A 144179-nucleotide genomic window follows, 5' to 3' on the forward strand; every position below is an offset into this window, starting at 1 on the left:
CAAAACATGTAAATTACAACTCCGAGCTATATTTTCCAGAGTCTCATTTCTTAATTTTAAAGCAGTTAAATCCTTAATCACTTCCGTTTTGTAAATTTTTCATAGAAGAAAGATTAACCTCTGATTCTTTTATCTTTCCAGTAGCATGACCTAGTTTAGACTTTAATTGCACTTGACTCTCCAATTTATCAGTTACCTCAGCCAGCTCATGAACTGTAGAAAATAACAGTTTCATTTGTTCAGAGACAACTTCCTAAATTGTCTCTAGACTGACTGCTGGTCGGGTGACAAGTACCAAAGGAATCAACAGACCTGAGCTCCCTTCCTTGGGGTACAAATCGGCTGTAACTGTAGCTTCTCTCTCTCCAACAGTAACTCCTACAGTCAACACTGGCACAGCTTGGGCTGCCCCATGTGAACCAGAGGGGCCCCCATCCAAACCCGGTTCTGCTCCAGAAGTGGTGACGTGTTCTTGAATCAACACCACCACAGATGGTAATGAAGAACTCTGGGCTGTAGGCTGCGGGGGGTGGATCTCCGGTCCAGACTGAGTGACCTCTCCAGTGACATCAAGGCAGGGATTTGCTCTGACCACATCTCTTGCATTGTACCACACACCAGAAGTCTATCAAGAGGGCCCAAAGGCACCAGAGTTGGTCGAGAAAAGCACCTACTCCCCTTCTGCTTTCCCACTGAAACAACAACACAGGAAAACAAGGTGCGTGCAGATTCAGCTAGCAGCAGCTATCTAGGAACCTTATGCAGCCATCTGAGCCAACAGAGATGTCCACTCCCCAGGTTCTAGTTTAAAAGCTGCTCTATCTCCTTTATAAATGCCAATGCCAGCAGCCTGGTCCCATCCTGGTTTAGGTGGAGCCTATCATTCTGGAATAGGCTCCCTCTTCCCCAGAATGTTGCCCAGTTCCTTACAAATCTAAAACCCTCCTCCCTGCCCCATCGCCTCATCCACGCATTGAGACTCCAGAGCTCTACCTGTCTTTTGGGCCCTTTGCGTAGAACGGGGAGCACTTTGGAAAATGCTACCCTAGAGGTTCTGGATTTGAGCTTTCTATCTTAAGAGCCTAAATTTGGCTTCCAGAATCTATCCCCCACATTTTCCTATGTCATTGGTACCCACGTGTACCAAGACAGACGGCTCCTCCCCAGCACTATCTAAAATCCTATCTAGGTGATGCGTGAGGTCCTCCACCTTCACACCAGGCAGGCAAGTAACCAGGCGATCCTCATGTCCACCTGCCACCCAGCTATCTAAACGCCTAATAATCGAATCACCAACTACAACAGCTGTCCTAACCCTTCCCTCCTGGGCAGAAGCTTCTGGAGACACTTCCTCAGTGTGAGAGGCTATTGAATCCCCTGGTGGGCTGGTCCTGGCTACAGGATTACTAACAGCTGCACCAGTGTGATGCTGTCCTTTTAGAAGGCCTTCCCTTCTCCAAGATAGCACAGGGCTGCCAGACTGGAGGTGGGACTTCTCTACAACGTCCCTGTAGGCTTCCTCTATGTATCTGTGTGTCTCCCTCAGTTCCTCCAAGTCCACTACTCTAGCCTCAAGAGAATGGACTCGTTCTCTGAGAGCTAGGAGCTCTTTGCATCGAGCACACACATATAACCTCTCACCAACTGGGAGATAATCACACATGTGACAGTGCAAAAGACTGAATAGCACTCCTCTTGTTGCTGAACTGCTGTCTGCCTCTTAGTATTATAGAGTTGTTTAATTAAAACTTGTTAAGGTATTAGGGATATCAAATGAATATTAAGAGCCTTAAGATTATATGTTGACACAGATGGCGCAATTCTTTAGAGAAAAAGTAGAGATTTGTGAACAAATTGTATGCTGCCAAGGTTTGAGGTTAAGTGAAATTTCATCTCGTGATCTAAAAAATATACTATCAGATAGACTATGGGAGTATTTTGCTGTTGTGCAGAGTTCAGAGATCATTCTCTTAGTTAGAACATTGTCATTATCTCACTGTATTTTAGATGTATGTCCAACTCATTTATTCGCCACCTCAAGAATTTCTGGACTGGCTTGCTCTCTGGCTAAGGGGTACTTTGTCTGCAGGAATTTTTCTGGGATCACTTGATAACATTGTATTTACACCCATTCCAAAGAATAGGAAATATTGAATCCAGTGTAGTTTACAATTGAAGGACTTATTTCCAAAACCCTCTAAGTTCGATGCAACTAATATTGACTTGGAGGGTTTTGGAAATAAGGCCATTGGTTATAGACCTGGTGCCTCTATTCCGTTTTTCATAAAGGTTAAGGAAGGATGGGTACTTAACTTTTGCTATCCAACTATCAAAACAACATGAAGAGGTTTTAATATAGAGACAGTTGTGGGAAAATTAATATCTGATATTAGGCCCCTGTTGTGCAGTTTGATTTGCCATCTGTATTTGATTAGTAGATCATAACTTGATGCTTGAATCGCTGAGGGGCTCATTTTCAAAGCACTTAGAAACACAAAATACCATAGGTTACTATGGTACTTTGTATGTCTAAGGGGACAATATACAGAGCTTAACATGGTTGCAATGTTTGATTTAGACTGGTTAGAGCCAGTCTAAAGCAAATGTTATGTAGCGTCTAATGCACAAAGGGGTTTTGCGTGGCTTTAACCACGTGCCATAGCGTGTGGTTAAAAACACGCAAATGTATTTCAATGAGCTCATTAGTATTATAATGAGCATTCCATGCGATGCACAGAAAGGGGCGTACCTTCTATGTTTAAAAATTTCCGGCAGATCTGGAGCCGTCAGCAGTGTGAGGGCGATATGAGAATAAGCTCTGCATAAGAATTATAAAAGGCTTCTGCTCCATTCGTCACTACAAGGATAACAACCCACCTCAGATCTGATAGATTTAGACAGCTAATAGTACTTTAGGAGATATGTAGCACATTTTTGACAGGCTTAAAACCCCCCATAGATTAGTGCCCACTGATTGACCTTGAATCAGAGAGCCTAAGGAAGGGAAGGCTGCATTTTGCATCTATTGCCTGGGATAACATGCAAGAGTATAAGCAGCATTATTCAGGTGGCCCAGTAGGGAAAGTGCCTAGCACATACGTAGAACATGGACACTTTCTGAGAGACTGTTCTGCATATGTGCTAGGTGCTTTCCTTACCGAGCTGCTTGCAGAATTTTTGTTATCTGATTTGTATGTGATTCCCTTTGAGCATTGGTTGGTGTAAGTTCGACCACGACTGCCCTATTTATTGGTGATCTGTGTGCATTGGGGCATACGTGCTTTGATAAATGAGCCCCTAAATGTATTAAGTTTAAGAGGTAGGGCATTATCCTGGTTTGAATTTTTTGTAGAGAGAAGAACTTATTGAGGGGCATAATCGAAAGGGGCGCCCAGGTTTTCCTGAGGACGTCCTTGCAGGACATCCCGGTGAAGGGGCAGGGAAACCCGTATTATCGAAATAAGATGGGCGTCCATCTTTCATTTCAATAATACGGACATGGACGCCCAAATTATGAAATTTAGGTTGACCTCAGAGATGGTCGTCCTTAGAGATGGCCGTCCCCGATTTTTGGCGATAATGGGAACCGAGGACGCCCATCTCAGAAACGACCAAATGCAAACCATTTGGTCGTGGGAGGAGCCAGCATTTGTAGTGCACTGGTCCCCCTCACATGCCAGGACACCAACCGGGCACCCTAGGGGGCACTGCAGTGGACTTCAGAAATTGCTTCCAGGTGCATATCTCCCTTACCTTGTGTGCTGAGCCCCCCAACCCCCCCAAAACCCACTCCCCACAACTGTACACCACTACCATAACCCTAAGGGGTGAAGGGGGGCACCTAGATGTGGGTACAGTGGGTTTCTGGTGGGTTTTGAAGGGCTCACATTTACCACCACAAGTGTAACAGGTAGTGGGGGGGATGGGCCTGGGTCCGCCTGTCTGAAGTGCACTGCACCCACTAAAACTGCTCCAGGGACCTGCATACTGCTGTCATGGAGCTGGATATGACATTTGAGGCTGGCAAAAAATATTTAAAAAGTTTTTTTTAGGGTGGGAGGGGGTTGGTCTTCCCCGATTCCCTCCAGTGGTCATCTGGTCAGTTCGGGCACCTTTTTGAGGCTTGGTCGTAACAAAAAATGGACCAAGTAAAGTCGCCCAAGTGCTTGTCAGGGACGCCCTTCTTTTTTTCCATTATCGGTCGAAGACGCCCATGTGTTAGGCACGCCCCAGTCCCGCTTTCGCTATGCTTCTGACATGCTCCCGTGAACTTTGGTCGTCTCCTCGACGGAAAGCAGTTGGGGACGCCAGAATTCGGCTTTCGATTATGCCGATTTGGGCGACCCTGGGAGACGGTCGCCCATCTCCGGATTTGTGTCGAAAGATGGGCGCCCTTCTCTTTTGAAAATAAGCCTGATTGTGTTAAGATGCTGACAGAATGTTAAATCCATAGCTAGTCAAATGAATAGTTCCTCAGGGTTCCTCACTGTTGGGTGTATTCTGTTCAATGTTTTAATCAGTTTTCTAGTCAAGGAATTGGACAAGGAGGAGATATTGCATAAATGATATTACCTTGCTAGTTCCTGTTCTCCAGACTTTGTGGATATTGAACTGAAACTTTCAAAATGTATAAAGAAGGTTGAATGCTGGGTTTCTACACATTTTCTAAAATTCAGTAAGGATAAGACAAAGTTTGTATGGCTGCATTCACCTACTGAACACCACCATGTCAAAGTATAAATATAATAAGAGGTTGTCTGAAAGTTTCCTTTGGATCAGTCTTTAAAGATTCTAGGCATTTGGTTAGATCCAATATGATCTGTCTCAGCAAAATTGAGTAACCTAATTAGGAAACTGACTTTGAGAAAGCTATGTAAAAATCAGACATTGTTTTGAATTTGAACAATTATGGTATAGGCTTTGATTTGAGCATATATGGGATGTTCAATAAATTTGTGAAGAGAACTTCAGGCTGTATAAAATATGGCTGCCAGGATGTGTTCGGCCTAAAAGTTAAGCAAATTACACTGGTTACCATTAGAAACGAGCTTTAATTTATTACATTTTATATGGAGAGGCCTCACTTACCTGGCTCATATTCTGAGTTTATCATCTGCACACAAGGGAAGACAGCTTCAGAATCAATTTAAAGGGAGTGCATTGTAAGAAGTTTGAATTATCTCTTCCATATCAAATAGTCAAAGTTGGGAATAGTCTTCCACTCAATATAAGGCAGACTGAGAACTATATGCTATTAAAAAAATGTTCTTATTCTGAAGATTTTTTACAATGTGGATGGTTGAGGCAGCTTCTTTACTTTTTAATTTGTCAGTGGAATATGGAAATTGTATACTCTGCTATTTAGCTTAATTTGTTGTAATGACTAATATCTTTCTTTGTATTCTACATTGAACTGAACAGGTATTTGTAGAACGTAAGATGTTATTGTATTGTGTAGGCAGTAGACAATTGCAGCAGTAAAAATATTCAAATAACAGTACATAGTATGGCATAGTATACTGCTTACAATGTCAACGCAATATGCAATAAAATAGACAGCTTGGGATCTGAGCAGAAATGGAAGATATAGGAAAGACAGAGTAACAGGGATTAGAAAATAAGGGGACCAACTTAAGGAAAGTTGCACATGAAGTCTAAAAGATGCATGAATATGATCTCAGCTAAGGTAGGAGTGGATAAGCAAGTCCTACTACAATATGTCCATCCGGTTTTAGTCCTTGTGTGTGTATGTGACTAGTAAGTTAGTTGCTTCTTCCATTAAAGGCTTGGGAGAAGAGCCAAACTTTCACTAGATTCTTGAAGTAGAAATAGTATTGCGTTGAGTGAAGCCTTTCAGAGAGTGCATTCCAGAGTGCGGGGGCTACTCCAGAGAAGGTTTGTTGATGCGGACGTCATTTCGTGTGATGTCTTTTGGGGAGGGTGTGGTTAGGGATACTCCTTGAGAGGAAGTTAGCAACCTTGGAGGTGTGTAGAGGAAGATCCCGTTCTTCAAGTACTCCAGCCCATTTCCTTTATGGACCTTGAAAATCACACACAGAGTTTTGAATTTAGCCCTGTATTGTATTAGTAGCCAGTGAAGTTTTTGTTGAAATGGTGTGATGTGATCTCGTCACTTACAGCCTTTTATCAGTCTTGCTGCAGCATTCTGAAATAATTGGACCTGGTGCAAACCCTTTGTAGTCAGTCCAGTTTAGATTGCATTACAGTAATCCAGTCTTTATGTTATTATGGGGTGAACCAGCATGACACGACTTCTTAGTGTATGGAGAGAGGCAGTGTAATTGTTGCAAATGATAGAAGCAGCTCCTGAAGATTACTTGGATTTTGAGGATCAGTTTGAGTCTTGCTGCATCCCCAAATTCCTGACATATGAATTAAGGGGGAGTTCCTATCTCCCAAAAAAGATTTTGATGTCAGGTATGTGCCCACTTGTGTAAGGGACTTGCCAGTGCCATATGGATTCTTTCCTAGAACCTTCTTGTTACAGAATGGTCTGCCCTTTGCCCGCCTGGGTGAAACAAATCCTCTTTACTGGCTATTACCAGGACTACCAGGAGGTCATCCTGTGCTTGGGAGAAGTTGTGCTCCTTCTTGACAGCCATGTTGGTACAGGCCACTATGTTATGGGGGACTGGAACATGTCATTGTACTTTGCACTGCACACTGTACCAGGCCCTAGGGCAGTGCAGGAAGGCATAACAGAGTGATAGTCAGCATTCCCCTTACAAGGCCATTCTACACATGTACTTCTTGCAAAATGATGCTGCATACATATGCAACTTGCTGGCCATTGCCTGTTGACTTCCAACATGCAGTTGGCAGTCATGCCAGAGATATAGTTGTATTTCTTTTTCCCCCTGCATTATATACGGCCTTTACACAGAAGTCTTCCTATTTTGGGACACTTCCACATGTATCTTCCTCGCAAAGATTTTTTTTTTGTCAATTTGTGTATTCCTGTTGATTTTATATCAGACTTACAAGTGCAGACCCGGTCTTCTACAATGATGCTCCCTATCTACATGTTGCCACTTCCATGTTTATTTGTTCACATCTGCAAACTATGTAAAATAGGCCTACACGTGTTATGGAAAAAGCATATATTGTGTATGTCCATACCCTTTTTATAATTATATAGGCATGTTTTCAGTCTGTGCCTGGAAAGTTTATAATATTACTCAACAAGGAAAAGGCTGGGACCATTGGAATTGTGAAATAGACCTAATTATTTTCCCTTGTCATTAAGGCTTTCTTGAGTATTAGGTAGCCTGAGAGACTATAAAGAGGAAGATATAAAAGTAAGAAGCCAGTTTCTCTAACACCTGTGTTGCTGCAAAATTTAGTTTTTATTCTGTACTTACGATTTAGTATTTGTTAAATAAATATTAACAACTTGGAAAAGCTTCTTAACCCTGTTGGAGCAAATTGCTAATGTGAATACATCTGTCAGAACGGTAAATCTTAACAACCCTGGGGCTCTGGCCAGTGACTGCAGTTATTGTTTTTTTGGGATAGTGCTACTGAATTTTCTGTATATACACCATGCATTCTAGCCCAGCTGGAGCCACCACTGCCTCCACAGCATCACCTCAGGTCAAGCTTACCTTGCCAACACAGTGCACTATGGCATTGCCATCAGAAGAAAAAGGAGCTCAGGTAAGACAAAAGGGAGGGTTTCTTTCTGCTTCTATCCTGCCTGATCATGGGGTTCCGTGCTTGATCATGGGATTTAATGGATTGCTGCTTTTAACACTTGCTGCATGTCTTTTAGTGGCCACATAGGAAATTACATTCACAACTATAATGTGGAACAGCAAATTACCGTATGCTAAGGTGTGAAATTATGGTGACAGGCCAAGAAATACAGGTTTCATATGATGAGTATAGCTGGAAATGCAACTTATTAAGGGGCCCTTTTACTAAAGGGCATTAAGGCCTTAATGCGCAGTTAACACACGAAAACAGGCTACCGCACAGATGTGTTAACACATTTTGTGGTATTCTTCCTGTTGCTGTGTGTTAAAACCATGCATTATTTAATTTGTAAGAATCTTTCTCAGACGGGGCATGACATGGATAGAGCATGGATGTGGAAGCGGTAACTAACTAGCGTGTTATGATTCATGTGCGCCGAGGTTTGATTGACAGGAGATAGCATCATATAAGAAGGCTGAAGCTGTCTATACCCAAGGAGGTTTATTTGCTTCCCTATGCAGCTGCCACCATCATGATACATTCAAAATATATTACTTTCTCTATTGTGGCAAGCTCTGCCTACTGGCTTCAGGCCACATAATGGGCCAAGCACGCTCTCACTGTCTCCTGTCAACTAAACCTCCTTGTTGTGTGCTAACTGGCTGATGCAGTATTAATGCAGGAGCACTTTCCCCCAGATTCTATATATGGTGCCCACAATTGGGCACCGATATTTGGGTGCTGATCCAAGATGTATGCCCAACTAAATAGCCTAATGAGCCAAATAGTGCCAATAATTGGGTGCTAATTGGCACCGATTTGAATTTGTGTGCGCATCTTCCTACACATTATTCTGTAAGAATGCACGCCCAAATCCAACCCAAAAGTGGGTGTGGCCATGGGAGGTGCATGGGCAAGTCAGGGGTGTTCCTAAAATTTGCATTCAGTGTTATAGAGTACTGGGGATGTGCGCCCATATTTGGATGCTGATATTGGCATTCAGTGCTGGTCTGTGATGGGCACTCATCATTGGGCACTGATTTTTTTTTGGAGCTGGTTTTTGAGCTCTAAATAGGAGGCACTAAGGGGGAGATTCTATATATGGTGCCTAAAATACTGGCACTGAAATCAGTGCCAACCAAGCGTAATCTATAATAGGCATAGATTTAGGCGCACTGGGCCATATTCTATAACTAGGCATGTAAATTTTGGTATGCCCGCGAAAGGCCCATTTCCTTGCCCATAACCAAGCTCCTTTTTGCCTGCGCATGTGAAAAGTTCAGCACACATCCTATATAATAAAACGCACCTCCAACGTTCTGAAGCCGAGAAAGTGAAGCCTTCAAGCCTTGAAGCATTCCTGCTACGTTCCGGAACTCCTCAATTGAGGAGATGGAGCCTTACAGAGTGCACGAATGCTTCAAGGCTTGAAGGCTTCACTTTCTCGGCTTCAGAACGTTGGAGGTGCGTTTTATTATATAGCATGTGCTCGGTGCTTATCTGTAGCACATGGGGGGAATTCAATATATGCTGATTAAAGTGGAGGAGTGGCTGGAGGGGGGGCAGGGGAGATAGGACAATCGCTGGGTGGCTGGAGGGGGGCAGGGGAGAGAGGAGATTCACTGGGTGGCTGGGGGGGGCAAGGGAAAAAGGACAATCGCTGGGTGGCTGGAGGGGGGCAAGGGAAAAAGGAGAATCGCTGGGTGGCTGGAGAGGGGCAGGAGAGAGGAGAATCGCTGGGTGGCTGGAGGGGGCAGGGAACAGAGGAGACTCGCTGGGTGGCTGGAGGGGGAGCAGGGGACAGAGGAGACTCGCTGGGTGGCTGGAGGGGGGCAAGGGAAAAAGTAGAATTGCTGGGTGGCTGGAGGGGGAGCAGGGGAGAGAGCAGAATCACTGGGTGGCTGGAGGGGGGACAGAGGAGACACACTTGCACCCAGCAGTCTCATTCTCTCTCTGTCACACACACACACTCGCACATTCACTCTCTCTCTCACACACAATCTCACACATACATGCATATTTTCAAAGCACTTTGGGAGGCTAAGTTCCATAGGTTTCTATGGAACTTTGGGAGGCTAAGTGCTTTGAAAATGAGCCCGATACTCTCTCAAACATACACACTCCGAGGAAAACCTTGCTAGCGCCTGTTTCATTTGTGTCAGAAACGGGCCTGTTTTACTAGTTGTTATAGAATACGCTTAGCAAGTTGTGTGCCTAAATTCTGATCAGTGCCAATTAGAGCTCATTATTGCTTGTTAAGTGCTCTTATCAGCGCTCATTAGCTTGCTAAGTTACATGCATTGTTACAGAATCTGCGCTGATTTCAGCGTGGATCTCTAGGTACGCTATATAAAATCTGGGGGTAAGTGCTTCTGAATTAACTTTCTGCAGGTACTGCATGCTAATGGGAACATTGGTGCATGACCTGCACATAAATCTGGCCTTAACACACTATAATATCCCGTGTTATAATGCGTTAAGCCCAGATTTTACCGCACTTTAGTAAAAGGGTCTCTAAGAATGTTCAGAATTTGCATTACCAAACTGTTTGCCATATGTCAGCAATTATTAGGGACATTGGGGTATCCACCTGAGCAAGAACCAAGCCTTTGCGAACCAGCCACCTACAAATGATCTTTTATATTATCATTGTGAAAGAAATTATTGCTATATTTAGTTTTAAAATTTGTTTTAACATTTTCACTGTGAGAGAGCCAAACTCGATTGTCAAAATGTAAACAGAGTACTGTAACATTTATAAATGATAAAATACAGTCATTTTATAATTCGCAATTTTAAGAGAATGGTATAGTACTCCTAGAATCAGCATCTCTGGCATTCTCTCTGAGTGCTAGCATGTTAGGTCAAATAATAAAAGTAGTGCATATTATTTCACTGAGATATCTTTATTCAGAATATTAGGGGCAATTTTGTAACTGTGTTGGTTAAAATTACTCATGTGGATTTTCCCTCTGTGGTTTGATGGATTTTTCAAAGTGAAAGTATGAAAATTATTCCAGTTACACCTATTAATTTGTGCGACCCTTTCTGTGGGTTAAAATACGTGCATAAGTAGTATTCTACCATAGCTTTAGTCAACTTTGACAGGTGCCACACCCACTTCCGGGTTTCAACCAATCAGAAGTGAGGACACTCCCAAGCCACATCCACTCCCAGCCCATATGGATGACATCACTGCCAAACCACACCCAAGCCATGCCCACTCCCTGTGCTCCAGGAATGACATCACCAGATATGATCTCTCAACCCTGTTCAAGCCCCGTCCCTTTGCATAACTACACCCCTTGCCCCACCTTACTTGCATAGCCCCACCCCAAGCCCTGCCCCTTTTTGTTCCCAAACCCCATCCCCTTTTGGGGATGTCAAAGGATGTTATGTCATAGCTATGCCCCTTTTCCAAGATGGCAGCTACCACCATATGCATCACATCACTTCCTGATTCCACTACAAGCCACCATCTTGGATGGGGTCTTGTGACAGGAATTGACGTAAAAAATGCCCCAACACCACCCCCTTCAGCCTCGGCGGAATTTAGCTGCTCATACACACCTGGCTGCTCAAATCTGGATATTTTATTTATTTATTTATGATGACGTTTCTACCACACATTAATCAAGAAAGTTCAGGTTCAGTGTGGCTTACGTAACAAATTAAGAAGAAGCATTACAAGACAATTAATATTAATACAAGAATATTAAAAAAAATTCTTTTCATATTAGCTGAGCACAGATCTAAAGAAGTGGGCTTTAAGTAAACTTCTATACGACATATAATCAACGGAGTGTCTGATATACATGGGTAATGAGTTCCAGAGTTTGGTACTTTGGTAAGAAAAATTAGAATTATGGATAGTTTTGTAGGTTGTTTTTAAAACTTGGGAAATGTAATGTGAGATATTCTGTAGATGATGAGGCGGCATTTCGTGATGATAACTTAATGAGATCTATCATATTAGATGCTAAGATACTGTAAAGAATCTGATGAACAAGAACACAGAGGTTAAACAAAATTCTTTCATTGATAGGTAACTAATGTAGATCCTTAAGAAGAGGAGATGCTTTAATGTAATGAGGTGATCTATATATGTGGAGGAGTAACCTAGTGGTTAGTGCAGTGGACTTTGATCCTGGGGAACTGAGTTTGATTCCCACTGCATCTCCTTGTGACTCTGGGCAAGTCACTTAACCCTCCATTGCCCCTGGTACAAAATAAGTACCTGAATATATGTAAACTGCTTTGAATGTAGTTGCAAAAACCTCAGAAAGGCTGTATATCAAGTCCCATTTCCCTTTCCCCTTTCCCTATATAAGGCAGGCATCTGCGTTTTGTGCAATTTGTAGTTTTCGTAGGAGACTGCTTAATACCTGCATAAATTGAATTGCAATAGTCACATTTAGATAAGACTAACGACTGAACTAAAGTGTGAAAGACTGATGTTGAAAAGAATGGTCTCAAGTTTCCATAATGAATTCAAGACATTCAAGACTACTTTGGAAATTTGGCAATCAAAAGAAAGAAACTGATCAGTTAAGATCCCCAAGATTTTCATTGTTGAATCCAAAGAATAAGTAACATTATCAATCTTAAAATTTGAGATGGTTATTGGGTGATAAGGGCTAGTTACTATCACAAATGGGCTAGCATTGAATATCTGGACATAAAGCTGGTGGTGACTAAAACAAACATTCATCAATATGGCTGAATATTTATTCTGAGGTGTATTTTCTTCAGTCTAGAGATTATACAGGAGATTTTATAAACATCTGTGTTAATAATATTATGGTATTGGTGTGTCTTGAGGGGTTGAGTTCAGGTAAAAAGAAATTGTGGCTTGCAATATGAAGAGAAGGTTAAGTTTCTTTCCTATCATGCAGAGAAACCAGTAGTTGTCTTCAATTGTTTAGATACTTTTTTTTCCCAAGGACTTCATTATGTCCACTCTGGAGTTAGAACACTAGACTTCCATCATTCTACTTTTATACTTTCTTTGATTATGTATTATGTTATATGATTAAATAATGTGTTCTATTTCTTTAACTGTCAAATAATAGGATTACACATTTGGTGTTGCTTACTTGCATACGAAGGTAACATTAGTACATAGCCTACATTCTTTCCACTAGGTGTCATCATATTTATGTAAATTGTTCCAAATTGCTTGTGGGTATTATATAAATGTGCCTAATGGAAAGGGTTTAAGTGAATTTTTTTAAAGGATACTGATGTTGTAATATGTTCTAGTGGTAGAAGAGGTAGGAGTGATGGCCACTTGCTCCTGTCCGTTGTTGTTTCCCCTTCAAAATGGCTGCTGCGACCTCTAGTAGCAGCCTCACAGTATTACCAAATTATTGCGAGACTGCCGCTAGAGGTCGTGGCAGCCATTTTGAAGGTGTAGCTGTGATGGGTAGGAGGAAGTGGGCATTGCTTCTGCCTTTTCTATCACTAGACCACCAAGGATTGAGAAGCTAGGCCCAGGGGAGGGGGCCTACATGGGTAGAGGGGTGGTCATTCGCTGGTCCAGGGTGGTGGGAGGGAAGGGATCATAAGAAAGGTCTGTTGCTATTCCAGAGGGAGGAGGTGGGATTGAAATCAGGAGGGAGTGTCAGTTGTAATTTCATGGGGTGGGAGGGGGGTCTTGCTGTTCTGGGGGGATGTAGGGGTGTGGGAGGGAAGGGGATCAGAATCGGGTAGAGATAGGGGTCGGTATCTGGCCAGATACTCCTACGTGGGTCCTGGACAATATTTAGCAGGGACCCGCATAAGACACTTATGCAGGTCCTGGTTGTATATCGATCATGACCTACATAAGTCCTGGTGCTGCTTCTTATCTGGTTAGGCCCGGATAACCAAGGCCCAGCATGGAAGGTAATTGTAGAGCTTTGCAAGCTTTTCAATTTGCTGTGCACAGAATCGGACCAAGAAACAGTTGGTGTATCCAGCTTTGGAGCAGAGGAGCAAGTTGCTGAGCTCATCTCTTGTCCCTCCATTCTGCCATTCCCACCTGCAAAGCATTCTCTGGATGCAGCAGGCTTTTCAGGTGGCCACAATGTACTGATGTTTATACTTTTTAACAAATGGAATGTTAGAATAATATGAAAGGGATTGGAGGAGTAGCTCCTAGTTAGAACAGCAGGCTTAGAACCAGGGAAAGCCAGGACTCAGATCCTGCTCCTCCCACTGATGTTCTTTGTGACTTTAGGTAAGTCGTGTCTCCCTCCATTGTCTCAAGTACTTCTTTCATACTTTAACAACCTTACTCACTCTTCTCACTCAAAAACCCGAACCCCATTCAAAAACATACCTCACAAACATCCACCCCACCAATACACTCTCGAGTGTTAGATAGCCCTATATTCCACACATAGATATACAACCCCATCCATCCATGTAAGTATACAGATCCCCCTGACACAATCTTACATGAACACTCTTTTCTAAATATAACTCTAACACACATCCTCTTTTCCTCTTTTACAAAGCTACAGTAGGAAATGCCTTTGTATTGCTCCATGGTGAAACTGCACCTCAAATACTATGTTCAGTTCTGGTCATCTCATTTCAAAAAAGATATAGTGGAATTAGAAAAGATACAGAGAAGGGTGACAAAAATGATAAATGCGATGGGATGACTTACCTTTGAGGAAAGGCTAAAGTAACTAGGGCTCTTCAGCTTGGAGAAGAGATGGCTGAGGAGGGAGATATGATAGAGGTCTGTAAAGTACTGAGTGGAGTGGAATGGGTAGACGTGAATCGCTTGTTTACTCTTTCCAAAAATGCTAGGACTAGGGGACATAAATGAAGCTACTAAGTAGTAAATGTAAAACAAACCGGAGAAAATATCTCTTCACTCAACATGTAATTAAAGTCTGGAATTTTTTGCCAGAGAATGTGATAAAAGTGATTAGCTTAGCAGGGTTTAAAAAAGGTTTGGATAATTTCCTGAAAGAAAAGTCCATAAGCCATTATTAAGATGGATTTGGGAAAATCCACTATTTGTTTCTAGGATAAGCAGCATAAAATCTGTTTTACTGTTGTAGAATCTTGTCAGGTACTTGTGACCTGGATTGGCCACGGTTGAAAACAGGATCCTGGGCTTGATGGACCTTCAGTCTGTCCCAGTTTGGCAACACATACATTCTTATGATATTCAATGCTGGTGCTTGCATGTGGGCCAATATTGAATATGCAGGTCTAACTTAGCCAGCAATGGTAAACGTTTAAAAAAACTGCTCACCATCGTTAGCTGAATATTGACTGGTAAAGGGTTAATCAAAGACAGATTTTATACACAGTGAATGCCAGTTTTCAGTGATACTCTGCCCTTAGGATAATAAACTATGAATAAGTAACTTTATATTTACTGATACCATGGTCCTGATATACTATAAAATTATCAGTGTGCTCTTTATAAACCTTGAAGCTACATAGTTGCTCTAATAACTGGGCCTTTACTAAAAATGCATATACATACTCAGTTGCCCCCAGGCCTTCTGAGGGCAACAGGCATCAATGAAACATGCATAGAATCGAACTGGGATGTGTAAGAGGATGCCGTCTCCATCCCTGGAGTAAGATAATGAGGCTGGGGATTCAAGAGTTAAATACTGGAAACAATACTAAACTTTTGTTTAGCTGAAATCCATAGGCTAACATAATGCAGATATGTAACTGTAATGTCATTGGAGTAAAGAACTCATTAATAAGAACCCACCATAAACTTCTTCCACAGTGTTTATGCAAAGAGCTACTCGTACCCCCAAGGGCCTCGTCATGCTTTGGGGCCTTTATCCTGCTAAGAATACTGCTCCAATCATAGATCACAGGGGTTGAATAGTAGGTTTCTACAACCACAGCAGTAAGGACTCAACAGAAAACAACAGTGGAGGAGTGGCCTAGTGGTTAGAGCTGTGGGGTTAAAAGAACCTTGGCTATGTCACTTAACCTTCAATTGTTTCAGGTTCAGCCTTGGATTATAAACCTTTTGGGTAGGGTTACCATATTTGCCGTGACAAAAAGGAGGACACAAAATTCATCCCTGCCCCGCCCCTCCTCATCACGCCCCTTGTCATGCACCGCACAGTCACCTTGCCCCCCACCCCCCAAGAAAGCCAGATTCTATAAGCAGTGAAAATATTGGTAAAGTAATAGAAATGCATTTTCTTCCATACTTTGCTAAATACAAAATGAAAAGATGTACATGACATGCTCATGAAATGCTTAGAAATGTACATTTCATGAGGAAGGCTCCCTTTCTTTTCTTTTCCCTCCCATCCATGAGCAGCATATCCCCCTCTCCTCTTCTCTCTATCCCCTTCTATGTATTTCTCTCCTTTCTTTCCCTGCCCAGTCTTTTTTTTCAGCCTCCCTCCCTCCACCCCCTGCCCTCTACCCACATGCAGTGGCGTACCAAGGGGGGGGGGGGGGGCGGTGGGGGCGGTCTGCCCCGGGTGCACGCCGCTGGGGGGGGGGGGTGCCGCAGCGCGCGCCTGTCTGCTCCCAGTTCGCTACGCTCGCTAAATTGTCTCGTTCGCTGCAGCTCCCTCCTTCTGCCCCGGAACAGGTTACTTGGCAGCTATTTTGAAGTGGTGCTGGCAGTGAGCGGTCAGCGGCAGTGCCAGGCAGGAAAGAGTGAGGTTCTTTCCTGCCTCAAGGAGGCCACTAGACCACCAAGGCACGATAAGGTATGTGAGGGGAGGGCACCCTGAGGCCAGCCCACACACAGGCCAGCCTGCCCGCAAACCTGGAGAAACAGGCAGGCTGGCAGAACCCACCTGGAGGCTCCGCGGTGCCTTTAGTGCCCTCAAAAAAGAGGACATGTAAACCCGGACTTATGGTAACCCTACCTCTGAGGCAGGGAAATACCTAGTGTACCTGAATGCAACTCACGTTGAGGTACTGCTGAAAAGGTGCAAGCTAAATCCAAATAAATAAATAATGTGTTCAGGAATATAGTACAGTCCCATAAGCCAGTGCTTCTCAACCCAGTCCTCACAGCACACCCAGCCAGTCAGGTTTTCAGGATATCCATAATGAATATTCATGACATAGTTTTGCATGCACTGCCTCCTTGGTATGCAACTCTATCTCATGCATATTCATTCTGAATATCCTGAAAACTCAACTGACTGGGTGTGTCCAAGGACTAGATTGAGAAGCACTGCCACAAGGCAATAACAGGCTGAGGCAGCTAAATAGACAAGGTTTAGCGGTATGCAGAAACCACAGTTCAACTAGCAGGGTCCTATATTAGAACTTATTAGTAGATTTTTACACTATTTTATATGTGTAGATTGCATACAAGTGTAAATTGGGATTTCAGAAAAACACTATTTACAGTTGGATATCTACATGACACAGATATGTTAATTTTATGTAAAGAATGACTTTATTGTATATGTTATTTTGGAAACCGCCTAGAATTGTGAGGTAGAATGGTCTACACTTTTTTTTAAATCAATCAATATATTTCAAGGGGGCATGGTTTGAGGGGAGAACCTATACATATAGTCCCCATTTACAAAGGGAATGCACAAGTATGGGAAAAAAATTATTGATTGGGTTTTATACCAGCTTGGAGGCACACACCTTAATCCCCCGGTGTTTATTTCCGCCTCCAAAATGAAACCATTAAAATTGCAGCTTCACTACTTAATAGTGACACGCTTGTATTTATTTATTTTTTTTATTTTTGTTACATTTGTACCCCGCACTTTCCCACTCATGGCAGGCTCAATGCGGCTTACATATTGTATTCAGGTACTTATTTGTACCTGGGGCAACGGAGGGTTAAGTGACTTGCCCAGAGTCACAAGGAGCTGCCTGTGCCTGAAGTGGGAATCAAACTCAGTTCCTCAGAACCATTTTATTCACATTTATGTTTCTAAAATGGCTGTTGCCACCAGGGCCGCTCAAGGCTTGAGCCAGGTGAGGCACTGGCTTACAGTGCCAGGCCTCAAGGGAACCAAAAGCCTGCCTCACCTGCACAGCTGACTCACTTTACCTGGCTAGGGGCAGCATCTCCTCAGTGGTCCCTGACCTGCTTCTGCAGCCACCACCCCCTTCAACTCCCCAGGTCCATGGCCTAGACCCAGTGTGTTTTTTTCTAGCGAAAAAGGTGGCAGTACTCAAATGTCAGGCCACCCTTCAGGGGTAGGGTGATCACTGAGAAACCCACTCCATAATAACCAGGCCCCTGCAACCAGTCACAGAATCTATGAGAAAGCAGAATTGGTTTGTAGAGCCTGAGATCTTTCATTAAAACTTGGGGACCATGGGTCAATTTTAGCAGACAATGGAAAAGGTGCCGGTTCTTAGTACCCACAAGTACCCCCTCAAAAAAAGCCCTTCCTAGACCTAAATGGCTTACAGTTTTATTTTTCAGGTACTAGTACTGTCCCTAATGGGCTCACAATCTAGTATTACATTGTACCTGGGGCAGCAGTGGGAATTGAGCCCAGTTCCTCAGGTCTGCAGCCTGCTGTACTAACCATTAAGCCACTCCTCCACTCCTCCATTATGTAGTAGCACTAAAGAAATATTTAGTGTTTGTAGTAAGGGGATAGGATTTGATATCCCACCTTTCTGTGCCTTTGTGCGGTTGAGTGCTGACTCTGTCCTGACTCTGCCCCTGATTTTGGCTTAGGCGGTTGGTTTTGGCTTAGGCGGTTAGAGAGAATAATCAGCAGCACTACCCAGATAGCCCCATACAGGTGAATTAACAGGGAGCCTCTCCTGCCCAGTTAAATTGCTTTTTATTATTTTTTTGCTATTATTATTTTACATTTTGTTTAATACATTCATATTACATAAAGCATTTTGTACTTGTATATCTGGAATGATACCCCAAAATTGAGTTTTGCTTTTGCATGACACATTTTTTTCTTCATGTCTTTGCTTCATTTTAGTCCCAGAAATCTTGGATCGAAGGAGTCTTCTTTAAAAGAGAATGTGCAAAAGTCATACCCAGTTCAAGAGATCCTCACAGGTATTGAATCATGGCTTGATATGATAAATTTTAGTTAAAGAACAAAGTAGTAAGTGGATGCATTGCTATGTTGAACTGTTTCTGATGTTAAAGTGGCTTTTTAAGATTGTGTGTACTGCAGCTGTCATTCTAGAATCCTGTCTTCATTCTTTAAAATGGAATTTTCTGAGTTGAGAATGTTGAAAACATAAAATAATCCAATATCCTGCATTAGAAGAACTAATGAAAACTGATTAAATTATTCTTTTAATAACTTTTTGGATTTCACAAAATCTTGCCAGAATCACTAGTTAGGTTTTGTAAACGGATCCCAAAATGAATAGAAAACAATATTTATCAATAGACAATTGAGGAAAATTCTTTGTGTTTAGATGAACAGCAATAAAAAGGCTGCCAGGTCCATTTCCAAAGAGCCACTGAGCAACAAATATAATAGGTTCATTCTAACAGGTTATCTTTAGGAATATTTCAGTCAGATCTAACCGGCTAGGTTTGCAGCTGAAAATTCTCCTTAATCTAGATGGCAAAACTTGTCCAATTAGATGTTTCGCCACTGCTTAAAGTTACACTGGCTGCCTGTGCGTGCCAGGGTACAATTCAGACTTTGTACTTTGGTTCATTGTATTTTGTATGGTGAGGCCTCATTGTATTTAGTTGATTGGGTAACACTTCTCTCTAACGGTGTTTACAGTAAGACTCGTAATCAAATGCTACTTAGTTTTCCATCGCCTAAATTAGTTAAGAAAATGTAAAATATTTAATTTATATTATCAAGCTGCACGTGTGTGGAATTTGTTACCATTGTCAATTCGTGTCATACCAAATTATCTAATATTCGGCAAGAATCTTAAAACTTAATAATTCATAAAAAATCTTTAATATAACTATGTAATAATATGTTATTGTAATTCCAAGATGATTGTACCTGTAGTTTTTTTTACTATGTGATCCGCATAACTATTACTGGTTATTGTGGAATAGAAGAACCATGTAACATAACATAACAAACGTACGCTAGCTGGTTAGTGCTGAAAACTAGTGCTGTTCGATTCACAATTCAGATCAATTCGCTGATTCATTGTTGGAGAATCGATTCAAATTGATTTACCTTTGCAAAAATTGAGGCCTCCCCACGTGCCTTTTAAAACAGCAGTTCTTCGCAGGCAACGAGCAGCTGGTGACTGATACACACTGCTTGCGCTGGCTGCGCAACCTTCTCCGTGGTTGAACTTCCTGTTTCCGAGAAGGTGGGAATACACCAGAGGGAAGGCTGTGGGTCCAGCGGGAGCACTGTGTATCAGTCACTGGCTGCTCATTCTTCCTGGCAGTGAAGAACTGCTGTTTTAAAAGGTGATTTTTTTCTGAAGCCACGTTATTAATTGTTAATGGAATAAAAATACTCTTTCTAGTAACCACATGTGGGTTGGAATAGGAGATGTGAGTGGAATGCCTTGCACTGGAAGCAGATTTGATTTTAAAATTTAAATACTGTAAGTCAGTAATCCCCCACTGCTTTCTAACGTGAGTTACGGTGTTGCACCATTTGCCATAAGGCACAGAGGTTATTTTATTGCTATATATATTGAATTTGGGGACTCCGTTTGAGAGTCACTAAGTACAGGCTTGGCCGTGAGACTCTCAGTAGCTAGTGCATGGTGGTGCCTGGTACACAGCATACATAAGTACATAAGCACTGCCACGCTGGGAAAAGACCAAAGGTCCATCAAGCCCAGCACTCTGTCTCCGACAGCGGCCAATCCAGGCCCCAAGATCCTGGCAAAAACCCAGAATTTAATAACGATCAATGGACTTTTCCTTCAGGAATCTGTCCAGACCCCCTTTAAACTCAGCAAGGCCAGCTGCCGTCACTACATGTCATGGTGTCCATGTAGTCCTGCAATTCAGAAAAGTCCAAACCATCCCAGCGAGCTAAAGGTCCATTATGAAGACATCATGATACCATTACGGCAGCATTTGGTTAAAAAAAAAAATTAAGACCTAGAAAATGCTGAGCTGAGAAACGTGGGTGGAAACCTCAACTAGTGCTGCCCAATTTGTGATTCAAAGCTTACAATCTTAATTGGGTATTTGAGGCAATGATAAAACCATTTGCACGGGTAAATAATGATTTATATGTATCAATAGATTGCCTGAACATTTCCCTTCTTCAATACATCTAGACGGTATGTGTGGTGTTCCACAACACACCTCGAGCTAGCTGGTAAAATTGCAGGGTCCTGGTTAAATAGGATCAGAAATTAAAACTCAAATTACAAAGGCCCACTTTATTGCAGAAAAACATAATCCATCTTAAAAATCAACCCTTATGTTATATCTCATTTTATTATTTGTGTATTCCTCAAATTGATAATATTAAACCTGGACACACACAAACATGGCAACCACTGTAAAGCTGCTGTCATGTGGTGTGTAAGGTACAGATGTTTGCTTTGTACTCCGTTATACTACGGTCTACATTTCCAGTTAGGGTTCTCAAGAGGTAGGTCGTATCAAACAAATACAATCAATTTCTTTGGGTGACCAGAGAGTTGAGTCCAAGGAGAGTGCTAGACATTTTACACTTGACTTTCAGCAAGGAACTTTGATAAAGTTATTTTTTTCGGCTTCATGGTGATCTACCTGTTCCAACAGTTCAGCATGTGTTTCTAGATCTCTTGATAAATAGATCTCTTTGATCTATTTATAGTATGTAAGTGTGTATGACTCTCTTTGAATGGTCTTTTGCTTTTCTATTTTATTTTGGTGTTCTTTTCTGATTTTTATTTATAAATTTGTACTTGTTTTAATTGTTAGCCACTATGACCTGCACTCAGAAATAGCGGGATATCAAGCTTTTTAATAAACATAAACATATTTCCCATTTTTTGGTCTTCTAAATTTATGTGTCTTGCATATTTACAGCTACAGTAAGGCTGCCAACTGGATCCAGATTTGCAAGACAAGGTTGATCCAGTGCTGCGTTTACCCCATTGCATGCAGGGAATTCAAGTCTTGCTTTTCTTAGGGAATGCACTGGAGAATTCAGAACTACAAGTCCCTGCATGCAATGGGGTAAACCCAGGACTGGATCAACTCTGTCTTGTGAATCTAGTTCCAGTTGGTAGCCTTAAGCTAGAATTACAGTGTGCTCAATTGTTTATATATTTTGTTCAGTGTTCTAGTACTGTTAATGTATTTTATTAGTAATTGGGCCCCATTGCGTCTGGTAAAATAACTTGTGATAAGTTATAGCTTTTGTGCATGTTAGTCATTCAGCAGGGAGGGGAAATATTTTTTTAACTTGTGAAGTTTAACGTCTGACTCCCAAATTTAGCCGAGTTAACATTTTACAAATGGACCCTCGTATGTCTTAATAACCAGTATTTATTTCTACATTTTTGCTTTTATTCTGTAAAATTGCCGAGCCATGTAAACTGCCGCAGGGGTTCTCAACCCTGTCCTGGGTACACACCAAGCCAGTCTGGTTTTCCAGATATCCACAATTTATATGCATGCGATACATTTGCATGCACTGCCTCCATGGTATGCAAATCTAGCTCATGCATATTCAGTGTGGGTACCCTGAAAACATGACTAGCTAGATGTGTCCCGAGGACTGGATTGAGAACCCCTGAGATGTTCAGCCCACAGTATTTTTATCAATAAAATAAGATGTTAGTGTCAGTTCATGCTATTTCTCTCAGTCCCTTGGAGATTTACTCTCTGCCTAATTTTTTTGGGAAACTTGATGGGAGACCTTAATTACCTACATCAAAAGCAATTACATCAGGTTATAGTCACCATTTAGCCGCCTTCTCCAGGGAGAAACTGACTTCAAACTAGTAATTAATTGCCAAATATATTCATTTCACACGTCATGGAGTGTTTTTACTGTTGGTTTCAAAAGCAGTATATGAAATTCAAGTGCAGACTGACACACGTTAAAACAAATTCTAAATAGTACTGTTAAGCAATGATAACCTTTAAAATTAGTATTGTGCAGGAACCTGTTATGTAATTATTGCTGACAACCTCACCTTATTAACTTTGATCAATTTGTTGAAATTTATTTTGAATGCTAGTATGTCCTGTCCTGTTTAGTTCCCATATCTTTCTGATTCTAGGAAAGCGGCATAGAGAGGTCAGGAGTAAGCTGCTTTTTAGTCGGTTTGCTGCTGAAATGAGAGGAGAAAGAAAACTTGATTGCCTAAAATCAGTGCAAGAGCTTGAATTTTTCCGATGACGTTACTGCTTTCACGTTTCAGTTTTGTGCTAATTATTGAGACATTTTCCCCTAGGGTATTACCATGTGATATCTATATGTATATTTTTATGTCTGGGCTCAAAGCTGTCAATTCCTTCTTATCCTTCCCCTTGATCCTCTGACCTTCAGAATATAAGGAACTCTGTTCATTAATCATAGATTGTTGCATGAATTGATAAATGAAGCTGTGCTTTTGTAATCTCTTTACAGGTGTCTTGCTGGATGTCAGGTGTGCCAGAACTTAATCAGGTAAGACCTTAGGCAGACTAGACGTTGACAGATAGCAGGAACTAGGGCATGCTGAGCTGCAAGATTTAGAAGGTGTTAGAATGCTTGCATGCTTCTCGTGTAAATGATATGCCACTGTAGTGAGAGCACACTTCAGTTTCCAGTAGGAAAGCTATTTAATTCCCTCCTTTTTTTGTGAAATAAAATATTTAAAAAGCAATGCATTTAGTAGGACTCAAACAATGAGGTGCTTATGTACATATCCTAAAAAGGCAGTGGAAACAGGAAGGTCTTTTAGGGAAAATTAGCCCAGCCTTCACCCAGGCAGTTTAGGCACTTGCACCAATTGCTCTGCATTCTCTAGTACAGGTTTTTAATTGTGGCCCCACATAGCTTCGCCCCTGCCTTGCAAGATCCCTCAAAAAGTACATTTTGTGCTGCTTATCCTAGAAATAAGCAGTGGATTTTCCCCAAGTCCATCTTAATAAAGGTCTATGGACTTTTCTTTTAGAAATCCATCCAAACTTTTTAAAAACCCTGCTAAGCTAAGTGCTTTTACTACATTCTCTGACAACGAATTTGAGTTTAATTACACATTAAGTGAATAAATATTTTCTCTGATTTGTTTTAAATTTACTACTTTGTAGCTTCATTGCGTGCCTCCTAGTCCTAGTATTTTTGGAAAGAGTAAACAAGCGATTCACGTCTACCTGTTCCACTCCACTCATTATTTTATAGACCTCTATCATATCTCCCCTCAGCCGCCTTTTCTGTAAGCTGAAGAGCCCTAGCCGCTTTAGCCTTTCCTCATAGGGAAGTCGTCCCATCCCCTTTATTATTTTCGCCGCCCTTCTCTATACCTTTTCTAATTCCACTATATCTTTTTTAAGATGCGGTGGCCAGAATTGAACACAGTATTCGAGGTACGGTCACACCATGGATTGATGCAAAGGCATTATAACTTCCTCTTTTTGTTTTCCATTCCTTTCCTAGTAATACCTAAATTCTATTTGCTTTCTTAGCTGCCGCCGCACACTGAGCAGAAGGTTTCAACGTATCATCAATGACGCCGCCTAGATCCCTTTCCTGGTTGGTGACACCTAATGTGGAACCTTGCATTACATAGCTATAATTTGGGTTCCTCTTTCCCACATGCATCATTTTGTGCTTGCTCACATTAAATGTCGTCTGCCATTTGGATGCCCAGTCTCATAAGGTTCTCTTGTAATTTTTCACAATCCTCTTGCAATTTAACAAATTTGAATAACTTTGTGTCATCAGCAGATTTAGTGCCCATTTTAGTAAGCCGCATAGGCGCCTACGTTCGCCGAACGCGTGCCAAGTTGGTGTTACTGCCCAGTTACTGTTTGGCCCTGGCGGTAATTTCAATTTTGGTGCGTGTCCACTATGCGTATCTGAAAAATAATTGATATTTTCTGGCGTGTGTAACGGATGCGTGCCAACTGGCATTTGAGGCACGTAGGTCATTACTGCCCAGATTCTTTACCGCTAGGTCTGTGGCTGGCGGTAAGGTCTCAGACCCAAAATGGACGCGCGTCAATTTTGATTTTGCTGGATGTCCATTTTTGTCCAAAAAAAGGCCTTTTTTACAGGTGCACTAAAAAATGGATCAGTGCGCCTACACTACTGTAAGCCATTTTCCAGTGCGCCTTTGTAAAAGCAAATGAGGACCTGTGCCTGATCTCCAAATCGTTGTATAATCTTCTCTCTCCCTCTTTCTATGCTAGCTGTACACGTGTAATCCTGAAAAATGTACTTCATTTCTTAATGTAAGTCTCATTGAACTCTTAGTGGGAATGCTGGTGACTAATAAAAAATAAAGTAACAAGTAATAATAATAATAATGATAAGTAATAGACTCCCAACTCTTGCAAGAGGTTTCCCAGGGACCGAGAATTACACACCACACCACCAGCATGTCCCCCCGTGGTATCTAGGGTGAGATTGAGCGAGGTATTGAAATCACCACCAAGGATTAATTTACCCACCCGAGAAAGGATCCGTTGAGGTGCTAAGATTGAAAAAAGAGATGTTCTACATTTGGGGCATAAACATTGGCCAACATAAAATCCACCATGCCCACCTACAAGTACACAAATAAAAAGCAGCCACCTAAGTCAGCCTTAACTTTAAGTATTTGAGCCTGCACATCCGTATGCACTAAAATAGCTACGCCACACTTTCTAGTTCCAATATGTTCAGAGGCACACAGGACAGTTGAATATTGACGGCAGCAAAGAAGCTTTTCATTCTCTGGTTTAAAATGAGTCTTCTGCAAAAAAAACAAAGGAGTTCAAGTGATGCAATTCCACATAGAGCTGCTGCTGCTTTACTGGAGAATTCAGGCCCTTCACATTAAGAGTCAAAATAGAAAGAGCAGACATTTAAAGGAAGAGAAAAATCGAAAACATAATTCCATTCTAGAAAAAGTACTACAGTGAAATCCTTCCATCTAAGCAAAGTATGCATTTTAAAAACAATCCCACCCTCCCCCTTCCCTACCCATACAGAAGAAAACCCAAAACCCTCCTTACCCCACAAAAGAGAACCAACCAACCAAATCCCCCACTAATGCATGAGGTCCACAGAGGTACATGAAGCACCCACCCAGAGTCCTCCATAGACCCCCTCCCACCACAGAAACCCACAAGTAACATATACATCCATCAATCATCATAGAAATAAAGTATCAATCACACATACCCCCCAAACACTCTTCTCAGTAATCAGCTACGCACAAGTGCCTACAGTCAAGTATATATATAAGGAGGAGTATAAAGAAAAGGACTTTTCTTTATACTCCTCCTTATATATATACCTTTCAAGAAAATGAACTGGTCACAATAAAATAAACCATTCAAATACAGAGAGATGATAAAATCTGAAACTACTCTAGACAGCTCAAGGTCCTGAAGACTTCTTGTGGCCTGCTTTATTCTTATCAGACACACGCTGCTACTGGAACACTTTCAACCAGGAACCGGGAAGCTGGTGTCAGTGCCACAAAGGAGGCACTGGTACAATTCGTACATCATGGAGAATTTTCTAGGCTTCCTCCAAAGAATGAACACAATGCTGCTTTCCAGCCACACCAAAGCAGAAACTGAATGTAAAGGCCTGCCGATACTTGATCTTTTCCTTATTCAAGCATTCCAAAATCGGCTTCATCTCAAGTTTCTTAGCCAAAGTATAGGAAGGGACATCCTGATACACCTGTACACAGGCATCAAGAAATTTTGATTCAGTTCCTTGTTTTGCCTTCTGCAAAATCTGTTCCTTAACAGAGTATTTAGAAAAACACAAAATGATATCACGGGAGCAGTTCTACACCCCAGATCTGAGGGTTCGATGTGCCCTCTCTATTTCCACAGGGCTCTGGAGTTCAGTATCTAAGAGCAACTGTCCACACAGTTCCTGCACAATCACTGAGACATTCTCAGTCCCATCAGGCTCTGGAACACCCTGGAACTGGAGATTCTTTCTGAGACCCCTGTTCTCTTAAGTCATCAAGCTTAAGTTGAAGAGCTGAAGTACAGCAGTTTGATCACACACCTGAGTAATAGCCTCTGCATGCTCATCCACTTTACTCTCAACATCTTCCAATCACACTCCCAGGTCCCTCATGTTAGCATGTACAATGTCAATCTTATCCAGAAACTCAGTCTACTTAGCCTTCAATTCCTGCCGCAAATTGCCCATACAGCATTTCAGCTCTCGAGCCAAGCCACGATCTGCTCCCACATCCTCATAGATGACTCAGCCTCAGAGTCGTGCAGGCTATAATGCGGCAGGGAATCATTGCACCGCAAGGCCTTACTGCAAGAGCAGGAAGCAGAGTGGCAAGGATCAATCAATTCAGTAACTTTGTGCCTGGAAAAGCCATTAGCTCTATACAAAATGCACAGAGGAAGGTAAGGAATCTAATTTAAGCTCACAATGACAGTTGATACAGTAAGTTTGTAGGTGAGGAGTGTGGAACCCTCAGATGAAGCGGCCATCCAAATTGATGATGTCACTTCCTCCGCGCCTGTGATAAGTTCAACAGCTATGTTTTGCATCAGCTGCAGATGTCAGATCTCCTTGGCATGAAGTCCCTTAAACAAGGTGTTGCAGTAATCAAGATGTGTAAGAACTAAGTAATGTATGAGAATACAAATCACCCTAAGCTCCAGGAGATTTTGGATGGAACGAATCTGTCACATTCTAAAGAAACATTTCCCAACTATACTCGCAGTGTGGGGCAGAATGTTAAATCAGCAAATCTACAAAACTCTTAGGGGTAGTCATTGATTCTAATAGGAATGGTGTTATCAGTAAAGGTAATAGAATCTAATGTATGGTTACTTTGTTTTGGGCAGAACAGAAGAGCAGTTGTTTTATTGGAATTTAGAAGCAAGTGGTCGTGAGAAATAATTTGGAGTTCAGTGTAGCAAGATGGGGATCTCTGGGATTTACAACACCTACAGTTTGAATGTTGTTAGTGTAAATGTACAGTGTCAGTTCCAATGACTGTATCAAAGTAGCAAGTGGTGTCAGAAAATTGTTGACTAAAACTGGGGCCAAGGGCGATCCTGTGGTTCCCAACAGTCCAGAGAAAAACTATGAGAGGTTTCATCTTGCCATAAAACAGGATAGCTCCTATGGGATAGATATGAGCAAAACCAAGGCCACGCTTTTCCAATTATACCAGTTTCACACAGTCTGGTAAACAGGAGGGTGTGGTCCACCAGGTCAAAAACTGATGAGAGATCAAGTGCTATAAGGATAACAGCTTTATCCTCATTCAAAACCATCTGCATAATAGTGTGCATACTTAGGAGAGCCATTTTGGTGTTGTAATGTCTTCAATGAATGTGCATGAGATAAACCTACATGAACTGCCTCCATTGTATCTCATGCATATTCATTGTTGGTATGCTGAAAACTTAGCTGGCTTGGTGTATCCGAGGGTAGAGAACCCCTGCTTTATAGAATAGGGTCCTACCATGTGCCCTGTTAAAGAATTGCCCTGCATATGTTAAATTTTCTCATAACAAAGCCGGGGCTCTAGTAAAAGTCATCTGTTTGTGCCATCTGATTGGCTAAATGGCTTTGAGCATTTTCCAAGAACTTTCTACCATATGAAAAAAATAAGTCCTTGCATTAAACGTTTAAGGCACAGTTATACACAGAAACAGGCTACCACATCACTGTGTGAAGGGATTTAGCAGTAGTTTGCCCGTTTCTGTGCATTAAACTGCATGTTACTGAATTTTTCTGTCAGGGGGCGTGGCATGGATGGAGAGTGGGCTTGTAAGCATTGAGCAGTATTCTCTTGCTAACACAGAGTTAATGTGGGATCATTTACTGCCACCTAACTAGGAGGCGCTAAGTGCTTCTGCATTAACTGGGAGCAGGTACCACATGTTAACCTGACCTGAAGTAAGAAATGGTTAGAATGCCCCTTTTTGATGCTGCAAGTTTTGGGTTTGCTGTATGTTAAAATCCTGTATTATATAGTACATTAAGCCCAAAACTTAACACATTGTAGTAGAAGGGCCCCATGATGTCCTACGTAGGAAAATTTCTATTCAGAGTTCAATGGCGGTTGACAATTCTACCAAATGTAAGCAAATTCAAACCCCTTTCAACTCTTAATATTCTTTTGTTTTGAAAGAGACATTTTTGAAAGTTGTAACTGAAAGTGCTTGTAGTGTATGTGAATGCATATGCTAGTGTTATCTGTGATACTGTAGAAACCCATGACAAGTGGATTATTTTAATTTTGAGATGCTGCTGTGGACGGTTGATTGGAGACCACACAAACTTAGATTACAGTTGGCCTGTCTACTTATCTACACAAGAGACAGAAGATGAAGAGTGGAATGTTCAGAAGCATACAAAGACAAGTCCCACAGATGCTTTTGGTACTATCAATTTCCAAGATGGAGATCACACCCATCATGCCAAGGTGAGTTCTGTTTCAGTGCTTTAAATTTTTTTTCCTAGACATAGGACAAAAGTGATCTCAAATACAGTAGAAATCCAAAAATCTGGATGCCGGAAATCCAGACCTCAAGAAATTGCGGTTTCTGGACCACCCATTTTGACCCTGTAGATATTTTAGATGGTTATGTTTCTAAGTTGGATGCTCCTGCCGCATGTTATTGCCCAATTCCTCAATGTAGTTTAGAACAGTCTCTACATTAGCAGCTCCTGTTCTAAAATATTAGTGGAACTTAAGGTATCCTGTCCTGAATGTCTCAATTTCAATTTGTATGTCTTTTCTAAAATGCCACTCTTAATGTGTTAAAATTTGTTTCAGTATATTAGAATCTCATATGACACCAAGTTGGATCAGCTGTTACGCCTGATGGTGAAAGAATGGCAGATGGAACTGCCGAAGCTGGTGATTTCTGTCCATGGAGGAATTCAGAGCTTTAAACTTCCTTCCAAGGTCAAACAGGTTTTCAGCAAAGGCTTGGTCAAAGCTGCTGAAACTACAGGAGCATGGATAGTGACTGAAGGCATCAACACTGGTACAGCGTTCATCTCTCTTCCTTCTCACGTATGCTGTGTTTCTGGTCTTTGCGCAGCGCAGTGTGTTTCTCGCTTTTCATTTATAATGGGCTGGATTCTATAAATGGCTGGATTCTAAAACTGGGTGCTGGGAAAGATCATCTCTAAGCACAATTCTATAAAGGGTGTAGATTCCCGTGTCCTAACATTTGCCCCAGACTTATGCTTGCTGAAACCTTGAGTAAATGCTGGCATCCAAGTTGGACACACTGACTCATCATTCTGTAACAGTGCACTTCACTCTTTGGAACGCTCCAGATATGCCCCATGCCCCTCCCATTGCCACTCCCCCTTTTTAGTTGCACTCTATGGGATTTGGGCGCCTGGCGTTATAGAATAGTGCACAGCCAGATGCACACACAAATCCCAATTGAAATAATTGGCTGTTAGTGTCCAGCTATTGCTCGCTAATGGCTCGTTAGCCAGTTAAGTTGTGCACATATCTCGGCATGCACCCAAAGTTGGGCACTCAAATCTGGGCGCCATATATAGAATCTGCGGGACAGTTTGTGGGTGTGAGATGCAGCAGCCTGTTTTTGTCCTTCAATGATCTCTGCTATCTCTCAACCGTCTCACAGAAGAGACGACCAGGATACTTCCACCAGCCTTAGGGCTGGAGGAACATATCCTCTGAGGCACATCCTAAACATCATTGTATTGAGAAAATATTTCTCAAATGTATATTCCACCTTTCTGTCCATAGCAGTTCACTGCTGATAACTGTAACAGTAGCTACCACCAATTGTCATCTCTCCTCCACCAACTATCAAGAAAGTGGTAGACCATACAATAGATAATAATACAAAACAACAAAAACCAACTCTACCCTACAGTCAAGCTCTTCACTCCCAAAGACACCCTCCCTCAGGCCCTACTGAGAGATTCCCATTTTTATAGGGACTAAGAGCAGGAGTGATCCCTAATTGATCCTGTGTTCTCAGGCGCCAGGTTCAAAATGGTGCTGATTGATCCCTAGCAGTAGTCCCTATACACCAGGAAACCTCCCAGTAGGTCCTGGGGGATGCCTTCTGGTTGGATGGGGGCTTTACTGGAGGTGAGAGATGCCTTTGTAAAGGGGCTAAAGGCAGGAGTAATCTCCAGTCTTTCCTGTCCCCTCCAGTTCTGGGTTCAAAATGGAGTTGGTTGACCCCTAGCAACAGTCCCTAAACACCACTAAAACCCTTGTAGGTCTTGGGAGAGATGCCTTCAGGGGGGAAGTGAAGAGCATGACTGGGGTGGGGGGGGGGGCAGAAAGGCGTACACCAGTACCTTTCCACTGGCCTCTTTAAGTTGGCTTTCTGGAGTATGTTTGCAGCCTGATGCTCCAGGGGGAAAAAATAACACAGTCTGCATGGTTGATTTCAAGCTGCATTATTCATTTACCATGGGATTTATTAACCTGCAGTAGTGAGTTACCATAGGTTAGCAACTTTCATGGCATATTAAACTGTGGTAAAATGCTGTATTTTACCTTAGCTTAGTAACTAGCCTCTTTACCCCTTAATGGCTGGATCAAGAGGAGGACTGTTGCCTCAGTGACTGAGATAAAGTGCTCTATGATGGCATTTAAAATTAGGGAAGAAATCTGTAGGCAGCTGCAGGTGAAGGGTCACAGCACCAGATCCCAGGCCCATTTTCCAAATGAAATAGAAGCAGGAACATTCTGCTGGGCATTCATTTTCTTCCTAACAAATAACACCAGGAAACTTGCTAAAAGTTGCCCAATATTTAAATTTGACCCTTATCATATCAATGTCATAAGTAGATGCACCCAAACATATGTAGACTGTTTATCTGAGATGCTGTATTAAAGTATAACAAATGGGAGACACATTAATAATAATCCTGTTAATTTGTGGTAAAGAAATCAGGTGCAAGGCAGGTGACCTTTCTCTTTTAATGCTGAATATCTCGTTAGGGGTTTCCAAGCATGTGGGTAACGCCTTGAAAGTCCATGCCTGCCATTGCCCAAGAAAAATCTGTGCAATTGGAATTCCTCCTTGGGGAGTTATTGAGAACCAGAAGGACCTGGTTGGAAAAGATGTGAGTAAAATATATATCTATTTCTATATCTATATATATAAATATTTTGTTTCCCATTGCGTCTAAAAGCTAAATTTGAGGACTGGGCACAATTTTGTATTTCTACAGAATTTCTCCGTTTTCAGAAGTTGCAAGAGCTAATATCCTGTGCCAAAGATGCACTCTTTCATATCAGTAGATGCAAACTGACTTGCACTTAATTGGGTAATTTTATAAGTGACTTATGCATGTAGAACAGCTTTCTGCATGTCTGAGTTGTTTTTTTATAACATTGCCCTGGAGGATATACACATATAATACTGCTACTGAAAAACAGGCGCATACTTTTGTATCATTCTTGGGGGTGGAGTATAGGCAGATTGTTGGCAGGATCAGTATTTACACATGTATGTTTTTAATTACATGCATATGCAGAGATTCTTATCAGCTCATGCACACAACTTTATACCTACCTTGGAGCAGGAGTAAATTTGTGCAAAATCATTTGGCATTATTGGAGATGAATCTAGGATCCAGTTGTATAAAGGTACATGTGTGTTGCCTTTATAAAATACAGTAAAATATGGTAGAATAATATTTACGAAGGGAACTAATAGGATCCAATATACAACCTCCCACCAAACAATAGTTTGCATCAGTCAGATCATCAGAAGATGACTGTGGCTACATAATCCAGCACAGATATTCTTTTTTTGTTACATTTGTACCCTGTGCTTTCCCACTCATGGCAGGCTCAATGTGGCTTACGTGGGGCAATGGAGGGTTAAGTGACTTGCCCAGAGTCACAAGGAGCTGCCTGTGCCTGCAGTGGGAATTGAACTACAACTCTTCATATATCCATTTTCAATGTTTTCTTGTTATCATATAACTTAGAAAAAGGTTTCATCTCTTCAAGAAATTATTTCAGAACTACTTATCTGAGGAATATATTAATAATCAGTGATGTCATGACGTCATGTTTTGTTGTGGCGCGTCAGAGTGAAGGCTCCTGCAACAATTCAGAAAAGACGGTTGATATCTGACACCTCTCAGCTACCCTTCTGCTGACAACTCTCAGCTACTGTTCTGGCATTCAGTATCTCTCTCTTTTACAGTAAATCAAAAATGGTAATGTTTATTCACACCTGTTTCATGGTCACCAGATCTATTCATTCCATTCAAACAAGAGTCATCCATTCCAGACCCCAGAGTCCAACTCAAAAAATCCATCTTTGCTTGCTATAATTTAAAGATGAATGAAGAGATGAAATATTTTTATAAGTTAAAAATATGGAGAGTTGATGTGAGAAAATCTCTGTGGGATTATATGGCCACATTCACCTTCTGATGAAGTGATCGATGTAAACTATTATTTGATGGGTATTGTGTCTTTATAAAGTACCTTTCTTTACTTTTCTTTATAAAATACACTTTCTTCACTTTTCCCTTTGGTCATCCTCTTATAAAATACTCCCAACCGAGCTAATGTTGCTTGATTCTGAAATGTGACCCTTAGGTTTGATATATTTAGAAAAGAAAGGCCAACCTCAAAATGCAAGTGGGCAGGGTATGTAATGGAGTAATGACACATTATTCCCCAAATTCTATAAAAAGCGCTAAAAATTGCATGCATGATTTAATTGAATATCAAGCCAATTAGCACTGATAATTGAAATCTTAACAAGCAATTATTGGTGCTAATTTGATTTAATCAAAATTTATGTGCAGGTCCAAAAAGGGGGCATGGGCATGGGAGGGTCATGGGCAGATCAGGGGCAATCCTTTAATTATGAGAGTTGTTATAGAATAAAGGGGATATGCACCTAATTTAGGCATGGATATTTACACCAAGGTTTCGTTGGTGTAAATGGTCGTGCCTAAAGTGCTACTTTATAATTAGTGCCTAACTCTGTTTATAGAATAGCACAAAGGGCTATTTTTTTTTGGTGATGATTTTTTAGGCATCATTGATACAATTTAGTCCTGTATCATTTGACAGGATATATTTGTGGCCCAGGTGTGTTTGTTTATTCCACACTTGATATATACTGCCTTTCTGTAGATACAATCAAAGCGGTTTTACATATGTACTATTTCTGCAGGTACTTTCTGTCCATAATGGGCTCACAATCTAAGGTTATTTGTACCTGGGGCAATGGAAGGTTAAGAGGTCCTTTTACCAAGCTGTGGGAAAAAGAGCCCTGTGGTAGTTCCAGGTTAGTGTGTGGTAAGCCCACTTTGGGCTTACTGACGCTTTGCAAAAAGGCCCCTAAGTGACTTGCCTAGGGTCACAAGGAGCTGCAGTGGGAATTGAATCCAGTTCCCCAGGATCTCAACCCACTGACTAGCCATTAGGTCCTTAACTGTGCAGGCTATAAAAAAATAGTTTTATTTATTTGAGTTTTCTTGAATTATGTGAAAAAAATTGGATTAGTACCCCATGCAGTCTTTTAAAAACTTTTTTTCTATGATGCAGGAAATGATTTTTCAGTTTGTCCTGCTAGCATTCCATAATGTTTGATTTGTGTTAAATCCAACTCCTGCTCATTTTCATTAGTGAACTTCACTCAAAATAAAAAAAGGGGAACACTTCAGCAATCAAATATGTGTAACAAAACCACAAGAACTGAAGCTGAAGGAGAAATCTCTTCTAGACAGCAATCAATCAATCTAACATATGAAAATTGTTGTTAAGGAGGAAAAAGACCTCAAACGTCAAGCCTATGACACCTTCAATGTCTCACATTGGGCTTGTACTGACTCCAGTCTTATCATTGGTCATAAAAAAACGCCTTAATGTGTTTTTTATTCATTCATATGCACAAAATCATTTAAATCTTCAAAAGAATTTTCAAACCATCTACAAAAAATAATAAAGCAAGCACTTAGCTTCAAATATAGGTCCCAATGGGGATCTCCGTTTCACTTTCACAATCTTTCTCAGGGGAACTAAGGACCCTGCTTACTAAGCTGCACTCTAGACTCGCTAATGTTTTAGCATGTGCTAAAAATTAGCATGCGCTAATGATAGAGACACCCATTATATTCCTATGGGTGTCTGTAGCATTAGCGAATGCTAAAAGGTTTGCGCGCCTGCAGCATGGCTTAGTAAACAGGGCCCTAAGTGCAAATGCTTGCTAAGCTCCAGAAATCAATTAGGCAGTCAAACTCATATCTGCAAAGTACAGCAAAAATACAAATTAGTGCTCACTTTACCAGTCTTAACGCCTCGCAGCTCCTTGTGACTCTGGGCAAGTCACTTGCCCCTGGTACAAAATAAGAACCTGAATATATGTAAACCACTTTGAATGTAGTTGCAAAAACCTCAGAAAGGCGGTATATCAAGTCCCATTTCCCCTTTCCCTTTCACTGGAAAATGGAGCCGTATGAATGCAGGACGCCAACATACTCCCTGAACAGGAAGCAGAACCTCACTCTTTTCATTCTAATTGTAGTGATGCCAAGGCATTGAGGGAAACCAATAAGAGGCTCTGTCTGTTCAAAAAAATGCTGTCTATTCGATATGGGAATTAAGACCCATAGAGGGGCATAATCGAACGCGAACGCCCATCTCCATGGGCGTCTATGTCCGAAAACGGGTACATAAAGAAGCGGGACAGACCGTATTTTCAAAAAATGGGCGTCCATCTTTTGTTTCGAAAATACGGTTTGAATGGACCAAATGCCCATGGATTTGGTCCTTTCTGAGCTGGGCGGTTGTTTTTTTTTTGTGATAATGGAAAATAAAAACGCCCAGCTCAGAAACGTCCTAATCCAAGCCATTTGGTCGTGGGAGGGACAAATGTACAACACTGCCATAGCTCTTAGGGGTGAAGGGGGCAACTACATGTGGGTACAGTGGGTTTCAGAGGCCTCCCATTTACCACCACAAGTGGTACAGGTGGGGGGGGGATGGGCCTGGGTCTGCCTGCCTGAAGTGCACTGCAGTACCCTACACCCACTACAGTGCATTGCTGATGTGACTCTGCAGTACCCTTAATAGAAAAGGTGTCACACTCACCCAAGACCCACATCAGAACCAGGGAAAGGCAGTCAGAGGATAGAACACATTCTGCTGTCATTGAGGTGGGTACGGAATTTGAGGCTGGCATACAGGCTGGGAAAAAAAGTTTGTAAAGTGGGTTTCTTTTGGTGGGAGGGGGTTAGTGACCACTCGGGGAGTCAGGGCAGGTGATCCCCGATTCCCTCCAGTGGTCATCTGGTCAGTTGGGGCACTTTTTTGAGACTTGTTCGTGAAAAAAAAGGGTCCAAAAAAAGTGACCCAAAATCATGGTAAAAACGCCTTTTTTTTTGATTAGCACCTAAAGATGCCCATCTCTGCTCGGCCGATAACCCTGCCCCAGTCCCGCCTTCACCATGCCTCTGACATGCCCCCATCAACTTTATTCGTTCCCGCGATGGAGTGCAGTTGAAGACGCCCAAAATCGGCTTTCGATTATACCGATTTGGGCACCCGCGAGAGAAAGATGTCCATCTCCCAATTTAGGTCGGAATATAGACGTTTTTCTCTTTCGATTGTAGAATGTGGATCCAACATTGTTCACGCTGGATCAAAATCTTATTACGGTCTCCTCGTATGTCTCCAGAGGGGGCAATTCAGAGGCGTCACTTGGGCAGTCTTACGGAATGAATGTCTCCAGCCCATAACAAACAGCAAAACAGGTTTTCTGTGGTGGGTAAAAAAAGTGCAGAATTAGACCTAATATAAAAATGTCTGGGGTAAGAGCAAAGTTGTCTTTTGACCCATTTGCAAATTGGTATTGTTGGAGAGTGGAAGAATTGTCAGTTTGAGAGAAAGTTGAGAGTTGCTGAGTACTGTGTTACCATTTCTGTTTGCCCTAGTCTGAACCTTGTCACCCTTACATTCCCAGACTTGCCTCCTCTGTCTCACTTTCTCAGCTTCTTGCCCGCCCCCGCTAGCCCCCCCCCCCCCTAGCACCAACTACCTCTTTCTCTGTATCACCCAACACTCACTGTCCCCAAGCCCACATACCTTTTATTATACCCCCTTACCTGTTTGGTGTCTCTCTATTCTTGTTGCTGTGTTGCTGCTTTGTGTGTGTGAGGACTGTTGGTTGTGATAAGAATGGAGTCTAACAGATGCTGACACTATGAGACATTGAAGGTGTCGTAGCCTTGACTTTTGAGGTCTTTTTCCTCCTTAACAACAATTTTCATAGGTTGATTGATTGCTGTCTAGAAGATATTTTTAGGTCATGTGGTTTTGTTACACATTTTCAGTAGTGGACAGTTCTTGGCCTTTGAATTTTTGTTTTCTAATAAGTCCAAAACTTACATTCTTGCATTTTTTTTTCATATTTAAAAAACAGAAATGAAGCATTTTAAACATGAAAATCATCTATGTATTATTATCAGTGTTTCTAAGTTGGTCCCGCAGTACCTCTTAACCAGTCTGGCTTTCAGTATACTCACAAGGAATTTGCTCTCCCTCCATAGCATATAGATCTATCTCATGCATATTCATTGTGGATACTCTGAAAATCAGATTGTTCTAAGGGGTATTATGAAATGATTTCTCTCAAATATTGCATAGCAATACAGAGTGAAGGGGTGTTTGGTCTATTGTGTTTCATCTTTTTTTTTTCAACAGGGGATTTACATCTCTATCTTTGTCAATGGTTGTAACTTAATCCTGTCCTTACTGGGATCAGGTGGACGGATGTTAACCCTTGCCCCCTCCCTTCCACACCTATATTGAATAGGTTCTCGGTGTCAACTAAAAGAATGGATAAGTCTCAGCTCATAGCTCAGACACTACACTTGGATCTTAACCAGCAGGTCAAGAAGTGGTCCGTCCCACTTATCACATTTGAGAAACTGCTTCAGCTCAATATTCACTCCTGTGTAGAAAGGTGCATCAAGCATTAACATACCAAAATGAGTGTTAGTTTGAATAGGGTCTGTTCACTAATAAACATTTTGTTGCATTAAAGCTTATTGTACTTTTTGGAATAGAAGTGGCTCAGGGTTTAAAAAAAAATAAAAACAAAACAAAAAGATATGCAGCCCTGGCCCAATATTCAGCCGGGACCCGATAACTCTTATGCAGCTCGGCTGAATATCGGCCAGGCCTGCATAAGTTCCAGCAGCCTTCCTGCCCCAAATTATCCCCGATATTCAGTGGCTCGGCACTAAATATCAGGGGATAATTTAGCCGGCAACGATCAGCATTAATAAAACGCTGACCACCGCCAGCTGAATATCAGAGGGTATATTCTTTGTGGTGGAAAGATACATCTCTACTAATCAGTATGAATGACATGATTAAATGTAATGGAACGTACCTTGGGTTCTCAAGATTGCTTATGACAGATGAGGAAACTGACCACACTAGACCAAAGGCAATTAGGAGCTGTTTTGTACTCATCTGATAAAAGACTTGTAGATCTGGAAAGCCAGTCATAAACGTATTGTTAACCCAATAAAAAGGGATTACCTACAAACTGTTCACTTCTATTTCTACATAACAGGGAGTAGAAAGGCTTGTAGAATGAATTACCAGGTCAGATTTACTACATGTTCTTTCAGATCTTTCAGTTATTGAATTCATCACATGTAAATTAAATAATGATGTTTTTATTTTGCCTTTCATAGGTAGTCTGTCTGTACCAGACTCTGGGTAACCCTCTCAGTAAACTGACTACTCTTAACAGCATGCACTCCCACTTTCTACTGGCAGACGATGGGACAGTCGGCAAGTATGGGAACGAAAAGAAACTCAGGAGAAATCTGGAAAAATACATCTCCCAGCAGAAAATACACACCAGTACGTGTCCTTTTTATTCTATTTAGTTTTCATGTATTATGTGTAGAAAGGCTGAACTCTTTGTGGATAACAGGAAACGCAAATTCCCTAAGATCGTGAGTGAGGTTTAACTCAATTACAGATCAAAGTGGATTTAGTGAAAAATTACGAACATAAGATACGCCATGCTGGGTCAGATCCCATAGCATAGCTAGGAGTGAATTTTCCCCCGGGCAGAGAAATAATGATGGGCCCCCTCATAATACCATGTTACCCTGAAAACATATGTGTGTTATGTTTTTTTAGGGTACCTCAGTCTTCTTCTGCCTCCTCTTTCCTGCATTGTTGCTGGTTATTGCCTTTCTATTTGCCTCAGAACTAGACAATTTTTCACTCCACCCCCTCTCCTATTTGCAAGTTGCCCTGAGTTCTCTGCTGGCTAAGGGCGTCTTTTACAAAGGCGCGCTCACATTTTTAGCGCGCGCTAAACATTAGAGACGACCATAGGAATTCATTAGCGTCTCTAACGTTTAGCACGTCCACAATTTTAGCGCACGCTAAACACGTGAGCACCTTAGTAAAAGGCCACCTTAGTGCTGTAGTAGCTACACCACTGCTCAGGTCAAATATTCATCTTGATTCTGACAGAGGCTAGTTCAGATCACTGGAAAGTATTAGGTAGATTTTGAAAAATAGATCATTTCCTTGTAGCACCCTCCCAGGGATGAGTAGTAGCTTTCCAAGGCCTACTTGGCTACCAGTTGTTGATGAACGTTTGCCTGCTTGTAAACCCAGCTATACTAGATGGCTTTCATTGCATCTTCTTGCAACAAATTCCATAGATTGATTGTTGAGTATAAAAGCTCTATTATAAATCTACAACCTGATAGTTTCATGGAGGGTCCTGTACTCCTGCTATAACTAGTTCTTCTTTTAGCTAAGGTGGTATATCAACTCTCCAAATAAACATAAATGAGACATAGGTACCCATTCTGTATTTACCCATCACATCCAATACCAGGTCACAGTTTTACAGTCTTGCACATGGTGTGTTTGATTCATTCTATTTTGCTGGTATACATTTGTCAGATGGTATACAATGGTCTCCCCTGCTAATTTTAGTCATTGGTTCTTTGTGCTTTGGAGCCTTGTTAAGATATATATCCCCTTCACTCTCAACTGAGTGGAGCTCATCAACTCGGCACATATTCTTGCTTTGGGGAGCTTGGAGATATGCTTGGAATGCTTTCTGTTGATGAACAGAGCAGTAACCTCATAATTTACATTGACCTAGTGTATAAGGGCTGCACAAGGAAGGTTCTATAGGAGGTCTGAAAATTAAATTAAATTAAAATTTTGCCTTTGAACTGAAATGGAAACCAGAAAGACAGATTGAAAGTAACATAGTAGATAACGGCAGATAAAGACCTGTACAGTCCATCCAGTCTGCCCAACAAGATAAACTCAATGTATGTGCTACTTTATATGTATACCTGACCTTGATTTGCCCTTGCCATTTTCAGGGCACAGACCGTAGAAGTCTGCCGAGCAATAGCTTTACTTCCCAATTACCGGTGTTGCCATCCTATCTCCACTAAGCTTCTTTGGATTCATTCCTTCTGAGCAGGATTCCTTTGTGTTTGTGCCATGTGTTTTTGAATTCCGTTATCGTTTTCATCTCTGCCACCTCCCGCGGGAGGGCATTCCACCACCTTCTCCGTGAAAAAATACTTCCTGACATTTTTCCTGAGTCTGCCCCCCTTCAACCTCGATTCATGTCCTCTAGTTCTACCGCCTTCCTGTTTCCAGAAAAGGTTCGTTTGCATTTTAATACCTTTAAAATATTTGAAAGTCTGTACCATATCACCCCTGTTTCTCCTTTCCTCCAGAGTATACATGTTCAGGTCAGTAAGTCTCTTCTTGTATGTCTCGGAAAACAAATCCCACACTACTTAAATCCCATACTATTTTTGTAGCCTTTCTTTGCACCGTTTCGTCTTTTTACATCCTTAGCAAGATACGGCCTCCAAACCTGAACACAATACTCCAGGTGGGGCCTCACTAACGAGTTGTACAGGGGCATCAACTCCTCCCTTCTTCTGCTAGTTACACCTCTGTACAGCACAACATCCTTCTGGCTATGGCCAATGCCTTGTCACACACTGTTTCTTTGCCTTCAGATATGGATTTTCTTCAACTAAGTACCATATTGCTGAGATTACTAGTAGAATTTGTCTTTGTCTGAGTGCTCAGATATTTAATAATTCACGGAAACCTATGTTCTAATCACGGGAATTCAGGAAAACCTGGTTTTGAGAAAAGGTCAACAGTTCTATTATGTTTGTTTCTTCCTGTGGTGCTTATTTCCTCTGACTCATTTAGAGTACCTCCTTTGCTAATCTCATCAGAGGTCCCCCACCACTGTTTGCCTTAATAAATCACTCTGAACACTGTCTTTCTATGTGTAGGTTTTTGGTGCTGTCACATTTGCCTTTTCAAAATAAATAGGCAGAAGTTAATAAAAGGAAAAGGGATGTTTTATTGACTTTGCAGCTCCCTTTAGTGGTGTGTGTCTTTCTTTCTAGTGACTATTAATGGCTCTCTGAGGTATAAAAAGAATCATTTACTGTAGCATTTGGAGTACAAAAAACAATTTCCCCTGGATTCTATATATGGTGCCAAAATTTCGGTGTGGATCCAAGATGTGCCTGCAACTAAATTACATAACGAGCTATCAACTATGAATTGGCCTTAATAATGGCACTAATTTGGATTTGTGTGCACATCCACTTACATGCTATTCTGTAACACCAAATGCCTAAATCCCATAGCGTGCAACTTAGAAGGGGGTGTGGCCTGGGGAGGGACATGGGCAGGTCAGGGGAGTTCCAAAAATCTTGAGTGTAGTGGTAAAGAATAGGCCCACTTACACACCAAAATGCCATGAGTTGGGCATGAATTTTGCCTTTGAACTGAAATGGAAACCAGACAGATTGAAAGTATATATGTATTTTCTTCAAGTAAGTACCATATTGCTGAGATTGCTAGTACAATTTGTCTTTGTCTGAGTGCTCAGATATTTAATTTCATGGAAAGGCTATGTTCTAATCACAGGAATTCAGCATTTACATCAGGTTTCAGCTGGCATAAATTCCAGAACTCCACTTTAGGTGCCAGAATCAGATCTAAGCATTATTCTATAAACAGCACTCAGTTCGGACAGCCCTTTATAGAATACTGCTCGGCATTGATTTTTTCCAGTGCTGATTTTTGAGTGCCATTTATAGAATTTTCCCTTTTGTGTCTAAAGGTATAATAAGTAATTGGACTTGCATATCATTATGAATTTTATTTGTGTTATTAACTTTTCTCAATATGGTTTTATCGAATGTGTAACCAGGGACTGGGAAAAAGATGTCTAGTAGAAAATTAAATGTCCTTTATTACTATTACTTCATGGTGATGCACAATGTAGAGGGAAGCTATGAAGGCAGAAGGAGAAATTGCACAAGAGTTTTGCATAAGAGTTAGGCACCTATGCACTAAAGGTTAGGATATCTTGCGTAAGGCCCTAGTGAGGGTCATTTTCAAAAGCATGCACTGCAATGATACGTGTCACCGAGGCAACTGCGTTCAGCAAATGCTTGTACACTTCTTATACCGAAATAAGACATTTGCGCCTGAGTATTACAAGGACTGACCTGCTTCCTGTAGCTGGCTCTATCGAGTGGAATAAGCTTCCCTTAGCACTGAAGTCACAGCAGAATGTTACATTTTTTAAATTGATGCTGAAATGCTATTTTTGCTGCATATTTGTGTTTGCTTATTTGCTTGTTGAATGTATTTTAATTGTGTATGTTGATTTGTTACCCACCTTGGGTAAAGATGGTTTATAAATAATAACATAAAACAGAAACATTTCTGCAGATAAAAGCACTGCTCCTTGTTAGTTCATTTAAAGGTTGCTTTAGAATAATTTTACAAACACTCTTGTTTCTCTCTACAAGATTTTCTTTTTATGTAAGATTTAGCAGTAATTTATGTACATTAGAAAATATTTGTTGAATAGAGTTTTTGTAGGTACAATATATGGGGTAGTTTTATAAATCTTTTCCCCCCCATGTTAGCCTGTTTTACACAAAGGAAATGGCTTTTATAAAATTTTGTGACTGCAGGTCATCAGAACCATTGACATTTTATATAGTATGTGTTTTCTTCAGTAAAAATGCTTCAAATTAAAATTGCGTAACTGCATAGTTGCATAAAAAGTATGGGTAAATAATGTGTGCTTACTTTCAGGTGATCTGAGCATCAGCTTCCTAGGATGCAATATGGGTAGAAGAAGGGTTGTGATCAGTGGCGTAGCTACTATGGGGCCACGGGGGCCTGGGCTCCCGTAGATTTGGCCCTGAACCCCCTCCCAATGACCCTCTCAACCCCCCCTCCCGACGACCCTCAATCCCCCCTTCCGCCGCCAACCCGCCATCGCTCTCTGCTACCTTTGCTGGCGGGGGTTGGGGTCCCCCGCCAGCAAAGGTAGGGGACAGCGGGGGTCGAGAGGGTCGGCGGGGGGGGGGGGGTCAAAGTTGTTCGTGGTGGTGCTGGCGGCGGCGGGGGGTGTCGGCAATGGTGCCAGGGGGAGGGGTTGGCAGCGCCAGGGGTGAGCTAAAATGTGCCCCCTCACCTCGGGCTCTGGACCCCCCTCCCGCCAAAGTCTGGCTATGCCCCTGGTTGTGATGTGTGCACATCTTTTATAAAATATATATGTACATGCACACATGTGTACCTTGTTCAAATCAGGTGTAAATTTGGACATCAACATGTCCAACATTTGTTTGCTATTGGGGCTGGATCTGGGAACCTATTTTACTAAGAGACACAGAGTTCTATAAAGGGCATTAAAAAATGAGGTGCCTAAAATCTGGGCGCTAAGATAGTATTCTATAATGACATCTGTGCACCTAGATTGAATAGAGCTAATTTGGCATTTGGATGCCAATAGTTAAGCACTAATACACCATGTAAAGAGCAGGTGTAAATATTAAGACCTAAATGTTGGCACTTAGGGGTGCAACTTACAATATTCTATACAAGGGCCTATTTCAGCCTTTATTCCCACCCAGCCTCCCCAACTCCCATCCACCGCTAGCACATCTCTTCATTTACGTAGTAATCAATTATTCTAATTAGGATAACAAGAGGGGAGTTTTCATTAGAGTTTTAATGATATTTAATTACTTTCTGAGAAGCAAACACTAAATAAATCACACAATATACCATATAATCTTAAGGTTCTTTATATTACTTTAATATCCCTAGCACTTTAAGAAGTTTAAACAACACAATAATACTAAGATGCAGATACCAATCCAACAGCAAGAGGGGTGCTATCCAGTTTTTTGCACTGAGTGTGACATGTATGATTATCTCCCAGTTGGTTAGAGGTTATATGTGTGTGTTCGATGCAAAGAGCTTCTAGCTGTCAGACAATAAGTCCATTCTCTTGAGGCTAGAGTAGCAGATTTGAAGGAACTGAGGAAGACAGAAAGGTACAGAGAGTAGTTATACAGGGACATGGTAGAGAAGTCCCACTTCCAGTCTGGCAGTCACTGTGCTGCCTTGTAGGAGGGAGGTCACCTAGAAGGAAAGCATCACCCTGGTGAAGTGGGAAGTAGTCCTGTAGCCAGGACCTGCCCACCAGGGGAGTCAATATCCTCTCACACTGAGGATGTGTCTCCAGGAGCTTCTGCCCAGGAGGGAAGGGTTAGAACATCTGTTGTAGTTGGTGATTCGATCATTAGGCATGCAGATAGCTGGTGGGTGTGAGGGTCACCTGGTCACTTGACTGCCTGGTGCAAAGGTGGCAGATCATGCATCACCTAGAAAAGATTTTAGTGTAGTTCCAACTTTGTAAGACTAAGTGCTTTGAAAATACACCTCCTGGTCTACTATGGTCTTTAATGCAAGCTCACTGTTGAGATGTCCTATCTTCCCTGTTTGGTGATATCTTTTAAAGATACCTTGTGCTGAACCATGCGCTTTTGAGCGCCTGTCCTTCCCCCAGTTTCTAGCTTAAAAGCTGCTCTCCTTTTTAAATGTTGATGCCATAAGTCTGGTTCCACCCTAGTTAAAGTGGAACCCATCTTTCTGGAATAGGCTAGCCCTTTCCCAGAATGTTGCCCACTTCCTAACAAATCTAAAACCCTCCTCCCTGCTCTATCATCTCATCCATGCATTGAGTCTCTGGAGCTCAGCCTGTCTCTTGGGCCCTGCACATGGAACTGGGAGCATTTCTGAAAATGCTACCTTGTAGGATTTCAACTTTCTGCCTAAGAGCCTAAATTTGACTTCCAGAATCTCCCTCCCACATTTTCCTATATCATTAATCTTATCTAGATGATATGTGAGGTCATTCACCTTCGCACCAGGCAGGCAAGTGACCAAATGATCCTCACTTCCACCAGCCACCCAGCTAGCTACATGCCTAATGATCGAATCTCCAACTATAAAGGCCATCCTAACTCCTCCCTCTAGGAAAAAAGCCCCTGGAGACACATCATCCGGTGTGAGAGGATATTGCATTCCCTGGTTGTGCAGGTCCTGGCTACAGGATCACATCCTGCCTTTCCACAGTGATGCTCTCCCTTCAGGTGACTTTTCTCCTCAATGGCAGCACAGAGATTGCCAGACTGGAGATCGGACTTCTCTACTATGTCCCTGTAGGCCTCCTTTATAGCCCTCTTTGTCTGCCTTGGCTCCTCCAAAACTGCTGCTCTAGCCTTCAGAAACTAGATCTGTTCCCTGAGTGCTAGGAACTCTTTGCATTGAGTACAAACATATGACCTCACCAATTGGGAGAAAATCAAGCATGTGACACTCAGTGCAAAGGACTGGATAGCCCCCTTCTCACTGCTGGATTGCTACCTGCATCTCATTGGTGATTTCTTAAATACGTTGCTAATGGAGTGGGAATATGTAAACTAAAGTTCCTTAAGATTGCTAGTTATATGCTAGGCTATGCTAATATTTAGTTTATTATTATTTTTTATGTTATTAGTAGGTTCCCCTCTATGGATCTGTAGAGACTTGAACATTTCAAAAACAAATTGCATATTTATTTAGACAGGAACATGTATTTTGAAACCAGCAGTTCACCGATGATAACTGTTCTTCAAGAGTTGTTTTACACTATGCATTGTAAAAAGCACTGTGGTTTTACTTTGTCTAATATAAAGGGCCAATCCATCACGAGATCTTGCACGTTTATGATGGTTATTGTTGTCCAGCATGAGGTTTGTGGGTCTAGAGACCTTTGCAGGCATTTTAAGTTCTGATCTAGAACAGCAGTGAGGGTATCTTTGAGGTCAGTTCATTTGATATTTAAGATGAGAAAGTATGATCATGCAACTCCTTTGTTGGTACAATTTCATTGATTGCCAATGGATTCCTGTATTACGTTTAAAACATGCTGTTTGATTTTTAAAGTTTTAGAAGAATATTCTTCAGAGATTTTAACCAGATTTTTAGGGGTGCCTTTTTTGGGTCATACCCAACCTATTATGGACAGTTGCCTTTTATGTTTTCCTATAGTAAAAAGTTTAAAATTAAAACAGTTCTTAGAAAGATGTTTCCTTTTTCAATCTGTAAAATTTGGAATGCCATTTCCCCAAGCAATAGGTACTAATCCTCATTATATTGTTTTTTGTGAGCAATTGAAGATGTTTTTATTCTGTAAGCATTTTATGCAGTAGTGATGAATTATTTAATTTGAACGTTTTCACTGTATATTCCTGATTCTGTTCCTTTGTCAGTTAGCTTCTTGTATTTTGTTATCCCACTCAACCTTTGTTGGGAGAAAGTAGTCCATAAAAGCCAGAGATAAGATAAGAATATGATAAGGTACGCATGCTAGAACTTTTATTATGCACACAAATCGATTTTAAAGTGCGTAGGTATATGTGTGTGCAATCTCTGCTTGCACTAACATTTTTTTATATATGGTACAACAGAGAGAGGGAGCGAAGCACAAAAAAAGCCAAGAAACAAAACAAAAAGCACCAAGGGCCTTCAAAAAAAGGGGAATAAAGTCTTTTCTCCGAGGACAAGCAGGCTGCTTGTTCTCACGACTGGGTGACGTCCGCGGCAGCCCCCACCAACCGGAAATAAGCTTCGCGGGACGGTCAGCACGCAGGGCACGCCCACCGCGCATGCGCGGCCGTCTTCCCGCCCGTGCGCGACCGCTCCCGCCAGTTACTTTTTTTCCGCGACTGAGAGAGTTGTGTTTTCCCCTCTCTCTCGTTTCAGCCGCCGGATTTTTTCGACCGCGTTTACGCGGATCGTCGCTTTTGGCCTGTTCGGCCTCTTCTTCTTCTTCTTTCTCTTTTATTAAAAAAAAAAAAAAAAAAGAATTTTGCGCGTGTGGAGCACGCGCTCCTTCTTTTCCCTCGCTTTCTAGCGGGGACGCCTCGTTGCGGCCTAGTGGCCGCTCGGTCGGTTACAATTTTTGTGGTGTGATTTTAGCCACCATTGCCGACTTTGACTTCGCCGACGCGATTTTTCCGTCGATGTCCTCGAAGGTCCCGAGTGGATTTAAAAAGTGTGGTCGCTGCGGCCGGCCGATCTCGCAGACCGACACCCACGCTTGGTGCCTCCAGTGCCTCGGGCCGGAGCACAATCTCAAGTCGTGCGTTTTGTGTCTCGGTCTCCGGAAACGGACTCAGGTTGCGAGGCAAGTTCTGCGGGACCGTCTTTTTGGAACTTGCGCCGGCCCCTCGACGTCGACCTCGACGGCATCGGTATCGAAGACCGGTTCTTCGGTACCGGTATCGATGCCCGAGACATCGGCACCGATGGCAGCGACCCCAGGAGAACAGGTCCCGTCGGCCCGCCGGTCCGCCGGCGAGAGTGGGGTAGAGAGACCGCGTGGGCAGTCGGCCCGGTCACTCCCTCAACTCGTGAGCCACGGGACCGAACCCTGTCGGACCCGGTACCCCCGAGACCGAGGGGGATCGACCTCCTCCTCCTCCATGCCCTCCGGCACCGGTGACGTGCACCGGAAAAAAGACAAGAAGCGCCGTCACCGGGAGCCCTCGGTGCACCCTGAAGAGGAGTCGACGCCGAAGCGTCATCGCAGAGAGGAGAGATCTCCGTCGGTGGTGGAGGTACCGACGCGTCGGGGTTCCGGCACCTCGGTGCCGTCTCCTGGCCCCCAGCAGCTTCCGGCACCGACACCCTTACCGGCCCCACCGCCTTTCCCGGCAGCGGGCCTGGACGAGTGCCTCAGAGCCATCCTTCCGGGGATCCTGGAAGGGCTGATGCGCCAGGCTGTGCCGGCGCCGGGGGTGCTTGCGCCCTCGGCGCCGATGACTGTGGCGCCGGCGAGCTCTAGCCCGGCGCCGGGGCAGTCGACACCGCCGCCGCTTGCGGTGCCGGTCTCGACAGCCACGCAGGTGGAGTCCCCGTCGACGTCGATGGAGGGAGCTCCGTCCCCGCCGGCGCGGGAGTCCACCGCTCGACGACACCGAGACCTCGGTGCCTCGACGTCGAGCCGGGCCCGGTACCGGACTCAGCTACATGAGCTTATGTCCGACACCGAGGATGAGGACTCGTGGGGGGAAGAGGAGGACCCTAGATATTTCTCCTCAGAGGAGTCTATGGGCCTTCCCTTGGACCCCACGCCTTCACCGGAGAGGAAGCTCTCACCTCCTGAGAGTCTCTCCTTTGCCTCCTTTGTGCGGGATATGTCTATCAGCATTCCCTTTCCCGTGGTCTCTGTGGAAGAGCCGAGGGCCGAGATGCTCGAGGTCCTCGACTATCCATCACCACCTAGAGAGTCCTCCACGGTACCGCTGCACAATGTCCTCAAGGAGACACTGCTTCGGAACTGGGTGCGACCTTTAACTAACCCCACCATTCCCAAGAAAGCAGAGTCCCAGTACAGGATCCACTCTGACCCGGAGTTAATGCGGCCCCAATTGCCCCATGACTCGGCGGTCGTGGATTCTGCTCTCAAGAGGGCACGGAGTTCGAGGGATACCGCCTCGGCGCCCCCGGGGCGGGAGTCTCGCACTCTGGACTCATTTGGGAGGAAGGCCTACCAATCCTCCATGCTCGTGACCCGCATCCAATCTTACCTGCTCTATATGAGCATCCACATGCGGACCAATGTGCAACAGCTGGCGGACCTGGTCGATAAGCTCCCGCCGGAGCAGTCCAGGCCTTATCAGGAGGTGGTCAGGCAGCTGAAGGCGTGCAGAAAGTTCCTGTCCAGGGGGATTTTTGACACCTGTGACGTGGCATCTCGTGCTGCGGCCCAAGGTATAGTGATGCGCAGGCTCTCATGGCTGCGTGCCTCTGACCTGGACAACCGCACCCAGCAGAGACTGGCTGACGTCCCTTGCCGGGGGGATAACATTTTCGGTGAGAAGGTCGAGCAGATGGTGGACCAACTGCATCAGCGGGAAACCGCTCTCGACAAGCTCTCCCACCGGGCGCCTTCAGCACCCGCCCCCACGGGTGGGCGTTTTTCCCGGGCACGGCAGGCTGCACCCTATTCTTTTGCAAAGCGTAGGTACAACCTGTTGGATTATTTGTAGTAAATAATTAGCAGATTTTAGTACACACAGCTTCAGCTTTAGAAATGTTAATTTCTTTCTTCATCTCTCTCTCATTCACCCCTGAATAATTCACTGCTGAGTCACTTTAAAGTTGAAGTAACAAAACATCTGTTTACTCACAGTTTGTAGTTAGATTATAATCAGACAGGCTTATATATACATATTACTATACATTTGTATTATCAGCTCCTTCCATGTGCTTAGATGGTAATGGATGCTCACACCACCATAGATCCTCTCAGGTTAGGAGAGATCATGAGCTCCATGTGCTCCATGTGCTGCATGTGCTGCATCTGCCCCCCACAGGAAGTTGCATAGCTGTGTGACCTCTCTAAGTAATTCACATCAGAGGTCACAGAGTAATCACAGAGAAATAATAGGTGACAGGCAATGCATGTAAAATACAATTACATTCCAACACAACCAGCCGGCCCGAAGGCCTCGTCAGGCACAGGGACAGCCCCAGCGCGCTCGTTCTCGTCAACAGCGTGCGCCTAAGCAGCCCCCTGCGCCTCCACAGCAAAAGCCGGGGACGGGCTTTTGACTGGATCCACGGGAACATAGCCGCCCTACAAGTGTCCGTACCGGACGATCTGCCGGTCGGAGGGAGGTTAAAATTTTTTCACCAAAGGTGGCCTCTCATAACCTCCGACCAGTGGGTTCTCCAAATAGTGCGGTGCGGATACGCCCTGAATTTGGCCTCCCTGCCTCCAAATTGTCCTCCGGGAGCTCAGTCTTTCAGCTCCCATCACAAGCAGGTACTTGCAGAGGAACTCTCCGCCCTTCTCAGCGCCAATGCGGTCGAGCCCGTACCACCCGGGCAGGAAGGGCAGGGATTCTATTCCAGGTACTTCCTTGTGGAAAAGAAAACAGGGGGGATGCGTCCCATCCTAGACCTGAGAGGCCTGAACAAATTCCTGGTCAAAGAAAAGTTCAGGATGCTTTCCTTGGGCACCCTTCTGCCAATGATTCAGAAAAACGATTGGCTATGTTCCCTGGATTTAAAGGACGCATACACTCACATCCCGATACTGCCAGCTCACAGGCAGTATCTCAGATTCCGACTGGGCGCACGGCACTTTCAGTATTGTGTGCTGCCCTTTGGGCTCGCCTCTGCCCCACGAGTGTTTACCAAGTGCCTCGTGGTGGTAGCGGCCTATCTACGCAAGCTGGGAGTGCACGTGTTCCCATATCTCGACGATTGGCTGGTCAAGAACACCTCGGAGGCAGGAGCCCTCCGGTCCATGCAGTGCACTATCCAACTTCTGGAGCTGCTGGGGTTTGTGATAAATTACCCAAAGTCCCATCTCCAGCCAACTCAGTCTCTGGAATTCATAGGAGCGCTGCTGAATTCCCAGACAGCTCAGGCCTACCTTCCCGAAGCGAGGGCCACCAATCTCTTGACCCTGGCTTCGCAGACCAGAGCGTCTCAGCAGATCACAGCTCGGCAGATGTTGAGACTTCTGGGTCATATGGCCTCCACAGTTCATGTGACTCCCATGGCTCGTCTTCACATGAGATCTGCTCAATGGACCCTAGCTTCCCAGTGGTTCCAGGCCACCGGGAATCTAGAAGATGTCATCCGCCTCTCCACCAGTTGCCGCACTTCACTGCTCTGGTGGACCATCCGGACCAATTTGACCCTGGGACGCCCATTCCAAATTCCGCAGCCCACGAAAGTGCTGACGACGGATGCATCTCGCCTGGGGTGGGGAGCCCATGTCGATGGGCTCCACACTCAGGGTCTGTGGTCCCTCCAGGAAAAGGATCTGCAGATCAACCTCCTGGAGCTCCGAGCGATCTGGAACGCGCTGAAGGCTTTCAGAGATCGGCTGTCCTGTCAAATTATCCAAATTCGGACAGACAATCAGGTTGCAATGTATTACGTCAACAAGCAGGGGGGCACCGGATCTCGCCCCCTGTGCCAGGAGGCCGTCGGGATGTGGCGTTGGGCGTGTCGGTTCGGCATGCTCCTCCAAGCCACGTACCTGGCAGGCGTAAACAACAGTCTGGCCGACAGACTGAGCAGAGTCATGCAACCGCACGAGTGGTCGCTCCATGCCAGAGTGGTACGCAAGATCTTCCGAGCGTGGGGCACCCCCTCGGTGGACCTTTTCGCCTCTCAGACCAACCACAAGCTGCCTCTGTTCTGTTCCAGACTTCAGGCACACGGCAGGCTAGCGTCGGATGCCTTTCTCCTCCATTGGGGGACCGGCCTCCTGTATGCTTATCCTCCCATACCTTTGGTGGGGAAGACCTTACTGAAGCTCAAGCAAGACCGCGGCACCATGATTCTGATCGCGCCCTTTTGGCCCCGTCAGATCTGGTTCCCTCTTCTTCTGGAGTTGTCCTCCGAAGAACCGTGGAGATTGGAGTGTTTTCCGACTCTCATTTCGCAGAACGACGGAGCGTTGCTGCACCCCAACCTTCAGTCTCTGGCTCTCACGGCCTGGGTGTTGAGGGCGTAGACTTCACTGCGTTGGGTCTGTCTGAGGGTGTCTCCCGGGTCTTGCTTGCCTCTAGGAAGGATTCCACTAAAAAGAGTTACTTTTTCAAGTGGAGGAGGTTTGTCGTGTGGTGTGAGAGCATGGCCCTAGAACCTCGTTCTTGCCCTGCACAGAACCTGCTTGAATACCTTCTGCACTTATCAGAGTCTGGCCTCAAGACCAACTCAGTAAGGAATCACCTTAGTGCGATTAGTGCTTACCATTATCGTGTGGAAGGAAAAGCCATCTCTGGAGAGCCTTTAGTCGTTCGATTCATGAGAGGCTTGCTTTTGTCAAAGCCCCCTATCAAGCCTCCTGCTGTGTCATGGGATCTCAACGTCGTCCTCACCCAGCTGATGAAACCTCCTTTTGAGCCACTGAATACCTGCCATCTGAAGTACTTGACCTGGAAGGTCATTTTCTTGGTGGCAGTTACTTCAGCTCGTAGGGTCAGTGAGCTTCAAGCCCTAGTAGCTCATGCTACATATACCAAATTTCATCACAACAGAGTAGTGCTCCGCACCCACCCAAAGTTCCTGCCGAAGGTGGTGTCGGAGTTCCATCTTAACCAGTCAATTGTCTTGCCAACATTCTTCCCCAGGCCGCATACCCGCCCTGCTGAACGTCAGTTGCACACATTGGACTGCAAGAGAGCATTGGCCTTCTACTTGGAGCGGACACAGCCCAACAGACAGTCCGCCCAATTGTTTGTTTCTTTCGACCCTAACAGGCTAGGGGTCGCTGTCGGGAAACGCACCATCTCTAATTGGCTAGCAGATTGCATTTCCTTCACTTACGCCCAGGCTGGGCTGACTCTTGAGGGTCATGTCACGGCTCATAGTGTCAGAGCCATGGCAGCGTCAGTGGCCCACTTGAAGTCAGCCACTATTGAAGAGATCTGCAAGGCTGCGACGTGGTCATCTGTCCACACATTCACATCTCATTACTGCCTCCAGCAGGATACCCGACGCGACAGTCGGTTCGGGCAGTCGGTGCTGCAGAATCTGTTTGGGGTGTAAATCCAACTCCACCCTCCAGGACCCGAATTTATTCTGGTCAGGCTGCACTCTCAGTTAGTTGTTCTTCGTAGGTCAATTTCTGTTATACCCTCGCCGTTGCGAGGTTCAATTGACCTGGGTTCTTGTTTTGAGTGAGCCTGAGAGCTAGGGATACCCCAGTCGTGAGAACAAGCAGCCTGCTTGTCCTCGGAGAAAGGGTATGATACATACCTGTAGCAGTTGTTCTCCGAGGACAGCAGGCTGATTGTTCTCACCTTCCCTCCCTCCTCCCCTTTGGAGTTGTGTGTTTCATATTTTTTGCTAGTCATTCAACTGGCGGGAGCGGTCGCGCACGGGCGGGAAGACGGCCGCGCATGCGCGGTGGGCGTGCCCTGCGTGCTGACCGTCCCGCGAAGCTTATTTCCGGTTGGTGGGGGCTGCCGCGGACGTCACCCAGTCGTGAGAACAATCAGCCTGCTGTCCTCGGAGAACAACTGCTACAGGTATGTATCATACCCTTAATTGCAAACGTTGATGATGCAATACTTTGGGTCCATTTAAGTATTGCAGCATCAACGTTTACAATTAAAGACTTTATTCCCCTTTTTTTGAAGGCCCTTGGTGCTTTTTGTTTTGTTACTAACATTTTTTTTAGGCATCCAAACAAACTGAATGCATGCTAATGCACATCCTGAGCCTCCGGTATTTTCCCTTTTTTCCCCCACATGCCCTTGGAAGTGTAGAAGTACTGTAGCAGTGTCCTGTTACTGTGGACAGTGCCAACTCTAGTGCTGCTCTTTAATCAGCATTCCTAATTTGTCTAAGAAGTATAATTGGCTCAACATCCCTCTGTCCCTGGGATTCCTGACTGCTACTCATCAGCACTCCTGTCCCCAACTAGTCTGAGGATCCTGAGTTAGAGCTGAAGACCAAACCCAGGTCTCCTGCTCAGAGCACTGACTGCTAGGCCATCAGGCTGACCCAACATATTGAGTCCCATTTTGGATGGAATGTAAAAATCAGAATTGATACATCCAGATCTGGAATCTGGACGGGTAGCATTCCGATAGTATTTTAGCATAGGATCTGTCAAAATACATGCACTTTTACAATTGTCAACATGGAAAACATCAATGGAAACAACCCAGTGGCTTGCACATGTATATTTCAACATGTATACATGTAGCAGGGTAGGTTGACATATGTGTATGTCTGACATTTTAGATACCTACATATATAAATGCTTCTAATTAAGTTGAGAGGCCACAATCTTTTGTACTTGGAGGATTAAAGGGAAGAACTCCGTTAATCCCTCCAGTATGGTTAATTAATTCAAAGTTAGGATTTACAGCAGCTTCTGTGTAAAACTTTCTCATATCAGGCTTTACGCCTGAATCTGACACACATATATGTAATATGTAATTGTCAATAGTTACATGCATACATCATGACTGTAGAAACCGTGAGATCGATCTGGTGGTCATAATTTTACCCCTGATGAAGATGTTTTCAAAACATGGCCATGTTAGGAATTGTAGTTTGAAAGACTGACCCGAGAACTTGAGGCTGAACATCAGATCGTAGCCAGTCAACTGCTTTCCGTCATAGGGACAGCCAGAGTTCAAGATGGTGTATCGGAGGCATAGCGAAGGCGGGACTTGGGCGTGCCTAACACATGGACATCCTTGACCCATAATGGAAAAAAAAAAGGGCGTCCCTGACGAGCACTTGGACAACTTTACCTGGTTGTGTTTTTCTTACGACCAAGGCACAAAAAGGTGGCTGAAATGACCAGATGACCACCGGAGAGAATCTGGGATGACCTCCCCTTACTCCCCCAGTGGTCACTAACCCCCTCCCTTCCTCCCTCCCTCAAAAAAAATCTTTAAAAATATTTTTTTCCAGCCTCTATGCCAGCCTCAGATGTCATACTCAGGTCCATCACAACAGTATGCAGGTACCTGGAGCAGTTTTAGTGGGTGCAGTGCACTTCAGGCAGGCGGACCCAGGCCCATCCCCCTCCCTATCTGTTACGTTTGTGGAAGAAACAGCAAACCCTCCAAAACCCACCAGAAACCCACTGTACCCACATCTAGGTGCCCTCCTTCACCCATAAGGGCTATGGTAGTGGTGTACAGTTGTGGGTAGTGGGTTTTAGGGGGGGGTTAGGGGACTCAGCAGACCAGGTAAGAGAGCTATGTTCCTGGGAGCATTTTATGAAGTCCACTGCAATGCCCCCTAGGGTGCCCGGTTGGTGTCCTGGCATGTCAGGGGGACCAGTGCACTACAGATGCTGGCTCCTCCCAGACCAAAGGGCTTGCATTTGGTCGTTTCTGAGATGGGCGTCCTTGGTTTCCAATATTGCTGAAAATCAGAAACGACCAAGTCTAGGGACAACCATCTCTAAGGATGACCAAAATGTCAAGATTTGGGCATCCCCGACCGTATTATCGAAATGAAAGATGGACATCCATCTTGTTTCGGTAATACGGGTTTCCCTGCCCCTCCATCGGGACGTTTTGCGAGGATGTCCTCAACAAAACTTGGACGTCCCTTTCGATTATGCCCCTCTTTGTTCCTTATTTAGGCATGCACATTTATGCCTGCTATTGACATGATGTAAGTGGGTGCACCTAAATGTTGGAGCATAAATGCCAGGAGCAGCAAAAACCACCGAGGTGGAAAAAGAGCAACAGTGTCCCACGGATGATCTCAGGAGCAAAGGAGGAGTGGGAACAGAACCAGGCTCTTCAAAGAACAGACCGAAGACGTCCAATATTTGTAGTTGAGTTTATTGAGAGAGGAGCATAAATGCTGACTTATGCTAGTATTCTATAACTGAATCTAGGCACCCAGATGCTGTTATAGAATTATTGCGAAATGTACTGCATTTTGGCACCTAACTTTTCGCCCCCTTTATAGAGTTGCCCCCTGAGTGATTTGTATTGTGGCAAAAGCCTCTTATTTTACTACTCAGAAAAGTTTCCAAGACTAATCTTTGTAATGTGGAGAATGATTCTGTTTTATGTTGTTAAACAGGAATGGGCCAAGGTGTTCCAGTGGTGGGGCTGGTGGTAGAAGGAGGTCCAAACATGATTCTGACGGTATGGGAATACGTGAAAGAGACTCCTCCTGTCCCAGTAGTGGTTTGCGAGGGAACTGGCAGAGCAGCAGATATTCTGGCTTTCACTCACAAGCACACAGCAGATAAAGGGTGAGCTTTCACCGTCTGATGAATTCTCTTTTTTAAAGGGAGCTTCTCCTTGGCAGTATGACTGTAAGGTCAAACATTTGTTTATGAAGATCCCCAAATGTTCTGTGTTTAGGGAGTTGTAATTTTTCCCTATTGTCTACTTTATGTTATGATTGGAGAGTACAAATTTTATTTAGTTTTAATTCAAATTCATATGGAATTAACTTCATTCACATTTCTAATACACTTAAATAAGACTTAAGTAACTCAAATGGAAAATACATTTATGCTCATTGAAGAGGATGTTAAATGAGGACTGTGTCATATTTGTCTCTTTCTTTGAAATTGTGAGCTCTCTAACTCCTGAAGTGCTGTACTTAAAAGAAGCAGGGCCAGTGCAGGGGTATTAGACACCCCAGGCAAGCTTCCAGTCTTTTGCTCCCTTTCTCCAATTAACTTTCAGGCTTCTAGGATCCCCTCAGGGATATCGATAATTAACCAATTGTCCCAGAACAATCCTGTATAAAAGTGCGTAGTCTGACATCATACTTTAAATATCAAGGGCCCGATACAGAGCCTGAAGCAGTCAGCAGTTTTCAAGCCACTGAGAGCCGTGGGCTGAGTTAAGCCCAAATATTCAATGCTGAGCCATGTCTGGGCTCCAGTATTGAATATTCAGGTAAGCATGATCACCTGGAAGTTAATTGGGCACTAACCAATATTTAGACCAGTGCCCGGTTAGCTTGGTGATACGTGATAGCCTTTTTGCTATCCTAATTTATGTGCTTACTTAACTGGTTAGTGGACTGAATATCACTGGTAACCAGTTAAGTGCTAACTCCACCCAAGTTCCACCTCCAGACTGCCCTGGTACTAACTGGACAGTCCCTTGGAGGTCACAGGCAATATTCAGTGATATTCCTGCCCTTTTGAATATCAGATCCTATACTTTATTCTTATAGGCATATGCAAGTGAAGGACAATTCTGTAATCTAGGCACCCACAATTACGTGTCTCTTGAGCGCGTGAAGGTATAAAATACTAGCATTTATGCACATCAATGTGCACTTACCTGGTAAAGTACCAGCAGGACGCCTAAACAGTATTCTGTAATGGTGCTTGTAAGTAGCATAGACCCAGATTCTATATATGGTGCTATGAGTTACATGTGTAAAATTGGGCACGCGCCCAATTTACGTACATAACTAATTGAGTAAAGAACCAATCAGTGCTGATTATTGGGTGATGACAACCAATTAGTGCTAATTGGCAATAATTAGAATTTATTTGCATATCGTATTCTACAACGGTGTGCGTGTAAATTCTAATTTGGGAGCATTGATAGGGACGTTCACAAAATTTATGCACGTTGATTTAGAATATGGGCAAACTGTGCCTAATGCAGGCACCGGCATTTAAGCCTGCTTAAAGCAGTCCTAATTGCCGGTGCCTACAGTTAGGTGTGGTTTATGCACTAAGCGCAGTTCTATAAAGGACGCATACTCCTTATAGAATCACACTAAGTGCATTAAATTTTTGGTACTGATTTTTAGGCGCAACGTGTAGAGTTTACACCATACTGCATAAATGCAAGAGGGATGTATACAGGAGTGGAGCATGGGTGAGACATAGCGTCAGTAATGGGTACCTCCTCACAGCATACCAAACTCCTGACACAATATTGTGTTTTGATAAAATCACTCTGCTTGAGGAGAAGAGGCTTTCCAGTCACTTCCATCCAATAAGGCCACATTCACTTCAGACAGAGCTACATGTTGAACCCATAATGTTATTCAATAAATCTTCACTATTCTTTATATACTGAAACAAAACAAACATGACGTCATGCATCTTAATTCCCAAAAAATAAATATACCAATCACAGATCAAGCATGTTCAGTGTATGCCAATCACAGTATTTGCAGATTAGATCAATGTGAGCCAATCAAATTCCTCATTGAGCCCCACAGACCATATAGCTACCAAAATAAAAATCCAAAAATGCTCTCTGTTTCAAAAGATGGTCACAATTACTTTCTAACCTCCTCAAGGGAATAGATTCAATTACTCTCCATCTGTTTTTTTGGCATTAAGACACCATATTTGTTCCAGCATTTAAAGAAGAGTGAAGATTTAGGGCCCCTTTTACTAAACTGCACTAGCAATTCCCGGCATGGTAATGCAAACAAAGCCCATCCACTTTGAATGGGCTTCTTTGGCATTGCTGTGGGGGAATCACTAGCATGGTATGATAAACGAGGCCCTTAGTGAACAGTGTTAGAGACTCACCATGCAGCTGTGTTTGACCTTGTTATGTGTGATTGGAAATCCTCTGCCCCTGAAGCAGAATTGTTTTCTCGAAACATGATATCATGTTGGGAGTTTTGTATGTTATGCTTGAGGAGATCTCCATTACTGAAGTTAAGTATTAGTTCATATAAAAAATTTCATTTATAAATGAAAGGGGTTTTTTTTGCACAAGATTTTTGTACGAATTAATTTATTTGCACAAATGACTATGGGGTCTTTTACTAAAGATTAGCTCGAGTTATTGCAGCAGGGCCCATAGAAATAAAATGGGACCTGCTGCAGATAACTTGAGCTAACCTTTAGTAAAATACCCACAATGTGAGGAGCAACATGGTCCAATGATGATACAAACTTGGGGCTCTTAGATATGTTTGAATGAACAACGGATATGCTAGAAAGGACACACATTTATACTTTGGCCTTCCTGGGACCATCTCGGAAGGCAGCAGATCCAGAGGCAGCTCAGAACCATGCTGTTCCCCCCCCCCCCCCCTTAGTAGGATGGAGAAGTAGGCTAGTTCAGCTTCCTGATCAGGGACCCCAAGAAGTAGCACATATGAGTTTATCTTGTTGGGCAGACTAGATGGATCATGCAGGTTTTTTTCTGCCGTCATCATCATCTACTATACACCTCATTGTACCTTACTGAAGCCTTGAGGTTAAAGTATTTCCAAAATAATATGTTTGCAAGGTCTAATACCCAGTATACCTGAATGTAACTCACCTTGAGCTACTACTGAAAAGATGTAAGCAAAATCCAAATAAATAAATAAATAAATAAAAGAAGTAGCGACAGTGTAGGATTTTTTGTTTTGAAGAATACTAGTTCCTTATGAACTGATCCTGAGTAGGGTTACTGAAGAGCTTGGTGCATTGATTTATTCTCCATTTTAGAAATAAGAATGAGAAGGTGAAATGTGAACGCATAGCTATTTTGTCGAGCATAAATTATGAACAGGAACCATGCAATCACAGCCCAGAGACATCATTTTATTCCGGTTTTCTTTCTCCCTCAGGGAGATGCAACCTCTCCTGAAGGAAGAGATATTGCTGATGATTCAGAAGACCTTTAATTTTGGACAAAAGCAATCCAGCCATCTCTTTAAAATTCTAATGGATTGTATGGAACACAGGGAATTGGTGAGTCAGTCGCTGTCTATATGTGTGTGTGTGTGTGTGTGTGTGAGAGAGAGAGGGGTTTGGAGGTGGGGTGAAAAGGAGTAGAATTTTGATTTAGCTCATGCCTTTTCAGTAGCAGTTCAAGGCATGTTACATTCAGTTACACTAGTGTCTTTCAAAGGTTCACAGTCTAAGGAGTTGATACAGTAGAGTGCACTATGATTAGGAGGCAACCTCCCTTATTCTCTCCAGTGAGGAGTGCTGCTCAGTAAGAACACTTTGCTGAAACCTGGGTGTCCCAGTGTCAATCTATTTAGACATAGACGTGCATTCTCCTTCTGAAATGGAGAATTCATGTTTACTTTTTTGGCCTACCTTAGTCCTGCCTAAAACATGCCCAGACTATGCACCCTTACCATTTACATATTTCTCAGTTTTAGACATGTATATCCTGGCTTTGTAAAATTGGGATTTAGACATTTGTGCAATATAAAAGTCTAAATTATATAGTTTATGCAAATAGCACTTCTAAAATAAGTACCATTATATTGTAGCCTGGAAAAATCATGCCTAGTACATCCCCCAGGTCATCTACACATGTAAATAGTGGTATTCTGAAATCGTCATTTAAGCACAATTTGTACTTGTAAATGCTTTGCAAGGCTTTTAAAATGACCTCCTAAATGTTCTATAAATGAATAACTTCCAATGTGTAAAGAATGAAACAATACGTCAAGAGACTGGTCAGTCTGGAGAACCTTAATTTAGTCTATCAGTGGGCTGACTGTCACATTAGTAGCATTGTTCTGAGTATTTACTGACTGTCCAGAACAGGTTTTCTACATCCACATACTGGGGGTAAATTTCCAGTCATTTTTGTGTAAAAGTGGCCACATAACATGTGTAAACAGCCTTTTATAAAAGTTCAACTGATGTAGAAGTATGTGCTTTGCCATGATGACATATAGGGGTGCCTATACTAAGCTGCGGAAAAAAGTGTCATGTGGTAGCTGTGGGGGCCATTTTTCCCACGTGCCAGGGCCCTTTTTACTGCAGCGGGTAAAATGACGGTAAGGGCTTTTGCCCGATTACTGCTGGGTTAGCACCGCACTACTGAACAAAAATTTCTGGAGTGCCGGAAATGGCACACGCTCCAGCCGGAACTACTGCCAGCAGCTACACTGGGCCGGCCCGCGTTGGGCTTACTGCCACTTTGCAGAAGATCCCCATACTTTGCTAGTAGGCATGTACAGAGGCAGAGTTTGGACAGAATGTGGGTAGAGCATGCACGTAAACTCATAGATAGCAATGTTGCTTACCTATAACAGATGTTTTCTGTAGACAGCAGGATTGATAAGGCACACACGTGGGTGTCATCATCCAGTGGCACCAGGATGGAACTGCTCTCCCAGAGCTCAGAATTTAGTGCAAAGTACTGAGCATACACGGCCCTTCGTGCATGAACCAGTCCCCTCATCTCTTCAGTTCGTTCCAAAGCTATAGAATGGAAAACTTCAGCTCTCAGGCTGGTGAGTGAGATTGAGTGCCTTATCGATCCTGCTCTCTATGGGGAGAAAAACCCTCTTTCACATAACCAACATTGCTTTCTCCATTGATGAGCAGGATTGAGTCAGGCACACAAGTGCGTGATTCCCAAGCTTAGGACTGCTGTCCATCTTCATACTTGTACAGTATTCAGATCAGTCAGCAGTATCAGAAGCAAGAGTGGGTAGTAATGTAGAGGCACTAGTTCTTGGAAGTGGTACTGTAGAAATACAGATTGCTAAGATGTGTTGCCAAGGAGAAAACAAGTAGTCTTTTGGTTAAGAACATGGTCTGTGAAGAATAATCATCAGTATGAGCTTCCTATCCTCAGTTGATGCATTTTTAATTAGAGAAGCAATGGTAAAGGGTATGCCAACTGTTAACTTTCATTCTCTTTTTTTCTTTTTCTTTTCTTTGTTTTTTTTAATTGCTTTTCTATCTCCTGACCTCTTGGGCCTCTTCATAGTTGGGAGGTATTTGCCTGATGTGGTCTAGTGTACCACATCTTCAGTCAAATGGAATAGAATGGGATAAGAGAGGATTTTAGATTTAGCTCATACCTTTTTCATGGAGGCAGCACTCAAGGTGAGTTAAATAGAATGTCACTGATGACAGAGTTGTTCAAGCTTGTTATTCCGATGGGCTATCAACATGACCATACAGAACATGCAACTTTCCAGATCATGACTGAACCCTGAACAGTCAAAGCAGAGTGAGTGAAGGTCTTCTGAATGGAAGTTTACTGTACAGAGATGGCACATCTGAAATTGACATTTTACAAAATAAAATGCTCACGGTAGTTGAATGAATGATAGAAGCCGAAGAATTTTGATGGTGTACTATATGAAAAAAATATAAGAAAACCATTTAATAATTCCTTAGTATCCTACAAGACCAGTCCAGGACTTGTGGGTAGTTAGTGTTTGTCTACCAGCAAATGGAGATAGAGAAAGAAAATAGTTCTTTGGGATTTGCCGTATAAAGGTAGTGTGCAGGCATGGAACACTCTATGTTTCTCTGTCTCCAGCAGATGTCAATGGTTCACTGTGCAGGTTCTGGGCTGGTTACACATATAAACTCCCAAATTAGTTGTTGAGGGTTAGGATGAGCTAGAATTTTCTTCAGAATGAGAAGGGCAAGGCATTAAGAAGAAAATGGCTTAGGAAATAATTGGTTGTGCCAAATCCTTTTCCTCTCATTTAGTCCCCTGGCAAGGAATTTCTTGGAGTTGAAGTGGCTCTACAAAATAAGAGGGAAGTCACCTTCTGGACCAGTTTATGTGCTGGATACTAGTTGAGCAAGGGAGGTATTATCATCTTTCAGATGAGCCCAGAGAGAGGATAGAAGCCATTGAGTGCCTTCCCTGTCATTCTTCTGTGATTTGAAGATTTTCTTCCAGACATAAAAAAAAAACAAGTGAAAAGGGTCTAGTATCATGGTAGGAAAAGTCTACATCTTCTGGGGGATTTTTCCTAGGTGGTTTTCATGGTTATTCACCTAGGGCTGCCAAGAGACACACAAACACTCTCTCTCTCTCTCTCTCTCTTGTGCTCTATCTATATGTTCCATCTTTGCTTACACCCTATTCTATTGATTATTGTGTTGACATTGTAATGTAGCATAATATAACATATTTTGTTTTGTTGTTTGAATATTTTTACTGCTGTAATTGTCTATAGCTTATGTTTGAGTTGTTCTTGCTGTACACCGCTTTGAGTGAATTCCTTCAAAAAGGCAATGTCAAGAAACGCCGAGCCAACCGCCTGGGGTTACCCCACAGCCACTTAGAGGGTCTATCCCCAGCACAGCTCTACACTAGCATCCTCCTCCCACCGACTGGGTCACAACTGCCTCTGGGCGAGTCATAAGTACATAATTAATGCCATACTGGGACAGACCGAAGGACCATGAAGCCCAGCATCCTGTTTCCAACAGTGGCCAATCCAGGTCACAAGTACCTGGCAAGATTCCAAAACAGTACAATACATTTTATGCTGCTTATTCTAGAAATAAGCAGTGGATTTTCCCCAGCTCTCCAGTTATCCCCCAGTGATTTCTAGGTTACTGGTGCCACACACCCAGTAGCCCCACAGTTCCCAGAAAGCACTCACAGACCCAACACACAAACCACCAGGATTCTTTATCAGTCCAGACAGGCAGAACAGACACACTCAGAACTTGGAATAGTGGACAAAAAAATGTGCAAATAGCAAACAGTAACAAGTAAGTGAAAATGGATCAATTAGAAAACTAACTAAACATCTTTCTAGAAAGTACCTGGGGAGATCAGGACACATATCTGTTCACAGAGCTTCAGCAAAGAGATCTCTATCTCTCTTCTCCCAGGCTGAAACTGAAGTAACAGCCAGCATCTGCTGGGCAATTTCAGTCAGAGCCCAGAACAGACAAGTTTCAATAAAAACTGGTTACATCACTGCAAGGCACTTCCTATTTTCTGTGTGCCAACTAAAAGAAAGAGAAGGCAGTCCTCTGTAACAGCTTTAAGCATAAACATGCACCATCTGCTGACCAAACAGGAGAAAATCACTTCAGACATATTTAAGACAGGAAAATATCCAATACATTTTATAGGCTTAAAACACACTGTTTCTTCACAGGTGATAATTGAATCCTTATAAGCAGCTTCACCACTTGTGAACATGCTTCAGAGGTAGCCACAGGTAGGCAGAAGGCTGGCTTGATCTCTTGCTCCTGTGCCAGGCCCCCTGCTTCACGCTATCATGTTAATTCTGCTGTGCTGGCCACAGGCCCTTCTTCCTGCTGTGAATTACCTCCTGTGAAGTAACCTCTTGTTGCTGCATAGGCAGGAAGAAGGACAGGAGGCAGGACGTAGCAGGAAGAAGAACCTGTGGCCAGCAGAGCAGTCTCTCTTGTTTGCTTCTGCCTGCCAGCCAATGACCTCTGAAGCAAGTAGAGGACTTGGGGGGGGGGGGGGGTGGAAGAAAGGGAAAGTTGATGAACCTGACTGAGCGGGGCTGATAGGCTAGCTTTGGTGTAAGTCACCTGGGCTGCTAGGATGAATGGCTGCAGCATCACTGGAAAAAAAAGTGACTTTTCTATGGACAGTGCCTGGCCCCTTTTGGAGGCCAGGCCCTGAGAAATCTTGCCTCTGGTCTCAGCAGGCCTGTATTCACCTCAATTAACCATAAGCATGCATCAATTTTGAATTCTGATTTCACTGCGCCTGAGATGAAGCACAGTTGCACATTGGTGGACAGACGGATATGAGCCCCAGTCTAGGTGCTTGATCTCAAAGATAAATTTTGGATTCTTAATAATAGCTCTGCAAGTTCATGTTTTTAGTTCCAGCAGTTCTCTGGGATGTGTCCCGTCCAGTCCAAATTAATTGATACCCTTTAGTTTGTCAAACTGCCACATTACATCTTCCAGATTTCCTGTATAGAATAGGCACTACAGAGACGCATTACATGCACAAATATTTAGAATACTAGGGCAATATTCCAAACTTGCAGCTATGCGCTATTCTGTAAAGAAGAGTACATGAGGGCACGATTAATATTTCGCCAAAGTCGCTATGCCCGTATCAGCCCTCTTCTGAAGTCACTTCACTGGCTTCCTATCCGTTTCCATATACAGTTCAAGCTCCTCTTATTAACCTATAAGTGCATTCACTCTACTGCCCCTCACTACCTCTCCACCCTCATCTCTCCCTACACTCCTTCCCAGGAAATCCGTTCACTAGGCAAATCTCTCCTAATTGTACCCTTCTCCTCCAGCGCTAACTCCAGACTCCGTTCCTTTTATCTCGCCGCACCTTATGTCTGGACTTCCTGAGCCATTACTTCAAGCTCCATCCCTGGCTGCCTTCAAATTTGGGCTAAAGGCCTATCTGTTTGATGCTGCTTTTAATTCCTAACTTGTCACCTGCTCATAACCTTTGTCTTGTCTTCCTCTCTTCAATAGTCCCTTTCCCCATATGTCCTATCTGTCTGTCCTACCTAAGATTGTAAGCTCTTTTGAGCAGGGACTGTCTTTTCTTTGTGTTAAATTGTGAAGCACTGCGTACGACTGGTAGCGCTATAGAAATGATTTATAGTAGTAGTAGTAGTAGGTGCTCTGGTTTGTATTGTGGCTATTCTACAGCTTTTCTTCACAGCCTTCCGAAGTTTGGCCACATTTTATCAACTCTACAGTTGCCTCCTCTGATCCACTTTTCTTCCAGAAAGAGTAGAGAAAGCAGCCGTTTTACAACCCACAATGTACACTGCATTCTGTGCCCCCAGTGAGTTACTTTTTTGCACTCGATTTCTTTTAGAAGCTTTAAGCTCCTTTTTTTTCACTGCCGTTGTTTAAAAAACCCCCAAAAAGAAAAAACTAGAGCAGTTGTCTTCATTTCTGTGGTGGCTCTGTGTGGCTCTGGGCGTGGCTCTTTACTACCTTCTTAGGTATGTTGCGACATTGCTTCTCAGGTAGGCTACAGACAATGGAAGCCTAGTCTTATCCTCATACGGTTTCACTATTTTGTTGGGCTGAGGACAGGCTAGGTGTTCTCCTCTCACTCCCAACTTTGTCTCTAATTCTTCTTTTCAGCATTACTTGAATAGAATCTGGCAGTGCTCACATATGGTGCTGCAGCAGCTTGTCTGTCCTTTATTCAACACTTTGGTTTTTTGCCCTGGTTTTTCTTTTCTTTGGGGGTGTACTATCTGAGGTGTCAATTCTAAACTTGGATGCTAACAGTATCTCTAGGACATTATAGGCAACCTGCAGCCCACCATTGAATGTTTCCATGAGACCATGGGTAGTATGCAATGCCATTAAACAGAATTTTGATGATTTTAAATATTGTATTTTGCAAATATTTTCAGAATAGTGGCAGACCTCCTAAGCATTCTATAAATCAGTAACTGTCAATGTGTAAAGAATTAAACAATATATCTGGTCAATCTGGAGTAGTCTTACTTTAGTCTTTTACTGGCTGTTAAGCGTCAGTTGCCTCCCTATGTTCTGTTTTGGCTTTTCACGTCTGCTGTACTTTAGCCTTCTGTCTGCTATGCTTTGGACTATCCATATCATTTTGCCAATGTTTTTCATTGTCCTACCCTCAGTGTATGTTAAATTAGCCTCTCAGTATCTTTGGCAGTCTCACTTTTATTTATTTTCTACTCTAGTTTGCTTCCTCTAATTCCTGTAGTTTTCCTAGGCTTTTGGTTAAGCTGGTTAGACTACAGGGTTGCTTTCCCATCCTCTTTGTGAACTGCTTTGCTACTTTCTACAAGTTCTAGAATGTTGTGGACTGGTCTGGTAGGATGCTAAGGAAGGAGAAATGATATCTTATCTGATAATTGTCTTTCCTTTACTCCTACCCAGGGCTTTTTTTGAGGGGGTACTTGAGGGTACTGAGTACCAACATCTTTTCCATTGTCTGCTAAAATTGACCCATGGTCCCCAAGTTTTAATGTAAGTTCTCAGGCTCTACACAATTCTGCCTTATCATAGATTCTGTGACTGGTTGCAAGGGGCTTGGCTATTGTGGGATGGGTTCCTCAGTGATCACCCCACCCCTGAAGGGTGGCCAGGTATTTGAGTACTGGTACCTTTTTTGCTAGAAAAAACACATTGCTCCTACCAGACCAGTCCAGAAACCCTACCTGGTGGATTTTTGTATTATTTGCTTCCTCAGTGGAGGAGTGGCCTAGTGGTTAGGGTGGTGGACTTTGGTCCTGAGGAACTGAGTTCAATTCCCAGCACAGGCAGCTCCTTGTGACTCTGGGCAAGTCACTTAACCCTCCATTGCCTGCCGCATTGAGCCTGCCATGAGTGGGAAAGCGCGGGGTACAAATGTAACAAAAATAAAATTATTCATTTCTTTCTATTACAAAGTCTATTTTGCCTTTACTAGGTATTTCGCTGCTGTTTCTTCAAGCAGTTCTGCCTTCATTTAGAGAACTCTATATCATTACCCTACAGTACTTCTTGCTTCAGTTGCAGAGATCTCCTTCAGTGGAATTTAATACCTCCTGTTTCACTTTGTAATCCAAGTGTCACTAGTGTATAATCAAGCTGCTTCAGTTACCGGGAGTTATGTCAGTACGCCATTATAGTTCCTGCTTCAGTTCTTTTTCCTTCTATCAGTGGATTAGATTTCCTCTCTTTTCAGTTGCACTACTGTTAGCCTGCTGAGCTCAGTGAGTCTTCACTGGTATGCATAATGCTTGCCTTCAACTCAGTATATGAGCTCCTTTGCCTTTATCATTTGAAATACTGAATGTTCTATGCCTGCATACTACCCTTAGGGGATGAACTGCAACTTTCTTTCTCTGTCTCCATCCATCAGTATATGGACACAACCCACAAGTTCTGGACTGGTCTGGTAGGACCAAAGGAAAGAAATTTATCAGGTAAGATATAATTTCTCCATTTTTGGGAGAGGATTGTTACACATACATTCAGCAGAGCAAAGAAACAAAAACTGAGTAGATGAGGAGACCACTGCACGCAGGACGGGCCACATATGCTCAGCACTTTACACTAAACTCTGAGCCCTGGGTAAGCAGTTCAATCTTGGTGCTATTGGATGGTATCACTCATTTTTATGCCTGCCTCTATCCTGCTTGTCAATAAAAAATATCTACATACATAATTAATGGACATTTACATCTGCTTATGGACCTGCAATATTGGAGTCATTTCTTCCACTTACACTAGGCACCTGAAAATAGGATAACACTAATTATCACCTTAAAAAATTGCCCTCTTTGTGCCAATGAACCAACCACCCCTTTTTTTAATTCAAGTCCCTATATGGTGCATTTATTTTGAAAGAGTTTGTAACGTTATGTTTCTTAATACATGTTTCTGCCAGATCACTATATTTGATGCTGAGTCCGAAGAACAGCATGACATTGATTTAGCGATCCTGACTGCATTGCTGAAAGGTGTGTACTTTATTTAATTTCATTTTGAATTTACTTGTCTCTTCCAAGTCTGAGGTAAAACATGAGTTATTTCCCTGCCCAATTGGGCTCAGTGGAGGATTAAGAGGCTTGCCCAAGAGTGTGCACCAACTTCTTTGTGGCTAATATATGTGGTATTGTGGATCTCTGTCCTTTCCTTACATCTTAGGTTGTAGCAGATTCTTCTCGACTCTTCTCTTATGTTTGTACAGTACAGCATCATCTTGTCTTTGCAGAAAGACCTCTGCCCTTATAGTAATGCAGCACATTAAGGAGGCCTGAAGTCAGTTGCCCTTTCATGTTCCCATCTTTTAGGCTTGCTAACACAGAAATGGTGTCCTTGGGAGACAGGATTTTAGACATGTTACATGTTTTTCCCTGGATTCTATACATGGCGCCTAGCGTTCGATGCTGAAATCCAAGCGTATGCTATAACAATGTGCGTAACTTAATTGGCATAACAAGCCAATCAGCATTGTTAACAGCACTTAACAAGCAATAATGAGCACTAATTGGCAAGCGTATTCTGTAATGAACTGCACCTAAATTCTAATGTGTGCAGTTCAAAAGGGACGTGGCTATGGGTGGGGAAATGAGCATTTTGTGGGCGTTCCAAAATATACACGTGTAGTTATAGAATATGGCCCAGTGCACGTAAATCTATGGGTAGGGATTTACGGCACGTTTTTGTTGGTGTAGGCGCTGGGATATCAACTAAACGTATTCTATATACCATGCCTAAATCTAGGCACCACTTCTAGAATACACTTAGTCGGAAATGTTTACTGCATGGATTTTTTTTAGGTGCCATATATAGAATCTGGCCCTTTATGTCCTTAACTTCCTATGTAACCTTTGGAGACCAGAATGCCCTGTTTATGTTATCTGGAAGAATGATCCTGGAAATAGTAGGGTAGCATCTCTTTTTTAAGGCTTCCCTTTATTTCTGGTGTCTTTTTGGAATCACATCTTTATTACTGTGTCTGGGTCTATTCTACTGCCCTTCTTTATTGGTACTGTTTGTACACACCTGCATCAATAGAGTTTTAACTAAAGGCTTCTGACAAAAGGCATTTGCCAAAACATGTTGAGCACTTATATTGTTTATGCACCATTCTAAATATTTATTTTTCTCTGTTTCTATTGCTTGGTTTATGGTGTTTGAAATGTATTTATATGAATATAACTTTTTATTGTCTTATGTTATATCCTAGCATTTTTGCTAAGATATTTGTATTCTGTAGGATGACTTGCCTGGAAGGTAGCATAGTCTTTCTTGTTTGGCCACAGGATACCACTACAGTTAATGTAATGGTTACAATGAAAGATGAAAGGCAAAAGAGGAAAAACTACTAAGCTATATCGGCGGTAGCCTGGTGGAACCAAAACCTAGGTCTGCCAACTGCTCTGTGGTAGCTGGATTCTGGACAATCATGAAATGACCAACTAGGCTATAGGTCTAAGCAGCGTGCTTTTTCTAGCAAAAAAGGTGCCGGTACTCAAATGCTAGGCCACCCTTCAGGGGTGGGGTGATTACTGAGGGACCCACCCCACAATAGCCAGGCCTCCTGCAATTAGGGTTACCATATGGCTCCAGAAAAAGGAGGACGGATTGAGCCAGCCGGGTTTTACTTCCATTGCTTTCAATGGAAAGCAATTGCGCCAGCCGGGTTTTACTTCCATTGCTTTCAATGGAAAGCAATGGAAGTAAAACCCGGCTGGCTCAATCCGTCCTCCTTTTTCTGGAGCCATATGGTAACCCTACCTGCAATCAGTCACAGAACCTATGGCAAGGCAGAATTAGTGTGTAGAGCCTGAGCTCTTTCATTTAAAACTTGGGATCCATGGGTCAATTTTAGCAGACAGTGGAAAAGGTGCCGGTACTCAGTACCCCCAAGTACCCCCTCAAAAAAAGCCCTGGGTCTAAGGCAGGGGTTCTCAACCCAGTCCTCAGAACACACCCAGCTAGTCAGAGTTTTAGGATACCCACAATGAATATGTATAAGATCGATTTGCATAGAATGGAGGCAACGCATGCAAATTTACCTGATGAATAGAATATCCTGAAAACATGACTGGCTAGGTGTATCCCAAGGACGGGGTTGAGAACCCCTGGTCTAAGGTAATGCCTGTCACAAATAGTGAAGGGTAGTTGAAGTGTAGCAGCATGCAGGGCTGGAGGAAAGTACAGATGCAGTTACAGTTCACGAAAGGGATAAAGATCTTTAATGACTGAGATATTTCGTTTATAGGTGCAAATATGTCAGCATCAAATCAACTAAGTTTAGCATTGGCTTGGAACAGAGTGGACATCGCCAAGAAGCACATACTAGTTTATGGGCAACACTGGAAGGTACTTTTCATTTTAAATATATTTTATACTATCGTATATTAGACATAAATCTCAATTCCAATATGTAAGGAAGCTGGGATGCAATTATTTGCTTGTTTGTACTTAGTTAATCATACCAGCTGGAAAAATATTTCAATGTAAAACAGTCATAAAGAAAGCAGAGAGAATAACATGTTGGTTTATCTTTTATTGTTGAGAACCATATTAAGGAAATGGGTAGCTGGGGCTGAAGACACAATGTCAGAAAAATGTTGTATTCTAAGTATCATCGAATATGTGGTTCTGAGTGCTTTCCGTCATGGAAAGGACAGGTTTCTGTTTTACATTTCCCTGTCGGCCTACTGCTCTAATCACTAGTCTACTCCTCCAAGCCATGTATTGCATATTTCCCATAATAGTAAAGCTACATAGAGGCCAGCTGCTGCTTCAGAAATGCTAGCTTGATACTTCAGAAGGATATACTGCCTCAAGTGCCACAGCTGAACACAAGCCAAGTTGCTCATCCTGGATGGACTTTAGGGAATGCTGCTGCTGCGGCTGATGTGGTTAATGTCCCTTATTCTGGACATATAAATTCACCCTACCTGCTGCTGAGTCCTTCTTATCACTGAATGACTGAGAGGTCCATGAATGAGTAAGGGATATGGGAGATCATTTAGTGTTTGCTGGAGAAATGAGAGGGTCAGTGAGTGAAAGTCTCTGAGAGAGGGGATGATACAGTTGAATAAAGGGAGAGAGGGTTCCAGTAAGCAGTAGGCAATAAGAATTTCTGGGAAGACCAGGGCCGCTGAGACACATACCTGGGCCTGGGGCAGAATTGGACGCTGCAAGTCCCCCCCCCCCCCCTCGCACAGCCTCTCTCACCCACCTGCCCCATTACCTTTCTGTCTTTGACTCTAAGGTGGGGCCCGGGCCTGGCGCCGGCAAGCCTCTTCCTGTGTGCCTGCTCCCACAGTCTCCTCTCCTGCTCCTGTCCATGTCGGGAGTCAGGACCTGCATGATTGCATTAAAGCAATATCGCTTTAATGCAATCATCCAGGTCCCTGGTGGTGATCTCTAGTGGCAGCCTTGTGGTACTATTGCTAGTACAGGTTTGGGGGGGGGACCCTTTGCTTTTGGGAGGGGGTATTGGATCAGAGGGGCCTTTGTTCGTGGGAAGGGAAATCAGATCAGGGAAGGAGACTTTTGCTGTTTGATGGGGAACACAATCATGAGGGTGGGGGAACCTGATCAGAAACTCTTATGTGGGTTACAGGCAGTGCTTTTTTTGTGCCGGTACGCGCCGGTACGGCGTACCGGCACCTTTTTTTCTCAGGCTGACAGAACTCTCTCACGGAAGTCTGAGTCTCCTACTGAGCGGCTCTGCTGTGGCAGCGGGTGAAGTTTGTCACGTCACCAACCCCTTACCCTATCAGCTTTGGCAAGCAGGCCTAACAACAGCACGCACCCGACTGCAACGAAGAGGTCACCTGAGCAATAGCGCGTGCGTGTTGTGAAGCAAGGTCCTGCTCCTGCCTGCCTCGTGCACTGCTTTGAATCGCGCGGGAATCGGGACAGAGAAGAACAGAAAGAAGTGCTCACCAGCACAACTGCTCCCTCCGAAGTTGGAAAAATGCCTGCAACAGGCAAGGTACAGCTGAGCACCGGCAGTGGGGCACCCGTTTGTACTGCTGCGCCCCTGTCCCCCCCCCCCCCCCCCCCCCGGGCCGTGACAAATCAGAGAGGCTGGTTCAGGGCAGCAAGCAAGCTCCTCCAGCACAGCCCGAGAAAGAAAACGTCAGTGCTGGGTGATCTGTTTGAATTGCTGTCGTTGCCGGCAGTCTGAAAGACAAGCTTGAAGGTAGGACCCCTGGAGCTTGAGAAAGAGGGGAGATGTCGGGCGGGGGGGGGGGGGGGGAAGATAATGGACAGGGAGGAGAGTGGAAGAGAGGGAGAGAAATGTTGCTTTCTATGAAGCTTTGGTCTTTGTCGATTTGTGAATTGGGTGTTGGAATATAGGACCTTTCCACGTCCTGAACAAGGGGTTACACTGAAGGAAGGAAAGAAGTTCTGAGGTAAAATATTTCCTTTGGATTACCACAAACTTAATTGCTTAAATGTGGAGAGCTTTAAGGATAATGGGTATTAATTTTGGTGGGGAATTCCTACTGAAGGAAGTTGGCCTCTGAGAAACCAGCAATCACTTTTCAGGTCTCTTCAGCTCTTGAGTTGTGCCCCGAGCACACAGGCTTGTGGCTTGGTATTCTAATTGCTAAGGTGTGACTCACTTAGCTAGTACAAAACAGTGCAATACCTTAACCTGCTGCCAGTCAGGAAGCCTGAGGATGGGCACTGCCCATTTGTTTAAATATTTATTGGATTTTAAAGGTTACAAATAGCAGGAAGGGATAAGACAAATGCAAGATGATGTCTCTTAAATTGCTTAGTGAAAAGGAGATGTAAGGAAGCAGGGTTGTGGTATCCAGAGGCTAGGTAGAATGGGTGGGTGGGTGGGTGGGGGGGAGGGGTGTTAGAAGGTGCTTCACATATGACTGTTTTCTTGTTAAGGTTTTCATAGTGGTCCCCCCTCCTCCAGCCAGTTTAACACAGGTACCCCATACCCACAGCCAGTACTTCTGCGCCTATCTGGGGTCTCTGATGCCTGCCATGTGTGCTTTGCTAATCTTGGACTATTTACAGCCCAGAAGTACTGTGGGAATGGATGCTGTTTCCCTTCTTTGTCGGTTGGGAGGATAGTAATGGGATTGGAGAGTGCGGTATATCAAGCATTTAATAAATGTAAACATGTAGGAGGCTCATCACACTGTTTTACCTAGATTGTAAGCTCTTTGAGCAGGGACTGTCTCTATGTGTCTCATGTTCAGCGCTGCGTGCGCCTGGTAGCTCTATACAAATGTTAGTAGTAGTAGAGAAGCTAGACCGTGGGTTGGTTCTTGGTGTGTGTGAAGGCAGTCAAATGCATGTGTTTTGGTATCTGCTAAGGTCTGCATCTACATCTAGTAGATTAGAGAAGGCTTATGCTAAAGAATAAAGATACTGGCATTTGCATCTATTTACACCAACATGATCTGTAATTTGCTCTGGAAATGATTGATGTCACAAATACAGGATTAGGTCTTCAAGAAAATGAAGTATATAAAATGTAATGCTAAGGGCACTTATGAGCCAGAAAAGGCAAACAAACAGAGAGCACAATGTGGATGGCTAGATATAGTTCTGAAATTAACAAATGCTTTAGATTTTGCTTTATTACTTTTTGTTCAGAACTGATCCAGGTATAGGTAGCAGTAGTGCAGAAATAAGTGATAGCAGGAAAGATTCGTCACTGCTTGAGAAATCTTAGTAAAGCTGGGGAAGAAATAATGAAACTTCAGTTTGTAGAGGACATGGTTTTCATCAGCTTTGTTTAGGTCTATGCTGTTTTCACCATTTATACATTTATTTTGCACATATGAATGCATGATGTTTCACTAAAATGGATTGATTTACACAGGGAAAAAAAAGGAAGATCTTTATTTGTTCCTGAAAGTTATGTTAGTGGACCTTTTTGTGTACTTTTTTCGTCCATTCATTTTATAGCACTTTACAGTGTTTTTAAATACCATCTATAGCAGAATTATGGACTTCTACATTTTTAGGTTCTTAATGCTGCTGGAATAAGGCAGGTCTGATTGCTAGTATTATACCCAGGCACTAAGATCAGCATTACTTATTGTGACTCCATCAAGATCTTCTGATATGTAGTTCTGTGTGGAACATCCTGTTTGTTATGTTTTATTAGTAAGAGATGTATTGGTATTCTAGGGACTGGTGTAATATTCTCAAAGATGCTTTTTATATGCTGTATGGCTGGTAAAGGGGTGTGGCTACCGTGGGTGTGGCTACTGTAGGGGCAGAGCTATATATGGGGCGGAGCATTTATAGTAGCCCCACCCCCCCAGGTTGCGCTGCATGAGTACCGGCACCTTTTTTCTTACAAAAAAAGCACTGGTTACAGGTGAATGTTAGCCAGGAACTTCATAGGTACCAGTGGCCGCCTCCTGTCCAGTGATCCCCAGATATTCAATGCTGGTGCCTGCACATGGTCTAACATTAAATATTTGGGTCTAATTTAGCTGGTGATGGTAACTGGTTAAAAAAAATTACTCAACACTGCTGGCTGAATATTGACCAGTGTAAATTTAAGCAAAAGGCACTTACATTTTAGGTGATATTTTATTGGATGAGGGGTGAGTATGTCTATGTGTTTATACAGTAGTACATCCAGGAGCACACCGAGCTATAGTGCCCTGTGTGTCTTGCCCACTGGTGCTGACTGCCCCACCCACTCCTCACCTCCAATGAGAAGTCCAAAAATTAAGGGGCTGGCAGCAATTCTTGTGGTTCTCCATATTTGTGCCCTCCATGGTCACAACAGTCACAAAGTCCTTGGTACAGCACTGAATTTGACTGCGACTGTGAACTCTATGTACATTGTACTTAAACTACCCTGATATGACCTGTGCCAGAGTCTCACAGTTACAGCAGAAATTGTGAACTGTGCTTCACAAGCTTTGGTTACAGCCTGAGTTTTTTTTTTGTTTGTTTGTTTTTTTAAATTTCACTGAACATAGCATACATTGTGTTATTGTAAATTACCGTGAACTTCCACAGTTTCCTTGCATTGTTCGCCACAGTATACAGTTGTCTTGAGGTTTCAGGTTCTGATAGACTGTGTGTATGTACAGGTTTGTTCAGATGGATTCCATGGTTTTCTGAGGCTCGGAAGGAAATGCTTTGTATTTGTCAAAATGGGGCTTATATTTAGACTTCGTGCAAACATTTTGAAGAGTTTATGTGCTCTATTAAAAGTTTTGTCTGTCAGGTTGCTGTAAGTTTAAAAGCTGATTTAGCATGTTCATGCCCAGCAATATACTGTATGAAAAATGCTGCTTTTAGCAAAGGTGGCATTTATAAGCTAACAACTACCTTACTACTCATGATCATAACTTGAACATAATAGATAGTGGTCTGACCTGTTTTCTGTGCAGTGCCATACAGAAGGGCCTGAGTTTGGTTCACAGGTCAGGCCTTCTGCTTCCCGCTGTCCAGGTTGAATGGGACTGGAGATGTCATGGATCCCTGGTGGCTGGATTTAGAGCTCACAGTTCCAGAAGGAGCCCTGGTGCATGACCTCCAATCAGGGCTGTCATCATGCCAAAATGGGACCAAATTGAGCAATGAGAAATCATGTTATATTGCTCTTAATCATATATATGGCTATGGAAAACAATGATAGATGCCCTATCTGGGAAAGTCAGTTAAGAAAAAATATTTTTCCACTAACTTATTAACAGCTAACCTTTAAATTAGGAATTCATTATTATATAATAAAATAAATGAGTTGCATCGTGCTATTCTCCCAGTTGTCCTCCTGGCTGGTGACAAAGGGTGCTACTGTCTTACGTGGAGGGGCATAATTGAACGGGGGTGCCCATCTCTAAGGATGGCCCCTGTAAAGGGGCGACCCCGACCGTATTTTCGAAACAAGATGGGTGGCCATCTTTCGTTTTGATAGTACGGTCGGGGACGGCCAAATCTCAACATTTGCCCCTATTGTGGACTTTAATTTACAGCAGTATGAAAATTATTTCCTTTTATCGTTTATAATGAGAGTTGTAAATTTTCCTGATACTATGAGGGGCGCTTTAAAAAAAAATGTCTGTCCAAAAAATGAAGTCTTGCTCTTAACGTAAAAAAAAATAAATTGGCCATCTCACAGCCGTAATCAAACAGGAAAAATGTCTGGATTTCCTGTTTGATTATGGCTGTGATATGGACATTTTTGCACTGAAATCGTCCAAAATGAATAACCATTTCCCAAAGTGAAATGTCCAACTTTTGAACTACAAAAAAACAGGGTCTTGAACATCTGTTTGGCATCTTTTTCAAAAATATGGCTACAGATGTTCCTGCAGAACAGAGGAGTAACCTAGTGGTTAGTGCAGTGGACTATATACCAAGGGACCCAGTATTCAAACCTCAGTTTAACTATTTTGGGGGGTAAATGTGATCTCTCCAGTACCTGAATATACATCACTTCAGTAGCCTTCAGGCTTGTAGGTGTCTTGTATTTAGGTACAGTAGGTATTTTTCTGTTTCTGGTAGGCTCAGAATTATATTTAAAAAAAAAGAGTTGACATAATATATGAACCTTGAGCCCCTTTGTTCACAGATCTATTCCCTTTCAGTTTCTTATCATAATTTAACTGTAAACTGCTTAGATTTTATTGATAGGCAGTATATCAAATCTAGTAATACATGAAAATATAAATGTTAACCTGAGTTTTACACTTTTCTTATTCAGTCTATTCTACTTGCAAACCCTGTCTGCGGATTTTATGACATCAGTTTCGAACACATCTGCATGAATGAAGCGTTCTATAGTAAAATGTTACTCTTAAATGGAGAAACAAGAGCTGATTGCACAGACATACTCTGTACTGGGAAAGAAATGAAAAAAAACAAAATATGTTTATATAATTTTCCAGCACTTCCTGATTGATTTCCTTGTATTCTGCTATTTCACAAGCAACAAGAACATTTAGTTCCTCTGAAAGGTAGTCCTTGCAGAAGAATATTAAATTACAGCACACCTTTCCCCAGAAAATATATAAAAGGAATTAGAGCATTGAACCACATCATACTTCAGCTGAGATGAATGAAGCTCTAAAGGAAAAGGCACTTCCAGCTGGTTTGATATGTTCAGCCATTCCATTTTCCACCATGTACCTGGGTCTACAGTTATCTTTATTTTATTTTTATTTGATGGATTTTCATACTGCTTTGCTGGTCACAAGGCCATTTAAAGTGGTAAACAAAGTGAACACACCATAACAATAAAACAGGGTGGATTAGGATTCCTTGGGGTAGCAGAAATCAGCTATTGTTGGGGTTGGAAGGGTAGAGGGTGGTGGTGAGGAGGGTTATTATAGCTCCTCGCTGTTATTATTGTTTTCTATTTGTAAATTGTACACAATAGTTGCACAGCATATTGTTCCTTTTTATACTTTAATAAAAAGATTCAAATATAAAATCATAATTGTCCGAGGCTTCTACAGGTGAGGATAGAGCCCATGGGGACGGGGACGGGGACAGAACCTGTGGGGACGGGGTGAGGATGGAAACAGAACCTGTGGGGATGGGGTAGTTACAGAGACAGAACCCACAGGGACGGGGATAGACTTTGTCCCCGTGCCACTCCCTAGTGAAATATTGACATGTTTGTGTGTTTGTGCACCTAGACACACATATATGCTAGTTTTCTGAGGAGTCGATACTCAAATTGATTGAACCAGCCAGAAACAGCTCCTGTCTGGTTAAATTGCTTGTTTGAGGCTAACTGCTGAAAATGTCCGGTTAGTACTTAACTTTAAACCAGCAATTTTGAGAGTGGTCGGGGTGGAGTCAGCACTTGGCTGGTTAAGAACTGATATTCAACACTTAACTGGCCAAGCTCACCGCATAAATAGGACCTCATAAAAGTCAGTCCTATCTTTATGCAGTAACCCATAGCACTTAACCGGCTATAGTTTAGCTGGCTCTGAAAACCCGGAAATTCAGTGCTGGAGCCTAGACATGGCCCGGCATTGAATTTCCGAGCATGACAGTGGCGGCTGTCAGCAAGACCTCTAATGCTGCAAGCTGAATATCAACTCCTGAATATTTTTGTGGTAACACGTTCATGTTAACACCTATGTTACAGAATTGCACCCATATTGATTTAGCATGCACTAAGTTTTTTAAGGTACGCTAATGAACCGAACATACTCTAATGAATTCACACCCCAAATGTGTGAATTCATTAGTAAAGGGGTCTTTTACTAAAGATTAGCTCAAGCTATCTGCAGCAGGGCCCATAGGAATAAAATGGAACCTGCTGCAGATAAGTCAAGCTAACATTTAGTAAAAGACCCCCAAAGTGTATTTGTGGGAGGGTTTGTTTTGCAAAAGATTTCTCCAGGCCTAAGCTTCCAGAATATAATTCAAAAGAGTGAAAATGACATATGTTCGAGACCTTTGTCCTCTCTGATCATTTTTTTTAAATGAATCAACAAATACTTCTAGAAACCTGTTTTGAATCAGAAATAAAAACATTAGAATGATATTCTCAGAGTCCATATTAATGATGCTGCTATCAGCCATGGATGGATCACCATTCAGTGACTTGCTTGTCTGTCACTTCTGAAGAAAGTGAAAAAGGTTTCAGTGTATAGTATCTGAGTCTAAATTTGGTACAGAGGCAATAAGATTAGGTTTCATGTAGTTATCTGTGGTCAGCAGAATATCACCAAAGTTCTACAGAAACATAATAGAGCTGAAATACACATAAAGGGGCATAATCGAAAGGGACGCCCAAGTTTTGTTGAGGACGTCCTCGCAAAACATCCCATGGAGGGGTGGGGAAACTCGTATTATCAAAACAAGATGGACATCCATCTTTCGTTTCGATAATATGGTTGGGGATGCCCAAATCTTGAAATTTTGGTCGTCCTTAGAGATGGTCGTCCTTAGACTTGGTCGTTTCTGATTTTCAACGATAATGGAAACCAAGGACGCTCATCTCAGAAATGACCAAATGCAAGCCCTTTGGTCGTGGGAGGAGCCAGCATTTGTAGTGCACTGGTCCCTCTGACATGCCAGGACACCAACCGGACACCATTGGAGGCACTGCAGTAGACTTCATAAAATGCTCCCAGGAACATAGCTCCCTTACCTTGTGTGCTGAGCCCCCCCCAACCCACCCTAAAACCCACTACCCACAACTATACACCACTGCCATATCCCTTACAGGTGAAGGGGGGCACCTAGATGTGGGTACAGTGGGTTTGTGGTGGGTTTTGGAGGGCTCGCTGTTTCTTCCACAAACGTAACAGATGGGGGGATGGGCCTGGGTCCACCTGTCTGAAGTGTACTGCACTCACTAAGACTGCTCCAGGGACCTGTATACTGCTGTGATGGACCTGAGTATGACATCTGAGGCTGGCAAAAAATATTTTGAAAGATATTTTTTGATGGTGGGAGGGGGTTAGTAACCACTGGGGGAGTAAGGGGAGGTCACCCCCGATTCTCTCTGGTGGTCATCTGGTCATTTTGGCCACCTTTTTGTGCCTTGGTTGTAAGAAAAACACGACCAGGTAAAGTCATCCAAGTGCTTGTCAGGGGCGCCCTTTTTTTTCCATTATGGGTCGAGGACGTCCATGTGTTAGGCACGCCCAAGTCCCGCCTTCGCTACGCCCCCTTGAACTTTGGCCATCCCTGTGATGGAAAGCAGTTGGGGACATCCAAAATCGGCTTTCGATTATACCGATTTGGATGACTCTGGGAGAAGGACGCCCATCTTCCGATTTGTGTCGAAAGATGGGCGTCCTTCTCTTTCGAAAATGAGCCCGATAATCTACTATGTCTAGAGGGTTCCTGTTAATCCCAGCGTACATTACAGGATCCCCAGTACAGGGATCCATTCCTGAATCCCAGAGCTCCTGAGTCTCCATATAGCAAACATCTGAACGCAAGATTTAACAGGCTTCGGCTAACTGGTACCTACTGGATCTCACTTCTGACTGGCCAGCAAAACTTTTCTTTCAGATAATTTCCTCCTACTTTTCTTTCACCTGTCAGAAACAAAGCTGGGGTCTGGAGCCATGAGCATTCATTTGCAACTATCCAGAGGCATAGCCTAATGGTTAGTGCACTGGGTAGGGAACTGGGTTCAATTCCTACTGCAGCTCCTTGTGACCCTGGGCAAGTCACCTTAACCCTTCATTGCCCTAGGTCCAAAATTTAGATTGTGAGCCCACTAAGGACAGACAAAGTACCTGCATATAATAAGTGTACACTGCTTTGGTTGACCTTTTACTGTTCCAGGAAAAGTGACAGAAATGAAACATTTTATAAATCAACTTTTTCATGCCAAAATTGGCCTTCCTCTGGATATGTAGATTACTGTACACTGCTTAACTTTCTTGGCCAGAATGCAGCTCTTTCAGTCAGTCAGATACTGGCACCATCTGAAACCTCTAGTCTGGAAAAGCCCTAAGCAGTCACTTTCTATGAGTGGGTTCAGGATTTTCTTTTAGTTATGTTAGTGGATGATATAAATGGTTTGAATATAGCATTTTGTACTGAGATCTCTGTTTCTTTTCTTCTTCTCCCTGCCTGTTCCTCTTCTCAGGTTAACTCACTGGAACAGGCCATGCAGGATGCTCTGGTGATGGACCGCGTGGATTTTGTCAAGCTGTTAATAGAGTATGGTGTAAACATGCACCGTTTCCTTACCATCTGTCGCCTGGAGGAGCTCTACAATACCGTCAGTACCCGAACACAACTAGAAATGCCATACTTACGGCTGAGTTATTGGTGAAGAGAATTTTTGAACAGATTAAAGAATACTGTATTTTCACGCGTATACGGCTGGATTCAGTAAATGATGCCCAGAGTTAGGCGCCGGAAAGATATGTACTGAAATCGCATTCTATAAAGGGTGCTCTGCACCATGCGCCCTTTAAGTATACCACTTAGCAACATTTCCCATGATCAACTTTGGGCATGCAGACTTATAACTAAGTGAAACCTGGTGTGAATTCTGGTGCACAAGTTTGATGCACAACCCCAAAGTTCAATAACATTGTGACTAAATTATGGGACTGCCCCTGACCCTCCCATGCCCCTTCCTTGGCCTTGCCCCCTTTTGTGTTGCACGCGAGACAATGTTGGCATGCTGCTTTATAGCATAGCACGCAGGCAGAAGCCTGCGCAACTCCATACAGTTGCCACAAATTGGTGTTAATTGGCTCGTTACCTAATTAGGTTGCATGCACTTCTAGGATTCTGCCCCTAAATTCAATGACCTTTATAGAATCTGGGGATTAATGCAGACTTTATATGAATTTTTACAAATCACACGCATCCTCTGCATGCTCTGGAGTAATTTTACTAAGGTACGGTGGCAGATTTAGCAAGCACTAACGATTAGTGCTCGCTAAATGATAAGATAATGGGTGTCTTACCATTTAGTGCTCTCATTAACACACCTTAGTAAAAGGACCCCATGTGCACAGGTGTGCTATACTGGTATATTTTTACTAAGATATATACAGTATAGATGTTGCTTTTTCTTTTTAGGTTTTTGCAATTTTCATGCACTAATAATGCCTGCAAGAACCTAAAAAGTAAAGCCCTTAAAATCAAACATGTTAGTTTTGCAATTAGTGCGTCTTAGAAAAATGAACTAGTATAGTGTGCAGTATATGTGTGGGCGGTTATACCAGTTTACTTTTGTGTATATAAAAGTAAACTGGTATAACCGCCCACACATATACCGGGCACGTTATGTGAACAAAAATATGGTAAATGTATTTTCCAGTTAGTATGCTTGGTATTAGTTATGGGCCATTCTTTGTAGTTGAAGGAACTAGCAAATAGCAGTACCTCTATAGGACAGAATTCAGAGATGGCTTCAAGTTATTAATCATTCATACACAGACTACAGTTTTCACTCAAGAGAGACTTTGATCTGAATAACTAAAGGGATGTAAGGAGGACTGAGGTGCACTGACTGTATGATATGGGGAAATTCACAGAGCACATTTTATCAAGCAGGTCTACTAATAGATCAGTGTTCTGCGAGCCAAGTATCTGCTGACACAAAATTACAAGGAGCATGTAAATACAATTATATATATATATATTTTTTTCTTTTTTAAATCACAGAAACAAGGACCAACTAATTTGTTGCTGCACCATCTGATTCGAGATGTGAAGCAGGTAAGCTAAACACTGATACTACAGTAGGCTGGTATTTACAGCTGTATTGGTTTCTAGTCTGATTTTTTAAAAATACTTTTGATTGACCAAATGGCATCATTTTATTTTAATAAGATTTTTACGTTTAGAAACTGAAGGGAAAAAGCAGTGAGTGTGCAGTTTACCAGCCAATCTACTCTAATATATTTATCAGCCCATTCGCCCTGGTTATTCAGGATTTGGATTTTAGTGCATTCCACTACGCAGGTGACATTTTACTGGTGTCATATACTAACCCTACTAATCTGGACGTTTCTTCTCTGCTTTCAACACTGTAAAGACTACCGCTTGTTGGATCTCAGGTAATTTTCTTCACCCATCTCTGTCTTCCATTTTATTTGGTTCTCCTTTTGTGGTTGTTGATAAGTTTGGTTACTTGGGGATTATTGTTGACCACCAGTTGTCATTTGTCCCTATATTTCCTGTGTTCTCAGGAAGGTCTTTGCCATTCTGCACTAGCTTTGTTGTATTCACAGCTATTTGGATGAGATGGCTTTGCACACCTTGATCCACACTCTCTTGTTCTCATGTATTGATTGACTGTAACATTGTCTATGTTGGCCTTCCTCGTTATCTTAAGCACCTCTGGTTGTTGTCTTACACTCGCAGGTTTGATCACATCACTCTGTTGTTTCTTTGCTATCATTGGTTCCTGGTTCATTATCACCTCATCCACAAAGCTTCATTCTTGACCTCTAAAGCACTCTGTACAGACTAGTCTTCCTACCTTGCTTCTTTGCTTTCTCTTCATCAATCCTCTCACTCCCTTCACTTCCCTCCCATTGCCTCTCAATTCCTTTGCTGTCCTTTGACCAGCTGGCATCTACTAAAGGTTATGTCTTTTCTTTTTCATTGCTATTATCACTTGGAACATGTTACCTCTTGCACTTTGCACAGAATTATCACTCCCAAAGTTTAAGTCCTTGTTAAAGACACATCTTTTTACTTTGGCAATCAATACTATGCTTTGAGGCGGTAGTGTATTGGATCACTGGTAGGTTCTTCTCTTCCATCTTATTTATGTTCTCCTTATGACTGGAGTAGGTGTTTGTTTTTTTCTTTTCTGTTTGATGATGGCATGCCTTTTTATCTTCTTGTTTGATGATGGCATTCCTTTTTATCTTCTTGTTTGTTCCTTTTTCTACATTGTAAACTACTTTGATGTGTTTTGTAAAAGTGGTATATTAAATCTTCATGAATCATATACCATATTTATAAAGCTGCCCATCAGCTGCTCAGCTAGAAAACAGAAAGTTCTCTGCCTTTTTCAGTAGTATTTACTTTTTTGATTTAACCTTGCTGTTTCCTTCTACTTCTTTGGTCTTCTTAGTAAAGCTATGACCGCATGAATCTTTATTTTATAAAAACCTAACATAAAAATTGCCACACTGGTCAGACCAAAGGTCAATTAATCCCAGTATCCCACTTCCAAATCATAAGGACAGACAGGATCCCAAAAAGTACGAAGATTCTATGCTGCTTACTACAATCATCCAGTAATAAGCAACGACTTTCCCCAGGACTGCCTGTTTAATAATGGTTTATGAAGTTTTCCTCCAGAGACTTGTCAAATCTTTTTTTAAACCTAGTTATGCTAACTGATTTTACCATGGCCTCTGGCAGTGAAATCCAGCTTAATTGTGCACTGAGTGAAAAAAATATTTTCTTCAATTTATTTTAAATATACTTCTTAGTAACTTCATAGCCTATCTCCTAGTCTTTGTCCTTTTTTAAAGAGTAGATAATTGATTTGCATTTACTCTTTCCACTCCATTCCATTCTATAGATCTCTGTCATACCCCCTTTGCCATCTCTTCTTCAAGCTGAAGAGCCCTAACACATTTGGCCTTTCTGCATATGAGAGTCTTTCAACACCGTTAATCATTGTGGTGGCCCTTATTTGTACCTTTTGTAATTTCACTGTATCTTTTTTGAGATGCAGTGACCAGAACTGCCTACAGTACTTAAGGTGCAGTCTCAGCATGGAGCAATACAGAAGCATTATAATAGTCTTTGATTCTTTATTCCACTCCTTATAATTTCTAACATTCTGTTTGCTTTTTTGGTTGCTGCCACACACTGAGCAGAAGATTTCAACAGATTGTCCACGATCACATCTAGATTCATTTTCTGGGAGCATTTTATAAAGTCCACTGCAGTGCCCCCCAGGATGCCCTATTGCTTTCCTGGGATGTCACTTTTCACCTATTCTACCGTTCTATTTTTTTTAATAACATCTGAGCCTTGTGTCTATTGTTTATCATTAGATTTGGGCTTTGAATTCAGATCTATAGATGGAAAGGCGGTCTCATTACATATATCTAAATACCAGAGTGCTATTTTTCCATACTTCATAGTAAGAGTGTACATTCCCTAATTACCTCTCCCAATGCAACTAAAGCTTTTACCTCCTCAGTGCATGTAAATGGTTTCATCCATGTGTGGATTCTCTGATTCCATGTGAGGCTTTCTTTCCAACCAAAGCTTTTACCACACTCAGGACATGTAAATTGTTTCACTCCTGTGTGTATTCTCTGGTGCATTGTAAGGTTTACCTTCTGCCCAAACCTTCTACCAGACTCTATACATGCAAATAGTGTCTCTCCCATGTGAACTTTCTGATGTACTTTTAGATTTACATTACAACCGAAGCTTTTACCACACTTAGAACATGTGAATGGTTTCACTCTATTGTGGACTTTCTTGTGTATTTTGTACGTTTTGCATTTGGATGTATTTGTTTGAAAATGGACCAAAAAATAAAACTTCCAAATCACAAAACGTTTTTCCAAACAGCATTTTCAAAAGGAAAAGATAGACTTTTTTTTTGTAGAAATGACCTTTCCTGTTCTGATTTTGGATGTTTTACAAAAAACGACTAAATTCAGACTTAGATGTCATATCCAGAAATGCCCCTTGTGCATTTGACTTGCCCAAAATCACAAGGAGCAGCAGTGGGAATTGAACCCATGTTGCCAGGATCAAAGCCCGCTGCACTAACCATTAAGGCACTCCTCCTCTGTTTTGGATGTTTTTTGTTTGAAAATGGACCAAAAACAAAAATGTCCAAATCACAAGACGTCCATAGCGTTTTTGAACACAAAAGATAGACGTCTATCTTTTTCGAAAATGACCTTCCAAATTCTAATTTAGACGTTCTATCGAAAATGCCCCTCCATGTTGTAAGTTTTCATTTTGAAGCTGGAGTTGGAGTAGGTACATTTTTACCAACTCTGACTCCACCCAAAATGCTTCGAACTCCAACTCTAACTCCACAACCTTGGTTCTCGTAAGCTTGACCTGCATGGTGCCCAAATTTCACTGTTCGTACAGTCTTGCACAATCCTGAAGGAAAAGACCAGTAGCAAGTTCTGCATGGCATGGAGAGCATGTATTATTGAAAGAAGAGAGGGTGCCACACTTAGAGTAAAAGGTGCACTCATGGAAAGCAAAACCATAGCAGAGAGACTGAAATTCTTTGCTTCAGTCTTTATTGAATAGGATTTAAGTCAAGAGATCTACCTGTGCCAGAAATGTTTTTTGAGGGTGACAATACAGAGGAACTGAAAGAAATCTCAGTGAACCTGAAAGATGTACTAAGCCAGATCTACAAGTTTAGTAAATCACCTGGACTGGATGATATGCACCCCAGGGTACTGAAAGAATTCAAAAATGAAGATTACTATGTGATCTGTGACCTGTCATTAAAATCATCTGTAGTACCTGAAGATTGGTGGGTGGCCAGTATAATTTTTAGCCAACACCAACAGAAGGTAACCTCTCCACTGACGATCAATTGCCAAGTGAAGAAAAGTAGAGTAAAAAAACTCTCCCAGAATGACCTGACACGAGTTGTGTTTTGGCCCTACCGGCCTGCGTCAGGGGTCTAGGAATTTTGTGAAACAGTATATTTTCCTAGAACGATTAGATTGCAGCCAATGTAACATCACACGCAGTTCTCATTAAAACAAGTGCCACGGTAACTTTCTGTAAAATGCTGTCCACTACGTAATTTATTGAACACATAGACAAATATGGTTTAATGGGAAAGTCATCATGGATTCAGCCAAGGGAAATCTTGTCTTATGTTCTTATAGTAATTGGAGGGCCACCACTGTCTCCAGGGCCCTGCAATGAAGAACATTGTTTTTTTATGATGAAAAAATTGTGCTTTACAAGGAAATTTTTTGAATTGTCTCAGTTTGAGCAGCTGGTTCATTCATTGATACTCTCATCACTTGATTACAATGTGGTATACTTGGGCTGTACTAAGCATTCATTCAGAAGACTTCAAATGGTGCAGAACACGGCAGTTAGATTGATATATGGCCTTTCTAGATCTGACAGTGTTTCTCCTCAGGTAAACTTTAAATTTGCGTGTTTTCTTTATAGAACATTTCATGGTCAGATCCCTAGTGACTTATCCATTTCTGTTTCATCTCATTTCAAAGAGCCAGGAGAGATGATATTAATAGTTTTTTTTTTTTTTTACTTTTCAATCAACTAGAGGGATAAAGAGATTTTCAATTTTTGATAAGATTGTTGTCTGTTCAAGCAGCACGTATATGGAAGGATATTACAGTACAACTTTCCTGTTCTTCTCGTATCTCTCCTTTAGGAAAAATTTAAAGACTATCTTGTTTAGAAAATTCACCTCTTAATAATGATCTCTTGTTAATTTGATATCCTAGGAGAATGTCCTAGCTCTCTTGTTATATGTAGCCCACTTAGAACTTAGTGGTATTAGCGGGATATAAAAACAGAGTGTAATGTAATAAGGTAACTCTTGTTACAATAGATCTGAAGTGTATGATGCCCTCTGTATTTAACTCTTGAGTTTATTTGGTGCACTAGTAAGCTACTCTGGTTGATATCCAGAATTCTTGCCTTGTGTGGTACTACTCTTGCTTCTGTTTCTAGCTTTGGAGTGTTGTTTACATTGCCAACATTTTAAAATTATTTTTCTTTACAGAATAACCTTCCACCAGACTATAAGATGTCGTTAATTGACATTGGGCTTGTAATTGAGTACCTGTTCAGTGGTGCATATCGAAGCAGCTACACAAGGAAGCATTTTCGGATATTCTACAACAGCCTTTATAGAAAACACAAGGTGAGTTAGGTTCTTCTCTGTTTTTTTTAAACATTTATTTATCTGTTTGTCCAGAAGTGATTTTGAATGCTTTCAAGTGGCCTTAGATTAAACTGTATCTACTTCCTAACTTTCTTGCTTATTTATTTCCTGCACAAAAAAAATGCACAATTCTGGACCTCTGAAATTGATAGGATGAGAGAGTGAATGTCAATAGACTATAAACATCCTGATAGTAAGTGACACTGAATATCATCAGATAGCCCCACACAAGCGATTTAACCATCTTGAAAGCCCAGATCAGATGTATTCCATTGATTTAAAAAAGCAGAAGGCCAAACAACAGGTGGTATGGATTGAATTTAGCTCATGCCCACTTTTTGTCCGTAATAACTCAATGCGAGTTACGTTCAGGTACACTAGGTATTTTCCTGTCCCTGGAGGGCTTACAATTGAAGATTGATATTTAATGGGTAGGGTAGGGTAGGTCAAGTCACTGAAATTCCTTGGGTTATTCCTACCTTAGGTAGTGTAGGAATTCCTTTTGCAGTCTGAAGTAAGAATCTTATGGATGATGGTAGATTCTAAACCGAGTATGACCTTATATGTTGGTATGGTAGTGAAGAAAGTTTTTTTTATAATCTAAGGAGCTCCAGTGTTCTTAAGGTTCATTGTCCAAGCTGTGGTATTATTCCACTTGGTCTACCATAAAATTGTATTGTTGGGTCTCCCAGAGAGGCAACTACACAGGCTTCAATTCTTATAAAATGAAGCAGCAAAAGCAATTTTGAAAGGAGGATACTACTATTACTTATCATTTTTATAGTGCTACTAAATATATGAAGCGCTGTACACATTGGGGCTCATTTTTGAAGAGAAAAACGTCTAAAAAGTGGCATAAAGCACAGTTGGATGTTTTTTTTTCCACAAAACGTCCAAATTCACTTTTATTTACACCAGTCCCAATTGGATATGTTAATGCCAGATCTACAATAAACAAAACACAGATAATCATAGAATGGCTAGAAGAGGAACAATTAGACCTCCTATTGATTACTGAAACCTAGTTACATGCACAAGACGATCCAATATTAAATGACCTATGTCCTTCAAGTTACAAAATTCTTCACCAAGCTAGAAAAGGGAAAAAAGGAGGAGACATTGCCATAATATATAAATCCTTTTTCAAAGTAGAACTGATATCTCATGTTAACTCCCCTATTCTCAAAACAATTGCTTGCAAAATCAATGACGACACTCTATCTGATCCTATCTGCATCATCCTCCTTTTTTACCGCCCACCAGGGAGGTGGAAATCAACAGAAAATATCTTCACTGAATTTGTATCTAACATATGCACTAAATTTGATAATGTCCTACTAATAGGGGACATCAACTTACTCCTAGATAATCAGACTGACAGTAATACACAAAACATTTACTTGACTTTTTAAACTTCTGGCAACTCACACAACCAGTCAGCCATACCTCTCACAATAAAGGTCACTTGCTTGACCTATTAGCCTATAAATTTGCAAGCAAAAACAACTTTCATCTAAGTAACCATACTTGGACTCAATCTCCCTGGTCAGATCACAGTAAACTCGATCGTGTTCTCCCTCTATTGGAAGGAAAATATAAAATCAATGAAAAATAAAAGTACTACAACTCCTCACAAAACTAGAAGAAAAATAAATACCTCAACCTTTTGGTTTAACATCTTGAACAATCCTGCTCTTCCTCCAGCAGACAGTAACAACTTCATGATAAATGGTATGACCTATGCATAAATGTCTTAAATAACTTAGCTCCACTCAAATCTACATCCAAACCAACCCAGAAAATTTCACCTTGGTTTAATCAATCTATCCATCTTTTGAAAAGGAAATGTAGAAAACTGGAAAGAAAATGGGCTAAAGACAAATCAAACGAAAACAAATTAACTAGGAAAATTGCCATCGAAACATATAAAAATGAGATCAAAATTGCAAAAACTCATTACTATAACAAAATAATCAATGGTAATTTCCTTAATACCAGTAAACTTTTCAATCTGATAGGGGTAGGAGCAAAAGAAATAACCACAACCACTGAATGCCCACCAACGGCAGAGCAACTGGCTACTTTTTTCGAACAAAAAAAAAAAGTTAAAATCAGAGAAGGAATACTTAAATTAAAAGTCAACCATCAAGATATTTACAAAAAGCAGTGAGACACACATACAGGAATAGCCACCAACAGAATCTGGTCTTCCTTCCAACTACCAGCCAATGACACTGGACTGTGGCATCCCTCAGAGCTCTCCACTCACCCATACTGTTTAATGTAATGATGTCACCACAAGGTAACAGACTAGAAACAGCAGGATTCGAAACATTCATATATGCTGACAATGTTACCATATACATAACCTTCAAAAGAACATTCAAGACGTTACAAAAGGCAAAACTTGATGGAAGCCTGGGCCTCAGAATCCAAACTAAAGCTAAATAAAGAGAAAAAATTAAATTCACAATCTTTACCAACCTATTTGACCAAAACGACTACAACAGTTTCACAATTGACAACACATCATTCCCCATTGACAATAATCTGAAAATTCTAGGTGTAATTATAGACAAACATTTGATTCTCTTCAGTAATCACAAAATGTTGTCTCTTTGGAAATTAAAAAGGATCAGACCCTGTTTATCATCAGATACATTCAGACTATTTGTACAATCATTAACATTATCCCAATTCGATTATTGTAATGCCATATATGCTGGCTGTAAGGAGTACCTGTTGAAAAAACTCCAAACATCTCAAAACAGTGCAGCCAAGTTCATATACAAAATCTCTCGTTTTCAAAGTGCCTCCCCTTTATAAATCAAATTACACTGGCTTCCCATCAAAGTGAGAATCACCTTCAAATTATGTACCTTTATCTTTCAAACTTAAATGGCACAGCTCCAGATTATATGGTACCATTAATAAACTTACCTCAAAGAAACGCTAAATATGAGGCAAGAAACTATCTCAGACTACACCTCCCAAATTACAAAAAAGTGATCTACAGAACAGTCCTCTCTGCAGACTTCACTTACCTAGGAACCAAATGGTGGAACTCCTTACCACCCAAAATATGAAATATACAGGAATATAATAGATTCCATAAAATCCTCAAATCGTTCCTATTCAAACAAACCCCCACAAAGAACAACCATATCTCAAACAACTAATTATTGCCTGAATTGGTTATTACTCTGTTTACCATTAACCTTCTCTTTGCTTCATGTACAATTTCTCATTCATAATAGGTTTTCTAAATGTTAAACATCCATAGCTATCCCAATATGTTTATGATACTGTATTGTAAAATTGGATTCTTACAACAAATTACTTTGTTATGCATTGTTCTTTGTTACTGTTTCTTGTAAGCCACATTGAACTCAAACTTGTTTGGAATAATGTGGGATATAAGTGTCACAAATAAATAAATAAATAAATTCCATAAAGTCTAGCATGTCCTATTAACTCTAATTGTAGCCACAGGTTTGATATATATGCGTTTAACCCATTTAAGTTTCACCTCAGGCTGAAAGCTTATAAGAATGCCCAAACAAAAGGTCACTCAACTAAATTGACATCTTTATTTCCTTTAGCTGAATGGATGGGATCCAGGGTTTGTCTCATGCTTATTTTTCCATTACTAAGTGCAAATTGTTCCTTTTTTCTTTACTTCTAGAGAATTAGCCTTCATGCTGTAACCAGCTTGGTTCGAAGCATACCCCAACAGTCACTTCATCAGAACAGTCAGTTAAGTAGTGGACCTGGATCGGCTGAAGACACCTTGCATTCCCAATTTATCAGAACAGCACAGCCATACAAACGCAAGGTAATTGTGTTAGATATTGCTGGTTTCTTTCATCGATTCTGCATTTGCTAGGAGAGCCATATGGGTTCTGAAGTAGCCACCATGGCAAAGGATTAAAGCATTTTACTTTGACTTCTCTCTGGGTGTAATCTTGGGCTTTGGTTGGTGCTTTTACAGATTACTGTGGCTGTCTTTCTTAGTTCATTCTGCAGTACCTCTTCCCTTCCACATTCAGCAACCACATCACTCTCCAGACTTGTCAATGGCTTTTCTTGTCAATCTGCTGCTGTCTTACTTCTCTGGTTAATTTATGCTCACTTTCCATTGGAGATTAGCGAGAATTTTGCAACACCTCTTCCCACGGTTTATTACTGCTCTTATTTCAGTGTGAGAGAAACAAGGCATTGAACCTCTTTTTATTAACTTAATGAGAGAGAACTTCATACTCTCATTCTTTTTGTTCTCCGTTTTTCTACTCTCTCTCTCTTTCCTGTTTTCCTACTTCCTGTTTACAGTTTCTATGCTCTTTCTTATCATATATCTCTTCTAATTCCCCCATCTTGCCTGACTGCTATCATGGCCAGCTGTTCCTTCTTAGCCTGTGTTAGGATTCACAGGCCTCACCAGCCTGACTTGGTGTCCTGCATTCTACATTAAGGGGAATAGTTATCAAGCCGTGGTAGGGCATTAACCTGTGTTGTTTGCCCCTTGACTCATGTTAAGGGGCTCTAACACTGGCTTCGGTGCCGTAACACAGCATTAATTAGGTTACTCTGCGATACATAGTAATGAAATGCAAATCATGCAAATTCAGGTAAAGCAACTCATTACTATGTAAATACTATAATGCGGCTTATGGTGAACACCTGGTGCCCACCAGAATTAGTGTTAGATCTAGTAAAATAATCCCAGCAAAAAGCAAGGGTTATTTTACCATTGGGGAACATTGGGCAACCAAGTCACAACCTGATGTTTCTGGGCATATCTTAAAGGGGCTGACAACTGTACTAAATAGGTGATGCCAGAGTGCCTCTCCCCCAGCGCAAAACCCCTCTAGCGGCCTTCTCCCAAATCAAGCCTCCTGAATAGTGCCCCCCAACGCTGGGTTAGTGTCCCATATTCATTTCTGTTATGATCAGGTTGGGATTCTTCTAATCAGTACAGTTGTCTCATCAAATCAGAAGCACTGCTGGTATTGAAGCTCTCTTAAATTCTTCACTAGAGAGCCTCCACAAAGCAGATTCTTAATCCTCACCTCATCCCTTCACTTACAGTACTACCAGAACCAGTCTTCACTACTGAACTCTTTTGATCTGTTCCACTCTTGCATCATTATGTGAACAAGTTGCTTGTGATTCCTGAACACTGAGACATTTACCTAGAAAACTGGAGCAACCCTGAGTTGGGAGTCACTCAATTGAGTTCCTGATTCAATCCTGCTTGTCAACGGAGAAAGCAAAGTTACTTACCTTTTGTTCTTCATAGACAGCAGAAGGCATATATCCCCAGATTCTGTATAGGTTGTCCAAAGTTGGGTGTGAAAGTTTGGGTGCTGATCGCAGATCTGTGTGTGAACTAATTAGCTAGTTAACTAACAATCAAATTATTGGTGATAACAAGCACTGAATTGGCAGTAATTAAGAGTTATGCATGGATCTGCCCTACGCCCTATTCTACAATATGTGTGCATACATTTCGTAGTGTGTAACTCCATAGGGGGCGTGGTCATGAGATAGGCATGGGCAGGTCAAGGGCATTCACAGAAATTAGGCACACAATTTTAGAATACCTGTCTTTGCACACCTAACTGCTGTGAGATGGGCGCAAGCATTTACACCAGCTTTGGCAGATGTAAATGCTCACGCCCAAATTTCAGTGCTAAACTAGTTCCGTGCAGAGCAGCTTTTACAGAATACTAGTTTAGTGCACATCATTTTGGCTCCATTTACAGAATCTAGCCCATCAATTCCTCCGGCCTCCCCACAAGTTGATTAGCTGTATAGTAACTGAAGAGACTGAAGGGCCCATTGTAGTCGGAAGGGCAATGCACAATCATTTGTTCTTAGCTCTGATTCGTGCTGCCCCCCTCTGACTCACCTTCCTGTTTGGCAGGACGAATCAGTGGGAGTGCTCTGGCGCAGGTTGCAAGAAGCTTAGGAGGATTGCTGCACTGCCATACTCTATAGAAGCGACTTTTAAAGGTACACAGCGAGGGCGGTGGGGATTGACATGCTGAAATCACAAGCTAGTGGAGGGAAGGGAGGGAGAGAGGGAGCAATTTTGGACCTCGGAGCTGGAAGGGAGGGAGAGAAAGATGCTGACCCAGGATCATGCTGCTGATGGTATTGGTGGGTGCTAAATTTTGTCAGCCTCATAGATAAGACGATCCTGTTTTTTTAAAGGGATATTTTTGTCAAAATTTCTCGAGTTATAGTTGAGTATATAAGGTAGGTTTTTTGAATCCTGTAGAATGATCAGGTCAATTAGGTCCCCTCCTTAACAATGCTGTCACCAAGATATTAATTCATGCTCTGGTTCTAAATCAGGTTTTTTTTTGTTACATTTGTACCCCGCACTTTCCCCACTCATGGCAGGTTCTATGTGGCAGGCAATGGAGGGTTAAGTGACTTGCCCAGAGTCACAAGGAGCTGCCTGTGCTGGGAATTGAACTCAGTTTCTCAGGACCAAAGGCCACCACCCTAACCACTAGGTCATTCCTCCACTCCACTTGTAAAGCACTTCTAGCACTGTAATACCTCTCAACTGAAGCGTTTACAATTACTGCAACGTACTGGTGTCAAACGTCTTTATAATACTTGATATCAGGATCATGTTACCCCACTGCATTCTGAATAACACTGGTTGCCTATCCCCTACCATGTCAAGTTTAAAAGTTTTGACTTTGATGCGTCATGCTTTCTATTCTGGTTTTCCTCTTTAATTCTCTGGTTATTTCCTGTTGCCCTCTTCGGGTGTTGTAATCTGCCCAAGCAAATCTTTTGGTGATTCCACCCCCTTCTACAATTGGATTGGAGTCTATGTGGAAATCTGCATTTTTGGCTCCAATGCTGTGACATTCTCTTCCCCCAGATATGTGATTAAAAAGTTCCTTCCTGAAATTCAAAAACGGAGTAAAGACCTGACTATTCAAATAGGCTTTCACTGGCTTGGTAATTAACAATTTCTACAGTCCTGATTGTATTTTATTGGTTGATAATTGTGCTATATCTTCCTTCCCAGTTTCTTGTCTTGTTCTTTAGTTACACTGGATTATCTTCCCCCTTGCAGTTATTAAAACCTCAAAAAGAACAAGGAGTGGGAGAGGAAATGATGGTCACCGCCCTTGATGGCCGCTTTAGACTGGAGCTCGCGACCATTGCCATCTAATCAGCGGTCCTCCTTCGTCATCGCGGGCTGAGGACACCTGCTTTGTGTTCTGTTGCCATACTGAAGTGTTGGGGAAACAGCCACTATGAGCACTACTGGCCCACGAGCGGTTAATCTGCAGGATTTTGCCTTTAAGCAGTGTGCGGTGCCTTTGGACCTAAATCACAGCAGTGTTGGGGGAAAATACTTGGAGCCTACTCCTACTACCTCAGCTGCGGCTTCGCTGTCTACCCCTTCACAACAACTGACAATACCGGAGCACCCTATGACTGCAGTATAAACTTGGCTGCAAGATATTAAATTGGACCTCAGTGTAGTGTGATCAGAGCTGGCAGCTCTTGGGGCGGAGCTGAGAGGTGAGATTGCGCATCTGGGCCGGCACATCGTAGAAGTACAGCTGTGCGTGGAAGAGCATTCAGAGGTGCTAGCGGACATTACTAAGCAACTTACGGGCAATAAGCAAACCACAAATATCTTCTTGATAAAAAAAAGAGGATCTACAGAACTGCAGTAGTAGGCGCTCAAATTTGAGAGTCCTTGGACTCCCAGAAGCCCCAGAGTACTTAGACTGAGAAGGTGGTGCAGCCATCCTTTCAGCTGATTCAGATCTGTTGATCCAACGTCCATTGGCTTGGAGAGGGCTCATTGGGCGCTGGGACCCATGTCCAAGGATATAGTGGCATGTTTTGTGTATTATAAGGTTAAAGAGACTCTTCTCACTAAGGCATGAGTGCTGGCACCTTATTTTTTTTATTTATTGATTATGACATTTGTATCCCGCATTATCCCAAATAGAGTTCAGATTCAATGTGGCTTACAATCCAATTATAAGAAGGTACTATCTCTGTCCCTAGAGGGCTCACAATCTTGGTTTTGTACCTGAGGCAATGGAGGGTTAAGTGACTTGCCCAGGGTCACAAGGAGCTGCAGGGGGAATCAAACCCAGGATGCTGGGATCAAAGTCTGCTTCACTAACCATTAGGCCACTCCTCCACTTTATACTTAATCTGACTCTACAATGGCTGAAGAAGGCCTTATGAACGGGGCACTTATAAAACTGAAGTTTATCAGGATTTGTCCACTACTACGCTGAAGTGTAGGAATGCATTGCGCCCTTTGACTCAACATCTGAGGGACACAGGGATACATTACAAATGGCAACATCCTTTTGTGTTAGTATTTTATAAAGATGGAAAACTACAATGAATATGCTCCTTGGAAAAGGTGAAGGAACTACACCCCCCAGTAGCCCTGCATTCTTCACCTCCTCTGTGACCTGCGGTTCTGGAGAAGCCCAGATAGCATAGGTTCTCCGAGGACAAGCAGGCTGCTTGTTCTCACGACTGGGTGACGTCCGCGGCAGCCCCCACCAACCGGAAAAAAGCTTTGCGGGACGGTCGGCACGCAGGGCACGCCCACCGCGCATGCGCGGCCGTCTTCCCGCCCGTGCGCGACCGCTCCCGCCAGTTCCTTTTTTTCCGCGACTGGAGACAGTTGTGCTTTGCCGCTCTCTCTGTTTTCAGCCGCCGGATTTCGATCGCGTTTGCGCGGATCGTCGCTTTTCTTTCTAAAACTTCTTGTTTTTTGGTTACCGCCGGTTTCCTTTTTCAAAAAAAAAAAAAAAAAAAAAAAAAAAAAAAAAAAAAACCTGAGCGTGTGGAGCACGCGCTCCCCTTTTCCCTCGCTTCTAGCGGGGACGCCACGTTGCGGCCTAGTGGTCGCTCGGTCGTTTCTTTTTTCGAGGTGTGATTCCAGCCACCATTGACGACTTTGACTTCGCCGACGCGATTTTTCCGTCGATGTCCTCGAAGGTCCCGAGTGGATTTAAAAAGTGTGGTCGCTGCGGCCGGCCGATCTCGCAGACCGACACCCACGCTTGGTGCCTCCAGTGCCTCGGGCCGGAGCACAATATCAAGTCGTGTTCTCTATGTCTCGGTCTCCGGAAACGGACTCAGGTTGCGAGGCAAGTTCTGCGGGACCGTCTTTTTGTAACTTGCGCCGGCCCCTCGACGTCGACCTCGAAGGCATCGGTATCGACGCCCGGCCCTTCGGTACCGGTATCGATGCCCGAGACATCGGCACCGATGGCAGCGACCCCAGGAGAACAGGTCCCGTCGGCCCGCCGGTCCTCCGGTGAGAGTGGAGGTGAGAGGCCGCGTGGGCAATCGGCCCCGGTCACTCCCTCAGCTCGTGGGCCGCGGGACCGAACCCTGTCTGACCCGGTACCTCGAGACCGAGGGGGATCTACCTCCTCCTCCTCCATGCCTTCCGGCGCCGGTGACGGGCATCGCAAGAAGGATAAGAAGCGTCGTCACTGGTCGCCCTCGGAGCATCCGGATATCGGAGAGGAGGCGACGCCGAAGCGTCATCGAGAGGAGAGGTCTCCGTCGGTGGTGGAGGTACCGACGCGTCGGGGTTCCGGCACCTCGGTGCCGTCTCCTGGCCCCCATCAGCTTCTGCCGGCGACGCCCCTACCGGCCCCACCGCCTTTCCCGGCAGCGGGCCTGGACGAGTGCCTCAGAGCCATCCTTCCGGGGATCCTGGAAGGGCTGATGCGCCAGGCTGTGCCGGCGCCGGGGGTGCTTGCGCCCTCGGCGCCGATGACTGTGGCGCCGGCGAGCTCTAGCCCGGCGCCGGGGCCGTCGACACCGCCGCCGCTTGCGGCGCCGGTCTCGACCGCCACGCAGGTGGAGTCCCCGTCGACGTCGATGGAGGGAGCTCCGTCCCCGCCGGCGCGGGAGTCCACCGCTCGACGACACCGAGACCTCGGTGCCTCGACGTCGAGCCGGGCCCGGTTCAGGACTCAGCTACATGAGCTTATGTCCGATACCGAGGATGAGGACTCGTGGGGGGAAGAGGAGGACCCTAGATATTTCTCCTCAGAGGAGTCTACGGGCCTTCCCTCGGACCCCACGCCTTCACCGGAGAGGAAACTCTCACCTCCCGAGAGTCTCTCCTTTGCCTCCTTTGTGCGGGATATGTCTATTAGTATTCCCTTCCCCGTGGTCTCTGTGGAAGAGCCGAGGGCCGAGATGCTCGAGGTCCTCGACTATCCATCACCACCTAGAGAGTCCTCCACGGTGCCGCTGCACAATGTCCTCAAGGAGACACTGCTTCGGAACTGGGTGCGACCATTAACTAACCCCACCATTCCCAAGAAAGCAGAGTCCCAGTACAGGATCCACTCCGACCCAGAGTTAATGCGGCCACAATTGCCCCATGACTCAGCGGTCGTGGATTCTGCTCTCAAGAGGGCACGGAGTTCGAGGGATACCGCCTCGGCGCCCCCGGGGCGGGAGTCTCGCACTCTGGACTCGTTTGGGAGGAAGGCCTACCAATCCTCCATGCTCGTGACCCGCATCCAGTCATACCTGCTCTATATGAGCATTCATATGCGGACCTATGTGCAACAACTGGCGGACCTGGTCGAGAAGCTCCCGCCGGAGCAGTCCAGGCCTTATCAGGAGGTGGTCAGGCAGCTGAAGGCGTGCAGAAAGTTCCTGTCCAGGGGTATCTATGACACCTGTGACGTGGCATCTCGTGCTGCGGCCCAAGGTATAGTGATGCGCAGGCTCTCATGGCTGCGTGCCTCTGACCTGGACAACCGCACCCAGCAGAGACTGGCCGACGTCCCTTGCCGGGGGGATAACATTTTGGTGAGAAGGTCGAGCAGATGGTGGACCAACTGCATCAGCGGGAAACCGCTCTCGACAAGCTCTCCCACCGGGCGCCTTCAGCATCCACCTCAGCAGGTGGACGTTTTTCCCGGGCCCGGCAGGCTGCACCCTATTCTTTTGCAAAGCGTAGGTACAACCAGCCGGCCCGAAGGCCTCGTCAGGCACAGGGACAGCCCCAGCGCGCTCGTTCCCGTCAACAGCGTGCGCCTAAGCAGCCCCCTGCGCCTCCACAGCAAAAGCCAGGGACGGGCTTTTGACTGGATCCACGGGAACATAGCCGCCCTCAAAGTGTCCGTACCGGACGATCTGCCGGTCGGGGGGAGGTTAAAATATTTTCACCAAAGGTGGCCTCTCATAACCTCCGACCAGTGGGTTCTCCAAATAGTGCGGTGCGGATACGCCCTGAATTTGACCTCCCTGCCTCCAAATTGTCCTCCGGGAGCTCAATCTTTCAGCTCCCATCACAAGCAGGTACTTGCAGAGGAACTCTCCGCCCTTCTCAGCGCCAATGCGGTCGAGCCCGTACCACCCGGGCAGGAAGGGCAGGGATTCTATTCCAGGTACTTCCTTGTGGAAAAGAAAACAGGGGGGATGCGTCCCATCCTAGACCTGAGAGGCCTGAACAAATTCCTGGTCAAAGAGAAGTTCAGGATGCTTTCCTTGGGCACCCTTCTACCAATGATTCAGAAAAACGATTGGCTATGTTCCCTGGATTTAAAGGATGCATATACTCACATCCTGATACTGCCAGCTCACAGACAGTATCTCAGATTCCGCCTGGGCGCACGACACTTTCAGTACTGTGTGCTGCCCTTTGGGCTCGCCTCCGCCCCACGAGTGTTTACAAAGTGCCTCGTGGTGGTGGCGGCGTACCTACGCAGGCTGGGAGTGCACGTGTTCCCATATCTCGACGATTGGCTGGTCAAGAACACCTCGGAGGCAGGAGCCCTCCGGTCCATGCAGTGCACTACTCAACTCCTGGAGCTGCTGGGGTTTGTGATAAATTACCCAAAGTCCCATCTCCAGCCAACCCAGTCTCTGGAATTCATAGGAGCTCTGCTGAATACCCAGACGGCTCAGGCCTTCCTTCCCGAAGCGAGGGCCAACAACCTCCTGTCCCTCGCTTCGCAGACCAGAGCGTCTCAGCAGGTCACAGCTCGGCAGATGTTGAGACTTCTGGGTCATATGGCCTCCACAGTTCATGTGACTCCCATGGCTCGTCTTCACATGAGATCTGCTCAATGGACCCTAGCTTCCCAGTGGTTCCAAGCCACCGGGAATCTAGAAGATGTCATCCGCCTCTCCACCAGTTGCCGCACTTCACTGCTCTGGTGGACCATCCGGAACAATTTGACCCTGGGGCGTCCATTCCAAATTCCGCAGCCCACAAAGGTGCTGACGACGGATGCATCTCGCCTGGGTTGGGGAGCTCATGTCGATGGGCTTCACACCCAGGGTCTGTGGTCCCTCCAGGAAAAGGATCTGCAGATCAACCTCCTGGAGCTCCGAGCGATCTGGAACGCGCTGAAGGCTTTCAGAGATCGGCTGTCCTGCCAAATTATCCAAATTCGGACAGACAATCAGGTTGCAATGTATTACGTCAACAAGCAGGGGGGCACCGGATCTCGCCACCTGTGTCAGGAAGCCGTCGGGCTGTGGCGTTGGGCGTGCCACTTTGGCATGCTCCTCCAAGCCACGTACCTGGCAGGCGTAAACAACAGTCTGGCCGACAGACTGAGCAGAGTCATGCAACCGCACGAGTGGTCGCTCCATTCCAGAGTGGTACGCAAGATCTTCCGAGAGTGGGGCACCCCCTCGGTGGATCTTTTCGCCTCTCAGACCAACCACAAGCTGCCTCTGTTCTATTCCAGACTTCAGACACACGGCAGGCTAGCGTCAGATGCCTTTCTCCTTCATTGGGGGACCGGCCTCCTGTATGCTTATCCTCCCATACCTTTGGTGGGGAAGACCTTACTGAAGCTCAAGCAAGACCGCGGCACCATGATTCTGATAGCGCCCTTTTGGCCCCGTCAGATCTGGTTCCCTCTTCTTCTGGAGTTGTCCTCAGAAGAACCGTGGAGATTGGAGTGTTTTCCGACTCTCATTTCGCAGAACGACGGAGCGTTGCTGCACCCCAACCTTCAATCCCTGGCTCTCACGGCCTGGATGTTGAGGGCGTAGACTTCGCTGCGTTGGGTCTGTCTGAGGGTGTCTCCCGGGTCTTGCTTGCCTCTAGGAAGGATTCCACTAAAAAGAGTTACTTTTTCAAGTGGAGGAGGTTTGTCGTTTGGTGTGAGAGCAAGGCCCTAGAACCTCGTTCTTGCCCTGCACAGAACCTGCTTGAATACCTTCTGCACTTATCAGAGTCTGGCCTCAAGACCAACTCAGTAAGGAATCACCTTAGTGCGATTAGTGCTTACCATTATCGTGTGGAAGGTAAAGCCATCTCTGGAGAGCCCTTAGTCGTTCGATTCATGCGAGGCTTGCTTTTGTCAAAGCCCCCTATCAAGCCTCCCACAGTGTCATGGGATCTCAACGTCGTCCTCACCCAGCTGATGAAACCTCCTTTTGAGCCACTGAATTCCTGCCATCTGAAGTACTTGACCTGGAAGGTCATTTTCTTGGTGGCAGTTACTTCAGCTCGTAGGGTCAGTGAGCTTCAAGCCCTGGTAGCTCATGCTCCGTATACCAAATTTCATCACAACAGAGTAGTGCTCCGCACCCACCCAAAGTTCCTGCCGAAGGTGGTGTCGGAGTTCCATCTTAACCAGTCAATTGTCTTGCCAACATTCTTCCCCAGGCCGCATACCCGCCCTGCTGAACGTCAGTTGCACACATTGGACTGCAAGAGAGCATTGGCCTTCTACTTGGAGCGGACACAGCCCCACAGACAGTCCGCCCAATTGTTTGTTTCTTTCGACCCTAACAGGCTAGGGGTCGCTGTCGGGAAACGCACCATCTCCAATTGGCTAGCAGATTGCATTTCCTTCACTTACGCCCAGGCTGGGCTGGCTCTTGAGGGTCATGTCACGGCTCATAGTGTTAGAGCCATGGCAGCGTCAGTGGCCCACTTGAAGTCAGCCACTATTGAAGAGATTTGCAAGGCTGCGACGTGGTCATCTGTCCACACATTCACATCACATTACTGCCTCCAGCAGGATACCCGACGCGACAGTCGGTTCGGGCAGTCGGTGCTGCAGAATCTGTTTGGGGTGTAAATCCAACTCCACCCTCCAGGACCCGAATTTATTCTGGTCAGGCTGCACTCTCAGTTAGTTGTTCTTCGTAGGTCAATTTCTATTGTACCCTCGCCGTTGCGAGGTTCAATTGACCTGGGTTCTTGTTTTGAGTGAGCCTGAAAGCTAGGGATACCCCAGTCGTGAGAACAAGCAGCCTGCTTGTCCTCGGAGAAAGTGAATGATACATACCTGTAGCAGGTGTTCTCCGAGGACAGCAGGCTGATTGTTCTCACCTACCCTCCCTCCTCCCCTTTGGAGTTGTGTGTTTCATCTTTTGCTAGTCATTCAACTGGCGGGAGCGGTCGCGCACGGGCGGGAAGACGGCCGCGCATGCGCGGTGGGCGTGCCCTGCGTGCCGACCGTCCCGCGAAGCTTTTTTCCGGTTGGTGGGGGCTGCCGCGGACGTCACCCAGTCGTGAGAACAATCAGCCTGCTGTCCTCGGAGAACACCTGCTACAGGTATGTATCATTCACTATATCCCAGGGAAAGGGTTGTCTACAACGCCAACTTTCTCAGAGGAAGCTGTCTCAAAATTTAAAAACCTGAATTGACAACCTTGTTATTTGCGTATACTGTTGCATTGCCCGGGATCACTAGAGAGAGCTACAGAAGGAGCTGTTTTCATTTGCTGTGGCGGGGTTCACTTCCCTCCTATCATTGCGTGCCAACACTGTTTTGTTGACATGCTATTTTGGTTTCAAAGGGGTGGTTTGGGTGGGGGGTGGGGGTTGGAGTGGTTGGGTGTATATTGGGAATGCAGGACTATTATCACTTCCTTCTTTTCTAGGATTTCCTCTGTTAATAAGGAGTGGGTGGTTCTCTCATGGGTTCCTATTTTAAGTGGGAGTAGTTCATGGTTGAGTCTAGGTATGCTGTTTCTACAGAATTTGGTATGACAACTCTTTTATGTGTGACCTTGAACATTCGTGGGCTTAATTCCTCTACTAAACACTGTCTCATGGTACATTTTTTTCATATTTGGTGGATTTGTCCGAAGGCACAGCTTTACTGGACCTCTCTCTTGGATTTAATCTGTCAACTTTTACACGCCCCTTACCCTCACTGGGCAGAGTGTTGCCTTTTACACATTAAACCTCCGGAGGATACAGTGGAACACCATAAACTGGCAACACAGGTGTTTATGGCTGGAAAATTGTCATTGGCACAATCTATGTCTCGAGTTCTTCAAAAGTTGGACTTTGTTTTTCAAATGTCCAAGCTGACTGCATTGAGGCGTGGACGCATAGTTGCTTTTTCTAAAGTCTGACATGTTTATGAAACATGGAGATCCACATTTCCTTTTGGGATCTAGTTCTTAACTGGTACCTGCATACCAGGGAGGGGAAGGGTTCTGGGAGGTGTTGGGGGGTTTCTGTTGATTACATAAGTACATAAGTACATAAGTAGTGCCATACTGGGAAAGACCAAAGGTCCATCTAGCCCAGCATCCTGTCACCGACAGTGGCCAATCCAGGTCAAGGGCACCTGGCACGCTCCCCAAACGTAAAAACATTCCAGACAAGTTATACCTAAAAATGAGGAATTTTTCCAGTCCATTTAATAGCGGTCTATGGACTTGTCCTTTAGGAATCTATCTAACCCCTTTTTAAACTCCGTCAAGCTAACCGCCCGTACCACGTTCTCCGGCAATGAATTCCAGAGTCTAATTACACGTTGGGTGAAGAAAAATTTTCTCCGATTCGTTTTAAATTTACCACACTGTAGCTTCAACTCATGCCCTCTAGTCCTAGTATTTTTGGATAGCGTGAACAGTCGCTTCACATCCACCCGATCCATTCCACTCATTATTTTATACACTTCTATCATATCTCCCCTCAGCCGTCTCTTCTCCAAGCTGAAAAGCCCTAGCCTTCTCAGCCTCTCTTCATAGGAAAGTCGTCCCATCCCCACTATCATTTTCGTCGCCCTTCGCTGTACCTTTTCCAATTCTACTATATCTTTTTTGAGATACGGAGACCAGTACTGAACACAATACTCCAGGTGCGGTCGCACCATGGAGCGATACAACGGCATTATAACATCCGCACACCTGGACTCCATACCCTTCTTAATAATCTCTTATTGTTTGCTGTACTGATTTTGATGATGTAATGACTGCATTCTTTTTCTTTACGCTTTAATAAAAAACAAAACAAAAAAAAGAACAAAGAGCCTTCAAGAGTGGGGGCATCAACTCAATTTTTGAAAATTGAGTTGACGCCACCATTCTTGAAGGCTCCTTGTACTTTTTGTAGTTTTCCACTCACTTCCTGCAGCCCCTGCAGTCATTAACTGTTGTATACCACAATGCTGTTGTGGCTATGTCTGAATTGCGGTATATCAAATAAATAAGTAGCTAACTAAACTTCCTTGTTCAGGTTGTGAGGGAACTATAGTGCATTAGAGATGCAGAATTGCACATTTCAGCAGTCACGCAGGGCCCTGAATTATTGAAAAAGTATTTTTGCTTATAGCTACTTACAAAAGAGATTCCTTGTTTCACGCTGACTTTATCTCTCTGCAGGAAAAAACAGTTTCCCTGCAGAAGGTCAAGAAGAAATCCAAGGAGGAGTTGCCATCTCCAGAAGAGCATGAACTGACCGGCTTTGTCTACCCATATAATGACTTACTGGTCTGGGCAGTGTTGATGAAAAGACAAAAGATGGCCCTGTTCTTCTGGCAGCATGGAGAGGAGGCCATGGCTAAAGCCCTAGTGGCCTGCAAACTGTACCGGGCAATGGCACGTGAAGCAAAGGAGAGCAACATGGTGGATGACACTTCAGAGGAACTGAAAAAGTATTCAAAGTAAGTGTCCTCCCTTCATTTCAGTTAATAATCTAATTTAATTTGAGGTGGGTTGTATAGTTCAAATCTTTTTGTTGGTATTTGAGATAAATAAACAAAGATACGAACAATAAGATATGTGATGTTTCAGCAAACTTACAAATAACAGTGAGAGTTATTTTTTAAATTTATTTACTAGGATTTATTTACCGCCCTTTTGAAGGAATTCATTCAAGGCGGTATACAACAAGAATAAGTCAAACATGAGCCATAGACAATTACAGCAGTAAAAATATTCAAATAACAATTGTATTCAAATAACAATACAAAGTATGGCATAGTAATCAAGGTCATTATATCATCCAGTTTTTTTCTATTTACATATGAAAGAACTGTGTAATAGATATTTGTATTCCAATACAGTGGCGTAGCAAGGGCGGGGCGGTGGGGTGGTCCGCCCCGGGTGTCAACGGGCGGGGGTGCTCTGATGGCGAGTCCCTACCAGCTCCATCCACCCGGCAGCTGTGTGGTGCGGCGCCTCGCGTCTGCGCTGCTGTAAGAGAAGAAAATCACCTCGTCGGGCCTTCCCTCACTCTCTGTCCCGCCCTCGAGGAAATAGAATGTTACATCAGAGGGTGGGACACAGTGAGGGAAGGGCTGACGAGGCAATTTTCTTCTTTTACAGTACTGTAGAGTCGCGCGAGGTGCCGGGTGCACAGAGCTGGTAGACAGGTGGGGACTGGGTTGGGGGGGAGGGGGTGTGTGCCGTCTCTCCGTGTCAAGCCGGGGGGGGTGTCGTGTTGCCCTGCAGCCGGGGGGGGGGGGGTGTGTGCACACAGCAGCGATCCGCCCCGGGTGGCACCACAGAACGCCACTGTTCCAATATGCACTCATATTTGCTAAATAATATTACTCACTTCCACCAAATAGTCATACTCAAATTAGAATTGGCTTTCCATTGATTGAGTATTAATTTTAAGGCTGTAGAAATTAGGAAATCAAATAGATGTTTGTCTGCATCTGATAAAGGGGAAAAAATTGCTAAGGATTTCTATATAACTGTTTTGACAGATCATCTACAATATGGAGAATAGTGATATGATATCCTGTTTCAGGCCAGAAAGTCTGTAAATTGGGACATTCATATATCATATGTAGGAGAGTGCCAGGTGACTTAAAAGTGGACCAACATAAATTGTTATTAGTTGGACCACTCTTCCAGGATTTAATTGGGGTCTATAGAGAATGATAGAGGAAAAATAAAGATTGAGCAATAGAGGCAGAAAGTGAAGTTCTTGGACCTCGTAAACCAAAATTTTGTCCGTATTTGATCAGTAAGCATACTTCCAATAATCTTCTTCAAGACTCCTTTTGTGGCTAAAGAAAATTTGCGGAAATTAATAAGAAAAAGACTGTAAAATGAGGAAATTATATGTTGTAACTTAACATTAGGTGAAAATATACATGTCCAGCCTGGACTTTAGTTTGGGCTGGTTACAACTTGATAATAAAATCAATGCAATAAAATACATGAATAAACAACTTAACGAATACATATTAAAACATTTGACTCACTAAGACATTGATTCTATTTTAACCCAATGCCAAGTACATACATTAAGAAGAAATATATTAAAAACATAAAAGCTTTGGGTAGAGGAAGTGACATCACTGAGATAGATGGATGCCTAGAGTAGGCGCTCTGTCGTGAGCCCAAATGTATTCCCTCTGAAAAGCAGTTAGAAAGAGTATTCTACCCCTCATTGGTTGTCAATCCTTTAGCGATATGGAGGTGGTGTGATATGGTGACAAAGAAGAAATGTGACGGTGGGAAAGACCGTGTAATGAATAGAGGCCTACATGGTGCAGCCTTGACTGAAGAGGAGACCTGGGACACATCACACGTGGAGAGAAGTCCAGTCCTTGAGTGGTCGGAAGCGACAATGATGCTATCTTCAGTAGGAGTCATTAAAACAAGCTTACAAGCGTTGATGGAGGAAATTAAAGCTGAGATAACTCTGAAAATGCAGACAAAGGATGCAGGGCAGGAGCTGAGATCGGTTTTTGCTGATATGGGAGTGCATATAGATGGAGTAAAAGCTCGCTTGGATGGTTATGAGGATACAGTGGCAGAGGTGCAACGGGGAATTGAGGCACTCTAGGAGGCATAACAGAACTTGGTGCCTGAAACTGCAGAGTTTATGGACATGATAGAGTTAGTGAAGAAGTTTTCTGCTTGGCTTCTTCAAGACGAGTCTCTGTCCCTACTGATAAAATGAGTGCATAGATCCCTAGGACCCCAAATTATGGATAAACCACATGACATAAGAACATAAGAATAGCCAAACTGGGTCAGACCAATGGTCCAATTAGCCCAGTTTCCTAATTCCAGCATTGGCTACTCCAGCTCACATGTACCTGGCAGAAACCCAATTAGTAGTACCATATCATGCTACCAATCCCAGGGCAAGCAGTGGCTCCCCCCATGTCCATCTCAGTAACCAGGAACTTTTCCAAACCTTTTTAAAACCCAGATACACTAACCACCATTACCACTTCCTCTAGCAACGAGTTCCAGAGCTTAACTATTCTTTGAGTGAAAAAAATGTTTCCACCTAATTGTGTTAAAAGTATTTCCATACAGTTTCTTTGAGTGTCCTCTGGTCTTTGTACTTTTTGAAGTGAAAAATCGATTCAACTCCACCCACTTAGGGTTACCATTTTTGCCTTGACAAAAAAGAGGACACCAATAGCCACACCCCTCCCCACCCCTCCCCACCCTCACACCACAGTCACCTTGACTTGACCCCCCAAAAGAAAGCCATCCCCTTCTATATATTTCCCTCCCCCCAAACTTTTTCCAGCCTCCCTCCACCCACCTTTTTTACAGCTCCCTCACCGTTCTACCCTTTACCCACATTCCACATCCCCTCCCCTCCCCTCCCCTACCTTACTTTATCGACTTGTACTCTGGTGGTCTAGTGGCCTCTTCAGGGCAGGAAAGGAGCTCATTCTTTCCGATGCTGCTGCTGGCACTGCTTCAAAATGGCTGCCGACACTTCAAGCGGTGACCTAGCAAGACTTCAGGAAGCCCGCCGCTTAAAGTCTCGGCAGCCATTTTGAAGTGGTGCCAAGCAGGAGGCTTACTTGTCCTCTTTTTGAGACACTGTGGGACATCCAATTCCAGCCTGCCCGTTTGTCCGCAAACCTGGATAAACAGGCAGGCTGGAAAAATCCGCCTGGACGTCCCACAGTGTCCTCAAAATGAGCACATGTTTGGGTAAAACCGGATATATGGTAACCCTACCACTTCTCCACACCACTCAGGATTTTGTAGACCTCAATCATATCCCCCCTCAGACGTCTCTTTTTCAAGATGAAGAGCCATAACTTCTTTAGCCTTTCCTTATACTGGAACAGTTCCATCCCCTCTATCATTTTGGTTGCTCTTCTTTGAACCTTTTCTAATTCCACTTTGTCTTTTTTGCGATATAGTGACCAGAACTGAACACAATACTCATGGTGAGGTTGCACCATGGAGCAATACAGAGGCATTATATTATTTTTGGTCTTATCATTTTCTTCCACAGATTTATAGGTAAAGAACAGTTGCTGCTTAAAGCCAGTGAAAGGGTCCCATGCAATGGTATGGCTTCAAAGTGGAACTTTACCAAGACTTGGCCCTCAGTATGCTACAGAACCTCAAGGAATTCCATGATGTTACTAGAGAACTGGCCCAAGCCAAGTGGGAATATAAGTGGACTTTCCCATTTGGACTGGTGGTTACAAATAATGGACTTCATAAGCAAGTGGCCATTGTTAGTAAAGCTTAGTATTTATTACAACTAGAAGGTGTAAAAGTTCCCCTGAGGGTGGACAAGACTACAGAATGCCTAGATGTTTGCTAGAGGTTGGCGGGGTTTCAGTGGCAAAAATTTGATAAGAAGCTGGGCTGTGGAGGAAAATTGGAAGCTGCCTCTGGTTCTGGTCGAAGGGGACAGGTGATCTATGGTTGCCAACCTAAGTAACTTTTATTTGTGGGATACTGCCAATGGACACTGTATAAATGGAGCAATGTGTGATTGTGATTGTTGAATGTGTGGTAGTGGGTGGGGGTTACTGAGGATGAGAAGGCAAAAATGGTGGGAACTGGGGAGTAAAGTAGTTGGTGTGGGGGAGGGGGGAGAGGGAATTTCAGAGAGCAAGGATTGGAGAGAGGGAAATGTGATGGGAGCTGATTTCATTACCAATGGACTGCTCGCGGCGTTACTTCCTTGTTATATGGTGGGAGGCATTGTATTTTCCCATGGGTGTGTGGCTTTGGGGTGGGGGATCGAAGTGTGTGGGAAAGAGATGAGGGGTGAGTTAATGGGAGAGGGGAGGGAGGGGAACTGAGATATGTGGGGAATATTATCTGTTCTTTGGGTCTTGATGGAAACCTCAAACTTAAAAGTACTAACCTATAATGTGCAAGTCTTAATTCACCATTTAAGAAAAAAATGTTGTTTTGAGAATTACATCGGGTGCGGAGTTCTATATGCTTTTTACAGGACACCCATTTTCTGAAGAAACATGAATGTTATGTGTCTGACCCAAGATTCCCAAAGGCTGTTTGGGCCTCTACCTCTGGTTCCTGCAAAAAGGGATACACAGGGTTGCTTTCTTTGGTAGTGGTGCTGATGAATGGGGTTAAGTATACATTGGTAAATTTATATGTGCCCAATGATAATCAGGGGGATTTTCTACGAAACCAGCTCTCTGTTATTTTGCAATAGCAAGAAGGACATCTTATCTTAGAAGATGACTTTAATCTGACACTTACCCCAAGGATGGCAATATGGGGAGGGGGGAGGGGCCACAGATGGTATATGGTAGAAGAGAGAGGACAGAGATGCAGATGTTTGTTGAAATCCTTAATGTAATGAATGGCTGGAGGTGGATGCATCCAGTGGAACAGGATTTCACATATTTTTCCCCAGTCCAACAATCTTATTCACAAATTGATTTATTTATTTTTTATAAGGGGTTGTTAACATGTCTAGAGGGGCATTGAGCTGACTAAATGGCCAGACCATGCTATTATTTGGGTAGGCTTGCAGGAAGGTGCTACAACTCAAGGCCTCCTATATTAGAGGTTGAATGATAGCCTGTTAGATGATCCATTTGATTGCTATTGCTACATATGTCATGCAGTGCAGCGGCTAGAGAGGGCACATAAACATCAATCAGGTAGGCGGGTTCTATTATTGCACTTAGAGGAGGCACGTAGGAAACTTATGGACAGGAAGATAGAAGAACTGCACTATTAATTACAACAGTTAAAGCAATGGGTGGATCTTGAATAAGGTGATAGCAAGAAAATACCTTTGATGCATTTGCTGTGGGGGGGGGGGGGGGGGGGGAATGGGTTTGAAAGGGTATGGAAGGCCCTTTTCACCAGCTCACTTTGAGGGCTAGAAAGGGACTAGATCCTAGTTATTGGATGGTAGATGATGTTCATAGTATACTCCCATACGTTTTAATAAATATTTTGACCCAGGGAAGGCACAGGATATCTTCCATCACTGGGAGAACCAAGGTTTAGTGTGTGTGGGACAATTCCAGGATTCCCTTACTTTTTACTTTGGGGAGCTACAGGGCTCCTATGGTGGATTGGCGCCTAGGTACTTGTTCCCTTATTTGCACACTAAACATTATTTACAAAGTTCTAGGATCCTGAGGGATCTTTGTAAGGGGAAGATTGATTTTGAAAATCTTTTAGGGCCAAAACTACAGAAAGGGGTGACTTCTCAGATATATCAATGCTTAAATACTAAAAAGGAGGTGAAACGTAAGTATATGGGGGATTGAGAGGAGGATTTGGGGGAGGGTTTTGACAGGGTCGGATTGGGAGGTGATCTGGTTTAGGATGAGATCTTTGGGTATAGCAGCAGTTATTTTGGAAAATGGGTAGAAGGTGTTGATGCACTGGTATTTGACCCTGGTAAAACACTGTAAATTGCTGAGGAGAGGGATAGAATAATGTTGGAGGAGTTGTGGAATGCATGGGACTTACCTTCATATGTGGTAGAGATGTGGATTGCTTCGAGAGTATTGGGAGAAGGTTTTTGCAATTATCTCAGATTTTACAGAAGCATATTGACCCCTCCCTGGAGATAGTTGTCTTGAGTGTACCAGTGATGGGGCTGGATAATGGGGAGGATATGCTTGTTCAGCTGGGCATTGTGGCAGTGAAACTGATTCTAGCCTCATGATGGAAACAGCCAGTTTGCCCAGACTGGAGAGAAATGGTGGAGAGGTTGAGTAGGGTGGTATGAGATGTACTGTATGACAGCAATTAAGTATAATAGAGTGCACCTTTTTGAGAGGAGATGGCAAAGATTTTAAATTTGGAGGACAGAGATATTTCAATAAGCTCTATTTGGAGGAGGGACATGTGTTTGGGTTCCTGGGGGGGGGGGGGGGGGGGCACTGGTGTATGCTACATAGAATGACCTTTTCTTGTTTGTGATTTGTTATACGGGGGGGGGGAGGAGGAGGGGGACCACTTTGTAATATTGTTGTAATGAGTGGGTGCATTGAAAAAAACACATGTACTTAACCAAGTATTGTGGTTTGTATTTGATCTTTTCTGTTTAGAGCTATTCTTGTTTACTGTTTTTATAATTAAATAAACAACTAAAAAAGTAAAACAAAGCATAAAAGCTTTGAAGTAGATTCCTAACAATAATTTTGTCTGTGTATCTCCTGTCACATTGCTTTCTATGGGGCTGATATTGAGCCCACAGAGGTCAGTGATTTCAAAGGCGCCGAGTGCTGTGAACAGAAATGACCTGGATATTTAATCCCAGGCTTAATCTAGACACTGGCACTGAATATCTAGAATTTGGTGGCTGCTGGAAGTTATTCGGGTGTTGGCTGATATTCACACAGATGCCCGGATACTTGCCTGGATAAGTTAGGATATCCTTTTGCTGACTTAACTTTATTTGGGTACTTACCTGATTAGTGGGCTGAGAACTGCTCACTGAGTAACTCCTGACTTCACCTGGACTCTGTTCCTGGACCGAGCCTGCACTAACTGGATAGAGCCATGGTGGTCTCCATGGATCTTCAGTAGCAGTATCTGGTTATGTGCTGCTAAAAATCCAGGGGAAAATCCAGTGGGAGATAACCAGGTAAGATCCTTTCCTACCTTATTATCTTCCACTGAATATCAGCCCTGTGTTTTTTTAAAAGGTGAGAAGTTCTATTCTTGACTTGTTTTATTTTTGCCATAGGGAATTTGGGCAGCTTGCCTTGGATCTTTTAGAGAATGCATTTAAACAGAACGAGCAGATGGCCATGAAACTTCTAACATATGAACTAAAGAATTGGAGTAACTCGACTTGCCTGAAGCTGGCCGTGTCCTCAGGGCTACGCATCTTTGTATCTCATACGTGCACACAGATGTTATTGACTGACATGTGGATGGGACGTCTAAAAATGCGTAAGAACTCCTGGCTTAAGGTATGTGGCACCACATGGCAATGTTCAGTTTTGAAACCTGGTGTTCCGTGCTCAGATCTCACGTTTGCTGCTTATTATGTAGGATAGATTAACTTGAGAGAAATGACTGGTGGGTGCTCACAGTCAGACAAGGAGGAGGAGTGGTCTAATGGTTAGTGTAGCAGGTTATAGACCAGGGGAACTGGGTTCAATTCCAACTGCTGCCTAATGGTTGGCAGTGGGTTGAGATCCTGGGGAATCAGGTTCAATGCTTTCAGCAGCTCAGTGTGACCCTGGGCAAGTCACTTAATCCTCCATTGCCCCAGATGCAACAGTAGTACAATGTACTACTTAGATTGTGAGCCCACTAGGGAAAGACCCAGTATCTGTAAAATGAAACTGTAAACCACTTAGGTCTGAGTGGCATATAAAATACTTAAATGAATGAAATGAATAAGGTACAGTGGTGGAAATAAGTATTTGATCCCTTGCTGATTTTGTAAGTTTGCCCACTGACAAAGACATGAGCAGCCCATAATTGAAGGGTAGGTTATTGGTAACAGTGAGAGATAGCACATCACAAATTAAATCCGGAAAATCACATTGTGGAAAGTATATGAATTTATTTGCATTCTGCAGAGGGAAATAAGTATTTAATCCCTCTGGCAAACAAGACCTAATACTTGGTGGCAAAACCCTTGTTGGCAAGCACAGCGGTCAGACGTCTTCTGTAGTTGATGATGAGGTTTGCACACATGTCAGGAGGAATTTTGGTCCACTCCTCTTTGCAGATCATCTCTAAATCATTAAGAGTTCTGGGCTGTCGCTTGGCAACTCGCAGCTTCAGCTCCCTCCATAAGTTTTCAATGGGATTAAGGTCTGGTGACTGGCTAGGCCACTCCATGACCCTAATGTGCTTCTTCCTGAGCCACTCCTTTGTTGCCTTGGCTGTATGTTTTGGGTCATTGTCGTGCTGGAAGACCCAGCCACGACCCATTTTTAAGGCCCTGGCGGAGGGAAGGAGGTTGTCACTCAGAATTGTACGGTACATGGCCCCATCCATTCTCCCATTGATGCGGTGAAGTAGTCCTGTGCCCTTAGCAGAGAAACACCCCCAAAACATAACATTTCCACCTCCATGCTTGACAGTGGGGACGGTGTTCTTTGGGTCATAGGCAGCATTTCTCTTCCTCCAAACACGGCGAGTTGAGTTCATGCCAAAGAGCTCAATTTTTGTCTCATCTGACCACAGCACCTTCTCCCAATCACTCTCGGCATCATCCAGGTGTTCACTGGCAAACTTCAGACGGGCCGTCACATGTGCCTTCCGGAGCAGGGGGACCTTGCGGGCACTGCAGGATTGCAATCCGTTATGTCGTAATGTGTTACCAATGGTTTTCGTGGTGACAGTGGTCCCAGCTGCCTTGAGATCATTGACAAGTTCCCCCCTTGTAGTTGTAGGCTGATTTCTAACCTTCCTCATGATCAAGGATACCCCACGAGGTGAGAATTTGCGTGGAGCCCCAGATCTTTGTCGATTGACAGTCATTTTGTATTTCTTCCATTTTCTTACTATGGCACCAACAGTTGTCTCCTTCTCGCCCAGCGTCTTACTGATGGTTTGTAGCCCATTCCAGCCTTGTGCAGGTGTATGATCTTGTCCCTGACATCCTTAGACAGCTCCTTGCTCTTGGCCATTTTGTAGAGGTTAGAGTCTGACTGATTCACTGAGTCTGTGGACAGGTGTCTTTCATACAGGTGACCATTGCCGACAGCTGTCTGTCATGCAGGTAACGAGTTGATTTGGAGCATCTACCTGGTCTGTAGGGGCCAGATCTCTTACTGGTTGGTGGGGGATCAAATACTTATTTCCCTCTGCAGAATGCAAATAAATTCATATACTTTCCACAATGTGATTTTCCGGATTTAATTTGTGATGTGCTATCTCTCACTGTTACCAATAACCTACCCTTCAATTATGGGCTGCTCATGTCTTTGTCAGTGGGCAAACTTACAAAATCAGCAAGGGATCAAATACTTATTTCCACCACTGTATATACACATAGGACGTCATTTTCTAAAGCTTTTTATGTATGTACATGCGAAGAGACCTTTTAAAAATACAGATGAGCATACAGACATAAAAAAGTAATCACATGTGTGGACCACGCATAGGTGAGGCCCCACCTAAAGTATTGTGTTCAGTTGTGGAGGCCGTATCTTGCTAAGGATATAAAAAGAATTGAAGCGGTGCAAAGAAAAGCTACGAGAATGGTATGGGATTTGTGTTACAAGATGTATGAGGAGAGACTTGCTGACCTGAACATGTATACCCTGGAGGAAAGGAGAAACAGGGGTGATATGATACAGACGTTCAAATATTTGAAAGGTATTAATCCGCAAATGAACCTTTTCCGGAGATGGGAAGGCGGTAGAACTAGAGGACATGAAATGAGATTGAAGGGGGGTAGACTCAAGAAAAATGTCAGGAAGTATTTTTTCACGGAGAGAGTGGTGGATGCTTGGAATGCCCTCCCGCGGGAGGTGGTGGAGATGAAAACGGTAATGGAATTCAAAAATGCATGGGATAAACATAAAGGAATCCTGTTCGGAAGGAATGGATCCTCAGAAGCTTAGCGGAGATTGGGTGGCAGAGCCGGTGGTGGGGGCGGGGCTGGTGGTTGGGAGGCGGGGCTAGTGCTGGGCAGACTTCTACGGTCTGTGCCGTGAAAATGGCAGATACTAATCAAGGTCAGGTATACACAAAAAGTAGCTAATGTCAGAACACAGTATGAGCTGTTAATCCCAATGAGGTAATCTAATACTGCACAAACTGATTAGTAGCCAATCACAATCCTAAAGGGTTGTGTAAGGTGAAAAGCTAACAATAGGAAAGCAGGTTTCTGAGGGTTTTCCTGCTTTCCTATTGTTAGCTTTCACCTTACACAACCCTTTAGGATTGTGATTGCTAATCAGTTTGTGCAATACACAAAAGTAGCACATATGAGTTATCTTGTTGGGCAGAGTGGATGGACCGTGCAGGTCTTTCTCTGCCATCATCTACTATGTTACTATTTGTATTGTGTTTGACACCCATAATCATTGCAAAATGTCCGTGTTATTACCTGTTTCTCCATGCTTCAGTAAGCTTTTCTGTTTCTTAGAAGTGTACCACACTGCTTTTTGTATAGTCTTCTTACAACTGAGAAAAACAGGTTTTAGCACAGTTGTAGGTTTCAGGGTTTACAGTGAAGGTGTGCCTTGAAGAAGTGAAATAGTGCAGATAGGTGTTAATATCGTACCCTTGTTCCATGTGCATGTTTAAATAGAGATCAGTGAGTTTCATGGGTCTCTTTCAATGCATGTTTCATTTAAAGGTCATCCTCTGCATTCTTCTAACCTCCTGCCATCTTGATGCTTGAGTTTAAGAGCAAGGCAGAAATGTCTCATGTCCCCCAGCTGCAAGATTTTCATCAATTTACACGACTCTATGTGGATCCGAGCCCCACCAGCACTAGAGATGAGTCATCACAGGTTAGTATGGAACTGCATGAAGCTGTTGTGCCAGAACAAACTCACTATTCTCACAATGCAGATTAAACAATTTGAATACCAGCACTAGCACATTTTATAGCAGTGACAACTATGGAGGCAAAAGAACTGTGCACAATCCAGTGGTGAACGGGGATATGGACTTTTTAAATAAGCACCTTGCTGAGGTTCATGGTGATTTCGAACAGTTAGATTGTTTATGTATTAGTGAGGCTGCTCCATTAGTGTTTTAGGGTATGAGAATGGGTACGAGTGTGTATGAGCGTGCGTGAAGTATTGTGTAACAAAGAGAGGGAACCAAGTACAAAAAGACCAAACAAAAGAGAAGAGCACAAAAGGCCTTTAAAAAACAGGAGGGAACACAGTTTTTGTCATTAACGACTTACGCTGCTGTTGTGTGGGTTTCGCCAATTTATTCGGAGGAGGAATATATTATACAAAATTTCGGAAAGAATTAGTCTATTGAAGCCTCCTTTGTCATTGGTGTGACCCCTGACGCAGGTGCGGGTAGCACCGAAACACCGGCCCGTGTCGGATCTCTCTTCAATCAAAGTTCACCATTAAAGGATTATTTTAATGAAAAAACTGTGTTCCCTCCTGTTTTTAAAGGCCTTTTGTGCTCTTCTCTTTTGTGCGTGAAGTATTAACATATTGAGGGAGTATGTTTTGTAAGCAGTAAATAAGCAAAAAATAATAAAAGGTTTTTTAGATGGAATATAACTGACAGAGTGATTTATACTGTCATTTATTTATTGGAATTTATTAACTGCCTTTTTGAAGAGATCCACCCAAGGCAGTGTACAGCAGGTATAGTTTAACATAAAACTTACAATTTTGCTAACAACATAACAAATAGTAAAATGACCAAGTATAAACATAAATGCAACAAATGAGGTAAACTTGAAAACAGTAAATTAAAATCTAATAATAGGACTATCATGAACAGGATAAAAAATATATACATTTAACATCATTGAAATTCAAATCACTGAAATATAATATGATGTCAGCATAATACTAATACTAACCTAAAAGGAACCTCAAACTAGATGTCAAGGTAAATCAAAAAAATAGCTTGAAACTTTGTATCTCAGTCACCTGTTTTTATTAAACGTAACTTTAAACAACTAAGACCTTAAATCTCCTGATAGGGACACATACACAAGGTATTACAACCACCATTATCTTTCAAGGGAGAAAGGTATTATCATTGGTATATTTAAAAAAAAACACAAAAACAAAAAGAAGAGGGGAAAAAAAGAATCAGCATTAAAAACTTCCCCCCCAAAACAGAGAAAATCTACTGATTCAACCCCACCCCCGCCTTTCTCTTGAAAATTACAATAGAACAAAGTGAATGAACATACAAAGATTTTGTTCAAAATTAAACCAATCCCTGACTACCAAGCGATCGTGGATGTTAATCTTTGAACATGATTTGATTCTTCCTGAAGCAGCAGTGAGAGTAGCAAAACAAGGCGCTCTTGTTGAACTTTAAGAAGTACCAAGGGGAACTGGCAGTGCACTGTGTTTTTGTCAGATGGTGGAGTTTGGTTTGAACTACATCGGAGGATACATGGAGTGATATACGAGAGGCAGTCGCAGTTAAGTGTTTTTTGGGGGTTGGCCGTGCTGTTTGTTTTTTTTATATATGTTCCTTTGATTTTTTGCCATTGACACTATATACAGTAAGCTTCTTACTAGTTTTTAGCTTGATAGGTTAAAAAGTAATTGTTAGTCAAGGATTGGTTTAATTTTTGAATAGAATCATTGTATGTTCATTCACTTTGTTCTATTGTAATTTCAAGAGAAGGGTTTTTTTTTTAAATCAGTCGAAATGGCCTTGATGAGGGTACATATAGTGATGATCCTTGAGAGACCTTAGCGGTCTCAAAGGTGTGTAAAGGGCTAACTTATTCTTTAAGTACCCTGGCCCATTTTGTCTGAGGGCCTTGAAAATCAAACATAGAGTTTTAAATTTAGCCCTGTAAGGTACTGGAAGCCAGTGTAGTTTTTGCAGGAAGGGTGTGATGTAGTCAAGCCGCTTGCAGCCTTCTATCAGTTGTGCTGCAGCATTCTGAATTAGTTGGAGCTGATGCAAACTCTGTTTGGTTTGACCAGTGTACAGGGCATTACAGTGGTCTAGTTGTGATGTTATCATGGCATGGACCACTGTGGTCAGACTGGTCTCTTCAACATATGGAGAGAGAGTTCATAGTTGCTGTAGGTGATAGAGACAATTTTTAAAGGTTGTTTGAATTTTTCGGGCTCAGAGTGAGTGATGAGTCTAGCAGTATCCCAAGATTCCTGACCTGTGATTTTATGGGGAGTTCAAACTTCCCAAAAGATATTTTGAATTCAGGAATTTGTCTACTTCTGTTAGGTACTCAAAGAATCTCTGTTAGGTAGAGTTTGTTGTTTGCCCATCCTGAGTTGCGGTTAGGCAGGCAGTCAGTTTACTCAGAGCTGTGAGTAGATCTGGTTCAGTGGCTATGAGTAGTTGCACATGATCAGCATAGATGAAGAATTTTGTGTCCATCAACCGAAGCCACTCAGCCAGAGGCTTGAGGTAGTTATTAAATAAAATGGGAGACAGTATGGATCCCTGTGGCATCCTGTTGCTGAACAGAACTGATTGTTGTGTGTCTGACAGATAGGATTTGAACCATGTAAATACTGTACCACTGATACCTGTTTCTGCCAGTCCTGTAAGTATGATATTATGATCCACAGTGTCGAAGGCTGCTGAGAAATTCAGCAACACTAGTATCAAGGCAGAACCCCTGTCACAGTTTCTATGCAGATCATCAAAAAAGGACACAAGAACTGTCTTTGTTCTATGCCCAGGTCTGAAGCCAGATTGACATGTGTCTTGCCAATTACTTTCAATTAGCCAGTCATTTGAGTTGAATGCAGACTAAGTTTTGGCAGGCAAGGAATGTTAGAGACTGGTCAGTAGTTTTCAAGCTTGACCTGGTCAAGTGAACTCTTTCAGTAGTGGGCAGTATTGTCAGCTGGCCTTCCAGGTGTTAACAATTTTAGTGGCCCCTTCAATGAGGCCTGTGCTCTCTCGTTGTACTATATTTGCTGGGCAGGCTGTAGGCTGTAGGACTTTCAGAATTTTTTCAAGAGCTTCCTCTGTGACCTGGTTGAATGAGTCCCTTGTGGGGAAGATGGAGTATTCTCTTCATTGGCTGGTGGGAGCTTTGATGGTACTGTCTTAGGTCCTAATGGAGACCTTTAATTTTGTTGGCAAAGTATGTGGCAAAATCATTGCTGGTTAGTTGTGGCTGGGAAGTGCTGGTTCTGTTGTGAGGTTTGCAGTAGGCTGTTTATGTAAGCTCTATCGAGCAGGGACTGTCTCTTACGTATTCAAGTGTTCAGCACTGCGTAAGTCTAGTAGCACTATAGAAATGGGTAGTAGTAGTACTATTTTAAATTAGCTGCTTGGTTGAATTTGCAGCTTGTTCTATGTTTAGAGAAAATTTTTTAGGGGGGCTGTTAAAGCCTAGCAGTACATTGCCATGTGTTTCTTACAGTTGAGTCTGTCTTCATCTAGGTGAGAGTTTTGCCATTTTCTTTCAAGTTGACATCCTTGATGTGTGCCTGAGGTCTTTTTACCACATTGCCATGTGTGCTATGGTAAAAAGGGCCCTGGCGCAAGGGAGAAACGGAACTTTACGTTAGCGCAGCGGCCTTTTTCCTGTAGCTTGGTAAAAGGACCCCTAAAATTCAATCCTAGGAAATTTCCCAAATAGTCGAGTCTTCAGTTTTTTACGAAAGAAGAAATAGTCTATTTGCAACCTAATATGTAAATGGAAGGTCATTCCAGATAGAAGATGCTTGGTAAGAGAGAGACTGTTCTAACATTTTCTTCAATTTTATTTATTTATTATTGTTACATTTGTATCCCACATTTTCCCACCTATTTGCAGGCTCAGTGTGACTTACATAGTACCGTAAAGGCGTTCACCATTCCAGTATGAACAAATAGAAAGTGATATTGTGGTAGAATAAGGTTCATGTATAACAGACACATTAAGGAATTATGGAGAGGAAGCGTTATTTTATGTCCATTACGAGCTTTGGTTTTGTTGTGTTGCAGGGTTCAGGCATTTAAATTGGGTTGGTAGGGTATGCCTTTTTGAACAGGTTAGTTTTTAGTGATTTCCGGAAGTTTAGGTGGTCATATGTTGTTTTCACTGCTTTTGGTAGTTTATTCCTTTAAACTCAGAAGAATGTAATATTAATTGACAAATCCATTATTTGTCTGGAATAATTAAGATTAATTATTAAATGAAATAAATTAAATGGATTTTGACCAAGGAAACGTTTAGAAATCAGATAATAAAGTTTAAATATAATCCTACCCTCTACTGGAAGCCAATGAAGTTTTATCAACCATGGGGTAATTTGCTCAAATTTATGTACATGGCACAAGAGCTTAGTGGATGTATTCTGTAAAATTTATAATTTAACAAATAATCTACAAGCAGAACCTGTATATAAACAATTACAGTAGTTCAATTGTGTCAAAATATAAGCATGAGCTATAATTTTAAATTGGTCAAATTGAAAATAACGAGACTCATTTTTGCAACAGAAAAAATTCCAAAAAAATGGCACAAAGCGCGGCAGATGGACTTTTGTTTCTGCAAAAATGACCAAATCGCTATTTTTGAAGCTCATTGTTACAATTTGGACATTTTTCTGGGATAATGGAACATTGTAAAACATCTAGGGCAAAAAAATGGGATGTTTTTGGCTAGATGTGTTTCAATAAGGACTAAGTGCCAAAAATAAGAGCCCAACCCGACCAGATGACCGCTGGAGCGATAAAGGCATGACCCTCTTTAATCCCCCAGTGGTCACTGATCCCTTCCCATACTCCTAAGAGGTAAAAGTGACAGTGCATACCAGGCTGTATGGCAGCTGCAGATATAATGGCCAGTCCTCTTAGAGCAGCAACCAAGTCCCTGGAGTAGTTTAATGATCAGTGCGGTGGACTGTAGAGAAGGGGACCCAGGCCCATATTCCACTCCTAACTGGTACACTTGTGGTGGAAAGTGTGATTGCCTCTACAAAATACCTACTAAACCCAGATATAGGTAACATCTTCAGGTAGAAGGACTATTTCAGTGGTGTACAGTTGGGTACAGTACATTTTTTGCTATTCCTGGAGGGATCACCATACAGTATAAGGGGGTCACGATATGATGTGTATCTGGGACCTTTTATCTGACATTCACTGCAGTGCCCCCTAGGCTGCCCCACTGCTCTGCTGGGATGTCTGTATGACCAGTCTAGTAAGACTACTGTACTCAGATCCCTAAATCCTTGTTTTTGTGTGTTTTTCCCTTGGATGTTTTTCATTTGAAAATGGCCCTTAAAGAAACACGCACAGAGCACAAAAACGTCTAAAATAGGGTGATTTTGGACCAAAAGAGAGACATTTTTCTGGTTTGACGGTGACCATGTTTGGCACTGGATTTTTGAATGTTTTTTTTGCAAAATGTTCAAGATTTTGATGTCATATTGAAAATGTCCCACCATGTATTCTAAGTTGTTTGGGAGGTGTATTTTCAAAGCACTTAGACTTGCAAAATTCCATGGTAACCTATGGAACTCTGTAAGTCCAAGTGCTTTGGAAATGAGCCCTGTAATCTCAGAAAACCTTTGAGATCAGGCTTTGATTTTGTGCTACAAAGAGAAATCCTGTAAGGCAGCTTCAAAAGTAAGGCAGATGCTATCAGACTTCAAGTTTCACTGTAACATTTCCAAATATTAGTTACCCAAGCAAAGTAAATTTACCCTGTATTTAACATTAAGAAATGGAAATGAACCCAAGTGTCCAGTGTTTAGAAACATGTTTGCACCTTCAGTGTATAGTCCGAAAATTGTGAAGTCAAGGGGATAAGTAATGGTATATCATCTTCATAACTCTAATAGTGTACATCTAGCTTCGATAGAGATGTTCCCAAAGATCTCATATAAATATTAAACATTAAAATAGGATTTTAAATCCTTAAGGCAGTGCTTACCAATCTTTTCAAGTCCATGATCCTATGTTCATGGCCAAATAAAATTGTTTGATTCCCCGTTCCCCCAGAGGTGCAGAATAATGATGCACCTATGGAGAGTTCACCCAGTTCATGACTCCAATTGTGGGTTTTGTACCCCATTTGGGTCCTGACCCACAGTTTGGAAAGCTCGGCCTTATGGACATCTTCCCTATAATATTATTTTAGTTTTGGATATCCAGTTTACCTTTTCTGTTTGCCCTGTGCTGTGCATGTTTCTGAATAGGTATTTATACCTGGTATGTTTCTTTTCTTCTTCTTCTTTTTTGCAAATGTGATGCAATGAAAATGAAATCTACCTTTATGAGCATTGCTTTACACGGTATATGTAAGTACTCTGGCAGCTGTTATGATAGTCTTATGTGCTTTTGGTAAACATAATGTTCTCCTGTTTGTGGAAATGGTTATATAAATGATCTGAGCATGTACATGAGTGCCAATAATACCATTTGGAGCATTGCCCACAAGTACAAATGCCACCCGCAAGCTAGAAGCAAAGACAAAAGAAATGCCAGGATCTGACAGATGAAGGAACAACACCAGAAACTGAACATCAGAAACACGTAGCACCTATTTCTCTAGGTTAAAGAACACATCTATTGCACTATACACACTGTATTGTGAGAGTGCGTCTAGGGTAGATAAAATTATGTATGTCAAAAATGTTTTTATGCCACAAATATTGATTCACTTAGATTCTGAGTGTAAAAGACTATTGTCTTTCCAGAATTGAGTTGGTCATAGATATACAAGTGTTTTACCATGAGTGACTCATGTTTTGTGCATCTATGTGCAGCATGGTGTCTTAAAGAGTTTTACACTTCTATTGTGTATCAAAGTTTTTATAAGATTTTTTTTTATTGTTCATATTTTATGTCAAAATATGCTTATTATATTTTAGATATGAAAGCATTCTCCTGATGCAGGATTATGCCAAAACATGGTCTTGTTGGGAAAGATATCATTCTAGTATTCTTGACCATACTGCTAGGTGTTTCGAGTGGCCATCTCTTGGTGTTGCACCTGCAAGCTAGAGCCTGCTGAAACTGGGCACATTCCTCAGGTCCCTCTACTGCAGAGATTGCTCGTCAAGGCAAAGTCCATCAGTTATGGGTGGTTCCTTTCCAAGCCCTTCATGTAGTTAAGTATACATGGGAAAATTGCTGTTTAGTGCTGTGGTCTACATAAAACCATCATGTCATATGACCTATGAACTGAATTTGGCTGTTAAATCATAACAGAGCACATAAGATAGCCAAAGCAACTCTTATTGGATTGTAAAACATTTGTACACATGTTGCTGACACAAAGTTATAGTCACAAGAAATTGAAAGCATAGGCATACAAATGATATCTAAATAACACTGAAGACATCCGTGATAAAATCCCTTATGATCCTTCCCTTTCATCCTTCCATGGGAAATGTTGGTGTTATTTTTAAAACCTCGTCTTCCTTGTTGCTCTCTTATTATGAATCATTGTAAGCCAGGCTCATAGTCAATGAGAACTCCATGTGTGGGTCACACTAATACAGGCAAAGGTGTCCTTGTATTCTAATCGATCTGTCATTCACCTTTATCCTTCTTCAAGGCACCACACAGAGTTAAACTATTTTCATACCTCCCAGAATTTCAGTTGGGAGTAATTTTATAAACCTTTTCTGTGTATCAAGCTTGTTTTATATGTGGAAAAGGGCTTTGATAAGACTGTGTTTACTTATACACCCACAGTTCAAAGGTATTCCCAGGGGCATAGCTTGGGTGGAGCAGAGGCAGAGTTGTGATATATGCACATATTTTCTAAAATATGTAGGCATATGCATACCCTAAAATTCTATATATCGCGTCTTAATTTCCACATGGAAATCGAAGCATATTCTATAACAATGTATTTAACTTATTTGGTTAATTAGCTAATCAGCACTGTCAAGTGGATAATAACAAGCAATTATCAGTACTAAATGGCATTAATTCAGATTTTGCGCACAACTCGCTAAGTGAATTTTGTAATGTGGTGCACGTAAATTCTAAGTCACATAGTTGAAAAGCCAGCATGGCTATGGGCAGACCATGGACATTTCTAAAATCTATGCACATTAGTATAGAATATACCCACTCTACGCCTTTTACTACTACTACTACTACTTAACATTTCTAAAGTGGTATGTGCATCAATTTGGACTTACCGCCCGGTTACTGCGTGGCCCTTGTGGTAATTTAATTTTTGACGTGTCTGCTATGTGCGCCGGAAAATAATTGTTATTTTCTGGCACGCGCCAGAAACCGGGCAGTAATCATCATTCTACATGCGTAGACAATTACTGCATGGTTAACATGTGAGACCTTACCACTAAGTCCATGGCTGGCGGTAAGGTCTCAGACCCAAAATGGACACGTAACAATATTTATTTTATCGCACGTCCATTTTCAGCAAAAATTTTAAAAAGGCCTTTATTTACAGGCGTTGCTGAAAAATGGATCTGTGCATGCCCAAAACACGCGTCTACACTAGCGTAAGCCATTTTTCGGCTCACCTGAGCAAAAGGACCCCACAAGCATTGGATTTTAAGCCAAGTAAAACATGGCCTAATGGATGCAACCAAATTTGGTTGCGTGGAGAGACGCTTGGTGTATTCTATACACTGCATGGAAATTTAAGCCTATTCTATAAAATTTAGGCATACTTTAAAGAATACGCCTAGGCGTATTTTTTTTCAATGCAGATTTTTCAGGCACCATATATAGAATCTAGCCCATAGAGTACACACACAGATTTACACTAGCTGTGGCAGGTGCATGGGCATTTGGGTACTTTTCGGGCAGGTTCTGGGTACCTATTTTAGAATGGTTTATGGGTGTATAAAATAAGCATTTGTTTGGACTTTTCACATGGGCATTCTGTTAGAAAATAACCCCCATATGAGCAAAGTAGAAACTAGTCATGGTTTCATTTGACTTCCAATTTGACTTTTTTTGTTTCTTCAGGCCTTCAGGTTGATGAGGCTTAGGTACTGCCCCAAATTTCTTTCCATTTAAAATCTTGGAATATTATACATTTTCAGAATCATGACAGTACTTCCAGATGTAGACACATTAAATGATTTTGATGTTTTAAAATGCTAATTTCACTGAATCCTTGAAGCCAAGAATCATGCATTAGCATCCCTTCCCCCCACCACCACCCCACCCACAGAGGAAAAAATGAATTACTAAAAGTTCCCTTCTTTTGATCGTTGATGCTAGAAAGCACCAAACCCTAGCTAGGAAACCTGCAAGAGGCCGAAAGTGGCAGTTTCACATAGGAGAGGAATAACCATCTTCTTGTATCAGTGTGATCACTTGAAAATGGATAGAAATACAGTTCTAGGGATGACTTGAATGATTCTTCCAGTAATACTGTGCACATCAGTGATGCTTCTTACATTCCTAATCTTCAGAGATATCCAGCATTCTGCCTGACTTTGTGTGTTTTTTTTCTTTGTTTATCTTTGTTTATCACTCTATTTGAAATTGTATCATTCTACATACATTTAAATGCCTGAAGTGATTGTTGCAGTTAATTGAATTGGGTTTGAACCACTCTGCTTTTGCTTTAGGCCCCAGCTGGGGGGCACCATCCTGAGCCCTACCAGCTGAGCAACTCCAGAGCCCCTCTTGAATCCCCTAAAGCATGGCAGTCAGTGGCAGGACTTTGAGGACAGTGATGCCGACACCATGAGCAATACTCAATCTTATGGGCCATGAGAACTGAACATGCTTGCGGTGCTAGCATCTGTGGTGTTAGTGGTTCTACTGACTGCCATGCTTTTCAGGACTTGGGGTGGTGGGCTGTGGAATTTTTCAGCTGGTGGGGCTTGGGGATCCCTACCAGTTAAGGGAAGAGAAGGGGGAAAACAAGGTGAGGCAGAGGAAATGGGGTGCCTAGTGCCTACCATGTTTTCCGTTGGCTCCCCAAAAAACTCATGTCTCACTACTGTATTGAACACATAGCATTACTAAATAATGGAAATAAAATTATAACTTTTTATTGGACTAACGTTTTGACCAGCTTACAGAGGCTGAAACCACCTTCTTCAGATCAGGGCAGGATGAGCAAAACATGACAACATCAGACTATTGCCAGTCACTGGGCAATGAAACACTTTTGTGTACATGCTTAACTTTAAAATAAGATTTTTTTCAGGTTTTTAACAGGATAATGATTACAGAAAGCTAGACCAATATTTAATTAAAGATTTCATATTACCATGTGAAAATGTGATGTTATTATTCTATTCTTGATCCACTTCAATCTGGCTTTCGCTCCCTTCATTCAACTGAAACAGCGCTTGCTAAAGTCTCCAATGATCTGTTCCTGGCCAGATCCAAAGGTCTCTATTCTATCCTCATCCTTCTCGATCTATCTGCTGTTTTTGACATTGTTGATCACAGCCTGCTCCTTGATACGCTGTCCTCACTTGGATTTCAGGGCTCTGTTCTTTCTTGGTTTTCTTCTTATCTCTCCAGCGTACCTTTAGTGTTTACTCTAGTGGATCCTCCTCTACTTCTATCCCACTGTCATGTTGTGTACCTCAGGGATCGTCCTGGACCTCTTCTTTTCTCCATCTATACTTCTTCCCTGGTACTCTGATCTTATCCCATGGTTTTCAGTATCATCTTTACACTGATGACTCCCAGATCTACCTCTCCACACCAGAAATCTCAGCTGAAATCCAGGCCAAAGTATCAGCCTGCCTGTCTGACATTGTTGCCTGGATGTCTCAGCGCCATCTGAAACTAAACTGACTCCCTTATCTCTTGTTTGTCCTGTTTGTCTGTCCTAATTAGATTGTAATCTCTGTCGAGCAGGGACTGTCTCTTCATGTTCAAGTGTACAGCACTGCGTACGTCTAGTAGCGCTTTAGAAATGATTAGTAGTAGTAGTTATTTGTCTCACTGTAACACTATGGTTAAATAACTTAAAGCTTCAGTGTGATATGCATGTCTCTGTCAAGATTGTTCTGCATCATCCCTGGGATTCTGTATAGCATGTGTAGATACGCATGGGTATTTAGAATATGCTTAGGCGTAATTGCCTAACGTGTGTTAATTTTAGGCGCCATATATATAATTGGGCCTCATATGTGTATAACTTTATGTGACAGGGACACAAATGATTGGGTATGTGTATGGCAAAATCTCTTGTTTAATTTTTTTGTCCTGATTGTTTTTGGCTTTCTAGTTTTATTTAAATTTCATGTCAGTTTTAGGTTTTAGTGCACACTAAAACTGTTTAGCATTCACTAAACCAATTAATGTACATTAAATCATCTAGGGGCCCTTTTACTGCAGTGTGTTAGGCTGGTAATCCGTGGTTTAGCATGCAGTAACAGCTAACATGTTAACCACTTTTTTGGTATTTTGAAGATGACCGTACATTAAGTCACAAGTTAGCCTAAGGATCAAGGCTGTATGGGTTGGTTGACTAATAGAGATTACTATGGGGGAGGTATAGATTAATTTGGGGGTGGGGGGATGGTGGTGGTGGTGGTGGTGGTGGGGGTTATGAGTTTGTTACAACTATGTGAACTGATGTTCCTTGAACTGGATTTGTTGGAACGTTTGAAATGGTTTTGTTGGTTTACTATGCATTATAGTTCATAATAAAAAAGATTTACAGTAAGTCACATGTGAAGGGAATTTTGTGTTAGGAGGCAGGGCATGGGTGGAGAGTGGGCATGGAGAGTGTACAGTAATTAATGCACTGTGTAATATGAGGTTAGCATGGGACCACTTACCACCTCCTAAATAAAAGATGGTAAGTGCCTCTGTTCTAACTGCAACCTGAATACCACATGCTAATGCAAATGTTAACGCACGATCTGTAGTGGAAAATTAATTTTCTGCATTAAGCTGTGGTAACTACAAAATCTAATGCACTTTTGTAAAAAGACCCACTAGTATATGCTAAAAGGTTCTATAGTAGTTTGAAAATGTCACAAACAAAACAAAATACTTTCTTGGTGTTTTTTTTTTTTTTTACAAGTGCCTGCACACCTATACATCTAATTTACCACACATATTAAAGAAAAAAACCCCAAGTTTATTATCCTTCCTGTATGTGTCTTGTTAAGCACAGTTTTATTTTGTTTATTTATTTTACAAAACAGGATTATGATGCAGAGAAAGCTATGAGAGACAGATGAAAGTCAGAAGTATATTGGCAGCAGTGCTCAGCAAAGTCTTCCTTTAACCAGAAAAGTTTACGAATTCTACAATGCCCCAATTGTGAAGTTCTGGTTTCATACAGTGAGTTAGTTTGGTTCTTTATAATAGAAGCATACTTGCTAGAGCAGTAATTTAGCCACAGGGGGAAGGCCTTGGGGTTCTGGGCCCCCAACTTTGTGCTCAGACACTTTCCAGAATTGTAGCACCAGATGAACAGATGGCAGGGATGCCCAAGCACTGCCAACCAAAGAGATTCACTGGCTAAGTCCCCACCTGTACTGCCTTAGTAGCAAGGAAGCCAGTTGGGTACATCAGTCAGGATGCCAGCACTTCCGCACATGCTCAGTTCTGAGTGTGTGCAGAAGTGACTACATCTGCATCTGAAACTTCCTGTTGGCTTCCTTGCTGTTGAGGCAGCACGGGCAGAGGTTCAGCCAGCTAATCTCTTCGGCTGGCAGGGTTTGGACATCCTCACCAGCAAAGGTATGAGTGGGGGGAGGGGTGATGCTGGGGGGCTAGGGGAGAGAAGAGCTGAGAGGAAATATTTGCTTCCCCCCAGTCCACCCTTGGGCCCTCCCAAATTGGATTTCTAGCTACACCCCTGAGGGGGGAGAGCCCTAAAATACTAAAATGTTAACATGGATTCAGAGAGTTGTGTAATCACCAGCATGTTCAAGGCATCAGAAACAGTTGCAGTAGCAAGTGATAGGCTGAGGATAGATAGATGGATGGGATGGCAGGAAGGGAGATATGACGAGTAGATGGGTGGAAATGGGATCAGAGGAATAGGTAGTGAGTTGAGAGAAGATGTGCAGTTTCATTCTATGTGACTTTAGCAAAGGAAGAAAGGTTGGTAGGGGTTGAAGGTGGGTTGTGAGAATGACATGGAGGAAGGGGGGATGGAGATGACCTGGCAGAGAACTCAAGATTAATCTTGTGAACCTTGTCATGGAAGTGCTCTGCCTTTTTCTAAGCAGAAAGTGAAGAAGGAGGGGGCTAGAAGTGGAGGTACTTTGTGGAGGAAGTTCAATATGGCAAAGAGGCAGCAAGAGTTAAAGCAAGAGATAGTAGTATTGTTTGGTAAATGCAATAGCAGACTGGAAGGAGTCAGCAAGATGTAGGATTTTAGTCAAAAGTGCTCTGCAGAGCAGGCACAGGAATATAGATGGTAGTGGATTCTGGAGATTATCCAAAACTGGGGTTTTGTACACCTTACAGAATGGGGATTGGGAATAGTGATAGTGTCCAAAACAGAGGAGAGACTGCGTCACTGACAGACTTGAAAACTTAATGGATGAGAAGAGAGATGAGAGTAGTAGAGACAGTGCAGGGGTCAATAGTCTGAAGATTCCTAAATGTGTTGGTAGTGATCAGACGAGACTGTGGGAGAGGGTGATTCCGTGTTAAAACTTATCAGATGATGGTCAGATGGGGCAGAATGAAGGTGGAGAAGTTTGAGTGGGCAGTTGGAGAAAAAGAGAAGATTGAGGCAGTGGTTTTGCTAGTGAGTAGGGGGAGTAGAGCATAGCTGAAGATTGTATGAGGAGGTTAAAGTAACTTTGAGGGGCCCTCAACATGAATATTAGTCTCCAAGAACGATGGATTGGGAGGGTACTTCAAGAAAGAAGGAAAACAGGAGGTCAAGATCAGTGGAAAAGAAAAGGGGGACTTACTAGGGGGGTCAGTAGATGATAGCTGCCTGAAGAGGTAATGGAGTGAATAGGCAAACAGAGTGAATTTCAAAGGAAGAAAAGGAGAGAGAATGCGGTGGAAGAACGGGTTGAAACCTATAGGAAGAGGTGAGTAGCCCACACACACTGCCACAGCCAGCTGGGTGAGGTGTATTGGAAAAAAGGAAACCTCTATGACAGAGGGCAGCAACTAAAGCAGAGTCTTCAGGAAAAGACAAGTCTCGGTTATAGAAGAACATGAAGAATATGAGAGATAAAGAGGCCATGAATGTAAGTAAGCTATTAGAGACAGAATGGACATTCCACAGGGCACACGGGAAAGGGAGAGAAGTTGGAGGAAGGAGAGGAAAAGGAATAAGGTTAGAGGAGTTGTGGTTTGATATGCATAGATGGGGTGAGAGTTGTTTTAGAGGACCAGGATAGAGATTGATATCCCCAGCTGAGAGGAGGAGAAGGAGCAGGATAGTATGGAGTAGGGCTGATGACAGTGTCAAAGATGAGATGCGCTCACAGAAAATGGAACTAGCTGAATGAAAGGAAGAAAACATTGTAGCTGAAGACCCAAGGAGTGGGTAAAAGACCAAAATGGCTGGTAAGGTGACAAAAGTAGAGAATGGGCAGAGAGTGGTCTTGAGGTATGGTAAATGCTTTCTAACACATGGTTGAATGGAGCACGGGTTAGCAGGAGTAGAGGGCTCAATGGGTCAGGGTAGATCTGGGAACCACCCCTGAGGGTGCTGGAAGGCATATGCAGAAGCGCTGCAAAACCTCATCAGCACCGAAATGAAATAGGAATTCACAGATATGCCCACGAGAAAAGAATAGCAGTTGCCTTTGCTAATGTTTATGTAGCTACACACCATTCATTAGAGGATGAGACTGTGTGTTAAAATTTGAACATTCTCTTTTCTACCTTGGTCAGTATCTTAGTAAGTTTTTCTAGTGTCATGTCCTATGTATATGGACTGTGTGTAATATGTGTTGTGTGTTTTGTAGATGGGTTATTTATCATTCCTCATGTTGTTCACATACACTGTGTTGGTGAAAATGGAGTCCAAGCCCAGCGCACAAGAATGGTATGTCATCATCTACATTTTCACCACAGCAATGGAGAAAATCCGTGAGGTGAGTCTTTATTTTGAAATCCTGAAAAGACCATGCATGGCATTGTGACAGCTAGCATGAGCAGAGAGAAATTATCCTTCTATATAAATTAAATGTGGTGTGTACTTTCCTCTCCTCCCAGCTTTCTGTTTATTGTCTGGTATTTTGCTGCTGCTGAGTTTGGGCCAGAAGTTTTTGGGACTGTGATCCTTCATATGCAGGCAGCCTGGCTGTCAAAGTACTGGTTCTTGACCAAGGGCAAAGGACATTGGTTCCTTTTAGAACCTGGTACAAGTGCACTCTTGTTGTAGTCAGTAGGTGTTGATGTAGCAAAGTGGTCAATCTTCGTGGAGTCTATGGATACTGTCTTTGCAGTGTCCTTGACAGGTTTAAGGACCAGGAATCTGTATACCAGAATTGAATCTGGGACTCCATTGTGGCAGTAGTGGTGTACCCTCTGATGGGCTCGGGTGGGCAGGGGCCATGCATGCTGAGTTCACCTTGCACTTCTCGTGCATGCGTGCAAGAAGGGATGCCGGTTGAACTGAGCATGCGTGGGGGGGGGGGGGGGCTGCATGTGTCAGTGGCTGGAAATGCACTGCCAGCTGCCATGGGGTTGAGACAGCTCGGGGGACTACGGAGAGGACTCCTCAGCTAGCGGTGCTTTGGGATCCCTGCCAGACAATGTACTGCCTTTGGGGGGGGGGGGGGGAAGTATCAGGCAGGAAGGAAATGCCCATCCTGTCCACCCCCAAGCCCCACCCAAACCCTTGAGATCTGGATATTCTACTGTGTGTAGTACGCTGTGCTCACATGCAGCTTGTTCTAATAGTACAATGCTAACACTACATTCCACTACCTTTTTTTTCCCCCTACCTTTAAGCACTTCACTCTCAGCAAGACATCTCACCCTTGCTGCAAATGAGCACATCGTCTCTGCAGTGCACTCAGCTTTCACAGGCAGGAAACTCAATCTTCTCTCCTAGGCCATAACCTTATGCCTCATATCCAATAAAATGCAAATATGTACATAGCAATCTTTTAGAGGTGACCAGTAAACTATGATAGGAAAATGTTTTGTTCTTATTCTGTGCTTGAGTGTGAAGTAAATTTCTAGTCTGCAGTTATTCCTTTTTTTGTTTGTTTGTTTTTTGTTTAATAAGACCGTTTCCTTGGGCCTTCAGCTCAGTCAGAGCTTGCCTCTAGTAGAGCATGTCATAAGACTTCATTTACAAAAATCCAAGTCTTTTCCTCCCAAATGTTTTAACCCTCCCCATCTTGCTCAGCTCAGCAATTATAATGACAACCCTTGGCTATTGTGACACAGAAAGCAGCTCCCTGCAAAGCATGGTACACATGCACCTTGAGTCTGGGCTGTCACCAATGCACAATGCCAATGATTCTCACTCCCAGAGGCTAGAAATTCTGTCTCTGCAGGGTACATAGTAAATTACAGCAGATAAAGACAAGTATGGCCTATCTAATCTGCCCAATAAAGTGGCCAGGGTTTTAACTGCTCTTTCGTGTAGGTTACGTCCTCTATGTCTTTATTTTGAAGTACCAAATTCATTTGCTTTTAGTGGAAACTTTCTATACATTTTTCCATCCTCTTGGATGCAGTGTCTCCAGATAGGTAAGTTTTGTCCATATCATGACAGTAATGAATGTAACTTCTAAGCCAGTGCATATGGAATATGATCTCTGTCTCAGAAATGTACTGCAAAAACTCACCATAGTACTTTCATCATGCCAAAGGGAGGTTTCTTCTGGAGTTCATAAGATGTAACATACATAGAGGCAACTTATCCAGGTGTGCTTTAAAATTCTTTTCAATGAAGCCTGTGTTTCCCAATACTGTGGGAAATATTTCTTTTTGTTTCTTCCACATTATCTTGATCTCTGAATGCATTTCTTGGTATTGAAGGATCTTCTTCCTTTCCATCTGATTATCAGAATAATGGCTTGGAACTGAAGTCTTATAATGAATGCTGTTCCGATGTTACCACAGTGATGGTTTTCTTGCTTCTAACGTTCTATCGGTTGGAATTGGGATGTCCCAGGTGATCGTACAGTAATTTCTTCATTCTCCATAATTCTCTTAGGGTCATGATCCCATTGCTTATCTGGTATAGCAGTGGTATAATATTTACAAAGTTTCCAGTGCCTTTATTGTGCCCTTCTGTTCAGAACTTTGCAGCTAACTTTTTAGGACCTTGATATTAGGACTCACAAATTGTCCATCTTTATTCTTCAGATCAAGTATGATTTGCCATATTTTCATCTTGAATTTAATGTACTCAGCTAATCCAGAGTTTATTTTGTACGTTTCAAGGCAATTTATTATACATGAGAATGAGATACTATGAAAGGTTTCCTGTAATCAATCCATGCCATATTGAGATTTCAGCATTTCTTAGCATGCCTGTAATAGATTTATTCATTATGAACTGGTCTTTATTTGCATATACTTTCCTTGTACTGCCCCTTCTGATGTATTGCTATGATGTTGTTGGAATCGATAGTGACTGGCTTATTCTGTTGGTGTCTATTGCAGTGATCAGTTTATATATGGTAGGTAGGCAAGTTATTGGTGTGTAATTCTTGGGGATATTGCTTTAGATTTCCCTTTGAAAGGAGAACTATTCTTGCTATTAGTCATTACTGTGATAATTCTGGCTTCCTGATCTATTGATTTGCCATTTGCTAGGTCTTGAGGCATGTTAAATGTTTTAGCCAAAAGCTGGGCATTTGGGTCTGGTCTCTTCCAGTTTCGGGACTCTTTTTAACCTATTTTCCAGTTCTTCTGTTGTTACTTCAGGGCATTCCGTAGCTTTCATGTCTACCTTTTTCCAAACTCCTTCATATACTGGACAATTATTCTGCTTCTCGGCTGTAGTCATAGGGTCCTTGTATAAATTTCTGTAAAACCTTCTGTTTCGGTTTTAATTGGTGGCATTTTCACTGTACTTTTGCTGTTTTCTAGTTCCCCATAGAGATGGTTTGAGTTCTCTTTAAATAGTTTATGTTGATACCTCTTTCAGTTTATTATTGGAGCATATGAAGATCTTCAGTTAATGCAGCATATTTCAGTTTGATGTTTTGAATCTTTCTCATAATCTTAGGTGATCTTGATCCTTTGAGAAACCTACCTGTCAGGGACCCTTCTGCATGTACTGATTTATGTTCTTTCAACGTGTTTTTCTAAGGAGGACCTGTGTCCTTTTTGGTAGGATTATCTCAGTAACTATTTTTGGTGCATAGTACTGGATTCAGTTTACATCTGTAATATTAATAGATGGTTGCAATGTATGGATTATGGACTTGTTGATTTTACCTACCATATTTTTTTTTATCCCAGGCATTAGACCTTAGGCAGTTGTTCTCTCTCCTGTGCCCCAGAACACTTATTAATCTCAGTGCAGTCCAGGAGCTTCACTGCCAACTCCTTGATCTTCCAATTCCTCTCCTGACCCTCTTTGTCTCCCTGCTGACTGGCCTGCTCCTCACCAGTCACATCTTCCAGTGCAGCTTCCTCTCCACCCACTAGCTTATCCTGCACTTCCTCCTTATTTCCCCTTCTGTCTCACATAACTCTCCCCCACTCCATGTTCTCCATCAGGGATACCCCTCCCCCTTGTTCCATCCAAGTACTATGAGATTGTAAATTATAACTGTCAACTGTGGAGCAAGGTGTAAATAGGAGCAACAAACATTGTTTGAAATGTCCGTATGCAAATTCCAGAAGCCTAAGAAATAAGATGGGAGAGTTGGAATATATCAAATTATATTGCAGTGATAGGATGGATTGAATAGGTGGAGGGTTAGCTTATATTTAAAGAGGGTCTTTAATCGAACAAACTAAAAATTTTGCAGGATACAAAACACATCTTGTACTTCTCCTCTGCCTCATTTTCGGGATGGACTATGGAAATCATGAACCAGGTTTGCTGGAGGTAACCTCTATCACCTGAGCAGGGAACCAGAGTCATAGACATGGGTATATATTGGCTGGTAAGGTGACCTTGTGGAGGTGGGGTAATGGTTTATTAAGTTTCAAGTTTATCAATATTTACTGCTCTGTCTTATGGACATAATATCATAGTAGATAGCAGCAGATAAAGACCAGTTGCCCAACAAGATAAACTCATAATATAAGGTATGTATATTTGGTATTGATTTGTCCTTGCCATTTTCAGGGCACAGACCATAAAGTCTGCCTAGCATTGGCTTTGCTTCCAATTACTGTGTTGCCATCTGATCACCGCTAAGGTTGTTTGGTTCCATGCCGTCTATAAAGATTCCTTTGTGTTTATCCCATGCATTTTTGAATTCCGTACCATTTTTATTTCCACCACCTCCCACTTAAGAGCATTTGAGGGTATCTACCACCCTATCTGTGAAAATGTGCTTCCTGACAATATTCCTGAGTCGTCCCCCCCCCTCCCCCGCAACCTCAATTCATGTCCTCTAGTTCTACCACCTTCCCGTCTCTGGAAAAGGTTTGCTTGTAAATTAATACCTTTCAAACATTTGAACATCTGTATAATTCTTGTCTCTCCCACTATCTAGGCAGTTCTGGGTTCTGGGGGCATCTAGGAGGAGGTAGTGTATTGAAGATTGGGAGGGGTTAGGGGGAGGAGAGTATGGGGTTTGGGAATCCCTGTACTGCTTAAATAGGAGCCAGCCGTCGGTGATTTCCCCTCTGTCAAACATGCAGTAGATTTCTGAATGCTGGAGCATGTAGGCATCATAGGTGGAGCCTGGGTAGCAGGCACACAGATCTACAGTCTCCCCCTGGGCATCACACATGACGTGCATGTACATAGAGTGAAATGATATTCTATTTCTATAGGTCTCCTTAGTGCTCGGGGGGGGGGGGGGGGTCTGAGTGCAGTGTACTAAGCACTCACTCTCCCAGTACCAGCAAGCAGTCCTCTCACACACAGCAGCAGCACAAAACACTCACTCTCCCAGTACCAGCAGACAGTCTTCCCACACAGCAGCAGCACAAAGCACAGTGACAAACTGGGAGTGGACAAACAGAGGAACACCGAGAGATAGAAGACAAGCAGGTAGGGATGTAGAATGGGAGGTGTGGGGGTTTGGGGATGGTGAGGGAAGGTAATGAGATACAGAGGTAGGGATGAGTGTGACTGGGGGGGGGGGGGGGGGTAGCAGGTATGGGCAAGGACTTGAGGAGGTGAGACACAGAGGACTCATTGGCAGAAACTGTAAAGATGAAAATGTTCAGACAAGGGCAAACACAAAGGTTACGAAGCACTCAACAGCTGTCCACTATTTCTCACTTCCACCTCTCTACTCTCCAACTCAGCAAAATCACACATGGATCTAAGACACATGAAACACCCACTCTGGGAATGTCTTCTTGTAAACAACTAGCAGTCTTGGGCATTTTTTTTCTTTTTTTGATTATATTCTTTAGACATTTTCTGCAAGAAATAGATATATCTGCCTGTTATGCCATTTTTTGGGGGTGTTTTACTGTTTCAGAAACGAGCCCCATAATAACCCCTTGTGTTCTGTATAGATCTTATACAACCAGATCAGAGACAGCTATGAGGCTAATCATTCAGAGGTGGTGATGGTGTGTTGTGCTATTACAAGGGTCACTGCTTTGTTGGTAGCAGGCCCGTTGTTGTGGAATTCACTGCCAGGAATTTTGCGATGATGTCAGGATACTGCACAGTTTAAGAAACTTTTAAAAATTCATTTATTTGTACAAACCTTTTTTTGTTAGTGTATAAATGTGAGGAGGAGATGAGTTTTGGCAGCTGTAAGAACTACCCGGAGCAGGAGGGAGATCAGTGTTTGTGTGTGCCATATTTTCATTGTGTATATTTTTGTTGGAATCTACCTAGATTATAGGTGGAATATAAATATTGAAAAAAAAATAAGAAAAATAAGCCAGGTCATCACATGAGGTATTCAGCAAGATTTGGGAAGAAAAGTTTATTTTCTTTCTTCAGAGATACACAGCAATTCACCAGTTTGCTACATAAGGATCCTCTGTGTTTAGTCCACATCTTTTGAATTCCATCACTGTTTTTGTTCCCACAACTTCCAACAGGAGATCATTCTAGGCAGTCACCACACTTTCCACAGGAGTGTTTCCTGATGTTGCTTTTAAATTTACTTTCTTGCAACTTCATTTCATTTCCTCTAGTTCTGTAGACCTGTGTTGGAAAAGATGTGTGTGTCTATTAATATTACTGAAGTATTTAACGTCTCTCCCCTCCTCTAGGGTTCACATATTTAGGTCTTCAGCTTTCTTCTCATACCTCTTCTGGTATTTTTCTACCCGTTTGTGATGTTATAGTTATACTGAATTCTGAGCATGGAGTAGCCTCCAAAATTTAAATTAGAGTAATGAGTGATGTGAGTGGCAACAGTATGGCATAAGGGAGGACATCCCATGCCATTATAGCACACTTCAGTCAGTACTTGCTGGAACAGACCCGTGCTTAGGCACATCACTGTTGCATTCTGTTGTAACAATGATCCATTGTGGTCAGTTTATTTTACGGACATTGTCATATAGCATCACAAAAGCGGCCTCCAGCTTTCTTTTACTCCAGTTGAGACATCACTTCTGTTGCAAAATTCATTAAAATCACACAAATCTTATAAGGATAGTTGACACATATATAAAAAAAACATTTTTTTGAGACCATCAGATAACCAGATATGGAGTATGTATAACCTCATATGCCAAAGCTTCAATTCCTCATCGGTCCATGTTTTTAAAAAATAAATATATTCAGTTCAATTCAGTGCAGTAAAGAATCAACTCAGTTCATATTGTGTAAATAGGCCAATCTTCATAAGTACTTATCTTTCAGTTTCTCTTATATATTCCACACAAAGGAGAGCTTAAAACATCAGATGTGGCTGCCATCCTTTAGCTATGGGAGGAGTGCCTGAAGTGACTAAAGTTTGTAAGCTGTGGACCATTTGTTTTTGATTTAATATTGTAAGATGCTGTGCCTGATGCTTGACAGTTTCTGTTGCAGAGAATTCTTCCCTTACGGAGTGATGCAAAACATAGTGCTACGTCGGAAACTCTCCTGTGTGTGGAAGATTTAAGAGAAGCTGAGAGATAAGTACTTATGAAAATTGGCCTACTTATACAATTTGAATTGAGTTGATTCTGTACTGCATTGAATTGAATATGTTTATTTAAAAAAATATAGACTGATGTGAAATTGAGGCTTTGGCATATGAGGTCATACATACTCTGTATGTGGCTACCTGATGGGTCCCCACAATTGTTTTTTGATATTTTTGTGAACTATCTTTATAAGATTTGTGTGAGTTTTCTGTTAGTTCTCTTGACTTTAGCCTATTATTAGACCACTTTTTTTTTGTTCTTGCAAAATTCATTAAAGCATAATTCATCTCCAAGCATATCTGAAATGCTCTTCCTCTACCCCCCACCTTCCAACTTTCCACACCCACTGCAACAGTGGGCAGTTCAGACATCTACATCAAAGCTGAGCATATGTGCAGTCAATCCATTGCAAACCTATAACTCAGATTGTGGTTCAATTTTGTTTCCCTTAATTTTAATATTGAAGAATTCCTTCAGTATAGCAAAATGTCCTGCTTTCTTTATAACACAATATCTTCTCTGCAGCCTTGAAATAATGCTGGAACTGTATGCTGCTATACATATCCCATTCTATTTTGGTTGCTTTCCTCAGAACCACTTCAGGCCTTTTTATAGATGCAGCCTCTAATGCTGATTACTGTACTACAAGTGAGGCCTTATCAATGGCCTGCATAGGAAAATTATCACATTAATTTGTGTGCAGTATTTAATTCATTTTATTGAAATGTTGTAGTTGGTATGGCAGTTGGACTGCTGTTGATGTAAACTATACAGAACGTTTTCTGAAAGTTGCAAATCAACCTGCGTATTTGATAAATTTCCCTTTTAGGTGATGGCATCAGCTCTTAAGTAAGAAGTTGGGTCAACTACAATATAAAAGTCTTAAAAAGGGAAAACTGAAACTAAGTAAACACATGTTGAACCAGAAATATGTTTCTCAGTCTCGTGAGACACACACTAAGCCAAGGTTAGCGTTCACCTTTATCACATAGGGGCCCTTTTACTAAGCCATGTAGGTACCTACACGCACCCAACGCGCATCAATTCGGAATTACCGCCCAGCTACCGCGTGGCCCATGCGGTAATTTCATTTTTGACGTACGTCCGCCACGCGTGCCAGAAAATATATTTTATTTTCTGGCGCACGGTGAAAATCAGGTGGTAACTCTGACTTGATGCGTGTAGGCGATTACTGCATGGTTAACGCGAGAGACCGCTAAGTCAATGGTTGGCGGTAAGGTCTCAGACCCAAAATGGATGCGCGCCAATTTTTATTTTGCCACACGTCCATTTTCGGCAAAAATTAAAAGCCATTTTTTTACAGGTGTGCTGAAAAATGGATCTGCGCACTCCCAAAACATGCGCCTACACTAGCGCAGGCCATTTTTCAGCTCACCTTAGTAAAAGGACCCCTTAGAATGTTAAGAACGAAACGCAGACTGTGGTAGTCTAGACCATTGGTTTCCAAATCTGAATATCCATGAGAAAAACATGTATGCAGATCTAGTGTATAAATATTCATTGTGGATATCCTGAAAACCAGGGAGTCCTCCAGGTCAGTTTTGGGAATCACTGGTCTAGAGTGTTGGGACTGAGTGATTAGCTTGACAGAATGGCTCTGTGAAGTTCTTTCATGACAAAACAAATCTGGAAGTATAAAGTGCCACAGGAAGCTTTGTGGTGTGAAATTTGTGGTTGAAGAACATGCAGCCCAAGGACCTGGAATCCTTAGTGTACAAGGAAATTGCTTCTATTTAGCAGTCATGGTTCGCTGGACAAGATTATGTAGAATGCCAGATCTAACACATGCCATTGATTAATTAATGAGTAGCTTGATATGTGTGACCATGCAGATGTGTTTCTCTAGATGTTATCGGGGAAAGTTAATCATCTCACACTGCAGAATTTCTGTTCTGTAGATTTCTTATCAGTTCGCATAACAATGATGGAACCTTGTGATATGTAAAGGAATTTTTATTACCTTTCAGAGGTTCTTTACACAATTGCTTACTGAAGCTGAAAATTGCTGTGGGGTACTTTTACCTTTCAGAGTAAAACTTTTACTGCTTATCAGTTTACAACCCTCCTTTGATTATCAAAAACAAAAGTCCAAGATATTTGCAATGAATTTTGTTACACATGAATGAAAAACAAGATATAGAAAGTAACATGTAGTTATACTATAACCCATTATTCAGCTGTAACACACTCTTAATCTGTAGCATTTGGTAATCATATTTTTGAAGGTTGCCCATGTGTTCAGACAGTCTCTGGAAGCTCAATTTGTGTGGAAGTGTTTGTTTTAAATGACTGCACACTGCCAGGAAGCTCACAGAAGTATTGCAACAACAATAATACAACTTTTTGTCATATTGAAGTTACAAGCTGCTTTTGAGCAGAGCTTCCAAAACTGTGGGTTGTGATCCCAAGTGAGGCCACAAAACCAATATTTGGGGTCACGAACTGGTGGAGTCTCCATAGTGGATCATTATTCTGCACCTTCAGGGGTCATACAATTTTATTTGGTCGCTCTCACCAATCTCTGCACCAATATAACAGTGCTAGGGTGTCCCTTTAACCAGCCCCTCCAAATGACACACTGATTACAATTTATAACAAATTAGTACTCTACCTATGTACAATTATTCCATTATTATAGTTCCTTTGTGTACATCTGTGTGCACAAGCCAGCATATTTGAAAATATAAGTGAGATTAAATAAAAATGCCACCAACAATAAAGAACGTCAACATGGATGCAGCAGCTCATAGGTTTGCTTGCTTTGTTTTGAGTGTACAGTGATGATGGCTGCGTGAGGATGGGCAAACATATATTAACCTTGCCTTTTCACAGTTCCCTCCCTCCCTCCCTCCTTCCTACACATGACTCCAGACCTCCCCTCCAGCCCTGGATGCCTCCCGGCACATGCTTGAAGCCACCCTGGTGGTCTAGTGGCTTTTTCGGGGCAGGAAAAATCCCCAGTCTTTCCTGCCCGCTGCCACTACCATGGAAGTCTTGCAAGTTCGCTGCTGGAAGTCTCGGCAGCCATTTAAAAAAAGCGGCAACAGCGAGAGGGTCAGCGGCAGCGGACAGGTAAGAGTGGGAATCTTTCCTGCCCCGAAGAATCCATTAGACCACCAGCGTGGCTTGAGGTAAGTGCTGGGAGGGCACCCTGCGGCTTGGGGAGGGGAGGCAAAGCTGATATCACCATGCATTTCTGGGTCCATCCTTGCAAGATCCCTGCAGACCTGGAGTGGATGCCTGTGGGATTCTCGCAGTACCCACAGGAATCTCGCCATTTCCGGCAGGAGGAAATACAAATTGGTATTGCATTAAATGTTCATAAGTGAACAAGTAGATTAATAGTCAGGTATAGAGTGGAGGAGTAGCCTAGTGGTTAGGGTGGTGGACTTTGGTCCTGAGGAACTGAGTTTGATTCCCACTTCAGGCACAGACAGCTCCTTGTGACTCTGGGCAAGTCACTTAACTCTCCATTGCCCCATGTAAGCTGCATCAAGTCTACCATGAGTGGGAAAGCGCGGGGTACAAATGTAACAAAAAAAAAATCTGTTTTAGTAGCTCTTTACCAGGAGAAAAACAATCTCTGCCAGAATATAACATGTGCTAGGGTGTCCCTATAACCAGCCCCTCCAAATGACATACTAATTACGATTCATAACAAATTACTACTCTACCTGTGAAATGTTATTCCGTTATTATACTTCCTCTGTGTACATCCATATGCTGCACAAGCCAGCATGTTTGAAGATATAAGTGAGATTAAATAAAATGACCATTAGGCCACCTGAGGCGCGGGGTCTCAGGCGGCACACTTTAGGAGCAGCATCTCGAAGGGCAGCTTTGTGGTGTTTTACCTGGTCACAGTGACTTTCCAAAACCGGCAATGGCAACGATTCCCATACGCTCCCCGGCCAACGCTGGCACCCGCCTCTTCCCTTTACTGCGGCTGCCTGAAGTAACTCCCTGTTTTGCTCAGGCAGCCGCAATGTAAAGGGAAGAGACGGGTGCCGGCAGTGGGAGGACAGCGTATGGGAATCGCTGTCACTGCTGGGTTTGGAAAGTCACCATGATCAGGAAAACGCCCTGGGGGGGGGGGGGGGGGGTCGTCATGCAAGCTCCGCCTCAGGCAGCATCTTGCCTTGGGCTGGCCCTGCTACCAACAGTAAAGAACGACAACATGGATGCAGCAGCTCATAGGTTTATTTGCTTTGTTTTGAGTGTACGCACAATGACGGCTGCGCTGGGAAGGGGAAACTCAGACTAACCTAAGTGGCTTCAACTTTTTGACATCATGCCGTCTCCTCAATCAAAACTCCTTGAGGCTGACAGCAAATGTATCAATTCCTCTTCTGCATGGCAACAGAGCTGTGAAGAAAGAGGAGGAATTTTCTGAGCATGGAAATATCAAGGGCTGTTTCTTTGGCTGAGGATGGAAGGTAGGTGTGTGATGCAGTGGCGTACCAAGGGGGGGGGGGGGTGGGGGCGGTCTGCCTGGGTGCACGCCGCTGAGGGGGTGCCGCGCGCCTGTCGGCTCTTCGTTTTCATGCTCCCTTTGCCCCGGAACAGGTTACTTCCTGTTCCGGGGCAGAGGGAGCATGAAAATGAAGAGCCGGCAGGCGCGCGGCACCCCCCTCCCAGCGGCGTGCACCCGGGGGGGGGGAGGTTCATTCGCCGGAGGATCGGGGGGGGGGCGTCGTGCTGTTCCGGGGGGCGCTGCACCCGGGGGGCGGGGCGCATCGGCGATCCGCCCCGGGTTTCAGCCCCCCTAGGAACGCCACTGGTGTGATGTCTGTCAGAGTGAGCAGGTCACAGATGACATAGGGGTGACGGTGTTTGAGAATTAGTTCTGTTATTTCTGTCAGTGTGAATAGATCACAGATGACAGAGGTGTGAGAGGTTTTGAGGTAGTTGTGGGAGGCTGTCAAAGAGAATAGAGCTTAGTAATGAGAGAAAGCAGTGAGAAATTTGACAGAGTTGAATTTATTGAGATATTGTAAATACCCATTCTCCTTTGGTGGAGGCACCTAGGCGCTAGATATATATAAAGGTGGGGAATAACAGAGCTGGCCTAGGGGGCATCTGTCAGGTGAGCCCCCTGCCTCGAATCCAGGGAACACTCCGGAGGGGGTAAACAAAATTTGCACTGAGAAAAGAGGGGTTATCAGTGGTATACCGCATAGGTAGGATAGTCAGGTGTTTAACATTTTTTGTGATAATGGCAGAAGGACTAATTGCAGATAAAACCTAAATATATGACAGTGGAAGGGATAGAAAACAAAAGGAAAGGTCTAGTGAAGTTTGAAGAATAGCATAGGAGTTTGCAGCTCATTTCCTTCTTCAGTATACTTTATTTGCCCTTCCAAATGCTCGAATTCTTCTGCTCTCCAATCTTCTACACCAAAACAAGGCTCCAAAAAACTCACAGGCCTCTGAAGATCTCTTGTATTCCCTTCTCGAAGACCCCCAGGACAATCACAGTTCTCAGAATATCTTCATCCAAAGCCAGGTTAAAAAAAAGAAGGCATGGCCGTGAGAAAAGGACGAGTGCCACTGACTCCCAGAAGTTATGCTTCTGGTACCTCAACCCTGTTCTCCTCATGGATGCCTGCCCACACTGCAAACAGTTAAGAACATAAGAGTAGCCATACTGGGCCAGAACAATGGTCCATCTAGCCCAGTATGCTGTTTTCCAAATAGTGGCCAAGCCAGGTCACAAGTACCTGGCAGAAATCCAAATTGTGGCAACACTCCATACTACAAATCCCAGGGCAAGCAATTGCTTCCCATGTCTGCCTCAATAGCAGACTATGAACTTTTCCTCCAGGAATTTGTCTAAACCTTTTTTAAACTCAGATACGCTATCCGCTGTTACCACATCCTCCAGCAAAGAGTTCCAGAGCTTAACTATTTGTTGAGTGAAAAAATATTTCCATGTAACTTCCTTGAGTGTCCCCTGGTCTTTGTACTTTTGGAACGAGTAAAAAATCGATTTACTTCTCATTCTACACCATTCAGGATTTTGTAGACCTCAGTCATATCTCCCCTCATCCGTCTCTTTTCCGAGCTGAATAGCCATAACCTCTTTACCCTTTCCTCATATGAGAGGAGTTCCATCCCCTTATCATTTTGGTTGCTCTTCTTTGAACCTTTTCTAATTCTGCTATATCTTTTTTGAGATACTGCAACCAGAACTGAAAGCAATACTCATGGTGCAGACGCACCATGGAGCGATACAAAGGCATTATAGTGTTTTCGGTCTTATTCACCATCCTTTTCCTAATAATTCCTAGCATCGTATTTGCTTTTTTGGCCGCCGCCGCACACTGAGCAGAAGATTTCAGTGTATTATCTACAACGGCACCCAGATCTTTTTCTTGAGCGCTGACCCCCAAGATGGACCCTACCATTAGTTAACTATGATTCGGATTATTCTTTCCAATGTGCATCACCTTGCATTTGTCCACATTAAATTTCATCTGCCATTTATATGCCCAGTCTTCCAATTTCCTAAGGTCTTCCTGCAATAGTTTTGTATCATCTGCAAATTTGATCACCTCACTCGTCGTTCCGATTTCTATATGATTAATAAATATGTTAAATAGTACCGGTCCCAGTACAGATCCCTGCGGCACTCCACTGTTCACCCTCCTCCACTGAGAGAAATTACCAATTAACCCTACCCTCTGTTTTCTGTCCAATAACCAATTCCTAATCCACACCAGAACCTTGCCTCCTATCCCATGACTCTTTAATTTTTTTTCAGGAGTATCTCATGAGGAACTTTATCAAAAACATTCTGAAAATCTAAATACACTACATCAACCGGCTCACTTTTATCCACATGTTTATTCACACCTTCAAAGAAATGA

The 144179-nt window shown here is 43.0% G+C and overlaps 2 protein-coding genes across 3 annotated transcripts in view; both read left to right on the plus strand.

Moving 5' to 3' along the window:
• Positions 1 to 7615: 7615 nt before the first annotated feature.
• Positions 7616 to 115024, plus strand: LOC115463328 (transient receptor potential cation channel subfamily M member 6-like). 2 transcript variants are annotated; one of them, XM_030193731.1, is made up of 18 exons: positions 7616 to 7677; positions 18642 to 18721; positions 23196 to 23234; positions 29004 to 29184; positions 29539 to 29752; positions 31711 to 31835; positions 38451 to 38622; positions 55741 to 55915; positions 59221 to 59344; positions 67716 to 67788; positions 70059 to 70159; positions 80373 to 80507; positions 81911 to 81964; positions 86976 to 87116; positions 90823 to 90972; positions 103780 to 104060; positions 111320 to 111548; positions 114905 to 115024. In XM_030193731.1, exons 1-18 carry the CDS (start codon positions 7645 to 7647, stop codon positions 114947 to 114949), a joined length of 2352 nt encoding a protein of 783 aa, XP_030049591.1. In that variant the 5' UTR covers positions 7616 to 7644; the 3' UTR covers positions 114950 to 115024. The 2 variants fall into 2 exon arrangements, with proteins under 2 accessions (XP_030049591.1, XP_030049592.1); XM_030193732.1 differs by lacking the exons at positions 59221 to 59344; positions 67716 to 67788; positions 70059 to 70159; ... (5 more) ...; positions 111320 to 111548; positions 114905 to 115024 and having other exon boundaries at positions 55741 to 55919.
• Positions 115025 to 127332: 12308 nt separating this feature from the next.
• The window catches only part of LOC115463326 (transient receptor potential cation channel subfamily M member 6-like), a gene marked incomplete at its 5' end in the record, with an annotated part of 108891 nt that continues 92044 nt past the window's right edge, over positions 127333 to 144179 (plus strand). Inside the window, 2 exons of the mRNA XM_030193730.1 lie at positions 127333 to 127446; positions 130053 to 130181. Of these exons, the coding sequence (XP_030049590.1) occupies positions 127333 to 127446; positions 130053 to 130181 (243 nt within the window). The remainder of the gene's footprint in view (positions 127447 to 130052; positions 130182 to 144179) is intronic.

This window comes from Microcaecilia unicolor, chromosome 2 (genome assembly GCF_901765095.1).
Source record: "Microcaecilia unicolor chromosome 2, aMicUni1.1, whole genome shotgun sequence".
NCBI classification, from domain to species: domain Eukaryota; kingdom Metazoa; phylum Chordata; class Amphibia; order Gymnophiona; family Siphonopidae; genus Microcaecilia; species Microcaecilia unicolor.

Excerpts from the sequence above, each read along its gene's own strand:
- LOC115463328 (XM_030193731.1), top strand. The coding sequence starts at position 7,645 with ATGGCATTGCCATCAGAAGAAAAAGGAGCTCAG. Across the intron at positions 7,678-18,641 it reads CAGAAGAAAAAGGAGCTCAG|TCCCAGAAATCTTGGATCGA; the intron begins GTAAGACAAAAG and ends GCTTCATTTTAG. Across the intron at positions 87,117-90,822 it reads GCCTTTATAGAAAACACAAG|AGAATTAGCCTTCATGCTGT; the intron begins GTGAGTTAGGTT and ends CTTTACTTCTAG.